Below are 144,179 nucleotides of genomic sequence, written 5' to 3' on the forward strand. Positions count from 1 at the left end.
GGTCTACTGAGCCTTTGGCTCTGGCATAAATGAGAAAAGACAGGCAGGACTGTCTTGTTGCTAAGCAAAAGCAGACAAGGCTGTCTTGTTGCATACTTTCATTTTATTCTCCAGTGTTGTAAATAAAACCATCAGATTGGACTTCAGGTGCTGCCCAGGATCAGTGCTCCATCCCTTTTCCCTACTCTTACCTCACAGCTTTTCCATTTAAATTTATTTTCATTTTCAATTTTTGTATTGGTGATTGAATCTAAGGCTTCAATTAGCTGAGCACTGTGATGTGAACCTATAAACTTTGTTTTTGGGGGAGGATGAGACTGCAAAAATTGTGTTTTCATGTCAACCCAGGCAGAATTCTGTGAGACCTCATCTGAACAGAAGAAGCTGTGCATAGTAGTGTTCACCTCTCATCCCAGCAGTGATGGGAGAGGAAAGTAGGAGGACTGAAATCCAGTTGCACACCTGAGCAGGAAATGAGACCCTGTCTCAAAAACAGAGCAAAAAATATAGAGCTGTGGCTCAATATTAGAGTGTGTATCTAGAAAACATGAGGCCCTGAGTTCAAACCTCAGTACCATAAAAAAGAAGAGAACCAGTTATTTCTGAAAAGCTTATTAAAAGCAGTCTTTTTTAAAAAATGTGTTTTGATATTCAGGCTTGAACTCTGGGCATTGACATTTTCCCTTTGCAAAATTTTCACATAAGACTAAACTTCGTTTTTTTGTGATACAGGTCGAAACAGTGTAACAATAAGTTGTACAAAACACTAAGTTGAAAATGAACTTTACAACTTTGGTGGGGGTGGAGGTTGGGGAGGGTAGTTGTGGATGTGAGAGCAAAGTAATGGTAGGGGGAAAACAAAGGAGGAAGCAACAATGATCTATAGGAAATGCACTCAGTACCTTGCTCATATAACTGTAACTCCTATGTCAAGCATTTTTACAGTAAAAAGCATATTTAAAAAAACTTAACTTTCTGATGGAGGCATAGAATTCCATTGTGTATATATACCACATTTTCTTGATCCATTCATCTACTGAGGGGCATCTGGGTTGGTTCCATATCTTAGCTATGGGAAATAATGCTGCAATAAACATAGTTGTGCTGGTAGCTTTAGTGTGGTCTTGTTTGTAGACATTTGGGTAAATGCCCAAAAGTGGGATTGCTGGATCATAGCGGAGATCTATGTGAAGTCTTTTGAGGAACCTCCATACTGCTTTCCAAAGTGGTTGAACAAGTTTACATTCCCACCAACAATGAAGTAAGGTTCCTTTCTGTCCACATCCCCTCCAGCATCTGTTGTTGTTAGAGTTCTTGATTTTTGCTGTTCTAACTATATGTTTCTAACGCATTTATAAGATTATTTCTTTGTTGCTTTGTATGTCCCTCCCCCACAGTGTAACTCCCGCTTTCACTATATTTGATGTCAGTATAACATGTGGAGGAGATGGGGACAAACAAGTAGTTTAAGGATTCAGGTGGACCTGTTGCAACAATGAGAAGTACAAAATGTCATGTCAAAACCAGCTTTACAATGTCGATGGGGGGGAGGGGGGTATAATTGGGTGGGGGGAGGGGGGAGGCTGGGAAGGGAGGTGAAGGGTAAACAAAGGAGGAGGCTGCAATGCTTGGTAAGAAATGTATGCATTATCCTGCCCATGTAATTGTAGCCCCTCTGTACAGTATGTTCTCAAATAAAATAAAATAATATTAAAAAAAAACTTAACTTATACTATTGAGCCACAGCTCCACTTCTAGCTTTGTGTGTGTGTTTGTGTGTGTGTGTGTGTGTGTGTGTGTGTGTGTGTGTGTGTGTGTGTGTGCCAGTATTAGACTTGAACTCCAAGATTGGGCACTGTCCTTGAGCTCTTTTGTTCAAGGATAGTATTGTACCGCTTGGCTCACCACTCTCCTACTGGCTTTTTGTGGTGAATGAGATAAAAGTTTTGTGGACTCTTCTTGCCCCAGAAAGGTTTGAACCGAGATTCTCTGCTCTCTAATTCCTAAATGACTAGGGTTATGGGTGTGAATCATCAGTATATGGTAGGAGAAGGGTTCTTAAGCAGAAATAATGTGGATTGCTGGCCTTCTGCAATTTGGTGGCATGCTTTCTTTTTTAGAAAGGAACTCCTTTACTGGGAGGGCAGCAATTACTCTAGAAGCTAGGAAGGCAGAGGAAATGCAATCCCCTATCTCCAGAGGCAGGACCTTTGGCATGATGGTTGTAAGAACATCATGTTCTTTATCAGAGTAGATATCTATACTAGCCTGAAGTTAACACTGTTTTCTTCATCAGCTTTGTCTTGGTTGCATTAAATAAGAAAATTACTTGATAACTCTCACCAAAATTTATCAGATAGAGGGGGAAATGAAGCTTTAAAGTGAGGCATTAGACACTACACGACTATACCGGAAGGGGCAAGGAGAAATGAGAGTTCATAAATACTGATTTTTATTTAAATAAAATAGGGAGAAAACATGAATATATGTCAGTACTGGACAAGTGTGCTCAAAGCTTTCTAATAAACTAGCATTAAGGAAGTATTTTTATGATGCAGGACTGCTCATACTACCTGTGTAGTTTCTCTAATTCCTTCACTGTCCTCCCAAGCGAAGACACTGGCCCTCCAGCTCAGAGCAGAGGATCTAAGACAATATCTATCTACTACTGGGCAGTGGAAGACCAGTCAAACAGCTGGTGAAGTGGGACAAGATGCTCTGCTCCTGTTTCCATCAAATTCTAGACTTTGCTGTATAGAATTCATAGATCAGGGGGAATGCTTGAGAATACCGCTGGACCTACGTGTGTGTGTGTGTGTGTGTGTGTGTGTGTGTGTGTGTGTGTGTGTGTGTGTGTGTGTGTGTGGTGTGTGTGTGTATGATAGTACTCATATGCCAGCATGGGGCTTCTTTTTGGGTCTCACAGGTAGAGTTAACTCCTTCTCCAAGTCTGTTGAAAAGATTTGTCTGTCACTGACTGATATGCAGCAGAGGAGGAAATGATCCCTGAATTCTCCACTGGTAGAACAGATGGGTCCTTCTATGTGGTCTGATTTATACTAATGCTAGTGCTAATACTAACCCATGACTGGGAATATCAGCAGGCACTTTTTGTGCATTTTGGCACTAGTTTTTTTTCACATGGGTTAAGCAAAAATTCTCATCAGAATATCGTGACATAGTGTTAAGTATAACATGCTGTATACACACCCCCATATTTGGCAGCAGTCTTCATTATGTAAAGTGTACCATGAACTGTAGAGAAGTTCAATGAATGCTTCTCATGAACAAGATCCTTGGAGCACCTTGGAGCCAGCACCTTGGAGGAGGGACTCACAGGAGCTTGGCTAACAAGTTGGAGACACGATGATGTAGATCCTGTGCCATTGTTGGCTACCTGCCTGATCTGGAGGGACCAGGGATTTGCTACCCTAGCACTGTCCCCCATGGCCTGGCCTGGCCTGGCCTGGCCCCACCCCAACCCCACCTAATCTTTGGCACAGGAAGAACAGTTTTGTCCTTTTGGCCACACATTCATCTGACACATAAGGTTGCTCCATAGAATTTCCAGAGGACACCAGGAAGATATTTAGAAGATACATTAACTGGGGTCAAAAGGGCAAAGACTTACTGTAGGTCTCACATTCGGTTAATAGTGGGGTTTATTGACTACCTGATCTATCCCCGAGGCAGTGGAGCCTCTGATCTAGGATTCTCACAATGCTCACTTAGAAAAATAATCTAGTAGATTCAAAAACACAGAAACAATTTTAAAAATCTATATGTAATATTATTTTTTATTCTTGAATTACTAAAACGCATGCAGAATCTGTCAATTCAAGAAGCACAAAATGGCAGATGGTGTGAGCTTGGCCCCTGACCCTCTACTGTGGCTCTCTTGCTCCAACCTGGTGTGACCACTGCTACTAGTTAGTTATGAATTCCTGCATCTAAACTAAATGTTCACAAAAGGAGACATTGTCCACAGCTACCAAAGGTCCACCAAACTGCAAGCTTAGAACAAGGCCAAATTTCCTTTCACACTATAGAGATTCAAACTTCTACACTCAGGTTCACAGCTCTGAGCTAAGTCTGTGCTGGAACCACATGACTGAAAGTGATAGCTTATAATTCACCAAGGAAGAAGTCTTCAATAGCTGGAAGTCTGCCCTCTGCCTTTCCCAATAGGTCACAGTATTAGATATAAGAACTAAGCAGTTACACAAGCCTTTCAGAGATTACTAGACATTAGGGTTTTACTTTTGTAATGCCAAGTTTTGCTTCAGATCAAATATTGGGCCTGCACAACAGCAGCAGCTCAAGTGGAAGTGATGTCCAGAACTTGTGTAAATGTCTCAGACCATTTGAATTTTTTTTTACTGAATTGTCTTTTTTCCTACAATCCACACCTGTGGCCTAATGGGGGCTTTCTTACAGCTAGCTGACAGAAGACACAACACTGGATCTAGTTTACACCTAGTTCTGCAGACTTGTTCTGGAATATGGATGGCTGCTGCAGTCTTAGATTTACAAGTCCCCTTTCTATTCCCCTCTTTTTCCCCACACTCTTTGTCCTTCAGTGAACAATTCAAATGTAATTTGTTGAAAAAGAATCTTGGAAAATTGTCTTAACATTAAACAGTAGTGTCCACCTTTCAAGTCTGCCAATATTGTTAACACAGCTGGAGAATAAGCAAGATAAAAAGTAAATGCACATACAAATGCATACACCGACACCAAAACCTACAACACATAGACACACACATACACAGAGACACACAAAAAAACCACAGGACATATAAGCCTTGTTCTGTTAATAATTTAAACAGACAAAAATACGTGATGCAGTTAGGTAATCCCTAGGGTGGGTGCACATATGTGAGCGTGCATTTGCGCGTGCGCGCGCGAGCACACACACACACACACACACACACACACACACACACACACACACACACACACACTGCCAATCCTGGAGCTTGAACACAGGACATGTGTGATGTCCCTGAGATTTTGTAATGAAAGCTATCACTTTACACATTTGTACCACAGCTCTACTTTGGCTTTTTGGTGGCCAATTGGAGATAAGAAACACATGGACTTTTCTGTCCAAGTTGACTTCAAACCACAATACTCACATGTCAGCCTCCAGACTGGTTGAACAATTTATATTCTTACTAACAGTGATAGAATTCCCTTTTGGCCACATCCATGACATCATTTGTTGCTAATCATTTAAAAAAATTTATTAGCCTTCCTTACTGGGGTGAGGTGGAATTACAGTATTGTTTTGGTTTGCTTTACCTTTATGTTCAGATTTTTTGAACATTTCTTCATGTATTTTTGGCCTTTCTTACTTCTTCTGAGAAGTTTTATTTTAGGTCATTACTCCATTTAGTAATTGGGGTGTTATTTGAGGGTTTCTTTGGAGCCAATTTTTTGTGCTCTATGTATATTTTTTCTATTAGGCCCTTGTCTGATGCAAGCTCATAAAATTCTTCTCCCATTCTATGGGTTTTCTATTTAGCTTGTTATGTCCTTTACCAGGTAGACAAGTTTAAGTTTCATGCAATCCTATTTATCTAGTCTTTCTTTGATTTGTCGTAATTCTGGATCTTTACTTAGAAAGTTTGGACCTGTGTTCTAGGAGCCATGGTGTTTCGCCTGCCACTTCTTGTAATCATTTCATGGTGTCTGGCCTTATATTGATGGCTTGGGATATGTGGACAGCATTAATTTGATCTGCCTACTCTTCCTTGGTTCAAAGAGACTGCAAAGTGGTACCCTTTCTTAGTAAGTTGAGGTGGTTCCTGGTGGTTTGGAAGGAGGATGGCTTCCCAGAAGCGTGAATATGGAAATCATAAGTGGTAAGCTAAGGCATTATTATTTTAATTACATATTTATTTGTAAGTACATTGAATCCTGATCAATGACACTTTTCTCATTATCTCCCCCATCCCTGAAACTCAATTTCTTCCCCTCAATTTTCCTGGTTTCATTGGATGTGCATTGACAAATATGACTTCTTTCACCTACTCCTACTTTTGAATTTTCAGTTTCTTCATATTAATTTTCTTGTACTGTTAGTTTTTTCCAAAGAATTACACAATTTAAAGTCTTTCTTACATATGCTGTACTTTGTGCAATATGTTTATGTATATATGCACAAAACCTTGTATGTGTTTACTTGTATATTTAAAAAGTAGACCTATCTTCCACATGTGAGAGAAAACATGCATCCTGATTTCACAAAAATTTTTCCAGGTCTATTCACTACTTTACAAATGATGTAAAAATCTAATTGAAGAGCAAAAGTCCTCTGTGTATATATACCAAATTTTCTTAATCTATTCATTTGTTGAAGGCATTTGTGCTATATCTATACCTTGACAATGAACTGTTATATGGGTGGCCTTCCTTTACCCTGATTTGTAGTCTTTTGGGTAAATGCCCAACACTGGTAGTTTTAGACCACAAGGTAGTCCTAGTTTGTTTGTTTTTTTAGTGTGGTTCAACAAGTTCACATTCCCACCAGCCCTGTTTGATGTTCCTTTGCCTGCACATCTGTGACAGCATCTATTGTATTTTTCTTGTGTGTATTGTTGGTAATGATCATTCTAAATTGAGATGGAATCTCAAGTGTTTTGATTTGCATTTCCTTTATGGCCAGAGAGTTTAAAGATTTCTTTATATGATTACTGGCCAATTTTATGTTTTCTGAGAAGTCTCTACTTATCTTGTTTGCCCATTTGTTAATTGGGTTGTTAATTCTTTGCTAGTATAATTTATTGAGCTCTTTGTATATCCTGATGTATAGCTGGTAAAGATCTCTCCTTCCTTGGGCTTTTATTAGCTTGCTAATGGTGTCCTTTGCCATGCAGAAACTTCTTAGTTTGGCACAATCCCATTTGTTAATTCTCTCTTTGAGTCCAGGCATTATTGATAGGGAACTCTATATTCCTGTTCAGCAGGAGCCTAGGATAGCAAGGCTTATACTCTTGGAACACTCCTTTTTAGATTTCAATCCTAGTGATGGACAGGTATGGTTGCCCTCATTTTATAGGGAGCAAGTTCAAAACCTAACATTTCCCTGATTCTTTAAGCCACATATCTAGTCAAATGACAGTATAGAAAATAGATTATTGTATAGTCTCAAGATAGGTTATCCAAGTGGCCTTCTTTTTTCACATTTCTTCCTTACCTCTGTACGTCTGGTGTACAATATGATGGTTACTGACCACATGGAGTTCCTAAGCACTGTAACTTGCAGTTTGTTGTATTGGTTTTGCTGTAAAGACAATGAGAACCCTGGAGTTGGAACACTACATAAAAAGCAATTGGAGGAGCTACTTTTATGTTTGCTTTTCCAGTCCTGGGGCTTAAACTCAGGGCTTGGACACTGTACCTGGGGGTCTTTTGCTCAAGGCTAACCAGCACTCTACCACTTAAGCCACAGCATTACTTCCAGTTTTCTGTTTAAGTGGCACTGAGGAATCAAACTCAGGCCTTCATAAATGTTAGGCAAGCACACTACCTCTAAGCCACATTCCAATCCCTTGGGTTATCTTTTAAATGCCAATTTTATCATGAGTTTCCTACTGTCTTGCTCATTCTGGCTTTGTACTGTGATCCTCAGATCTCAGCTTCCTGAATACCTAGGATTACAAGCATGAGTTACTGGGGGCAAAAGGTGATTTTTAACCTACTTTTAATTTTACTCATTGATGGAAGAGCTGATTAGGTAACACGAAGTAAGGAGAAAGGCAGAGGCAAAAGCAAAAGTAGTGGATACTAGAAAAGGAAAGAAAAGTAGTACAAAAATTGGCAAAATGAAGTAAAAGTTGCAATTTAGTTAACAGCAGAAGACCAATGTTCCTTTTTTATTTTACAAACATACATTGGTTACATACTGGTACATTCTATTAACAGTAGTAGAATGGGGGACACACTTAAGCTCTCAGCATCCTTATTTACATTTTATTATGAGGCCAACGCAGGAACAGTCTCATTTCAGGGAGGGAAAGAGAAAGTCAGGGTTCATAGAAATAACAAGTATTCAGAAAATTAAACTTCGGGACATAAGATGGTAGCATACTTAAATAAAAACTATCATTAAGAAAAAGATAAGGAGGCTGGGAATGTGGATTAGTGAGTGTTTGCCTATCATGCAAGAAGCCCTGGGTTCGATTCCTCAGTAGCACATACACAGAAAAAGCCAGAATTGATGCACTTTCTCAAGTAGAAGAGTGCTCGAGACAGTGCCCAGGCCTTGAGTTCAACCCCAGAACTGGCAAAGAGATAGCTAGCTTGCTACATTGGTAGGTAGGTAGGTAGGTAGATAGATAGATAGATAGATAGATAGATAGATAGATAGATAGATAGATAGATAGATAGATAGATAGATAGATAGATAGATAGATAGATAGATAGATAGATAGATAGATAGATAGATAGATAGATAGATAGATAGATAGATAGATAGATAGATAGATAGGTAGATAGATAGATAGATAGGTAGATAGATAGATAGACAGACAGATAGACAGACAGACAGACAGACAGACAGATAGATAGATAGATAGATAGATAGATAGATAGATAGATAGATAGATAGATAGATAGATAGATAGATAGATAGATAGATAGATAGATAGATAGATAGATAGATAGATAGATAGATAGATAGATAGATAGATAGATAGATAGATAGATAGATAGATAGATAGAAAGATGATAGATGAATCTGGTCTTGTATGTCAGGAGGAAATAAGTCATGAGTCCTTCTGCAGTGTGCCAGGCCACCAGCATCACCTTCACACAACCACAGAGCAGGAAGACTGTCTCTGTCCCACTTCTCAAGCAGCTGAAGGCCCTAGAGCCAAGAGGGCCAAGACAGGTTCTAACTCAGGTGATTGGAGACAGTAGAGAAAGGGCCCTGCCTCTTCTTGGACTGGAGATTTGCATTAATGATGTGGAAAATGAAGGAAGGAGAATGGACTGGCAGAGGTAGAAGGGCCTTCAGATGGAGAGTCAAAAACCCACCCCCTAAGAACAGAGAGCAGGGTTTTTCTACTCTTTTTCTCCCTGCTCCCTCACTGAACTGGCTCTCTATTGTTAACCTAAAGATAGCCTGAGACTCCCTTCACCTGAGGGAGGAAGGTTAATTAGTCATTGTTTGTAGAAGCTGAGAAAAGCCTGACCCTAACAAATGTTTGAGGTTTCCCCCCATTGCTGGCTTTGCCTAGAATGAATGAAGTGGATTTGCAGCTCACTTCCCTGTTGAGTGTGTACATTTTGCCTCCTAATTCTGCAGGCCTTGGTCTCTTCACCTAGCCTGGCTTTTGCAACTATTTGCTGTCCTTCAAATACAGTGTTAAAATGGGAAACACAGGAAGCTCTTGAACATCTGACCTTTCAGAAGTGGAAATCAGAGTGTCATAGACTTTCCAGCTCTGGCTGGATTCACCCTGTGAGCCTCAGACCTCAGCCTCCTGAGCTAGGGTGGCGGGCGTGAGCTACTGGTGCTCTGCTAGGTTCACAATTGTAATGATACTGACAATACAAGTCAACTCCTTATCACAAAGGGCTTAGGGAGCATTTAAGCCTTTCAACATTGGACCTTTCAGAACCCTGTAGGACACAAGGTTATAATGGTAGAGTCTGAGAGGCTGGGCATATGGATCTGCTACACTTGAACCTTGAGCTCTGACTCCAATTCTGGTGTACATTAGCATTCATTTTCCAGAAAATGTTCTTATAATTAGCAAATAGGAAAAATACTTTGATTAACCCTCACTCTTTTTCCAGTTGAGTGTCTCAAACTGAAGCCTGGGCACTGTCCCTGAGCCCTTCAGCTGAAGGTAAACACTCTACCACTTGAGCCACAGGACCACATGGAGTCTTTTGGTCATTCAGTGGAGGTAAGAGTTTGACAGGCTTTCCTTCCCTAGGCTGTCTTTGAACTGTGGTCTTCAGATCTCAGCCTCCTGAGAAGTTCGGGTTCTAGGTGTCAGCCAATGGCATCTGGCCTATTGTTTTTTGCCAGTCCTGGGGCTTGAATTAGGGCCTTGGTACTGTCTCTGAGCTTCTTTTTCTCAAGCCTTAATGCTCTACCACTTGAGCCACTCCACAGTTCCTGTCTTTTACTGAGTATGTGGCACTGAGGATTCAAACCCTGGCATTCATGCATGCTGAGGAAGCTTTCTACCACTAAGCCACATTCTCAGCCCCACCCTTACAATTTTATCCCTCAACTTGCCTATCCTCAAGAAAAGGCTTCTGAGTATAAATCATCTAAAGAAATCCCTATAGAAAGTTGTCCAAAGATAAATAAGACAAAGCTCATACTTGGGAGAGACTAAACATGTGAAGACTGTGACAAATGCCTCCATTTAATTATGTATCATGTTTCAACAGTTAATAAAATATTAATGAAAAATGAATCAATGTCCTAAATTATTGCTTATGATTTTAAAATATATGTACAATGCATAATAAATATTATGTGTATAATAATACTAAATACAATATACAATAAAATGAATAAAATAAAAATAAAATAAATACAAAATTAGTAATAATCATAATGTATAAAAACATGCATATGTACATATATATCATATATTACACATGTATATAAATATTTTTTCCATTGCAGGGCCTTAATACAGGCCCTGGTAACTCTAGCTTGAATTTCTTTTCCTCAGGTACGGTGAGCTTCCCCTTCACAAATGGTGTAAAAGAGACACCCGGACGGTGAGCTCAAATCCCATCAATGGCAGAAATACAGGCCTCAGTTCCAAGACAGTGACTTAAATTTTGTAATGGAAGCAGTTATGTTTATTCAGTTCCACGCTGAATATTAAAAAATGTCAGTATAGAATTTTGTACAACTATTCAGACATCCGTCCCTTACCCCAAAAGCGCTTCTTTGAGCACTACATTACTTTTGTAAGTTTTTTTTGTAGAAATGTTGTACAGAGGGGTTACATTTACATGAGCAAAGTAATGAGTACATTTCCTATTGAGCATTGTTGCCTTCCCCTTTGCTCTCCCCCTACCATCCCTCCCTTTCCATCTCCACATCTACCTCTCCCTGCTGAGCTCATTGACTTAATTAATTTTTCGCTTGTCATGGGGTTTGAACTCAAGTAGTGGCAACTCTGCACCTTCCCTCACATTGTTTCGGATTTATCAAGACCCTGAGTTCAAATCCCAGGCTCGGCGGGGCTGGGGAGGTGGGTCAGTGGTAGAGCGCTTGCCTTGCATGCATGAGGCCCTGGGTTCAATTCCCCAGCACCACATAAGCAAAAAGAAAAAAGCCGGAAGTGGTGCTGTGGCTCAAGTGGTAGAGCGCTAGAGTTCAGGCCCCACGACCGGACCCCCCCAAAAAAAATCCCAGGCTCAGAAGAAAAACTGGCAGAAACTCCAAACCCAGGATCTTTATTTTTTTTAATTTAGTAAATTAATTAATTAATTTTGCCAACCATAGGGCCTGAGCTCAGGTCGTAGCAACTCTGCCTCAGCTGCGATCTCCGTAGACTGGGGTGCAGCCTCTGGACCCATAGCAGATCCTGGGATCCTAAGCCCAGAGGGCTTGGAGGAAGAAAAAAAAGCGGGACAGCACAAAAAATGGTGAGCTTTAGAGGGCTGGGGAGTTTTACGATTTTTTTCTTTGCACGGTGACCATCCTGGGTCTGTATGACACGGTTGCAAAGTGGACCTGACCTCCCATTGCTGATGGCTGGCAGACTATCAGGGAAGCCATAAGCCAACAATGTCAACATAGGCCCTGGGTTCAAATTCTGGTCCTGACAACTACCAATGGCAGGAGATCACAAGAGACTCATACCTATGCATAAGAATACTGATTGAAAGAGTAGTTCGTGCATTTGTCTAGTCTAAAAGTAGATGCAATAATCCTAGGATGCTGATTGACCTTAATTAATAGTTTATTAAGCATGAAAAGAATAATATTTCAATGGCGATATAATCAATACCGAAGAGTTGGTAGGAAGGTAGTAGATGTCATTCAATCATAGACATTTCTGGCACTTTTTACCAACATATATTTATTTGTATACCACCGTCTGCCTATCTCAGCACATAGGAACCAACTGACAGCTTCATTGGCTAGAGGCTGCTGTGCTCACACTCACCCATTCATGAATTGGGCCTTCTAGGCCCTGAGTTCAGATCCCAGCACTGCCAAAAATTTAATCTTGGATTAAGAGACCGAGTGTGACACATGATTTCCTTTTGTGGGAGAGTCCTGGGTGTCAGGCATGATGGAGAACACATCTACAAATCTAGTTGCTATGTGACAGGATGTAAACAAAGTAATAAATGGTATAGGTGCCATCAAGTCAATAAAATAAACAATTTATAAATGAATAAAACAAGAAATAAAATGAATAACCACACCAAACACGATATGGACTGAACATCTGTATGGAAGTATAAATCGTACCACACCAAACATGATATGTACTGAATATCAGTATAGAAGTATAAATCCTACCTTTAAAATGTATATAAGAAGTAGGTTTTCCACGCCTGAGGCTTGAATTCAGCCCCTCTATGAGTAGGCAATGGCGGGAAATCCTGAGAAATTGTTTCTGGACCAGAAAGAGTCATGGAATACGATCGAGCTCATCCTTGAATGAGTATTTCATGCAGGATGTGAGTAGAAAATGATAGGCAGAACTCATGTGGTATTGATTATTTGTAAAGAAGTGTCGATTAAGCATGACAATAATCATCACATTCACGAAATGGAAGCATCTGGAAAGATCCAAGAATCAGTAGACACATGGTAGATTTTCCATCAGAGGTCACCGTCTCCCCTGCTCGATACAAATATGTACTTATTTGCATACTACCTTCAGCTTATGAATGGATGACGGCTGTGTGCTGACCCCTCACCCCCACACCTGGGGGCTCCATCTCAGGTCCTGGGAATGGCTTTGCTCCTTAGTGATTCACAGGCTGGTGTGCTCACATGGACCCATTTGCCAATTGGGCCTGCTAAGCCCCAAGTTCAGATCCCAGCACTGCCAAAAGATTCATCCTGATGTCAGAAGCCAATTGTTGCACCTGTTTTCCTTTCCTGTGCAAGTCCTGGTTCTCAGCTGGGATGGAGAATGCATGGGACACCCTGTGGCCATGAGAATAGATTGTCATCCATGTCAGCCCAGTTATATCTGTCATCATATACTCAAGAAAATATGCAATACATCAATGAATAGCCTTCAAAATAGAATAACTACATGAAATGCACAATGCAGTGTCGCTACCACCTCGACCAGCAAGGAAGACGCGACACCGGACTCTTCTCTCTGCAGTTTATTCAGAACCTTTGAGTAATCTTCTGACCCCAACCCGGGGGAGAATTCCCCATAGCCTTAAGTACCCACTGGGTAGCCAACCCTGATACGCCACGTGGGAACCACCAATAGGTTCAGGTGCGCAGAAACAAGCCAGATTCTTTGCCTTAGCCATATAAGGTGTTGTTTACCACGAGAGCACTCGCCATCGGGAAGGCGGAGGGCGGAAGCCGGCGCCATCTTCCAGGTGCAGCCTCTGGCAGCTCTCTACAGTTCCCCCTTTTTTGTTTAAAGAACACAGATGAGAACAGAGGTCTGATCCCGGTTGTACAATGCAAGGACTGCATACAAGCCTTCTCCCAGAGGGTACCTTCTCTAGGGATGACTCAGCCTGTCCATTGATTCGTTTTTCACAAGGACGGGAAAAGGCGAATCGAACCCGTGTGCAATCAAACATGCTCTCCTCAAGGGCAAAACTCATGCCTCTCGACTGCAGTACTTTGGCTTTGCAATCTGTGTTCATTGTTTTAGGGTGGCAAGCCACGCTTGGGGGGACTGACCTGCTCCACTGACTGTAAAGGCTTGGGTAATCATGGCTGCACTGCGATGCTGAGAACCTCTAATTTGGCAAATGCACCACAGTCATACCAAGGAGGCTAACACCAGAAGGCCTGTCAGGGCTCCTAAACCCTCCCATTCCTTAAGATGATTCATAGCAGTGGAGATCCATGAAGATAACCCTTCCGCCATTCCGGCATCCACTCAGGTCGAGTTCACCATGACGATGGCAACCCTGAGCTGTTCCATCAGGCTGTCGAACTCCCCAGTTCAATTACCTAAAAGATAACTAGACAACTGTTTAGACAAATTTGCAGCGTTTTTTAAATAGGTTTTTTCCTGGGCCTGAACTCTGGGCCTGGGCGTTGTCCCTCAGCTCTTCAGCTCAAGGCCAGCGCTCTACCACTTGAGCTACAGCGCCACTTCTGGCTTTTTTCTCTTCTTTTTGCTTATATGGTACTGGGGAATCGAACCCAGGGCCTCATGAATGCAGAGGAAGTGCTCTACCACTGAGCCACCTTCCCAGCCCCTCTCCTTAAGATGATTGGGTCATAGCATTAGGAGCATCCTCAGGCACAGGCACCCAACGAGGCATGCGGGTAACTAAAGCATATTTAAACTTTGAGGCATTCCAGCATTGGTTTACTGCACGAGGTAAGTTCTTCCATACTCACAATGAACAAAAATGGGGGATACACGCACACAGAGGTAGGCCTGTGAGTAATAGAAGATTTAGGTTTAACACTTTGGCCGCCGCAACCCGTAGCAGTTGCCACAACACCAGTCACGGTACCAGAACCCGAAGAGGCTGTAATCAAGGAAACAGTTATGTATCATGTCGTATGGGCATCGGTCTCGGGAACACAGACAGGGTTCCCCATCTCGGTACTGGTCTTCCCGGTTGCACCATCGCAAGGATGAGCAGGAGGACCATCACCCCCCGCATCTCGTGCCTCTTCACACTGGGCTTTTCTAGTGAGGCGTTCAGGCACCCACACCGGATCTTGCTGGTCCTGAGGAAAAACACAAACAGAGCCTCGTGCCCATGTCAGTACGGGATCGGGCCCACGCCAGAGCCCTGTCAAGACATCCTTCCATTTTACCATACCTTTTGCTGGGCCATAAGGTTCATTATGTCTATCTGCTGCGGATTGACTCTGAGCATCCAAATTTAAAAAATTAATAGTAAATAAAGCAAGAGAAAGTCTTTCCTTTGGGGTACGGCCATGGCCAATTCCCCCCTTTTGTTTTTGTAGGCACTCTTTTATCGTGCGGTGAGCACGTTCCACAATGCCTTGGCCTTGGGGATTGTAGGGCAAACCATGTATAAGTTGCACCTCCATTTGATGACAAAAGGAGGCAAACTGTTGTCCTGTGTACACAGGTCCATTGTCAGTCTTAAGTTGATAAGGTTTTCCCCAGGCTGCCCAGGCCTCCAAACAATGGGCAATAACATTGCGTGCCTTTTCTCCAGCCGAGGGCGTGGCATGTATAACACCTGAACAGGTGTCCACAGACACATGTACATATTTTTGGTGTCCAAACTCAGAGATGTGAGTTACATCCATCTGCCAAACTTTTAGCGGGAGCAAACCCCGGGGATTAACCCCAACACTAGGCGGATGCTGATAAATTACACATCAAGGACAGTCTAATATCACCTGTCTCACATCGGCTCGAGAAATTTGAAATTTTTGTTGTAGTGCTTTTGCATTAACATGAAATGTTTTATGAAAGGTTTTGGCTCTGTCTAAGACAGAGCTAATAAATACCCATTCTTGTCTGGTCCATTGATCCACTACATCATTTCCTTTGCCCAGGGGTCCTGGCAGGCCCGTATGAGCCCGAATATGCAAGGGATAAAAGCATGATTTTCTCTGCCAAATCAACTGTTGTAATTGTTGAAACAATGGACCAACCGGACTGGAACTCTTAATAGGTCCAGCAACCTCTAAAACCTTGAGAGCATTAATAACATAAGCAGAATCAGATATTAAATTAAAAGAAAACGGGCATGCTTCAAAAACTTTTTGTTTTTTTTTTTTTTTGTCGGTCATGGGGCTTGAACTCTGGGCCTGGGCGCTGTCCCTCAGCTCTCCAGCTCAAGGCGAGCGCTCTACCACTTGAGCTACAGCGCCACTTCCGGTTTTCTGGTGGTTTATTGGAGATAGGAGTCTCACGGTCTTTCCTGCCCGGGCTGGCTTTGAACCGCGATCCTCAGATCTCAGCCTCCTGAGTAGCTAGGATTACAGGCGTGAGCCACCAGCGCCCGGCTTCAAAAACTTTTATAACAATTTTCAACTCTACCATCTGAGGAGCACCGGGCTGAAACTGGTGTTGTACCGGTCGTTGTGCCTCAACCATGTATACACCACATCCCGTTCTTGAGCCATCAGTAAATACATTAGGGGCACTTACAATAGGTTGAGAAGTCGTTACCTTAGGAAAGATAATTGGGTGTTCCTTGAAAAACCCCAAAAGGGGATGTTTTGGAAAGTGGTTGTCTATTTGTCCAGTAAAGCTACATTGTAAAATAGCCCAATCATCTATAGTAGCACACAAAGTTTGAACTTGATGGCTGGTGTAAGGAACTATAATGGTAGACGGGGCAATTCCAAAATACTGTAAGCATTGTTGAATTCCAGAGAGTGCAACACCAGCCACAGCAGTAGGGTAATATTCAATGGACTTGGCCGGTGATATTTTCGGGTGAATCCAAAACAACGGGCCTTCTTGCCACAACAACCCAGTAGGTTGAGACAAGGTAGGGAGTATGCACAGGGTAATACTCTTGTCTTCCTGTATTCTCTGTAAGCAGGCATTTTGTAATCTCTCTTCTATCTTATGTAAAGTCTCTCTTGCCTCTTTGGTTAACTGTCTAGGAGAATCCAAAGCAGAGTCTCCTTGTAATATAGCATAAAGGGGTCTCAACTCATAATTTGGTAGCTTTAAATAGCTTCTAACCCAATTAATATCTCCTAACAATTTTTGAAAATCATTTAAGGTTTTTAGATTATCTTTTCTCAACTCTACCTTTTGTGGAGTAACGCAATTTTTACATATTTTCGCTCCTAAGTAATCTATAACCTGGTCCTGCTGTACCTTTTCAGGAGCTATAAACAGTCCTCTGTACTTTAGCATCTCAATCAAATCCACATACGCCTTTTCCAGCATATGTTTACTCTTTGCTGTTAGTAAAATATCATCCATATAATGAATGCATCTTAATTTGGGATATTTTTGTCTAAGAGGGGCAAGAGTTTCATCCACATAAAGTTGGCACATAGTAGGACTATTGGCCATCCCCTGAGGCAAAACTACCCACTCATATCTTTTATCTGGCTCCTCATGATTGCAGGAGGGAATAGTAAAAACAAACCTCACACTGTCTTGATCATGTAGGGGAATGGAAAAAAAACAATCCTTTATATCAATCACAATAATGGGCCAAAAGGCCGGCAGGGAAGAAAGCAAAGGTAGGCCTCATTGTACGGGGCCCATAATTTGCATCTGGTTATTGATGGCTCATAAATCGTGTAACAAACGCCATTTTCCAGACTTCTTTTTAATAACAAAAATGGGTGTATTCCACGGGGATACTGATGGTTTAATGTGTCCTTGGGTTAACTGTTCCTGTACTAATGTCCTGGCAGCAGTTAATTTTTCAGAGGAAAGTGGCCACTGAGGCACCCACACCGGCTCCTCCATTTTCCAGGATATGGGGATCCCTCCCCCAGTGGCCCCTAGGAAAAACCCAAGCCCTGCCTGTGGTTTCTCTGGTACACTTTAATAGGCTCCTTGTTCCCTCGTAGAAATTTACCTAGTCCAAAACTGGGGTGATAACCCATACGCACCATCATGTCCTGTGATGCAGGGGAATAGTCATTACTTAATTTAAATCCCATTTCTTTCATAAGGTCTCTGCCCCATAAGGAAACCGGGAGCTCTAACACATAAGGCTGTATTATACCGGAATGTCCTTCTTCATCACTCCAGTGCAGCTGTCTCGCACTCATGTCAGGGGCCTTAGCATATCCCAGACCTTGTAAGGTTTGGGAGGACGCTTGTACAGGCCATCCTGATGGCCAATCTTTTCTGGCAATAATGCTCCTGTATGCCCCAGTATCCAAAAGGCCCAAAACTTTCTTATTATCAACATTGAGTTCAAGAACTGGTCTTTGGTCCAAATCAAGAGACAGGAATGTTAAGTCTGTTCCCGTGGATCCAAAACCCCCTTTTCCTCTTAGCTTGGGCTGAGCCGCAAAATGGTCATGTAAACTGGGTAAAATCAAAAGCTGAGCAATTCTATCTCCTGGGGAGATGGCTAAAATTCCTTTAGGAGATTCAACCATAATCTTTACAATTCCAGTATAGTCTGGGTCAATCACACCAGGATGCACCTTAAGGCCCCGCAGAATTGTGGATGACCTCCCTATCAACAATCCCACCGTGCCAGGCTCAAGGGGTCCTTGGAAGTCTGTGTCAACTAACTGGACCCCCATTCGGGGAGTTAATACGAGTCTGGTGGTGGCACGGAGGTCCAGTCCTGCTGAGCCCGCAGTGGCTCTCCGCGGTCCTTGGGGTGGCAGAGGGTCGGCCACTGTTCTGGGTAGTAGCTCCTGTCCTGGTTCTTGACTGCCCCATATATTTGCGGGCCCTGAGGGCGGGGGCCCTGCTGCCCGTTTTTTGAATGGGCCTGCGTTAAGGTTCGACCGTTGATGTCTTTCACAGATCGGCATTCAACTGCCCAGTGCTTCCCCCTTTTACATCTAGGGCACAGCCCAGGCTGCTTAGGCTGTTGTCCCTTTCCTGTTTCTATCACACTTCCTCTTTCAGGGCAATTACGCTTTATGTGTCCCATCTTGCCACATCTAAAGCCCGCACCTGAGCCTCCCCCTTTCTTCTGGGTTAATTGCACCACAGCAGCAGCTAATCCAGCATTAGTTAGTGGTCTGCCCAGCTCTCTGCAAACTTTCATCCATGCTTCTAGTCCCCTATTCTTATATGGGGTTATGGCGGCTCTGCATTCCTTAGTGCACTGCTTGTAAACAAGCTGTTTAATTAATGGCATGGCTGCGTCTGGGTCACCAAAAATTCTGCCAGCGGCCTCGACCATATGGGCAACAAAGTCCGAAAACGGCTCCATAGAGCCCTGCAGGATTTTGGTGAGATTGCCACTCACCTCGCCTTTATTTGGTAAGGCCTTCCATGCCTTTATGCCAATTTTATTGATTTGTTCATAAACTTGAACCGGGTAGCCTATCTGCTGATTGGCGAATCTCCCCTGTCCAAGCAGCATATCTCTGTCCCAAGCTGGGTTTCCCCCAGCCTGATTGGCCGCAACCTCTTCACTAGCAAATTCAATCAAAAAGGCCTTCCAATCTAAATACTGACCTGGGCTCAAACAAGCTCGTGCGAGCCCACTCCAATCACCGGGTGTCATGCAATGTCTGTTTAGGGCCTCCACCTGGGCTACAGTAAAGGAGGCTGTGATTCCGTATGTCCGCACAGACTCAGCTAAAGATTTATAACCTTAAAATCTAAGGGTTCATGATACCGCTGTCCCTGTGGATCCTGAAATATTGGGCAGGCTAGATGTAACTCGGTTCTGACCGCTTTCCACACGCCTGGGCTGAAAGAACAGCCGGGGCTGCCACTTCCGGGGTCCTCCGCATAGAGCGGAGGGGCCAAAGGTGTGGGGCGGTGCACGGAGGGCGTGCATTCGTCTTTATCTGGGTCCTCTCTCTCCTTCCCTTTCCTCCTCTTTCTTATCTTTGTTTTTTCTATTTGTTCTATGAGTGATTGTAGTTCCTCTGAGTCTGTAGACTCAGAGGTCTCTAGTTCGGCAAAATCGGGGTATAACCCCCCCCATCTCCTCCTTTTCGCTGTCTGCCCTTTCCGATCTTTCTTCCTGCAGCATTTCTAGGGCGGCCTGACCATTCTCTACCGCCTCACTGCAACGCTAGTCCTCGAGACAGCCTCTTATCAGTTTCCATATTGGTCTCACTCCGCTCTTAAGCATTCCTTCTTCAGAGGCAAAATCTAGGTCCCTCCCTAGTTTCTCCCAAGAGGCCACCGTGAGGCTTCCGGAGACAGCGAACCACGGGGCAACGATGTCACGTTCATTCAAAAATCTCTCTAAAGTATTCTTTTTTATTTTTAACTTTTTTGAGTGCAGTAGCTCATTGAGAGCCAAAAGAATTGGGTGCGAAGAAGAAGCGCCCATGTTTTAAACATTTAAAGCTGGTAAACAAACTTTTACTTTCACTTTTGGCTACTCTATTGACTAGCCCCGGGTTCTCGCTCTTTCCCTATCTTACAGAGAAGAGCAAAAATCCCCCCCGCTCCTGTCGCGGATTCCCCTTTTACCTGGGAACTTACCAGTGCACCACCCTGACGGCAGAGAGTTCTGAGTCCTCGTTGGGGTTATGGCTGAGTCCCTGTACGGGCCACCACGTGTCGCTACCGCCTCGACCAGCAAGGAAGACGCGACACCGGACTCTTCTCTCTGCAGTTTATTCAGAACCTTTGAGTAACCTTCTGACCCCAACCCCTGGGAGAATTCCCCACAGCCTTAAGTACCCGCTGGGTAGCCAACCCTGATACGCCACGTGGGAACCACCAATAGGTTCAGGTGCGCGGAAGCAAGCCAGATTCTTTGCCTTAGCCATATAAGGAGTTGTTTACCAAGAGAGCACTCGCCATCGGGAAGGCGGAGGGCGGAAGCCGGCGCCATCTTCCAGGTGCGGCCTCTAGCAGCTCTCTACAATGCAGTCCACACACGGATGTGAAAAGGCATCCCATGTTTCAATGATGCATTGAGGACTATTGTGGCCACCCTGGGGATCAATCTCTGTTCCTCGGAATGGCCCAGCTCCTTAGTGGCTCACAGGCTGATGTACTCATGTGGACCCATTGGGCAGTTGGGGCTTCTAAGTCCTGAGTTCTTATTCCAGCACTGCCAACAATTCACCCTGATGTGAGAAGCCAGTAGTTGCACCTGTTTTACTGTGCTGTGCAAGCCTAGGTCTCAGCTAGGATGACGAATGCATAGGCAACTCTAAACTCAGGGGAATAGGCTATCATCTAGGTCACCACAGTTATATCTGTCATCCTATACTCAACAAAATACACAATACATTAATGAATAAGACACAAAATAAAGAGAATGACTATACTTTACTCAAGTTGCTGCCCACCCATATATGGAAATATAGATCCTCTGTTTAAAATTTGAATTTATGACTATATTGGCCGCCACCAGGGCTTGATCTCAGGTCCTGGGAACAGCCTAGCTCCTTAGTGGCTCACAGGCTGGTGCGTTCACCATGACCCATTCAACAATTGGGCCTGCTAGGCCTTGAGTTCAAATCCCAGCACTGCCAAAAGAATCACCTTGATGTGAGAAGCCAATCGACCCACCTGTTTTACTGTCCTGTGAAAGTCCTGGTCTCAGCAAAGATGGAGAATGCTATATAGGCAACTCTATAGCCATGGAAATAGGTTGTCATTCATGCCAGTACAGTTATATTGGTCACCATGCTCAATAAAATACACAATATATCCATGAATAAGACACCAAATAAAAAGAATAACTACACTGAATGCAAGATGCATACCATATCTGTAGGTAAAGAGCGATCCTATGTTTAAAAAAGGTGGGCTTGTTATTTTGTCCAGTGCTAAGGATTCAAATTAGGCCCTGGACCAGGCCTGACATTGTAGTCTTCAAAGATGGTGAGCTTCCTCTTCCCTCACAGTACAACAGAGCTACCCAGACCTCAGTTCAAATCCCAGCACTGACAAAAGTTTCATTCTGTTGTCAGAAGCCAGTCGTTGCACATGTTTTCCTGTCCTGTGAAGGTCCCGGGTCTCAACTAGGATGGAGAATGCATAGGCAACCCTATAACCATGGGAACAGATTTTCATCCATGTCAGCAGTTGTACCTGTCACCATACTCTGTAAAACACAAAATACCTCCATGAATTAAACACAAAATAAGGAGAAGTGCACCGAATGCAAGATGCTGTGCACACATGTGTGTAAATATAAATCCTATGTTTAAATAATGAATTTATGACTATCATGGCCCACCCTGGGGACCAATGTCAGATCCTGGGAATGGCCTAACTGCTTAGTTGCTCACAGGCTGGTGTGTTCACCTTGAACTGTTTGCCAATTGCTCCTGCTATGCCCTGAGTTCAGATCCCAGCACTACCAACAATTGGATCATGCAGTAAGAAGCCGAATGTGAAACTTTGTTCCCTTTTCTCTGGGAGTCCTGGGTGTCAGGCATGACAGAGAACATGTCTACAAATCTAGATGCCATGTGATAAGATGTCATCAATGTAATAAATGGAATGGGTGTCATAATAGTAAAAATCAATGGTAAATAAATGAATAAAACAAATACAAGGAACAACCACACCAAACGTGTATGGACTGAACATCCATAGGTAAGTACAAATACAGTCTTTACAATGTATATAAATAGTATGTTTTCCAGGGCTGGGGCTTGAATTCAAGTCTAGAGTTCAGGCCTGACTTTCTTATCTTCAAGTACTGGGAGCTTCCCCTTCTTCCACAATGCTGTAAATTTACCCAGAACCTGAGTTCAAATCCAAAGCCTGACCGAATAAATGAGGTGAATTTGCTCTGCAGGGGGCTTGAACTCAGGTTGTGACAACTCTGCCTCAGCTTTGATCATCCTATGCTGGAGTGTAGCCACTGGACCCACAGTTGATCCTGGGATCCTAGACCCCCAGGCCTTGTGTGAAAAAAAATTCACAGAAAAAATGCGGCAAGATGGTCTTTTTACATTTTCTTCCTTTGCACGGTGACCCTCCTGGGTCTGAATGACACTGCTGCAAAGGGTACTTCACCTTGCATTGCTGAAGATTGGTGGACTATTGGGGAAGCCATAGGCCCACGCAGCAATGTAGGCCCTGATTTCGAAACCCCGTCCTGAAACCAACCAGTGGCAGGAGATACTGAGACTCGTTCCCATCCATAGGAATAACAATGGAATGCTATCAATGTCACCGTTGAATGAGTTGATCGTGAATGATGCGCAGGAGACTGAGCATGATTTCAGGAGACTGATTTTATTTAGTATTTATGAAGCCTTAAAAGAATAGTATTACTTACAGGAATGCGATAATTTCAGGACACTGATTGATTTACTTATTAGTTTGTTAAGGATGAAAACAATCACATTAATTACATGGAGGCATAATAAATACCTAAGAATTGGTAGGAATGTAGTCTATATAACAGTATAATAGATAGACATCTCTAGCACTCTATAAAGATATATATTTATTAGCATACTACCATCTGCGTGTCAATCTGTTCTTGTTTTGTCAACACCTGGGGCTCGATCTCAGGTGCTGGGAACTGTGTGTCAGCTCATTTTGCCCCAGAATGGCATGCAGACACTCACCCATCCCTGAACTTGGCCTTGCAGGCTGTGAATTCAGATGCCAGCACTCCCAAAAATGAATTGTGGAGTAAGAAGCTGATGGTGACACAGGTTTTCCTTTTCTGTGAAAGTCCTGGATGTCAGGTATGAAGTGAAAAACATATGCAGACCTATATCCTATGTAATCAATGTAATCACTCTTCTATGTCTCATAATAGGCAATAAAATAAACAGTCAAGACATGAATAAAACAAAAAGTAAGGTGAATAACTACACTGAACGCAATATGTAGTCAACATATGTATATAAAGATAAATCATATATTTAACATATACACAAATTTCAGGCCTAAGGAACAGACTTGAATTTCTTGACTTCAAGGAGGCAAGTTTCCCCTTTCCACACTGTGCAACAGTGTTACCCAGACCATGAGTTCAAATCCCAGGCCTGGCAGAAAAAATGGCACCTTTATGCTATGTGACGCCCAGTTCTTAGGTATTCCATTATGCCTCCATTTAATGAATGTAATAGTTTAAATGCATCATAAAGTATTAATTAAAATTGATCAGTGTTCTATAATATAATTGTGTGTAATTTTACCCTAGAATCATTCAAGAACTGCCCATTTAATCATGACATACATCACATTCCATTGGTAATCATATGAATAGGAATGAGTTTCTTAGGATCTCCTGCCATTTGGAAGTTGGATTCAAACTGTGGGCTACAGCTCCCACCTCTTCAACCCGACGGTAGGGAACTCAACGGTCTGTCCAAGAACATCAGAAAGACCAATGATTAGTCAGGCTCCAGTGGCTCTCAGCAGTCCTCCTTGATACTTACAAGGCTGTGATAGGAGGATCATGGTCAAAGTCATCCCAGGCAGGAAAGTCGTTGAGACCCCTGTCCAATTACAAGTGCCAACAAAGCCAGAAGTAGAGCCGTATGGCTCCAGTGGTAGAGGGCTAGCCTTGAGCAAAAGCAGCTCATGGACTGTGTCCAGATCCTGAGTTCAAGGACCGGGACTGGCAACATACAGACATACACAACAATCTGTGCAGCCATCTGGCTAAAGCAGATCATCCTCTTTTCCCCAACTGGATTGGACAGAGTTTCCTGGGAAAGGAGCTGCTGTTATCTTGACTCCATCCATTTGCCTGCATCACAGGATTCCGGCCACACCCCTATTCCGGAATGGTTCTTTTTGACCAACGGGATACAAGAATGGTGGGCACGCCCACATTCCATGTTGCCTGGTAGCACCTGGATACTCTCTGCTGGTTGACACCACTAGCAACAGTTGAAGAAGGTAGAGGTGGCTGAGTGGTGATCAAGAGACTCGAGGCCTAGGAGGAGAGGCCTTGCTCAGCCCCACCACATGCTTGGCCGGGCCCCAGCCCCCTCCCCTCTTTCCCTCTGGAGCAGCGTTTCAAACCTGGTGCTGCTGGCTCGGACATGAGGTGCCTCTTGGAGTCCTCAGGTAATGGTGCATCACCACCCGGTTTGCAGCCCTGACCTGGTCCTGACCCCCATCTTCTCTGCTCCAGGCCTGAGTGTCCACCAAGGCTCTGCCATCATTGCTCGCCCCACCTGGGGCAGCCACCAACAGCTTCTCCTAGCAGCACATGTGAGTGGCTGCCTCACAGGACCTCACCCTGCGACCCCATTCCCCCCCCACAGACCTATACCTGCGCCTCCCCCATGTCCAACAGTCCAGCCAGGACTCTGCCACAAATGCACCCCAGGGGTGAAGGTGTGTGTTGGCCCGACGATCCCACCCCCATCGCTAGTGGCCAGTGTCCCAGGAAACAGGGAGATACAGGGTTGAATGAGGAGTGGGCACTACAGAGCTCCTGGCCTGGAGCTGTGGGAGCCACACAGCAGCACATCTGCACCCTTTCTCTCCCCGGTGGGAACCTGGTGGCTTTAGTCTGAGTTGGGGAGAAGCATGTCCACACCTGCCTTCTGGAGTCTTTTCCTATTTTCTGGGGGTGGGGGTGTTGAATGCAGAAGATAGGCCCCGCTTGCTGTGTGAGCCCTTGTCTTCTGTGCTCAGTCACCCTTTCACCTGAAGAGGGTCTCAGAAAAGCCCGGTAGGGAGGTGAGGTTGCTGGGGGGTCATAGCAAAAGGTGAATATCTGGGAGCAGTACCCTCCCCCCACACATACACCCAGCCTGTCTTCCCCTCCTCCAGCTGGCAACAGTTCTTATGGAGTGATCACATTTCCCAGCTCTGCCATCTTCTGCTGGTACTCCTGGTCCATCTGGTCTCCAACAAACTCAGGAGAGGCACTGCTCTGAGTCTGTGTGTGTGTGTGTGTGTGTGTGTGTGTGTGTGTGTGTGTGTGTGTTTGTGTGTGTGTGACAGAAAGAAAGAAAAAACAGAGACACAGAGACAGAGACAGAGAGAGAAGGAGAGACAGAGAGACACAGAGACACAGAGAGAAAGACACAGAGAAAGACAGAGAGAGATCATCTTTCTCCTTGTATAGACTGACTGTGCTCAGGTGAGTGATCAGTTGGTAAATTGCAGGTGCTGCATGGACGAGTCTTCTGTCATCGGTCTGGATGGATGTGTGTGTGTGTGTGTGTGTGTGTGTGTGTGTGTGTGTGTGTGTGTGTGTGTGTGTAGAAGTGGGGTGTAACAAGGAGGCTGGATGCTTTGTTAACTTCTACCTGCTATTTTTGGGGAGTGCATGGGCTTTGCAGGTGAGTTCTGGGTGCCTGGAAGGGTGAGACGCTTGAAGGGGACTCAGCACTGTTTAATTACAAGAACAAGGGATCTCTGTGGCCTGGAGCTGTGTACTCCCTTGGGCCTGGTTGGTGGCTTGCCAGGGGGACAAAGATCATGGCCAGTACTTAGTAAGGATATGAGCCCTGCTAGTATGTAGAGCAACAGAGTAGGTCAGACTCTAGGTCTTCTCATCAGGATGTCTGATGGGAGAGGCCAACCCTATTTTAAGTCTTCAGCTGTGATCTTCAGATCTAAGCCTCCTGATTAGTAGGATTATAGGCATGAGCTCTGGCACTGGGCCTCTGGTTCTTTCTGGTATATTAGAGTTTGACCTCAAGGCCTTAGGCTTGCCAGTCATGTCTTCTACCATGAGAGCCAAGCTTTTCTGTCTTGGGCATTTCCGAGATGGAGACTTAATATGTGCTCAGGCTGGGCTGGATGGAGGTCCTCCTATCTGTGGCAGGCATGCGCCACCAGGCCTGGTCCCCTGTAGTTGGGATGGTAGACATGTGGAGCCATGCTCAGTCATTGGTTTATATGGATTGTCCCTAACTCAGTCCATGGCAGCCAATTCATGACCACAGGTGAAGCTCTGGGTTGGGCCTCGAACATAGGCCCTCAATCTCCTCATGGGACAGTTGTCAGGAAACAAGGGATTAATACAGAGGGCTCTCTGGAGCAGGGCCAGGCACAGAGGGAGCTGCTGTCAGATACGGTTCTCAGGAATTCTGTGAGCATATGACAGAAAGTTACCTGGAAAGGGCTATGATGGGGTCTGTTATTTATCGTGCAACAGGTGTGGGATTATGAAACAAAACATGGCTGTCTTTCTTCATTACCCTACCCACCTGAGGAAGGGGATCCTTTACTGTATTCAATTTTGCCCCTGGGGAAAACGAGGCATGGAGAATACGGGTGACCTACTCATGACATCCTGCTAACAGGAAGCTCAGCCTAACTTCTCTGCCATGCTCCCTAGGACAGTGGGTGCTATTCAGTCCACGTCTTGTGGTGCGAACTCCACTTCTTGTCAGTCGTGGGGCTTGAACTCTGGGCCTGGGCGCTGTCCCAGAGCTCCTCAGCTCAAGGCTAGCATTCTACCACTTGAGTCACAACACCACTTTTGGTTTTCTGGTGGTTCTTTGGAGATAAGAGTTTCACAGATGTTCCTGTCCGGGCTGGCTATGAACCATGATCCTCATATCTCAGCCTCCTGTGTAGTTAGGGTTATAGTCCTGAGCCATCGGCACCTGGCTTAAGTGTAATTCTGACCCTCTCTCTCTCTCTCTCTCTCTCTCTCTCTCTCTCTCTCTCTCTCTCTCTCTCTCTCTCTCTCTCTTTCTCTCTCTGTGTGTCTTTGTTTCTGTATTTCTCTGTCTCTCTCTCTGTCTCTCTCTCTGTCTCTCTCTCTGTCTCTGTCTCTGTCTCTCTCTCTCTCTCTCTCTCTCTCTCTCTCTCACACACACACACACACACACACACACAGAGGAACTTATTGAATGGGTGCTGGAGGAGGTGGTCCAGCATCCCCATGTTGCTGGAACCAAGGTGGCCTTCTCATTCTGGAGGTGGGCTGTGGGTTAGGAGCTCTCTCGCTCAGTCTGTTATATCAGCTTCATGAGGTAAGCCCCTCTGTGCACTGGCTAGACCATAAGGTTATTTATTTTCCATCTAGCCTTATTGGAATTAGTATTGTGTTCTACGTCCTTTTCTGGCAAAAATTTCTGGCCAAAATTATGATACAAATTTATGGAATGAAAATGTAATACCATCTTAAGAAAGTAATTTAGGGCTCTGGGAATGTGGCTTCATGGTACACTGATTGCCTAGCATGCATGAAACCCTGGGTTCAATTCCTCAGTACCACATAAACAGAAAAAGAAACACTGTAAGTGATGCCGTGCCTCAAGTGGTACAGTGTTAGCCTTGAGAGAAAAAAAACCTGAGGAATAATTCCCTATCCCTGAGTTTAAGCCCCAGTCCTAGCAAAACAACAATAACAACAACAACAACATTTAGTTAATAAATGCAAAATAAAGAGCCCATACTTGGAATATATAATTGCTCTTTCCATACTGATTCCTGACAATAGTCCCTAATTCATGTATTTTACCTATATTAGGATACTGTGTTATAAAAAAAGAAGTTTTGTTCATTAGGTAATGGAAATTAATACCAGGAATGTGCTTAGATGTCAGGTGAAGATTAATTCTGGAAATTCAAGGATTCCAGACTTTTGAGTGGTCACTGCTAATCACAATGAGAAGGGTAGTCTAAGTGAGATTTGGAAAACTTTTTGGCCGGTCATGGCACCAAAAAGCAAAGGCTAATTAAGAGTTGTCACAGAAGAGAAAGAGGAACTCCAGATGGAAGGAATAAATGATAGTAACTAAGGTATAGCAGAAACCATTCCAGGAAACCATTTTTGGTTATTGAAGAACTAGTTATCAACTAGGCTTATTCTTCATTGTCTTTAGCAATCTCAATCTCTTAGGCTAGTTCTTAATCTCTGTGTGATAAATGTATCTCCTTCTATGCTGTTCTTTCATACCGGATTTCCCTTGCTCTCTAAAAATCTGTCTTTCTCTATTTCCCTATGAACACTTCCTGATACTAAATACACCTACACAGATGGAAGAGGATGCTAATGTAAGGATCCCATAGCTCATGAGTCATTAATGTAACAAAATGGAAAATGAGGACATATTTATTTTTTTTAATTTTATTTTATTTTATTTGAGAACATACTGTACAGAGGGGTTACAATTACATTGGCAGGATAATGCATACATTTCTTACCAAGCATTGCAGCCTCCTCCTTTGTTTACCCTTCACCTCCCTTCTCAGCCTCCCCCCTCCCCCCCACCCAATCATACACCCCTCCCCCCCAACACCGACATTGTAAAGCTTACTTTGACATGACATTTTGTAATTCTCCTTGTTGCAACAGGTCCACCTGAATCCTTAAACGACTTGTTTGTCCCCATCTCCTCCACATGTTATACTGACATCAAATAAAGTGAAAGCGGGGGTTACACTGTGGGGGAGGGACATACAAAGCAACAAAGAAATAATCTTATAAATGCGATAGAAACACATGCATGAAAGAAACGGAAACATTAAAATACATATTTAAGGGTTCGTTTTCCTAACATCACATTATCTGACCTTTTCCGCTTGACTCATACCTATACTAGATATTGCAAATAAGGGAAACCATGGGACCTATGTTTCTTCGGGCCTGGCTTACTTCACTTAATATAATTTTTTCCAAGCCTTTCCATTTCCTAACAAATGGGGAAATGCCATTCTTTCTGATGGAGGCATAGAATTCCATTGTGTATATATACCACATTTTCTTGATCCATTCATCTACTGAGGGGCTTCTGGGTTGGTTCCATATCTTAGCTATGGTAAATAATGCTGCAATAAACATAGTTGTGCTGGTAGCTTTAGTGTGGTCTTGTTTGTATACATTTGGGTAAATGCCCAAAAGTACGATTGTTGGATCATAGGGGAGATCTATGTGAAGTCTTTTGAGGAACCTCCATACTGCTTTCCAAAGTGGTTGAAAAAGTTTACATTCCCACCAACAATGAAGTAAGGTTCCTTTCTGTCCACAGCCCCTCCAGCATCTGTTGTTGTTAGAGTTCTTGATTTTTGCCGTTCTAACTGGAGTGAGGTGATATCTCAATGTTGTTTTGATTTGCATTTCTTTTATGGCTAGGGATGTTGAACATTTCTTCATGTGTCTATTGGCCATCCTTCTTTCTTCTTCAGAGAAGCTTCTCTTTAAGTCTTTCGCCCACTTATTTATTGGGCAGTTGATTCTTTGAGGATTTGTTGTTGGGGGGTTTAATTTTTTGAGTTCCAAGTATATTTTAGATATGAGACCCTTGTCCGTTGTATGGCTAGTAAAGATCTTCTCCCAATCGGTGGGCTTTCTATTGATCTTGCTAGCTATGTCATTTGCCCTGCAGAAGCTCTGCAACCTTATGCAATCCCATTTGTTCAACCGTTCTTTGATTTGTTGTGTTTCCGGGTCTCTATTCAGAAAATTTCGGGCTGAGCCAAGGAGACCTAGGGTTTCTCCTATTCCATCCTGTAATGTTTTCAGAGGGTCTGCTTTGAGTTCAAGGTCTTTGATCCATTTGGAGTTGATTCTGGTGCAGGGTGATATATAAGGATCTAGCTTTAGTTTTCTACATGTAGTTAACCAATTTTGCCAGCACCATTTACTGAAGAGGCTGTCTTTCTTCCATTCTATGGTTTTAGCTCCCTTATCGAAGATTAGGTGGCTATAGGTCTGTAGGTTCATTTCTGGGTTTTCAATTCTATTCCATTGGTCCTGAGGTCTGTTCTTATGCCAATACCAAGCTGTTTTGATTACTATGGCTTTATAGTAGAGTTTGAAATTTGGTATTGATATTCCTCCAGCAGTGTTCTTTCCATTGAGAAGTGTTTTTGCTATTCGGGGTCTTTTTTTGTTCCATATGAATTTTTGGATTACCTCTTCTATTTCCTTGAAGAATGAGGGTGGAATTTTGATAGGTATCGCGTTGAATTTGTAGATAGCCTTGGGAAGTATTGCCCTTTTCACGATGTTAATCTTGCCAATCCAGGAGCATGGGAGGTTTTGCCATTTTTTAAGTTCTGTGTTGATTTCCTTTTTCAAGATTTTAAAGTTTTCATCGTAGAGGTCCTTCACTTCTTTAGTTAAGTTAATTCCTAGGTATTTTATTTTTTGTGGGGCTATTACAAATGGAGTTGCTTTCCTAATTTCAGCCACACTTTTCTCATTGTTGGCATACAGAAAAGCCATTGATTTTTGGGGGTTAATTTTATAACCTGCTACTTTGTCAAAGTTTTGAATCAGCTTGAGTAATTTGGGAGTGGAGTCTATGGGATTCTTTAAATACAAGATCATGTCATCTGCAAAGAGGGAGAGTTTTATTTCTTCTTTCCCTATTTGGATCCCCTTTATGTCTGCATCTTGTCTTATTGCTGTAGCCAGGCATTCTAATACTAGATTGAAGAGAAGTGGAGAGAGTGGGCATCCTTGTCTTGTTCCTGAGTTAAGAGGAAATGGCTTTAGTTTTTCACCATTGAGTATAATGCTGGCTGTAGGTTTGTCATATACAGCCTTTATTGTATTGAGGAATGTTCCATGGATTCCTAATTTTTCCAGAACCTTCATCATAAAGGGGTGTCGGATATTGTCGAATGCTTTTTCTGCGTCTATTGAGATAACCATGTGGTTCTTGTTCTTGCTCCTGTTGATGTGATGAATAATATTAATTGATTTGCGTATATTGAACCAGCTTTGCATCCCTGAAATGAATCCTGTTTGATCATGGTGTATGATTTTTTGGATGAATTGTTGAAGTCGATTGGCCAAAATTTTGTTGAGAAGTTTTGCATCAATGTTCATCAAAGAAATGGGTCTATAGTTCTCTTTCTTTGATGAGTCCCTGCCTGGTTTTGGGATGAGGGTTATGATGGCTTCATAGAATGTATTCGGTAGTGAGCTTTCTCTTTCAATTTCATTGAAGAGTTGGAGGAGTATTGGTGTGAGCTCTGCTTTGAAGGCCTTGTAAAATTCCACTGTAAAACCATCTGGTCCTGGACTTTTCTTAGCTGGGAGGTCTCTTATTGCTGTTTCTATTTCAATGCTTGATATGGGCCTGGTAAGATAGTTTAACTCGTCTTGGTTTAGTTTTGGCATGTCAATATTTGCTAGGAAAAGGTCCATTTCTGTCAAGTTGTCGAACTTATTAGCATAAAGTTTTGAGAAGTATTCCCTTATAATGTTCTGAATCTTGATTGTTTCCGTGGTGATGTTTCCATTCTCATCTCTGAGTTTATTAATTTGGGTGTGTTCTCTTCTTTTTCTGATAAGATTTGCTAAGGGTCTGTCAATTTTGTTAAGTTTTTCAAAGAACCAACTCTTTGTTTTGTTGATTCTTTCTATAGATTTTTAAATTCTAGTTCATTTAATTGTGATTTAATTTTGATTATTTCTTTCCCTCTACTGGATTGGGGATTATCTTGCTGCTCTTTTTCAAGGAGGTTTAGATTTGTCATTAAATTGCTAGTTTCAGATCTCTCCAATTTGTTGATGTAGGAGCTCAGAGCTATAAACTTGCCTCTGAGTACTGCCTTTGCTGTGTCCCAGAGGATATGGTAATTTGTGTGTTCATTTTTGTTGAATAGCATGAACATTTGAATTTCCTTTCTAATCTCTTCCATGACCCACTCATGATTCAGCAGTGTGTTGTTCAGCCTCCATGTGATACCGGACTTTCTTTGGTGGTTTTTGGTGTTGAGTTCTAATTTTATTCCCTTGTGGTCAGAGAGAATGCAGGGTATAACTTCAAGGTTTCTGAATTTAGACAAGTTTGCTTTGTGGCCTAGAATGTGGTCTATTTTAGAAAATGTTCCATGTGCTGCTGAGAAGAACGTGTATTCTGATGCTGCTGGGTGAAATGTTCGGTAAATGTCTGTTAAGTCTAGTTGATCTATGCAGCTGTTTAGATCTGCGGTTTCTCTGTTGAGTTTTTGCCCAGTTGATCTGTCTAGTGGGGAGAGTGGTGTGTTAAAATCCCCAACAATTAATGTCTTTGGATCTATATGGGATTTGAGGGAAAGTAGTGTTTCTTTGATAAATTTGGGTGCTCCATTGTTTGGCGAATAGATATTTAGAATTGTAATATCCTCCTGAAGGAGAGATCCTTTAATTAGTATGTAGCGACCTTCTTTATCTCTTCTCACGATTTTTAATTTGAAGCCTATTTTATCTGATATTAGGATTGCAACTCCCGCCTGTTTATGAGGGCCGTTTGCTTGGTAGGTTTTGTTCCAGCCTTTAACATTGAAAATATGTTTGTTTTTACGGGCAAGATGTGACTCCTGCAGGCAGCAGATAGAAGGGTCTTGTTTTTTAATCCAACTAGACAGTCTATGTCGTTTAATTGGAGAGTTCAGTCCGTTAACGTTAAGAGATAGGACTGAGAGGTATTTGGGAGTTCCTGCCATGTTATCTACCTTCTTGGGGGCTGCAAAAACTGGGTTCTTCCTATGGTTCTTGGATTCTCAGTTTGGGTGCAGTTTGTTGGCGTTTATTGTGGTCTTGTTGGTTTTCTATGTGTAGGACATCTTTAAGAATCTTTTGTAGGGCTGGTTTGGTGGAGATGTATTGTTTCAATTTCCTTCAGTTATGAAGGAGAGTTTAGCTGGGTACAGTATTCTTGGTTGATAGATGTTTTTTTTTAGGCATGGCATACGTCATTCCAGGCTCTTCTTGATTTGATTGTCTCTGCTGAGAAATCTGAGGTGATTCTAATTGGTTTCCCTTTATAGGTGATTACCCTTTTCTCCCTGACAGCTTTAAAGATCTTTTCCTTGTTCTGAGTTGATCCTGTGTGGATTATAATGTGACGGTGGGATGTCCTATTCTGGTCTGGTCTATTTGGGGTTCTAAAGGCTTCTTGTATCTGAATAGGCCTATATTTTTGCATGTTTGGGAAGTTCTCTGCTAGGATCCTGTTAAACAAATTTCCTAGACCATTAACTTCTGTTTCTAGGTGCTCCTCTACACCCATTATCCTTAGATTAGGCCTTCTGATGGTGTCTTCCAGGTGTTGGATAGATCTATCATATTTCTTGGACTTGTCTTGGATGGTTGTATGTTCTTTCCCTATAATATCTAGGCTGTCTTCAATCCCTGAGATTCGATCTTCTGCATGGTCTAACCTGCTGTCAAGACTCTTTACTTTGTTTTTAATCTCTTTTCCTTCTAATTGTTCAGCTTTGATGGCTTCAAGTTCTTTGTTGAAGCTCTGTTTTAGGTCTTGTATGAATCTTTTTACTTCCTTAATTTGGTGTTCAGTGTTTGTCCTCAAATCACTTAGTTGATTGGATATGGTTTCTTTGGACTCCCATTCCTTCTGTTGGGTTCCATTCAGCATTCCCTTTGTGGTCTCCCTGACTTCCTTCAGCTCTTTGTTAATGGATTCTATGGATGCCTTTAGTGATCTTTGTGTGTTCTCTACCTGGTCTCTCAATTCCTGTATTACTCTTTGTTTAGCTTCCTCTCGTTTGTGGGATTCCTGCAGTTCTCTTTGAGTGTTCTCAGCCTGATCACGCCATCCGTCCCTTTCTATTTGCGTATTCTCAAGTTGTTCACGCAAATCCTGTATCAGTTTTTGAGTAGCTTCCTCACGCTTATGATATTCCTGTATAAACTTCTGGGATGCCTCCTCTCTCTCCCTATCACGCTCATACAGAGTCCTTTGTAAGTTGTCAAACTTCTCATTTATCATGTTTGCCACCAGTGTTTGTAGAGCTATTTGGCAACTCTCCTCTGGATTGTTCATTATCTGATCTGACCCCTGATTATCAAGATTGGAAATTGAGATACCCGAATTTGCCATTTTTCTTTTGTTTTTCCGGCTTACTCTGCCCATTTGAGATGAAGATAGCACCAGTTTTTTGCTACAACACTATCTTAAGGCAACCATCAACCAAAGTTTGCATTTGTACAGTCAATAATCTACAGATACAATCTAGTTCAACAGATACATCTATTCAACATCAAACAACTATATTTTGAAGGACTTCGAACCGCAGAAAAGAATTTGGAAAACCAGAAATTATTAGGATTAGGGAGAGATGTGGGTGAAAAATAGGAATAGATTGGTGTGGGGAGGCACAGGGAGAGTTAACTATGTCCTAATCACAATGCAGGAAATGGGTTGGGTAGGATGCAAGTAGAGAGAGAGAGAAAAAGAAGAGAGGGATAGGGGAATGAAAAGAGACCAGAAAAAAAATAGAAACGTAAAAATTAATGTTATTGTAGAGATTAAAAGACCATCTATTTATAGAGGAATGTGAATATGTTTAGAGAAAGGGAGGGACATAGAGGAGATGTGAAAAACTTTAAGGATGGGAAAGGGAGAAGAAAATATCAGAAGTTCAGTAGAGCTAGACAAAAAACAAAAAGATAATTATGAAAGAAAGAAAAAGAGAAAGAAGATAAGAAAAGAAAGGAAAATGCTCATTTACATATTCCTAAAATAAAAATTATAAGAGGAGAAAAAAAAGTTACTGGAAATCAATTATTTTTTCAGAAGAGACAAAAATTAAAGATTAATAAAAGTTTTAAAAGAGAAAAAAATTTATATATATATCAGGTAACAAAAAACAAAAAACAAACAAAAAAAGAAAAAAAAGGAAAAAAAAAGAAAAAAAAAGTCCTTTGATTTTTTTTTGGGGGGGAGGGGTGGGAAGAATCCTGTATCTCCCTTTTGTCTGTAACCAGCCTTTTGTTGGAGTCTCTGGTCAGCTTGATGTCCTGTGGCTTGATTGGTTTCTTAAGTCGGTTTGTTGGAAGAGGCAGAAAAATGCTCTGCTTTACCCAAGATTTTGAGATCCCCCTCCCAGGTTAGTTTTCTAGGAGGGTGATCTGCTTTGAGAATCACAAAAGAGGGGGATGCAGTGATGAGGCTAGGTTCTGGGTAGTGTTGAGGCCTTTCAACAATCAGTAGCTTTTTCCTGGGGCTGTTTTGTGCAAAAAAAAAATCTCCCAGAGCCCAGCCTGGAGCCGTTCTCAGGGATTCTGTTTTTCAATTGATTGTTGAGGCTGCTAGAGGGAGGGGCAGCCTCTGGCTCTGGTTACCCAGTGAGGGAAGCCACTCCAATGGCTGGCGCCTGAGCTAGGTGACTTTTCCCTGGATGGAGCCGAGTCTGGCAGGTCACTTTGCCGTTAAGTTCTTGTGACCTGCTAAATGACTCGTTTTATTCCAAGGCCTGGGTTGGAGCTGGCAGCTCCTCCGAGCTTTGTTGGTATCCAAGATGGAGATCACCGGTGCTGGGGGGGGAGGGGTGGCCTTCCCTCCTCTGCTCCCTGAGAAGGAGTGAGGACGTCGGGCTTCTACTCACACCGAGTCTTGGATCCTGGGTCGTCTCTGGTCTGCAAGCTGCAGGATGAAGATGTCCGCTCTTTGTTGGTTCTTGCTGGTGTTGAGTAGAATCCGCTCGCCTGCTGCGTCTGGCTCCTTCGTCCCGGACTCTCTGTGTGAGCGCTCAGGTATGGCCCCCGGCTGGGGTCTCCGCGCTTTCGACCCTGCCGCCGCCGCCGCCGCGGCTGCTGGCGAGCACTCAGGTGTTTCTTTTTGCCTTGTCTTCCCTCTCTTGTCTAAGTCTCTGTCCTGTGATGGCACACTTGGTGTGATTCTCTGGCTTAGGACTGTTCACTGGAACTCTAAAACTGCTTTCTATGCGAGAGCTTGTTCAGATTACAGCTTCTCCTCCGCCATCTTCCCGGAACTCTGGAGGACATATTTATTGCTCCCTCAATTATTCTGAAAAGCTGCAATGTCACATCATTTGATTCAGATTTCCATTGTTTGTCTACTTAGTGTCATTTACTGCACTAAATGCAAATATGAGCCGGGTGCTGGTGGCTCATGCTTGCTACTTAGGAGGTTGAGACCAGAAGATTGTGGTTCAAGCCAACCTGTTAAGGAAAGTACATGAGACCCTTATATTCAATTAACCACCAGAAACCCAGAAGTGGTGCTGTAGCTAAAGTGGCAGAGTGCTCAACTTGAGCTGAAGAGCTGAAGGACAGCGTCCAGGATCCAAGTTCAAGTCCCACAACCAACAAAAAAGTGCAAATATGACTTTAACTTTCCCCCAAAGTATTGATGAAGTCAATAGTAATCCTCCAAATAGAGAAAAGTATTACAAAATGATTCAGTGCACCTACTTTTGCTGAGTTATTTAAGTTATGGCTTACTTGCTGGACATAATCTCTTCTTTTAAAATTGTCAAATATTATCTTTATAATAAACTTCATCTAATATTTCTTGGTTCAAAAGAGAAGTCCATAGATTAGATGTCACTTGACTTTCTTACTGTCTTAGTTCGAAGCCAACCCAGGAAGAAGGAGACTCTTTCAAACTTTTATCTGTAATTAAACACCAAATAAGTGGAGTTTTCGCTAAAGCAGTAGAGTACTAGCTTTGTGGGCAGGTGGCAGGAAAGACAATTATACAGGGGCAGGGTCCAGCCCCTGAGTTCAAGCCCCAGAACCAGCACCAACTAAACAAACAAGTAAACAAAATAAAATCCAAGTATTTCTTTGGGACCCTCCTTACAGGAATACTGGTCTGAGAAGAGGCTGCTTTTGCTGATCATACTCAATGGATCCTCCTGTTTTGGAATCCTTATTGCTATGGAAAACTCAGGACCAGACTAAAGGAATTGATAACTGACTCCTGCAACAAGAGAATCATTTCAGGAGTGAAACATGCATAAGACGCTTTAAGACCTCCATATCTTAGTTTCTTTGCAGTAGAACACTTTTAAAACAAAGTTATTTCCTTTAGTTCTATGCTGGCCTTCAAATGACACATTGTTTCCTTTTTAAATACTCTCAACTATCAGTTTACAGACAAGTTTTATATGAGTAAAGAACACTCAAAAAAGTCAGGGACAGAGTTTCCTTCAAGCCTTGTATTCTTTTCTTGTACAGTATAAAGGAAAGCACAAGTTAACTTGAACTTTGTCATTCCTTAATGTTCAATTCCTCTCCTGGGATCAGTTTCCACATCCAGTATCAGTAACTTCCACTTACTTCCAGTAACAATCTATGGTGCTGCTCTATGGCTTCATTGAAATAGCACAAGGACACCTTTGAACATGAGGTAACACGTGTTTCAGAGACAACTTAATAAAGAGAAAATATTAAATTTATGTTGCTCATGAATACATTATCCATGAGTACATTGAGTTCAAACTTCTTTAGTCTTCTGTAAATTAAGGTGAATTTTAAATGGGAAGGGGGTTCTCAGATCATTTTTTCTGAATGTATGTGCTGTGCATTAATTTATGATTTAACAGTATGATTTAACATATGATTTAACAGTAAGAAACAATAGCAATAATAGAGAAATTCTGTGTTTAAGTATAAGCGTTCAATACAATATAGAAGACTCTACAAATAAGGCAACATTGAAACAATAAAGCCACGTACAGTATGTAGATTTATGGGAGTGATATAGAGAAAGCATTACTCCTAAGTGGAATATGAAGCATGAGGCCACTCCCTTTCTAAATCATGCTTGCTAATCACGTAAATTGGTAAAAAAGTAGAATGGAAGAATGATTCTGTTGCCAATGTAAGTCAGATATAAGAGTATGGACTTAACTGGAAAAAGAGTCCATCTTGAGAGAACAGGGATAATACTAGCAATGAACCTAAGATCACATTTCTTTTCTTTCCTTTTCTTATATTCTTTTTTTGTGTTGTTTTTCGTGGTGCTTGAACTCTGGGACTGGGCGCTGTCCCTCTGATACTCAATTCAAGGCTAATGCTCTACCACTTGAGCTACAGTGGCACTTCCAGTTTTCTAGTAGTTATTTGAGAAAAGAGTTTCCAGGACTTTCCTACCCAGGTTGGCTTTAATCCCCAATCCTCAGATCTTATTATCAATCAGCTTGTGATCACATTTCTAACAGTGTACACTCAGGATATATAATGTGTACATTCATCTATCTTTTTTTTTTTAATTTTTTTTGGGTCCAGTCGTGGGGCCTGAACTCAGGGCCTGGGCGCTGTCCCTCAGCTCTTCAGCTCAAGGCTAGCACTCTACCACTTGAGCCACAGCGCCACTTCTGGCTTTTTTCTTTTTGCTTATGTGGTGCTGAGGAATTGAACCCAGGGCCTCATGCATGCAAGGCAAGCGCTCTACCACTGAGCCACCTTCCCAGCCCCATCATCTATCTTTATATGAATTCTTGAGTTAAAAATATGAGCTACAGCTTAGTCTTTATAATCGCAAAAATGTTTCTAGTTTAAAAGTTGATACTCCTGGAAAGATAATACCTAAGAATGTAAAGCAGTCTGGGAAGTTCAGTTTGCATCCAGCCTGGGCAGACCAGGCTTTGAGACACTACCTATAATTAACCAGCCAAAAGGTGGAATACCAATCATGAGCAAGATTACTGATTAAGAGCTTGAGGCTTTTGTGTACATAGATACAAACATGCACATACACACAGAGGCACTTATATGTGCACACATGAATACACAAATGAGACAACTCTCAGAATATGTAGAAAAGTTAGAAAACAATGGAAAATATATCCTGAGTAAGACTAGAATCAAGTGATAATTTTTAATATTAGAAAACCCTCCAGTGAACTTTGTTCAAGAAAGTTGAGACTATTACAAAGGGAGGGACCAGAGATAGTAAGAGAGTCAAGTATTCATTATTAACGGGATGAGATCCATGGAGGAAGGAATCAGAGACCCCTGCAGGTGCATCTGAAAATTTTCATATCCTGTGTCAAATATTAGAACATCTTTGAAAATAGTATATAAACAGTCTGAGCAGTCAGTCTAGTGGATAAGATTATAAGAGAAGTTCAGATTTGCTAGTCTGTTTCTAGATTAAATAAACCAACAAACTATGACAGGACAATGTGATACAAGTCTGGAATTCTAGCACTTAGACTAAGACAGGAGATTAGAGAGTGGAATTACATAGCCATACCTTCCATGGACCAGGTAGTATAATTTTGTCTCAATAAAACAAGCCAAACAACAAGAAAGGAATACACAGTTCAATTTTGGGCTAATTTCGTCATTATGTTTCAAAAGGTCAAGTTTCCTATTGAAATGCAACTCATATATAGTCCTCAGTTGTGTTTTAAATGCTCTCTTCATTACAGAACATTCCTAGATGCAAATTGGTTCATGATTCCCATCCAAAAATTTGCAAAAGTAAGTAAGCATCATTATGTTGGATTCCAAAAAAAATGATGAAGGATTACAAAAGCTTAAACCTGGAGAAATAGCAAAGTTCATCTAATGTAGGACTTTGTAGACCTTGCTAAATTATAATTTAGATTTAAAATACATATTTTGATTTTGTTTGTAATTTGATATTCTATAGGATACTACAAAATTCTTTTTAAGGAGAAGGTTTAATTGACATTCACAAATGATTCTGACATTCTATTTTCCTAGAATATACTTTCAAGAGAGTTATAATTAGAACTTAGTTAATAGATAATTCGAACATTCATGTATAATATGATAATGTGAATAATTTAGACAGAGTTGCCAGTAAATGGATGATATTAATTTATAAATTTAGAAAAACTGCAATTTTTGAGGGTTTGGAATAATATGGTATGAAGAGAGTAATTGTGTGACATCTTCTTTCTTCTACCTATATGTAACACAGGAAGCGATTTCCTTAGTTACGTGCCTCTGTATACATTGAGAAAAATGCTAGGTTTGGGGTTTGTTTTCATTTTTGTTTTTGTTTCATTGGTTTGTCCTAGAGCTTGAACTCTGGGCTTGGACACTATCTGAGCCTGGTTATGCTCAAGGCTCGTGCCCTACCACATCAACCTCAGTGGCACTTGTGTCTGGCTTTTTCTGAGAAGTTTATTGGAGATAAGATTCCAAGAAACGTTCCTGCCTGGGTGGGCTTTAACCATAAATTTCTTATCTTAGCATCCTGAATATCTATGATAGTTTAAAAAGTATAAATATAAATAATATTTGCAAGTGTTCTGATCTCAAGAATACCACTGGGTAAAAATGATGCAGCTCAGTTTATTGAGTTGTTCTTTCCATAACAAAGAGAGCATCACATTAGCAGAGGTGTAGTATTTTTTCACAATAGAAATAAGCTATTCATGATGTGAAAGAAGGAATTTTAAGGTGCAGCTTACAAGTTGGAAACTGTTGGGGTAGGATGACATTACGGTATAAATCTTGGGATTGATGGTCATAGAAATAATAGCTTACTCTGATAAACAATTGCTTACTCTTGTAGAATTAATTATTACAGATGCTTCATAGTTGTATCCTCTACCAGAATGTGACTATTTTTCTGTTGATTTCTCAATCTGTAACACCCCATTGGAAACTGCATCTGTTGCAGAATTTCATACATGCAAACGTACTGTTTTGAATCTCTCAGGTATGGAAGTTGAGAATTCAAAAATGAGAAGTTATTAGTCGTAGGAATTTTGAAGAACACATATATTCTGTCTTCTTAACAACTTATTTACTTTTTAAAGTTATGGGTTTCGATAGAATTAAACTGTTTTCAGTTTTAGTATGAGAAAGTACTAAATTTATTCTTTTTTCAAAATATTGGGAAGTATATTGTGAAAATTTTTAGTTGGGTTACATTCAAGTTGATGACCCTCTGATAAAGAAGGGGTAATTAATTCAAATTAGATGCCAAATAGTATTGGTTTTTAAGAAGTTACTACATAAAGAATAATATTTATTATACCAAGACAGTGAAATTATAATTTATGCAGCTTATTTTTAAATTTTTATTATCAAAGTGATGTACAGTGGGGTTACAGTAATTGTAAGGTAGTGAATACATAACTTTTCAAACTTGTTACTCCTCCCTCATTTTTCTCACAGTTTTCCTTTACCCCTTCACCTCTCACAAGTTGTAATGTACATTTCCAACATATTGTCTTGTGAGTATTGCTATTACATTGGTTTTCCCCTTGTCCTTTGTATCACCATTTTGTTGTTCCTCTTCCCTTCCCTAATTAAGGTAAATGTATACACAATACAAAATCAAATATAGCAGGGATAAACCATATGGGAAAACTCAATGAAAACAGAAATCACATAGTACATCAAAAACAACAACCACAAATGAAAAAATCTGTTTCCATATTTTGGAGTTCATTTTGCTCAGCATATGCTTATATGGTCATATACGCATAACAAAGTGACTAGAAAATAATAGTTGCATGAATACTATATCATGACAACAACATGTTAACTTTTTGATGGTTAAGGTAGAATGAGGATAGGTGAATTTGCAGTTCTGATAAAGGAATTTCAAAGGAGTTTTAAAGTTATGACAGGTAAATTTTAATCTTTCATAATTTTTAACAACCCAGCCAATTAAGAAAATTTAAAATTGCCTGGGAGAATCGGCTTTCATGCAAAGAAATCCATGGAGACTTAGTAAAGAGGGTGCAATGTGGGTGAAGATGGCTCTTTTTCACACTAAACAAACAAACCTCTGAAACCCTGCTGTAAATCCTGAAGGTTCCCTTGAGAATTGAACTAACACAGGAAATATACTCCCACTGTGTGAGACAAGGTTGTAGTGGAATTTGAATTCAAAGTTCTTTAAAAAAAAAGAAATAAAATATGTGAATTAACCTTTAATTACCACACAGTAATTCTCTGAAAAACATAATTTGGGCCAAAATATTTAGGAAGAAATTGTCCTCCACAATGAAAGAAGGTATTGGGTTTACACTTTTCTGTTTGTAACACTTTCTACAATGTCTTTGCACGTGAAGCAGTGAAACACAGAAAAAAAATCTGATTGGATACTTCAAATCAATTATTTCACATTTCTAAGTAGCTCACAAAAAATAATATCCTTATTAACATGAGATAGTGAAGATTTCTCTTATTACATAAGCAAAAAGTTTTGGGTTCAGAAAAGAATTGAACAGGGCTGGGAAGGTGGCTCAGTGGTACAGCCCTTGCCTTGCATGCATGAGGCTCTGGGTTCGATTCCCCAGCACCGCATATGCAAAAAGAAAAATAAGCCAGAAGTTGCGCTGTGGTTCAAGTGTTAGAGCACTAGTCTTGAGCTGAAGAGCTGAGGGACAGCACACAGGTCCAGAGGTCAGGCCCCACGACTGGACCCCCGCCCCTAAAAATGCAACACAACAACAACAAAGAAAAGAATTGAGTAAATGGAAAAGGTAAGAAAACAGTGTTCTTAGAAGCCGTAGGTGAGCATACTGCTTTCAGCAGTTGAGTGAGGCCAAAACTTTTGATATACATTGTGTTAATATTTTTGCTACCTAAAGTGATTTTACAGAGCTGAATTAGCTCATTACAATGCAGAACAGACTGAATGAAGCCATGAAAATAAATTCCAGGCAGTTCCGGGAAGATGGCGGAGGATAAGCTGGAGGCTAAACAAGCTCTCACATAGAAAGCAGTATTAGAGTTCCAGTGAACAGTCCTAAGCCAGAGAATCACACCAAGTGTGCCTTCACAGGACAGAGAGATAGGCCAGAGAGAGAAAATACAGGCAAGGAGACAGCCCTGAGCAATTGCCAGCAGCCGGAGAAGGCGGTGGCAGAGGTGGGGGTGGCCACTGCAGCCACCATACCTGATTCACAGAGAGTCTGGGACGAAGGAGCCAGACGCGGCGGGCAAGCAGATTCTGCTCAACACCAGCAAGAACCGACAAGAAGCAGACATCTTCATCATACACTTCACAGACCAGAGACGACCCAGGAACCAAGACTTGGTGGGAGTAGAAGCATGATGTCCTCACTCCTTCTCAGGAACCAAAGGGGGTAAGGCCACCCCTCACCCCCCCCCCCAGTACCAGAGATCTCCATCTTGGATACTGACAAAGCTCGGAGAAGCTGCTAGTTCCAACTCAGGCCTTGGAAGAAATCTAGAGTCATCTAGCAGGTCACAAGAGCCTAACCTGACCTGCCAGACTCAGCTACACCCAGGGAAAAGTCACCCAGGTCAAGGCGCCAGCCCCAGGAGTGGCTTTCTTCACCCAGTAATAAGAGCCAGAGGCTGTCCCTCCCTTTAGCATCCTCGACAATCAATTGAAATTCAGTAAACATAAATCATGAGAGTGGCTCCAGGCTGGGCTCTGTGAGTTTCTCACAAACCAGCCCCCGAGAAAAGCTACTGTTTGCTGAAAGGCCTCAACTCTACCCAGAACCTAGCCTCATCACAGCATCTCCAAACACGAGGAAAAAGCCATCTCCCTCTTTTGTGGGTACTCAAAGTAGATCTCCCTCCCACTGAACTAACCTGGGAGGAGGATCGCAATACACTGGAGAAAGCAGAGCATTTTTCTGCCTGTTCAAAGAAACTGACTTAAGTAAACAACCAAGCCACAGGAACACGAGCAGACCAGAGACTCCAACAAGAGGCTGGTTATGGACACAAGGGACATACAGGATTTTTCCCACCCCTCCCAAAAAAATCAAACAACTTTGTGTTGTTGTACCTTTTATAAAAATTTTTTTTCTAAAAATTTTTTAATCTTTAATTTTTACCTTTTTTGAAAAAAAATATTTTCTAGTAATTTTTTTTCCTCTTAGAATTTTATTTCAGGGGTATAAGTGTGTGTGCGTTTTTCTTTTTTTTCCTTGTTTTTTTTAATTTTGTTTTTGTTTAGCTCTACTGAACTTCTGATCTTTTTTCTTTCTTTCTTATCCTTTTCACCTTTTCTTCTCTTTCATTCTTCTTTATGTGACTTAATTGCTATTCTGCACATCCTCAGATAAACCCTTAGTCGATTATTAGACCTTATACCCCATTGTGTACACACTTAATCCACAAATTTATTACTCAATTCAAAACCTCTTAGACTTAAATTCCTTAATAGCAGTACTACCCCTTTATATCTATATAATAATTTAAGTATTTTTATTTTTAAGTTTTTCACATCTCCTTTATATCCCTCCCCTTGTCTCATTATATTCATGTTCTTCTCTGAATAGTTTATTTTAGAATCTCTATAATATTTTAAATTTTTACGTTTCCATTTTTTCTGGTCTCTTTTTTTCCCTTTCTCTTTCTTCTTTTTTTCTCTCTCTCTACTTTCATCCTATCCAACCTATTTCCTGCTTTGAGATTAAGATTTAGTTAACACTCCCTGTACCTTCCCACATCACTCTATTTCTATTTTTTACCCATGTCTCTTCCTAAACCGAATAATTTCTGGTTTACCAAATTCTTCTTTGCGGTTCATAGCCCATTAATATATAGTTGTTTGATGTTGAATAGAGGTATCTGTTGAAGTAGATTGTATCTGCAGACTATTGACTGTGCAAATACAGACTTTGGTTGATGCTTGCCTTAAGATAGTGTTCTAGCACAAAACTGGTGATAATTTCATCCCAAATGGGCAGAGTAAGCCGGAAAAACACAAAAAAATGGCAAATCCGGGTATATCAACTCCCACTCATGATAATTAGGGAAGAGAACAGATAATGAATAATCCAGAGAAGAGTTCCCAAATAGCTCTACAAACACTGCTGGCAAACATGATAAATGAAAAGATTGAAAACACACAAAGGCCTCTGTATGAGCATGATAGGGAGAGAGAGGAGGCAATCCAAAGGTTTATACAGGAATATCATGAGCGTGAGGAACCTACTCAAAAACTGATACAGGATTTGCGTAAGCAGCTTCAGAATACTCAAAGAGAAAGGCAGGAATGGCGTGAGCAGGCTGAGAACACTCTACAGGAATGGCATGAGCGGGAGGAAGCTAAGCAAAGAGTAATACAGGAATTAAGAGAGCAAAAAGAGAATACACAAAGATCACTAAGGGTATTCATGGAATCCATTAACAAAGAGCTGAAGGAAGTCAGGGAGACCACAAAGGGAATGCTGAATGGAACCCAACAGAAGGAATGGGAGTCCAAGGAAACCATAACCAATCAACTAAGTGATTTGAGAATAAACAATGAACACCAAATTAAGGAAGTAAAGAAGTTCATACAAGATCTAAAACAAGGCTTCAACAAAGAATTTGAAGCCACCAACGCTGACCAACTAGAAGGAAAAGAAATAAAAAACAAAGTAGAAAGTCTCGACAGCAGGTTAGACCATGCAAAGATCGAATCTCAGGAATTGAAGACAGCCTTACATATTATAGAGAAAGAACATACAACGATCCAAGACAAGTCCAAGAAATATGAGAGATATATCCAAAACCTGGAAAGCATGATCAGAAGGCCTAATCTAAGGATAATGGGTGTAGAGGAGCTCCTAGAAACAGAAGTTAATGGACTAGGAAATTTGTTTAACAGGATCCTAGCAGAGAACTTCCCAAACATGCAAAAAGATAGGCCTATTCATGAGGGGGGACCAAGATGGCGACGGGGCAGTAGGGAAACGCCACAGCTCTCTCCAACCAAAAAGAGAGTTGGAGTTCCAACGCTTAATCTCCCCAAGAGACCGACAACAACAAAAAGACGAACACTCAGAGAAAAACCAGAGGCGGAGAATAACAAAAAAAGAAAGAGAGGAAAAGAATTTCAAAACAGAGAAAAGCGAAGACCCCTCCCCCAACCTTTACTGGCCGCGCGGCAGTGCGCCAAGCCGCCGGCCAGCCAGCCCGGCGGGGGCTGTGGGAGCCCCAGAGAAACAGCAGAGACACAGGGGGCCACTTTCAGAACATCAGGTACTGGTTTGCAGAACAGCAGATCGCCAGGAACAAAGAAACCTACCAGCCGGGAGTCTCCACGAGGATCCCACCCCCACCCCTCACTCTCCACCCGAGCAGAGAGGCTCCATCCCGCCAAAGGCGCTCGGCATCAGCAGAGTGACAAAAGGACCTGCGGCAGACCACCCAGCCAGCCTGGATCGCAACGATCCAGCACTCTCCACCCGAGCAGAGAGGTTCCATCCCGCCAAAGCTGCTCGGCGAGACAAAGGGTCCTGTCTGCAGACCACCCGCCCGCCCGATCACGATCGCAACAACCCGGCGGGGTCACTTGGGCCCCAGAGGTACCGAGAAGAAGCTGCCTGAGCGTGGACACTCTTGACCCAACAGCTTCGACAGAGGCAGAGAAAGAAAAGAATCACACAGAGCCACCACCGCCCAACCCAGCGCGGATTGCAACAACAACTGACGACCTACACCACACAGAAACAACCAGCTCCAGGGTGAGTACCCCACAGGGGAAGTGTATCCCTCAAGGGAGACCAGAGCTGGAGGGAATCCCCAGAGCCTGACATAGAGTCCCTACCCCAGCACCCCAACCACAGGACCTACTAAAACTGGGAACTGTTTGAGAGCTCCACCAGCCCATGGAGCACACTCAGCTGGCCAGGCTAGAGCAAGAGCACCCCTGGAAGGGAGCTTAAATGCCCAAGCCAGGAACAGCGCCCCTGGGTCAAGACTACCAACAGTAGAAGAAATTTGAACTGTGTCCCCCAGGCTGTATAACCTAAGTGGTATACACATCAGCACAGGCCTAACGAGTGCGCTCCAGGCTGCATAAACCTAGGTGGTATACACATCAGCACAGGCCTAACAAGCGCGCTCCAGGCTGGGGCCGGAACCAGGCCCGGGGATCCGGCGCCTGAACAACACAACCAACTCCTCCCAATTGAAGTAAAAAGCTGAGCATACGCCTCAACAGAGGGGAGAAAACCAGGAAACAACAATCCCCGGGAAGCACGCCTGTGACAACAAAAGACCTGGAGGCCCAGGACAAGAGAAGCCCAAACCCCACCAAAACTCCACCCATATACCCTAGACTGGGAATTGGGCAACACAGGCTGCCAGCACCTGATAGTAAGCAGGAGCTCAGACTGTTAAGGCAGCTCAGCAATAGAGTGATAGTCTTGGATATATGAGGCCCTGCATCTGATTCCTCAGCATCACAAAAGCAAAAAGGGTCAGAAGTGGTGCTGTGGCTCAAACGGTAGGGTGCCAGCCTTGAGCTGAAAAGCTGAGGGACAGCACCCAAACCTAGAGTTCAAGCCCACAACCAGCCCAAAACAAATAAACAAAAACACATCAGGAGCCCATAGCAGACTCCAGCATTTGGGAGAGTGCATGCAGAGCATCTGTTCTTCACAAGAGCACCCGCAGGAGCAAACACAAGCAGTCTAGGCTGCTCAACCCTTCCAAAGGTGGGAACTGCCAGCAATCTACAGCAGAGAGCTGAGAATCCTAAGTCAGAATAGCAGCTGGAAATAGGCTCCCAACAGAACCCAGATCAGGCACAGACTCTCTCTACCAATACAGAATCAGCAACCAAGCAAAGACAGACACACCAAAACAAAATTGAAGAGCAGTCTCCTGAACCTCCATGCGAAAATCACAGAGAAAAATCACAAGGTTTACTACCACCCAGGACAGCAAGCCCACCTCAAAAGCCAGCAGCCACACAGGGGAGAGCCCCAGTGGGAGCAAAGCAGGAATGGAAGACAAAGGCTACTTCCAAGGGTTGCTGGAGGCAATGACTCAAGAAATAAAGCGAGAAATTGATCAGAAACTGAAAGAGCACAAGGATGAACTATCCAAAGAGATACAGGGTATCAAACAAGAGATGCATGCAAAAATAGAAGCTGCACAAACCTCAGTAAGAAGTGAGATAAACGCCAAATTAGAGGTAATGCATACCTCATTGAGAGGTGAGATCAGTACTCTGAGAACCAACATTGAATCCATAAAGGGATCCATTTCCTCCATGCAAACCACAATAGAAGCCACTGTCAACAGAGTGAATGAAATGGAAGGTCGAGTGTCAGATACAGAAGACAGAATACACCAACTGGACCAAAAAGTGACAGATATGGAAAAATTACTCAAATTAAACCAAAGGGATATTCAAGAGCAAGCAGATAATGCTAAAAAATTTAACCTTCGCATAATTGGAGTGGACGAAGGTGAGGAATTCCAGAGCAAGGGAATGCAACACCTATTTAACAAGATAATCAATGAAAATTTTCCCCACCTCAAAAACGACCATCTTAACTACATCACAAAAGCTTATCGAACACCCAACAAGCAAGACCCCAGGAGAAACACTTCTAGACACATTATAGTAAAAATGATAGATCTGAATAATAAGGAAACAATCCTGCATGCAGCAAAAATGAAGAAGGAGCTATACTACAATGGGAAAAAAATAAGAATTACGGCAGATCTCTCCACACAAACAATGAATGCAAGAAAAGCCTGGGAAAGCACCATACGAGCCCTGAGAGCCAATAACTGCCAACCCAGACTGATCTACCCGGCAAAGCTAGCATTCACATTTGATGGAGAACTGAAAACTTTTAATAGCAAAGAAAAACTAAATGAATACATAAACATTAAGCCAGCATTACAAAGAATTCTAAGAGGGGGGACACAACCTGAAGAAAGCAGCCAGGAACTGGGGCCTGCCCCAAACAGGCGTTACTCAAAGTCTAACTGAGCAAGCACAGGAGGAAAGGAAAAAAGAAAAACTTAGGAAAACGGAAAGGCAGGGACAACAATGCATCTCTCTATACTTTCTCTTAATATAAATGGGCTGAATTCGCCAATTAAAAGAAAACGAACTGAGGACTGGATAAGAAAACAAGACCCATCCATCTGTTGCCTTCAGGAGACCCACCTCTCAGCCAAACATACAAACAAACTCAGAGTGAAGGGGTGGAAAAGGATCTACCAATCAAACGCCCCCAGTAAGAAAGCAGGTGTAGCTATCCTGATATCTGACAAAATAAACTTTTCATTAAAATCAGTACAAAAAGACAAGGACGGACACTACATATTAATAAAGGGAACAATCCAAGAGGAGGATATAACCATCATCAACTTATATGCCCCAAATATTGGTGCACCCAGATATGTCAAACAAATGCTCTCAAACTTACAGAATAAAATAGAGCCCAATACGATAATACTAGGAGACTTTAACACACCACTCTCACCAAAGGACAGGTCTACCAACCAGAGGATTGGCAAAGAAGCTACCGAATTAAGAGAGGCCATACTGCAAGCGGAATTAACTGACATCTACCGAGTATTCCACCCTAAAACAACACAGTACACATTCTTCTCAGCAGCTCACGGAACTTTCTCCAAAATAGACCATATCATAGTTCATGCAAGGAACTTAAGCAAATACAAAGGGATCGACATAATCCCCTGTATCCTATCTGACCACAGTGGAATTAAGCTAGCTCTCAATAACAAAGCATACCGCAGAAATTTCTCCAATACATGGAAATTGAACAGCACACTCCTTAACAATGCCTGGATAACAGAAGAGATCAGAGAAGAAATAAAGCATTTCCTACAACTCAATGAAAATGAAAACACCTCACAAAGAGACTTGTGGGACACAGCAAAAGCAGTCCTGAGGGGCAAATTTATTGCCCTCAGTGCCCACATCAAGAGAATGGAGACAGACCAAGTAAATAATCTCATGTTGCAATTAAAACAGCTAGAAAAACAGGAAAAAATGGGACCTAAAGCTACTAGAAGAAGCCAGATAACCAAATTAAAAGCAGAGATTAACCAATTAGAAAATCAGAAAACCATAACCAAAATAAACCAAACAAAAAGCTGGTTCTTTGAGAAAATAAACAAAATTGATGGCCCATTGGCTAGACTAATTAAAAAAAGAAGAGAGGAAACCCATATTAATAGGATTAGGGATGCCACGGGAAATATCACCACACGTACCCAAGATATCCAAACAATTCTAACAGACTACTTTCAAAAGCTATACTCTCTAAAGGAAGAAAATCGGGCAGAAATGGATGCATTTTTAGAGAAATACAAGTTGCCCAAACTGAGCAAAGAAGAAGTTAACCAATTAAATAAGCCAATATCCTATAATGAGATACAGGAAGCTATCAAAAGTCTTCCAACAAAAAAAAGCCCAGGACCAGATGGATTCACAGCAGAATTCTATAAGACCTTTAAACAAGAACTAATACCCATACTCCTCAAGCTCTTCAGAGAAACAGAGAAGGAAGGAGCTATCCCAAACTCATTCTACGAAGCCAATATCACACTCATCCCCAAACCAGGCAAAGACCCAACCAAAAAGGAGAATTACAGGCCAATCTCCTTGATGAACACAGATGCAAAGATCCTTAACAAGATTCTAGCTAACAGAATCCAGAAACACATAAAAAACATAATTCACTATGACCAGGTAGGCTTCATCCCAGAGACACAGGGATGGTTTAACATACGTAAGTCAATAAATGTAATCCAACATATCAACAGAGCCAAGGTCAAGAATCACATGATTATCGCTACAGATGCAGAAAAGGCCTTTGACAAAATTCAACATTCATTCATGCTAAAAGCTCTGGAGAAAATAGGAATAGAAGGAACATTTCTAAAAACAATAAAAGCCATTTATGACAGACCAATAGCCAATATTATACTTAATGGGGAAAAGCTACAACCAATTCTCATAAAATCAGGAACAAGGCAAGGATGCCCACTGTCTCCACTCCTCTTCAATATAGTCCTAGAACCCTTAGCCAGGGCAATAAGGCAAGAAAAAGACATTAAAGGGATTCGCATAGGAAAAGAAGAAGTTAAACTATCCCTTTTTGCAGACGACATGATACTATACCTCCACGATCCCAAAAACTCCATCCCCAAACTCTTAGAAATCATAAATCACTTTGGCAAAATAGCAGGATACAAAATAAACCCACAAAAATCAGTTGCCTTCCTATACACTGATAATGTACAGGAAGAGAGGGAAATAAAGGGAGCAACCCCATTCACAATAACCTCCCGAAAAATAAAATATTTAGGAATTAACCTAACCAAAGATGTAAAAGAACTATTTAATGAGAACTATAAAAAGTTAAAGAAATTAATTGCAGAAGACACTAGGAAATGGAAAGACCTCCCATGCTCCTGGATAGGCCGACTTAATATAGTAAAGATGGTAATACTTCCAAAACTAATATACAAATTCAACGCAATTCCTATTAAAATCCCAATGACGTACATCTCTGAAATACAGAAAACAGTCCAAAAATTCATATGGAACAACAAAAGACCTAGAATAGCCAAAACAATTCTAGGGGATAAAGACAATATGGGAGGGCTATCCATGCCGAACTTCAAACTCTACTACAGAGCTATAATAACAAAGACAGCATGGTACTGGCACAAAAACAGACCCGAAGACCAATGGAACAGAATAGAAGATCCAGAAATAAATCCACAGGCCTACAGCCAGCTGATATTCGACAAAGGAGCCAAAGACATACAATGGAAGAAACACAGCCTCTTCAACCGCTGGTGCTGGGAAAACTGGGCAGCCACATGCAGAAAACTAAAAGTGGACCCCAGCCTATCACCATGCACCAACATCAACTCAAAATGGATTAAAGACCTTAACATTAAACCTGAATCTCTGAAACTACTGCAGGACAGAGTAGGAGAGACGAACTAATAGGCACAGGAAGGAACTTCCTGAACAGAGTCCCAGGGTCACAACAAGTTGGAGAGAGACTCGACAAATGGGACTACCTTAAAATAAAAAGCTTCTGCACAGATAAAGCTATCGCAACCAAGCTAGAAAGACAACCAACTAATTGGGAAAAAATATTTACCAGCAATATATCAGACAAGGGGTTAACATCCTGTATATACAGGGAACTCAAGAAACTAATCCCTCTCAAACCTAACAAACCAATTACTAAATGGGCAAGGGAACTAAAGAGGGACTTCTCAAATGAAGAAATAAAAATGGCAAAGAAACACATGAGGAAATGTTCATCATCCCTGGTGGTGAAGGAAATGCAAATAAAGACAACCCTGAGACACCACCTTACCCCAGTCAGAATGTCCCACATCCACAAATCAGCCAACGACAAATGCTGGAGGGGATGTGGAGAACGAGGAACGCTATTACACTGCTGGTGGGAATGTACACTCATACAACCACTTTGGAAAGCAGTCTGGAGGGTCCTTAGAAAGCTAAAGATTGACCTCCCTTACGACCCAGTCATACCACTTCTAGGCATCTACCCTGAACAACAGGAACCAATATACAAGGACACGTGCACCTCCATGTTTATTGCAGCACTGTTCGCAATAGCTAGGATATGGAAACAACCTAGATGCCCCACCACAGATGAATGGATCCAACAATTGTGGTATCTATACACAATGGAATATTATGCAGCCATTAGAAATGACAAAATAATGGCATTTGCAGGGAAATGGATGGAGCTAGAAGGAATCATGTTGAGCGAGGTAAGCCAAGAACGAAGAGACAAACAGTACATGGTCTCCCTGATAAGCGGATGATAAATCCAAAATGTTAGGTGATATGACAAAACTAACAGGACTTAAGAAACAAAGAACTCCCACTCATCTGGTTGAACCACTACTAAATATCCCCATGCTGCTGATCACATGTATGGTATATAACATATGAGCACCGTTATATATTACAGACTGTGATAGACAATTTGCTCCAGGAAAGTTAGAATGAACGTGTGACTTTAAATGAGCATCATTATTCCACAATACTGTGAATTTCCGGAAATTAAGTAATCACTTAATCACAATCAAAAAAAAAAAAAAAAAAAGAACCTTGGGGAAGGGAGGAAGGGAGGGGATGGTAGGGAGAAAACAATGGAGGGGGTAACAATGTTCAAGAGGAAGTGTATTCTTTACCCCACTCATGTAACTGTAACCCTCTGTATAGAATCTTTACAATAAAAAAATTAAAAAAAAAAAAAAAAAAAAAAAAAGAAGGAGGCTGAAGCCGGTCCCTGCCGGTGGCTTATAACTGTCATCCTTGCTACTCAGGAGGCTGAGATCTGAGGATTGCGGTTCAAAGCCAGCTTGCACAAGAAAATCTGTGAGACTTTATCTCCAGTGAACCACCCGAAAGCCAGAAGTGGTGCTGTACCTCCAGTGGTAGAGCGCCCACCTTCAGCTGAAAAGCTGAGGGACTGCGTGCAGGCCTAGAGTTCAAACCCCATGACCTACAACCAATAATAAGGTAGCTGAGTTTTCTGCATAGTGGTTTGTACAGTTAGGAAATGCCAAGATGTGTTATGAGCCATTCCAGATGTGTGAGATGTCCTGAGATTTGTCTACACTTGGTCTCAGGATGGTAGTGACATCTTGGGGGTGGGATGTTCAGGGTGCTCAGAGACTGTTAAGACCTTGGGTTAACATTTTGCTATCGTGGTCTCAGCACTGATGAGGCTTATCTGCAAGAGTATAGTTGTACATAAATTCCTCAGCCTAAATTTAGCCACTGTTCAAAAATGTTTATATCTTTATCTGTCACCCATCAGAGCTTAAACATGAGTATAAAGTCTAAGGAAAATGATAAGGTAAGAATTTAGCTTTTTTGTATATAATGTAAATAAAAATACAGCATAGAGTAACTCATTGGTCTAAAGTCAACCTATTTCTGTAAAACATTTAAAGCATTTCCTTACAATGTGTATTATTCTCAAGAAGGGAATGGGGAATGTGAGAAGAGGACTAAACAGGTATTGTCTTCAAATATACATACTTTGGATTTACCTCTTTATTTTGTTATAGGCATTTTTGATAAAAAACTGTTTGAATAATTGATTTCCTGGTCAGGTATTATATATCTTAGTTGCATAAACCAAACTACATTCAGAAAATGGTCTATACTAATTAAGTAAAGGAACCATATTCAATAAATAGCAAAAAGTATATACCTATAGGGTAATATTTTGAAGAGTACATTGGAAATATTCTAATATAATAATTAAGTTGAACAATTTCACATTGACAGTAGTTAACTGGAATAATTTAAATGAACAAAACCTATTTCTCCTTTTACTTTATCAGGGAAATATCTGGGCAAAAAATGGAAATTAACATATGAATCTATAAAAACTGGAATTAATTTTTGCCTTTTTATTAGCAAATATTAATTTCACAAGGTATTTTATTGTGTTATACACATATGTTCATATAATGTAGCTTGCTAAATTTTATTCCTTTTATTAATTTCATTAGCCTATTTTTATAGTTATGTTTTATTATGTCATCATACTAACTTATGAAATATTTGAACATATTTACTCCACAGCATTTCTCTTTATCTCCTCTCTTACTTTTTTCCAAATTTAATCAGTTCTATCTATTACACCTGGGTCATTCATTTTATTTTCTGGGTCTAGAGTCTGCATATGAGAAATCTAGTATTTGTTTTTCACAGAATGGCTTATTGCTTTAATATGAATGTTTCCAGTTCTATTTTCTTGAAGATAATATGATTTCATAATTATGTGTGGCTAAATAGTACATCATTGTGTGTATATACATATATATATATATATATATATATATTACAATTTCTTTCTTCAATGAGTGATTAAGGAACATGTAGGTTAATTCTGTAGTTATTTATTTTTTATGTGGGAGGAGGAAGGATGTAAATAATGATGCTTGGAATGAGAAACATGCTCTTTAGGCAGGCACTCTAATATTTGAAACATTCTCTCAGCTGCTCTTTCATCAGTATTTCAATAGTGTATTAAATTTAAAAAATAAAATTTAATTACTTTTGCGAAGGTGTTTTTTCAGTATCATATTATTTTTTATTACAGTGTTATGTTTACTGTCATGTGAGGATGAAAATCTAGGCATGTTTGTATATGTAGCTGACCCCAAGGAAACAATGTATACGAGATACAGGATTCAAATAAATGTTTGAGACCTGTAAGTTGCTAAATTGATGTAGATGTCCAGTTTGTGGTGTGTGATTTCAAGATCATATTTTGGTAGGTTTCATACCAAGTAAGTAGGTGTTTCTAATCCAAAATTGTAAGGAATAAAATAATCATTGTCTTGGTACTCCAGACATTGTAATAAGTGGAAAAAATGATTGAAAGTATGATGGATCAGTAATAAGCCTTTAAACACACTACATTTTCCCCAAAATCTTCAGATGTACTCTTTGGACATTAATTACAAATATATTTATAAGCATATAGATATAATATGATCTTATATATAAATATATGTATATATTATAAATATATCATATATATATATTTTAAATGTATATCATAAATATTGATTTATATTTAAATGTAATTAATCTCATCATTTATACATATATATACATACATATATATATACATACTTTTTTTTTGGTCAGTCTTGGGACTTGAACTCTGGGCTTGGGTGCTGTCTCTGTGCTCTTCAGCTCAAGGCAAGAGCTCTACCACTTGAGACATAGCTCCACTTCCAGTTTTCTGGTGGTTTATTGGAGATAAGAATCTTATGGAATTTCCTGCCTGGACTGGCATTGAACTGTGACCCTCAGATCTCAGCCTCCTGAGTAGCTAGGATTATAGGCATGAGCCACGGGCTATAGGCTATATTTACATCTGAGATTTGTTAGTGGGACAAAGGGTACAGTAACTATTGTTCTTATTGTGAAATGACTTCATACTGACAGGTATAATTATAAGAAAAACGATAAATATTCACAGTGGCACAAAAATCCCTTAGCTGCCTAGCAAGACAGCATGTTTTTCCAGACACTGCATGTGGTGTGAGCGGTTTGCAGCCCAAGCGACTGTAGAAGATATTGGACTCTAAACAAAACTGACAATTGCATGAACCCAGTCCTCTACGACAGATTTAGCCAGGCCTATCTTTGAGATTCTTGTTAGGGACATGATGAAAAATTTATAGTTTAGTTGTAATTACAGAACTCTTTTACACATGTCACTCAGCCATTAACTATATTTAACATATTTCCTTTTGCTCTAACTTATATTTTCATGGCTAAGGAAACTGCTTTTTGTTTGTGAAAACTTGGATGTTCACAACATAGACATGGGTTTTTAATCCTTTTGAAATTACTGTCTGCATAGAGTTCTATGAGATGAGCTTCTCTTTGCCATATCATCGGAATAAACTTACTCTGATTCAAACTTGGACCACAGCTACCTTGTTCTCTCTCCTAGAAAACCATCTGTATAGACTTCTTTATGTGTAAACAGACCCTCATTTACTTACAAAAGTCTGTCAGTGAGTCAAACCTAACTCACACAAGTGAGGTGAATTCCTCTCTCATGCTTCCTTTACATTAAAAATGGTAAGAACTGTCAGCAATGCACATACTTTTTAATGTGAAGTGTGACTACTATTTTCCATAATGTGAATCAAGCAGAGGAATCAGTTTAAGATGTGAAAGAGACTTACAAAGAGTCTTGGACCTTGAACATTTCCCTGGGTATGAATTTTTGGAGAAATATCCCTTTTCAAAGACAAAGGACTCAGTTTTTTTTATATTGTGCTGGTACTGGGATTTGAACTCATGGCCTTGAGCTCTATCTGGGCTTTAATTCTCAATGTTTGCTCTATACCACCTGAGCCACACCTTCACTTCTTCCTTTTACCACAAGTGCAGAAAAGAATGTCTTAGGTTTATCTACTTAAAATAGCTTGGAATTGCAATTGTCAAATTTGAACCTACTGTGTATCTAGGTGTAAGCCACTGGTGCTGTGCTTGAACTCACTTCTTAAGAATAAATAATCACAAAAAGAGGAGAAATAAATATTTGTTCAATTATTTATGTGTTGTCTGATAAACCAAATCACTTGCTACTTGAAAAGAAAAAGAGAGAAGATAGAGATTAATATGGAGGAAAGAGAGACAAAGAAAGAAGGGATGGAAGGGTAAATGAGTGGAGGGGAATTAAGAGGAGGATATGAGAGAAGAGGGCAGCTGAGTAGAATTGTCTACTGCTCACTAAGGTATTGTTGGACAATCAGCACCTTTGCATTTATGTAGCCAAAGCTTTATATTTTTGGTAGTAAGCTGAGATATAAGATACCAATTTACAGGTAGTAACCTGTTAGTGTGCTTCCTCCTGCACCAAGGAAGCCACAGTTCGGTTACTGTTACAGAGAAGGCAAGAGTAAGCAGTTTAAGTTATATTGAGAAACAATAATTGACATGCCAGGAATGCTCCCTTGTATGGTGAAGTCAAGCATCACTCTTGTTCCCTGCTCCAGTCTTCCTCTCAACAAGAATAGCAGAAACAGAAGAGGAAGGAGATATCTGAATAATGATCATCTCTCTGTTTACCCTCATCCCTTGGCCTCTCAAACAATAAAGCCAAAGGAGACTTAACCTGAACTAGTGGGGAAAATGGGGGGGAAAGTTCAGTCTAACATATTGTGAAACTTTTAAAATAATTGGGGCAGCATTTCAAATACTGAAATAAAACTTTTTAAATTATTAATAAAAAGTTACTCGAAATTTATTGAAAATTTAGGGCTCACTACATAGTGGAATCTGCATAATTAAAACTGACTCATGCTCCTATCATCAGAAATTGAAGATCTTCCTTAAACATAGACTGCTGAAGTGATAAGCATGGAAATTCATGATGGATAGCATAATGCTAAGAGCATGGAAATTATTACCTTTCCATCTTCAGTGTGTAGAGAAGAAAAAACTCTATAGGATGGCCCTGAAGGTGCAATTCTAAATTTAGGACAGAAGGTGAATAGTAAAAGAGACCTATCTCAGCCATTCAGAGATTAGAAATGTGGAGAAATATACTCATTTATGTGGTCAAACATGGAAGAGAGGATGTGGCAAGCCCATAGCCAAATGCCAATGGTAGAGATATTTAACAAAATACCATGAAGTTGAAACAAGTCTTAAAAGGGGATCTTGGCTTAAAGGGAGTAGAGAAGAAGGCTGGAGAATGAAATGGTGGACTAATACAGTCATAACACTCAATGTACATATGTGAGACTATAAGTAGGAAATTTGAAGGGATAGGTGGGTTTGGGGTAAGGGAAGGAAGAAAAATGGAAAATTTGACAATGATCCAGATGCACTGAACATTGAAATGCACATACACTCTATTCAACACTGACATGAGGAAGTGAAACCCCTTTGCACAACTTGCTACAGATAAAATTTTTTGAAGTTTTAATATTAAGAGACCAGAAGCATAAACCTTTAGAGATAAATAAGAGGATAGTATTGACATATTGTTGAGGCTTGTATTCCTTTCAATATACAAAATTTAATAAGTATCAAGTCTGATGCAAATTGCTTAAACAGTAGAGAATCAAATTCCAATATTCCTTCACTTCCAATAAAAATAAATCTTATAGACCTTTAGGTTTCTCAGTTGTTTCTAAATATCTTAATGTTATGCATTGGAACTAATTTCATTCTATATTTAAGTTTAAATTTTAAATACTAAATGCTTTTAAAATCTTCTTACTTGTGCACAGGTATGGATAGATAACTGATGTGGGCAGAATCAGAATTATTCAGAAGGTTGCAAATGGATGCTTACCTAGTTTTCTCTCTGCTGGGTCATAGAATACAGACTGTCCTAATTGGAAAAAGTTAGCCTTCCCAGATTTTCTACATATAAACACTCCATCAACATTTTGTTATTAGAGGATTATTCAAGATTAGCTATATGTTGATTGATAATGACAGAGCATGACAGAAAGGAGAGGGAAAACCATCTACACTTCAGTGAGGTTCTGACTTGTGCTTCACAAAGTGTTATGAAAGCTCTCCATGAGAAATCTAGCAGCTGAATTTCTAAAAAGTCCTTATTCATATTAAGGCTTATTTTATATTTTTGACATTGTTTCTACAGTTGGATTTAATTTTTCATAAGGGGTTAAGTGTATTATATTGGATATATGAAAGTAAATCGAATCTTTATTCTATTAATCCTTTGCCACTTGTCTAATCCCAATATAAATTATCCATGTGTTTAAAGTAATGAAAATAACAATAGATTTTTTGTTAAAATAACAATAGATATAAGCACAATAAATCATTCTGTAGTAGACAAGTATTTTCACCTTTATTTTGATAGTTGGTCCTCTTTTACACTACAGAATATTCTTGGGAAAAAGTGCTCCAGGCTGACCACAACTGCAGAATATTATGGTTTGATCTATAATAAGATAAGGAAGGAAGGGGAACCTTTCTTCCAAAAGTCTGCTCCCAGGAATGTGATCAGTTGTATGGTGGTGACTTGGAGATGAACATTTCCAATGAACAGTCATCTTAACAAGCCATCTTGATATAACATTTCTGTAATTGGTTATAGAGGATTTTTTATGGCTTTGCAAGGATGCCAGATTGCCTCATTTTGAGACAATTTAAACAGGAATTTAGTCACCTGTTCTTTGTATCTTTAGGAGAAAAACCCATTGACTCTAAGCCAGGGGATCACAAAGGCTCAGAAAAGCTACTACCTTCAATAGTGATCCTAGACTTCTAAAAACAAAACAAAACAAAACAAAACAAACAAAAAACACTCCAGTAAGCACAGCCAGTCAGGGCTGCTATCACAGACTACATGCAGTCAGGCCAGAAACAGAAGTTGAGAGTCATTTAGTTGATAATATATTTTTTATGAGACAGACTCAAATGAGACTCCAGAGAGAGGGTCAGAAAGACTGAGGAGAGGGACTAAAATTGATCACACGAAGATTGGAAAGTAGAATTGCTTGTAGAACAAATAAATCATAGAAAGCCTGTGCATGTAAGAACAAGACAGCAGACCAAATTCCAGAAATGCACATTATCTTAGAGGTCAACTTAATGAATTATCAATGGAAATCTTTGAAATCTTAAATATTTGACCACATGTGGGAGAAGGACAATTGCTGAAGAGAAAGAAAATATCATCAGTCTGTTAGGAGGTCGAGTATCACATTAGGAATTAATAAAGCACAGATTTGTAATAAAAAGAGAAAACAATTATTCCAACTGAGGGGTTCATTTGTTTTGATGTAACAGTTCTTGATTTAGGTGCTAGAAATTAACATACAATTGATCCAGTCCCACAGCTGAGTTGATATTGACTGCAGTATTCCTACATAAAGGGAAAGAGAAACTTTACAAATATCTGATGAAATGAGTTGAGGATGGAGTGTTCTAATAGTGATATCTGAGGTTTAGACACAGGTGAAGAGGTGGATTTTCTTTTCTAAAATTCCCCCATTTTTATCCTGGTGCCAGTGGCTCACAACTGTAATCCTAGCTACTCAGGAAGCTGAGGACTGTGGTTCAAAGCCCCCTGGGCAGGAAAGTCCCTGAGACTCATATCTCCATTTAACCACAGGAAAACCAGAAGTTGCACTGTGGCTCAAGAGGTAGAGAACTCACCTTGAGTTGAAGAGCTCAGGGACAGTGCCCAAGCCCAGACTTCAAGCCCTTCAGACTAACAACAAAAAAAATCTCCCTTTTCTTGGACTGCCTACCTCTTTTCCTAACATTCAACAAAGAAGCCTTTTTATCACCCACAACATTTAAGTCCTATCCTAGCTACTGCAAATAGAATGACTTGGTTTCTCATGTCAAAAGTTCATATTTGAAGAAACAAATAACAGCAGTGGTAACGTTTTGCAAGTCCTTGAACTCTGGGCCTGTGTTATGCAGGTAGCTTTCATGTGAGATTGTTTGTTATTTATTGAATTACTGCCGATGAGGGGAATTACTGGGTCTTAAGGGAGATCTATATTTAGTCTTTTCAGGAAACTCTGTATTGCATTCCACAGTGGATGAACAAGTGTAATTTCCCACCAACAGTGTAATAGAGTTCCCAATTGGCTACATCCATGTCAACATTTGCTATTGTTAGCTTTCTTGATAATGGCCATTCTAACTGGGACGAGATAGAATCAGTCTTGTTTATTTGTAGATTTGTAGGCACCTTCTAGCTACCATAAATGAATGAATCCATGAAACTTATATTGCTCTGAGTCTGCATTCCGTTCTTTTTGCTCTTAGTATAATTTTACCAAGCCTTTCATTTTCCTTAAGACTGGTGAAAAGTCATCCTTTCTGATGGGTGAATAGAATGCCTCTCTCTCTCTCTCTCTCTCTCTCTCTCTCTCTCTCTCTCTCTCTCTCTCTCTCTCTCTCTCTCTCTCTCTCTCTCTCTCTCTCTCTCTCTCTCTCTCTGTGTGTGTGTGTGTGTGTGTGTAAGACCACTATAGGCCCATGAGTTCATTTCTAAGCCTTCTGTTTCATCTGTAATTTTGTAATTCCGTATTAAATTTGGATTGCTTTCTTTATTGTATTGAAGTATATAGTTGGGATTTTGATGAGTATTGCATTGTCAATTGTTTGGGGGTAGTATTGCAGTTTCTTCATGTAAATTCTTCCAACCAGGAGCATTAAAAGATTTTCCATTTCCTTGAGTCTCCTTCAATTTCCCTTTTTAGATTTTTAAAGTTTTCACAGTAGAGGTCCTTCACATTTTTAATTAAATTAATTAATTCCTGTTGTTGTTTTGTTTAGTTTAGATTTGATTTGATTTTGAAACTAATACATATGAGGTTGTTTTTTGGATTTCAGCCTGGATCTTCCCATTGTTGGTAACACAGAAAAACTACTGACTCTTGTGGTTTTATACCCTGATGCTTTGCTGAAGGCTAGTGTCACCTTTAGTAACTTGGAGGAAGAAGCTATAGAGTCCTTTAAATACAGGAATATTTCATCTGTAAAAAAGGGATAGTTTTACTTCTGCCCTATTTGGATCCCCTTTATGTTTTTCTCTTGCCTATTGCTCTTGCTAGAAAGTCCACTACCATATTGAAGAGTAGTGCAGAGAGTGGACATCCTTGTCTCATTCCTGATGTTAATGTCTCCGTGCTTCCACGGTTAGGTAAATGCTAATTATCTCTGTCATATGTGTGTGTGTGTGTGTGTGTGTGTGTGTGTGTGTGTGTGTGTGTGTGATATGTGTTTCATATATATATATGTGTGTGTGTGTGTCATATGTGTGTGTGTGTGAGTGTGTGTGTGTATTATATTGAGGAATGTTCCATGCATTCCTAGCTTCTCAGACCTTTTAATCATAAAGGGGTATTGGAGCTTGTTAAAAGCTATTACTACATCCCTATAGACGATCATGTGTTTCTTGTCCCTGCTTCTGCTGATGGTTTGTATTATGATTATTGACAAGAATATTCAATCCAATTGTATCCTAGGGTGAATCCTATTTGATCATACAATATTATTTTTTGTTAGTTGCTGAAATTAGTTGGTGAGAATTTTATTAAGAAGTTCTGCATAATTGCTTATCAAAGAGTTGGGTTCATAGTTCTCTTTCTTTGGTGAGTCCCTATGTGATTTGAGGAAGAGTCTAATTCTAGCTTCATAGAATGTGTTTGATAATTCCATTTCCCTTTCTATCCATTGAAGAGTTACATCTGTGTATTGTAAGTTCTTTGCAGGCCTTAATTTCATGGTAAATTCATTGAGGCCTAGATTTTTCTGGAATGGGAAGTGGTTTACTGACATTTCATTTTCATTTCTTCTTATGTGTTACTTCTTGCTTCAGATCCAGTATAGGAAAGCATCAATTTCTCCAAGATTCTCCAGGTGATTGACGTAAGATTTTCAAAGTACTCTCTTATAACTTCTCAATTTTGCTTATATCTGTTGTGTTGTCTCATTTTTGTCTCTGATTTTCTGTATTTGGATGAGTTCTCTTTTTGTTTTGTTTTTTTATTATGAAGGTGATATACAGAGAGATGGGTTACAGTTACATAAGTAATGAGTACATTTTTAACAGTGTTACCCCTTCCTTATTTTTTCGTGCTTCCCCCAACCCTGACATCCCACTCCCACAAAATTGTAAAGCTTATTTCTAACATAGCGTCTAGTGCATATCACTGTTGCTTTGGTTAATCTTTGTCGACCATTTCTGTGATTTCCCTTCCCTTCCCCAAATCAGATTAACTTATGTATAAGACAAAGGGTACAGAAATCAAAAACAGTAACTACAGGGAATAAACCAAAGGGTAAAAACTAAATAGAAATAACTAAAAACAGTTCACTATACAATCATCTTGTATCCATTTCTTGGAGCTCATTTCGATAAGCATCATTTTATGGTGATATGCATATTGCTATTGAGCTATTGGGAATATCCTAGACATATACTAGTTTTTCCAAATGAGTCAAAATATGTAGCCTATGATTCTTTGGGTCTGGCTTGTTTGAATTATTATGTTTCCAAATGATTTCATTTCCTTACAAATGGGGCAATTTCATTCATTCTGATGAAAGCATAGAATTTTCTTGTGAATATATATGACATTTTCTTGATCCATCATTGCTGGGTCATCGGGGAGCTCTAGTGAGGAACCTTTATACTTTTTTTTACAGAGTATTTGAACAAGTTTACATTTCCACCAATAGTGAGTATAGTAATGTTCCTTTTTGGCCATATCCCCACCAGCCCAGCATCTGATATTATTAGTTTTCTTCGTAATGGTCAATCAAACTGGGGTGAGGTGGAATCTCAATTTTGCTTTGATTTGCATTTCTTTTATGGCCAGAAATGTTGCATATTTTTCATGTATCTATTGGCCATTCATATTTCTTCTTCAGAGAGGTCTCTCCTTAAATCTTAAGCCCACTTATATTATGAGGGTTGTTGTTTCTATGAGGATTTGTTTTTTTGGGGGGTTAACTTTTGGAGCTCTAAGAATATTTGAGATTGAGGTCATTGTATGTTGCAGAGCAACTAAAGACCTTCTCCCAATCTGTGTGTTTTTACTTATCTTTCTATCTATATAAGGTCTCTTTTAAGTCAGATTTGGTAAGGGTCTGTCAAGTCTGTTAATTTATTGAAAGGACCAGCTCTGTTTTGTTGATCTTTCTATGTTTTATTTTGTCTTTATTTAGTTATTTCTGACTTAATTTTTTCATTTGTTTCCGCCCACTTAGGTTTGGACATGTTCCTCTCTTCAAAGAGCTTTAGGTACATAACAAAAATACTGATTTGAGATTTCCCCAATTGCTTGATGTAGGCATTCAAAGCTATAAATTTTTCTGTAAGTACTGCATTTAATATGTCCCAGAGGAGCTGGTATTTTGTGTGTTCATTTTTGTTAAATTCCAGAAACTTTCAGATTTCTATGCTAATCTCTTCAGTGTCCTACTGGTCATTCAGCAATATGTTGTTCAGTCTTCATGGGTTTGACAATTATTTTTACTTTAGCTGTTTAATTGTAAGTTTATTCTGCTGTGGTCTGACAAGGTATGGGAATTCAATTAATTTTTCTTTCAATTTGGACAGAATTTCTGTGTGACATAGGATAGGTTGTATTTTGGAGAATCTTCCATGACCTGCTGCAAAGAATGTATATACTGACACTGAGTGTATATTCTGTAGATGTCTCTTAGGGCTAGGTGGTCAATGCAATTATTTAGGTCTTCAGTTTCTTGGTTGAGTTTCTCTTGAATAACCAATCCATGCATGACAATGATGGGTTGAGATGTGTTTAAAGGTTATGTAGTATTTGGTTGATGATGTGGGCTGCTCCAGGATTCAGGGCAATGATATTAAACTTGATATATCCTCCTAATGGAGAGCTGCCTTTATCAATATGTAATGTCTCTTCCTGCTAATTTTAATTTGAATTCTATATTATTTTATGTTAGTAATTCTACTGTGGCCTGTTTATGCTGTCCATTTGCTTGAAAATTTTCCTTCCAGCCTTTCAGTTTGAGTATGTGTTTGTTTTTGTCAATGAAATGTATCTCTAGTGGAAACTGGATGGATGTGTCTTGTTTTTTGAAACTACTATCTAATCTGTGTTTTCTTTTTTTTTGGGGGGGGGAGTCCAGTTGTGGGGCCTGAACTCTGGGCCTGGGCGCTGTCCCTCAGCTCTTCAGTTCAAGGCTAGTGCTCTACCACTTGAGCCACAGCACCACTTCTGACTTTTTTTCTTCTGCTTATGTGGTGTTGGGGAATCGAACCCAGGGCCTCAGGCATGCAAGGCAAGCACTCTACCATTGAGCCACCTTCCCAGCCCCTAATCTGTGTTTTCTAATTGGAAATTTATGTCCATTGATATTGAGAGTTGAGGCTGGGAAATATCTAATAATTCCTGCTATTTCATACACCTGCTGTTAGGAGCTGTGCCTCATCTATTCTTATTATATTTACTTTTTTCTCTGGTAGGGAGCATTTTATATAACCAGTTGCTGTTCTTCTTGACCTTCTCTATGTAGGATATATTTGATTAATTTCAATCTTGCCGATTTGGTGGAGATAAATTGTTTCAAGTTCTCTTTGTCATGAAATATTTTTTATATATCCTTTAAATGTAAAGGAGAGATTTGCTTGGGACAATATTCACGGTTGGTAGTTGTTTGCCTTTAACGTTTGCCATATATCATGCCAGGCTCTCCTTTTTATCATATCGGCTAAGAAATCATTATTTATTCTGAATGTATATCCTTTATAAATAATCAGTCTTTTCTCCTGGCAGCTTTAAGAATCCTTTCCTTGATCTCTTATGATCCTCTAATGGATTATGATGTGGTGGTGGGTTGTTCTGTTCTGGTATTCTCTGGTTTTCTAAAGGCTTCTCTTCTCTGAATGAGCCTATCTCTTTGGATGTTTGGCATGTTCTCTGCTTGAATTCTGTAATATGTTTCCCATCCATTTTGTTTCCTGCTCTTCTCCTTCTTGATACCTATCTCCCCCAAGTTTGATCTTCTAACTGAATCTGGAACTTCCAGCAAGACCGTTTCTTGTTTCTTGGATTTGTTCTAAATGATTATCTCCTCTTTTCTATTAGACCTAGTCTGTCTTTGACGCCCAACATTATCTTCTATGTCATCTTTTCGTTGTAGAGACTTTCTATTTTGTTTTGGATTTCTCTGTCTCCTAATTGGTCATTTTTAGGGCTTCTATCTTTATTAAAGCTTTGTTTTAGGTCTTGTGTGGACTTTGTTTACATCTTTTCTTTGGGTAGGGGCACTGTATCTTCTCTCATACCTTTTAACTAGGTATGTATTTTTTTCCTTGGACTCCTTTGCCTTCTCAAAATTTATTTATCTTTCTGTTTGTAGTCTACATGAATTATTTTGCTAATCTTTGGTTGGTCTCATCTTGTTCACAAATTTCCTTGTGGAGGTTTTGTATCTTTTCGTTAATCACATTTTTCAGCATTACTTTTAATGTATTTTGAATACTATCTTCTAGGTCCTTAACTGTCTGTTCTAATGTCTGGTCATTTCCTGTGTGAAGTATACTACCTTGGCATCAGTTTTCTTGTATTTTTCTGATTTATTTTGTCCATTTGGAGGATTTATTGGCTTTCATTTGGGGGATCTATGATCTTAACAGGTGACTCTCTATGTTCTTGGTTGATTTGCCAGGTGTTGGTTTGGTCTTCTGTTGTGATTTGTTTTTCTAGACTTAGGTTTTTGTCTAGACCGTTAAGTATAGGATTAGAGATCATTTGTGGTGAAATGTTGTCATGTTAATACTTGTGGTTCCAAAGACAGTTCGAACTGTCCAGTGGTAAGGTGAATTGTGTCTGTGTTTGGATGTGGCTGTCTCTGTTCCTGCTTTTTTCCCATGTGGCCCTTTTATTTCCACAGTGCAGCTGTGCTTTTTTTTCACAGCAGTCACCTGCCTGGCTAGGTAACTTATCATAGATTTCTGTTTCCTTGTGAAAACAGTATAAAAATCTTCTTTTGAATTATATATCTATATATAATTATACCTGACTTGGTTTGACCTGCTAGAAGTGGAGTACCTGCTAGGACTCTAAATCTCTGTTTCATTAGCTAGAGCTAGGGTAATTTTCTGTTGTTATTCTGCCATTGTTTTTCCACTTCCTCAGGTTTATTTTTGATATTGTGGCTTTTTTCACATAATTTAGGATTTGTGATGGTTGTATCCGGTTATTTTTGTGTTTCTGTTTGTATTACTTTGAAATAGTGATTTCAGGCTTCTATGAAGAGACAGTAATATTATGAAATGTATGTTATTACATTGAAAGAAAGAGAGCAGACATTTTAACCTTTTGCTACAAGTAAATTAATATTAAGCAAAACTAAGGAAAATAATTACTTATTTACTCTTTAGAGGATGAGTATAGTACTCTTGGATATCTTGGAGGAAAAGATTTTAGACTCATTACAACTGATTCCTTACATTGAAATTATAGGCTAACCATTCTTTTTCAGAAGACAAAAGCTTCAGTTATTTCATATTAGTATTATAAAATCATAATACCTGCATATTGGTTTGTTTTCATCTGCAATTTTCAATTCCATTCTTAATCGATTAGGTATCTAGGGCTTTCAATGACCAATTCCTTAAAATACATATATTTCTTATATTGTGATGTAAATCTCAGTAATATAAATATGAATTCATCTCTCCGTCGCATCTTGAGCAACATTCATATGTAATTTACGCAGTCTCAAGCATGAAACATATTTTACTCTTTTCTTTTTTTTTTCATTTAATTTTATTTTATTTGAGAACATACTGTACAGAGGGGCTACAATTACACGGGCAGGATAATGTATACATTTCTTACCAAGCATTGCAGCCTCCTCCTTTGTTTACCCTTCACCTCAATTCCCCGCCTCCCCCCTCCCCCCACCCAATTATACCTCCCTCCCCCCCCACACCGACATTGTAAAGCTGGTTTTGACATGACATTTTGTACTTCTCATTGTTGCAACAGGTCCACCTGAATCCTTAAACGACTTGTTTGTCCCCATCTCTTCCACATGTTATAATGACATCAAATATAGTGAAAGCGGGGGTTACACTGTGGGGGAGGGACATACAAAGCAACAAAGAAATAATCTTATAAATGCGTTAGAAACACATGCATGAAAGAAACGAAAACATTAAAATACATATTTAAGGGTTCATTTTCCTAACATCACATTATCTGACCTTTTCCGCTTGACTCATACCTATACTAGATATTGCAAATAAGGGAAACCATGGGACCTATGCTTCTTTGGGCCTGGCTTACTTCACTTAATATAATTTTTGCCAAACCTTTCCATTTCCTAACAAATGGGGCAATGTCATTCTTTGTGATGGAGGCATAGAATTCCATTGTGTATATATACCACATTTTCTTGATCCATTCATCTACTGAGGGGCATCTGGGTTGGTTCCATATCTTAGCTATGGTAAATAATGCTGCAATAAACATAGTTGTGCTGGTAGCTTTAGTGTGGTCTTGTTTGTAAACATTTGGGTAAATGCCCAAAAGTGGGATTGCTGGATCATAGGGGAGATCTATGTGAAGTCTTTTGAGGAACCTCCATACTGCTTTCCAAAGTGGTTGAAAAAGTTTACATTCCCACCAACAATGAAGTAAGGTTCCTTTCTGTCCACATCCCCTCCAGCATCTGTTGTTGTTAGAGTTCTTGATTTTTGCTGTTCTAACTGGAGTGAGGTGATATCTCAATTTTGTTTTGATTTGCATTTCTTTTATGGCTAGGGATGTTGAACATTTCTTCATGTGTCTATTGGCCATCCTTCTTTCTTCTTCAGAGAAGCTTCTCTTTAAGTCTTTCGCCCACTTATTTATTGGGCAGTTGTTTCTTTGAGGATTTGTTGTTGGGGGGTTTAATTTTTTGAGTTCCAAGTATATTTTATTTTTTTTCCAAGTATATTTTAGATATGAGACCCTTGTCCGTTGTATGGCTAGTAAAGATCTTCTCCCAGTCTGTGGGCTTTCTATTGATCTTGACAGCTATGTCCTTTGCCCTGCAGAAGCTCTGCAATCTTATGCAATCCCATTTGTCCAACCTTTCTTTGATTTGTTGTGCTTCCGGGTCTCTATTCAGAAAATTTCGGCCTGAGCCAAGGACACCTAGGGTTTCTCCTATTCCATCCTGTAATGTTTTCAGAGTGTCTGCTTTGAGTTCAAGGTCTTTGATCCATTTGGAGTTGATTCTGGTGCAGGGTGATATATAAGGATCTAGCTTTAGTTTTCTACATGTAGTTAACCAATTTTGCCAGCACCATTTACTGAAGAGGCTGTCTTTCTTCCATTTTATTGTTTTGGCTTCCTTACGGAAGATTAGATGGCTATAGGTCTGTAGGTTCATTTCTGGGTTTTCAATTTTATTCCATTGGTCCTGAGGTCTGTTCTTATGCCAATACCAAGCTGTTTTGATTACTATGGCTTTATAGTAGAGTTTGAAATTTGGTATTGATATTCCTCCAGCAGTGTTCTTTCCGTTGAGGAGCGTTTTTGCTATTCGGGGTCTTTTATTGTTCCATATGAATTTTTGGATTGCCTCTTCTATTTCCTTGAAGAATGAGGGTGGAATTTTGATAGGTATCGCGTTGAATTTGTAGATAGCCTTGGGAAGTATTGCCATTTTCACGATGTTAATCTTGCCAATCCAGGAGCATGGGAGGTTTTGCCATTTTTTAAGTTCTGTGTTGATTTCCTTTTTCAAGATTTTAAAGTTTTCATCATAGAGGTCCTTCACTTCTTTGGTTAAGTTAATTCCTAGGTATTTTATTTTTTGTGGGGCTATTACAAATGGAGTTGCCTTCCTAATTTCAGCCACACTTTTCTCATTGTTGGCATATAGAAAAGCCATTGATTTTTGGGGGTTAATTTTATAACCTGCTACTTTGCCAAAGTTTTGAATCAGCTTGAGTAATTTGGGAGTGGAGTCTATGGGATTCTTTAAATACAAGATCATGTCATCTGCAAAGAGGGAGAGTTTTATTTCTTCTTTCCCTATTTGGATCCCCTTTATGTCTGCATCTTGTCTTATTGCTGTAGCTAGGCATTCTAATTCTAGATTGAAGAGAAGTGGAGAGAGTGGGCATCCTTGTCTTGTTCCTGAGTTAAGAGGAAATGGCTTTAGTTTTTCACCATTGAGTATAATGCTGGCTGTAGGTTTGTCATATACAGCCTTTATTGTATTGAGGAATGTTCCATGGATTCCTAATTTTTCCAGAACCTTCATCATAAAGGGGTGTTGGATATTGTCAAATGCTTTTTCTGCATCTATTGAGATAACCATGTGGTTCTTATTCTTGCTCCTGTTGATGTGATGAATAATATTAATTGATTTGCGTATATTGAACCAGCTTTGCATCCCTGAAATGAATCCTGTTTGATCATGGTGTATGATTTTTTGGATGAATTGTTGAAGTCGATTGGCCAAAATTTTGTTGAGAAGTTTTGCATCAATGTTCATCAAAGAAATGGGTCTATAGTTCTCTTTCTTTGATGAGTCCCTGCCTGGTTTTGGGATGAGGGTTATGATGGCTTCATAGAATGTATTCGGTAGTGAGCTTTCTCTTTCAATTTCATTGAAGAGTTGGAGGAGTATTGGTGTGAGCTCTGCTTTGAAGGCCTTGTAAAATTCCGCTGTAAAACCATCTGGTCCTGGACTTTTCTTAGCTGGGAGGTCTCTTATTGCTGTTTCTATTTCGATGCTTGATATGGGCCTGTTAAGCTGGTTTAACTCATCTTGGTTTAGTTTTGGCATGTCAATATTTGCTAGGAAAAGGTCCATTTCTGGCAAGTTCTCAAACTTATTAGCATAAAGTTTTGAGAAGTATTCCCTTATAATGTTCTGAATCTTGGTTGTTTCCGTGGTGATGTTTCCATTCTCATCTCTGAGTTTATTAATTTGGGTGTGTTCTCTCCTTTTTCTGATAAGGTTTGCTAAGAGTCTGTAAATTTTGTTAAGTTTTTCGAAGAACCAACTCTTTGTTTTGTTGATTCTTTCTATAGTTTTTTTGGATTCTAATTCATTTAATTCTGATTTAATTTTGATTATTTCTTTCCGTCTACTGGATTGGGGTTTATCTTGCTACTCTTTTTCAAGGAGGTTTAGATGTGTCATTAAATTGTTAGTTTCAGATCTCTCCGATTTGTTGATGTAGGAGCTCAGAGCCATAAACTTGCCTCTGAGTACTGCCTTTGCTGTGTCCCAGAGGAGCTGGTAATTTGTGTGTTCATTTTTGTTGAATAGCATGAACATTTGAGTTTCCTTTCTAATCTCTTCCATGACCCACTCATGATTCAGCAGTGTGTTGTTCAGCCTCCTTGTGATACCAGACTTTCTTTGGTGGCTTTTGGTGTTGAGTTCTAATTTTATTCCCTTGTGGTCAGAGAGAATGCAAGGTATAACTTCAATGTTTCTGAATTTAGACAAGTTTGCTTTGTGGCCTAAAATGTGGTCTATTTTAGAAAATGTTCCATGTGCTGCTGAGAATAATGTGTATTCTGATGCTGCTGGGTGAAATGTTCGGTAAATGTCTGTTAAGTCTAGTTGATCTATGCAGCTGTTTAGATCTGCGGTTTCTCTGTTGAGTTTTTGCCGAGTTGATCTATCTAGTGGGGAGAGTGGTGTGTTAAAATCCCCAACAATTAATGTCTTTGGATCTATATGGGATTTGAGGGAAAGTAGTGTTTCTTTGATAAATTTGGGTGCTCCATTGTTTGGCGAATAGATATTTAGAATTGTAATATCCTCCTGAAGGAGAGATCCTTTAATTGGTATGTAGCGACCATCTTTATCTCTTCTCACGAATTTTACTTTGAAGTCTATTTTATCTGCTATTAGGATTGCAACTCCCGCCTGTTTATGAGGGCCGTTTGCTTGGTAGATTTTGTTCCAGCCTTTAACCTTGAAAATGTGTTTCTTTTTAAGGGCAAGATGTGACTCCTGCAGGCAGCAGATAGAAGGGTCTTGTTTTTTAATCCAACTAGCCAGTCTATGTCGCTTAATTGGAGAGTTCAGTTCGTTAACGTTAAGAGATAGGACTGAGAGGTATTTGGGAGTTCCTGCCATGTTATCCACCTTCTTGGGGGCTGCGAAAACTGGGTTCTTCCTATGGTTCTTGGATTCTCAGTTTGGGTGCAGTTTCTTGGCCTTTGTTGCGGTCTTGTTGGTTTTCTATGTGTAGGACATCTTTAAGAACCTTTTGTAGGGCTGGTTTGGTGGAGATGTATTGTTTCCATTTTTCTTTGCTATGGAAGGTTTTTATTTGGCCTTCAGTTATGAAGGAGAGTTTAGCTGGGTACAGTATTCTTGGTTGATAGTTGTTTGTTTTTAGGGCATGGCATACATCATTCCAGGCTCTTCTTGCTTTGATTATCTCTGCTGAGAAATCTGAGGTGATTCTAATTGGTTTCCCTTTATAGGTGATTAACCTTTTCTCCTTGACAGCTTTAAGGATCTTTTCCTTGGTCTGGGTTGATCCTGTGTGGATTATAATGTGACGGTGGGATGTCCTATTCTGGTCTGGTCTATTTGGGGTTCTAAAAGCTTCCTGTATCTGAATAGGCCTATCTTTTTGTATGTTTGGGAAGTTCTCTGCTAGGATCCTGTTAAACAAATTTCCTAGACCATTAACTTCTGTTTCTAGGTGCTCCTCTACACCCATTATCCTTAGATTGGGCCTTCTGATGGTGTCTTCCAGGTGTTGGATAGACCTATCATATTTCTTGGATTTGTCTTGGATGGTTGTATGTTCTTTCTCTATGATATCTAGGCTGTCTTCAATCCCTGAGATTCGATCTTCTGCATGGTTTAACCTGCTGTCAAGACTCTCTACTTTGTTTTTAATCTCTTTTCCTTCTAATTGGTCAGCTTTGATGGCTTCAAGTTCTTTGTTGAAGCTCTGTTTTAGGTCTTGTATGAATTTCTTTACTTCCTTAATTTGGTGTTCAGTGTTTGTTCTCAAATCACTTAGTTGATTGGTTATGGTTTCTTTGGACTCCCATTCCTTCTGTTGGGTTCCATTCAGCATTCCCTTTGTGGTCTCCCTGACTTCCTTCAGCTCTTTGTTAATGGATTCCATGAATGCCTTTAGTGATCTTTGTGTATTCTCTACCTGGTCTCTCAATTCCTGAATTACTCTTTGATTAGCTTCCTCCCGTCTGTGGGATTCCTGCAGTTCTCTTTCTTCCCGTTCGTGGGATTCCTGCAGTTCTCTTTGAGTGTTCTCTGCCTGCTCACGCCATTCCTCCCTTTCTCTTTGAATATTCTCAAGTTGTTCACGCAAATCCTGTATCAGTTTTTGAGTAGCTTCCTCACGCTTATGATATTCCTGTATAAACTTCTGGGATGCCTCCTCTCTCTCCCTATCAAGCTCATACAGAGTCCTTTGTACATCGTCAAACTTCTCATTTATCATGTTTGCTATTAGTGTTTGTAGAGCTATTTGGGAACTCTCCTCTGGATTATTCTTTATCTGTTCTAATCCCTGATTATCAAGATTGGGAATTGAGATACCCGAATTTGCCATCTTTCTTGTGTTTTTCCGGCTTACTCGGCCCATTTGAGATGAAGATTGCACCAGTTTTGTGCTAGAACACTATCTTAAAGCAACCATCAACCAAAGTTTGCATTTGTACAGTCAATAGTCTACAGATACAATCTAGTTCAACAGATACATCTATTCAACATCAAACAACTATATGTTAAAGGATTTCGAACCGCAGAAAAAAATTTGGAAAACCAGAAATTATTAGGATTAGGGAGAGATGTGGGTAAAAAATAGGAATAGATTGGTGTGGGGAGGCACAGGGAGAGTTAACTATGTCCTAATCACAATGCAGGAAATGGGTTGGGTAGGATGCAAGTAGAGAGAGAGAGAAAAAAAAGAGACGGAAAGGGGAATAAAGAGAGACCAGAAAAAAATAGAAACGTAAAAATTAATGTTATTATAGAGGTTAAAAGACCGTCTATTTAGAGAAGAATGTGAATATGTTCAGAGAAGGGGAGGGACATAGAGGAGATGTGAAAAACTTTAAGGATGGGAAAGGGAGAAGAAAAAATCAGAAGTTCAGTAGAGCTAGATAAAAAACAAAAAGATAATTAAGAAAGAAAGAAAAAGAGAAAGAAGACAAGAAAAGAAAGGAAAACGCTCATTCACTTATTCCTAAAATAAAAATTATAAGATGAGGAAAAAAAAAAGTTACTGGAAAACGATTATTTTTTCAGAAGAGGAAAAAATTAAAGATTAATAAAAGTTTTAGAAGGGAAAAATTTACATATATATATATATATATATATATATATATATATATATATATATATATATATATATGGTAACAAAAAACAAAAAACAAGCAAAAAAAAGAAAAGAAGAAGAAAGAAAAAAGAAAAAAAAGTCTTTTGATTTTTTTTTGTGGGGGGGAGGAGTGGGAAGAATCCTGTATCTCCCTTTTGTCTGTAACCAGTCTCTTGTTGGAGTCTCTGGTCAGCTTGAGGTCCTGTGGCTTGATTGGTTTCTTAAGTGGGTTGGTTGGAAGAGGCAGAAAAATGCTCTGCTTTACCCAAGATTTTGAGATCCCCCTCCCAGGTTAGTTTTCTGGGAGGGTGATCTGCTTTGAGAATCACAAAAGAGGGGGATGTGGTGGTGAGGCTAGGTTCTGGGTAGAGTTGAGGCCTTTCAACAAACAGTAGCTTTTCCCTGGGTCTGTTTTGTGATAAAGCTCACAGAGCCCAGCCTGGAGCCATTCTCAGGGTTTCTGTTTTTCAATTGATTGTGGTGGCTGCTAGAGGGAGGGGCAGCCTCTGGCTCTGGTTACCCAGTGAGGCAAGGCACTCCAATGGCTGGCGCCTGAGCTGGGTGACTTTTCCCTGGATGGAGCTGATTCTGGCAGGTCACTTCGCTGTTAAGTTCTTGTGACCTGCTAAATGACTCGTTTTATTCCAAGGCCTGAGCTGGAGCTCGCAGCTCCTCCGAGCTTTGTCGGTATCCAAGATGGAGATCACCTGTGCTGGGGGGGGAGGGGTGGCCTTCCCTCCTCTGCTCCCTGAGGAGTGAGGACATCGGGCTTGTACTCACGCCGAGTCTTGGATCCTGGGTCGTCTGGTCTGCAAACTGCAGGATGAAGATGTCTGCTCCTTGTCGGTTCTTGTTGGTGTTGAGTAGAATCTGCTCGTCCGCTGCGTCTGGCTCCTTCGTCCCCGACTCTCTGTGTCTCAGGTATGACCCCGCGGCGGTGGTCGCCGCTGCGACCCTGCCGCCGCAGCGGCAGCTGGTGCGTTTCCTTGGCTTCCCCTCTCTTGTCTAACTCTCTGTCCTGTGATGGCACACTTGGTGTGATTCTCTGGCTTAGGACTGTTCACTGGAAGTCTAAAGCTGCTTTCTATGCGAGAGCTTGTTCAGATTCCAGCTTCTCCTCCGCCATCTTCCCGGAACTCCTCCTATTTTACTCTTTTCTATGTTTTAATCAATATATCCCTTCTCTTTAGAAATATGTTCTCATATTTTTCTAGAAATATGTCTCTCATCTTTCTCATGTTTCTCATCATATTGCTCCAGTGAACATCATGTGTTTTCAGTACTTTAATTGAAATAAATATAAAGTTTTGAACATGAAGACACCCTCCCATTATCACTTTAAAGTAAAACTTTGGGGACTATTATATATATAAAAATTAAAAAGTACAATGCAAATGTTTGCACATGAATGATCCAATGATTAAGTCAATTAGAACCAAGAGGTACCAGAACATCGTCTCAATTTATTTAAAGGCACCAAAATATTAGTGCTCATGAATATCACTCATTGTTAGAAAATGGCTAGTCATAACAAAGTTTATATTATATTTGAAATTTAAAAAATGAAAATTACACCCAGATTTGCTGTCAGTATCCTGTTTCCAGGGATACATTTTTTTCAGCAAACAGGGAAGCAAAAAATAAGGAAAGATATAAAATCAGACTGTCTTTCCTTAAGATGATAAGTACACGCAAATTGTGTGATTTATTCAAAGATATGATAAACATTCATAAGAGGATATGTGATCAGAAGTGATATGTAAGCAAAATAACTGGAAAATTGTATATGTAAATTTTGCTTCCAATATAAGATTACAAGTTTTCAATTCATGAGCCTATTGAACAAGATTTTGTATCTGTAATACAGATCCTGTATTCTACATTTTAGACATAGTCCAATTTCTCTTACCTCAGGTCCTGATCAATATTCTTCTACTTGCATGATGTCAATTGCTACTAAAGTAACAAGTTATGTCTTTTTTTCATTTCTAGATCCAATAAATTTTAGTATTTTGGAATAGTAGTATAAATTCATGGAGTTTGCTTTGATGTCAAGTTTGAGGATCCTGTATTCAGGGTATTGTGATTTGGCCTGAAGCAGCCAGGAACATATTATGAATATACAGACAGAGTATACTAAGATCTAGGTACTTGATCTCAGAGAAAGATAAAGGTCCAGGCAAGATTTTGAAGCCAAGATAAAGCAATGGAGCAAACATCAATCAACTATTATTACAAATGAATGGAACTGATCTCTGATGTGTCTGGTGGCAGCTCTGTGTGTGTGTGTGTGTGTTTGTGTGTGTGTGTGTGTGTAGAGAGAGAGAGAATTTTAGTGTATCTTCCATATTTACAGTCCATAGAGCATTACTTGCTATGGAGAAGGTGCTCATATCAGGCTCTGATACCACTGTCATCACTTTTAACTGCTAAAAGCACTTGCTTAATCTCTAATTAAAAAGAAAAAAATAAACTAACATCTTACAGGATTGTTTTGGTAATTAATTGGTATATTGAAGGCCAAAGGGAGGTATTGGAGATTATTATAATCTTTTTCCTCTCTTCTGATTATTACACAGCAATAGTTGTGATTTTCAGGACTCTCTTTCAATGTACTCACAGCTGAATTACTAATATGCTTAATAATATGAAAGATATGATACAGAAATAGATCAGCCAGCAAGCACAAAGAACTAGTGAAAAGATCAAACTTTTGAGCAGGGTTGCCACATCATTTAGGAATGCAATTCCTTCATATGAACTTCAAATTTTGTGGCTTTCCTTATGTGATTAAAAGGTAAGAAAGTAGAAGCAAGAATTCCTTTTCAGCCAAGTAGAAAATGCTCATGATTCCATTCTCATGTTGCAAATTTCCGTTCCATAAAGACTCTTCATTAGAGTGCTTTCATTTAATATACTTCAGCACATCATCCTTCCCTGTTGGAAACAGGCAAAAAGATAATTTTGTTTGAATATTATCTTATGTAAAATAGTGTGTATAGGCATGATTTGTATAATTACAGATGTTTGTAATAAATGTAAGTAGGAATCATGTCACAACTAAAAATATACATAAAATCACATAACAAGACTAGAAGTCACAGCATTTTGTGCATAAATACATACATTAGATTAGTGCAAAATTTCTATTTTGAGAAAAACTTCATATTAAAGTATAATGCACTTTACTAAGGGTTGAAACATTTTATTGAAAAATATATTTCTTAGAGATATTTTTGCTTCATAATTTTAAGAAGAAAAATGATCCCAAAGTAATTATTTTTTTACTGTTTTCCTGTTTCCATGTGTTTAAACTTCAAATTAGAAATCCAGATATATGATTTAATTTAACCAAAAATATTTATTGAGTATAAAGTCCTTCTACTCTCTTCACTTTTCACACTAAGATCACCAAATATGATGAGTCTGAAATAATTAGTGTATTTTTACCTATGTTAATATTATTTACAATGTGAGTGAAATGTTTGAAAAGTAGTATTTATTTTAGCTTAATTGCTCTGAAGAGACAATAAATGATATAATCAAAGGCTTAAAATGATTAGATTTAAAATTTAGAATTCAGGAAATGGTTTTGACCACTCTGGTTACTGGAGCCTTCACTACAACCTCATGAAACAATTTATATTGATGAAGCAAAAATCTGAGTTTAGCCATTTATGAATAAAAAGTCATGTAGTTCTGAATATGTAGAGTTACATATCAAACATAGAAAATTTAGCTTTTAAATACTTGAATATGCTAGTACATTTAATTGCAGGGTAAGTACTTGTTCTGAAAGGAGATAAAATTGCATTTATTTTGAAATGTAAACCTAAGTATTCATTTGAATAAAAGACAATGTTTAAAATATCACTCATTCAAGAAAGAAGATGTACAGTTAGTTGTTTTTCATGCCAATTATGTTCTCTAAATTTACTATAAATACTAGATTAGTAAACCTAATTCATTACTTTCTGGGAAATAGAAATTCAATTTCCTAAAACTCATGACTATAACTTTTTCTCAAACAATTGCTAAGTAATTGTTTTATATTTTTTGTCATGGGATATTATTTGATATATTTTTATTCATTAAGTTAAATAATTGGCCAATAACAATATAAATTATGCATGAACAAAGTTTATCTAACACAAGTATTTCTTTCACAAGACATATCATGGCTCTCTTAAGGAACACGAGAAAGCAGTGTGCTCTTTATTAATTTTTAGTTATTTTCTTAATAGTTATTAATTGTCAGAAGTGGCAATTCTATAATATATTTAAAGCATTTGATTATACTCCTTCTATTTCCTTTTCATTGCTCCTTTCTCCAAAGATCTTCTGCTTTTCACATAAAATTACATCTTCATATACGTGCATATAAACTAATTTGGAATATTTAAGCTAAACTGCAACTTAATTCAAGATCTACAGTGGATTAATAGGATGAATAAAAACTTCAATATTTTTTGTTAACTTCTGACTTGAGTTATCAATATTATTATGGTTAGGGTTAGGATCCCAGACAGAATTAGAATTAGAATTAGAGAAATAGAAAATTTAGGTTCAACACAGGATGACCCATTGCAACAATGATATGCACAAGACACTATGTTGAAAATGAACTTTACACCCTGGGGAGGGAGGAGTAAGGGAAGTGGGGAGGGATGGGATAGTGGGAGAACAAGACAGAAGGGGGTAACAATGCTCAACAAGAAATGTACTCCTTATGTTACAAGTGTACTTAATCCCTCTTTAAAGCATCTTTACAACAAAATAAATTTTTTAAAAGAATAATGAAAAATAAAACCTGCCAGTACATAGGAAAACACTTAAAAATTTTAGGTTCAAAATGCAATTAAAATTTAGACCTACATGCTGAGCAAGAGTTAGAATAAATGTGAAAAGGCTTCTTCTTAACATGATGATTCAGATATATGTAGGCTTAGAATTAGGCAAGGTGTTCCAGTTAGAGTTGGGTTAGGATGAGAAAAAAGATATAAGATATTGTGTAAAACTGCCACATATTTTAAGAAGAATGAAGGGCATCAAAGTTAGAATGAATGAAAACCAGTGTTACTTTAAACATTCAGATATAATTTGGTTTAAAGTGTGAGATACTTTGTTTGTTCTAGCTAGGGATAGGGAAGGATAAGCTTTACTGTCAATTTTACTTTTACACTAAGAAGTAGAAGCAAAAAATGTGTGATTAAATAGAATCTAGACAATTTTCCTTACATTAACCATTTGGTGTTAAATCAGACGGTGATTAAGATTAGGTTTCTGGTTAACCAGGGTTGAGGATAGAGTAAAGAAATGGGGTAAATTAGTGGCTTGCACCTATTATCCTAGCTACTCAGGAAGCTGATTTCTGAGGATCACAGTTCAAAGCTAGCCCGGGCAGGAAAGTACGTGTACTTATCTCCAATTAACCACCAGAAAACCCAAAAGTGGTGCTGTGGCTCAAGTGGTAAAGCACACACCTTGAGCTAAACAACTCAGGGATTGTGCCCCGGCCCAGAGTTCAAGCCCTACGACCGACAAAAAAAAAAAAAAGAAATGTGTTAAATGATGAGTAAAGCTGAACTTATTTTAGGTTCTAGGAATTCAGGAAATACTGGGATAATGGAAGTACAATTTATTTCATAATATCAGGAATTGAGATCAATGGGTATAATGATTCCTGTTATGGAACAAGATATATTCCGAATTAAGAGTGAGAAAATCTGTAGGGTTTACAGAAAACCTGAAATTTATTTCAAGAATTATAAGTGGAATTTCAGTTAGGATTGCAGAAAACGAGCATTTTTCATAAATTTTAGAATTGGGATACTATTAGTATCAAGGTTATGGTTAGGATTCGAGCCATGGTTAGCGTTAGAGTGAAGGAGAAGAAAATGAGGCTCAAACTGAAGGTAAATTTTAGAATAAGCCTGGTAATTAGAATGAATGTGAACTAGAGTATTGCTATTAATATTAGAATCTACTTACAATTAGGCTTATGGTTATTGTCAATGTTCCAGTTAAGATTAAGTTAGGGTTAGAAAATGACTAAGATATTCGAAAAAATGAAATCCATTTTTGGAAGGCTTATTTGAATCAAGTTAGGATGAGTGAAAACTAGTGTACTTGTGTTAGTGTTAGTATTGTCATACAATTAGGATTAAGATTAAGGTCAGTATTTTGGTCTGATTATGATGACTGTTATGAATAAGAAAGTTTTTAGTATAAAATTCAGTCCTCACTAACAAGTAGAAGCAAAAATATGAGACTGAATAGTAACTAGAGCATTATCATTATATTTATTTCTCAGTGATCATTCTTGTAATGATTAATGAGAGTTTTCCAGCCAGGTTTAGGTTGAGAGTTAGCATTAAGTAATGGACTAGAGGGTAAGTAAATCTGAAACTGTTTTAGGGTACAGGGTTTGTGGAAAAGGTAGGATGAATGGAAACTACAAAATTTTTCCTGATAAGACCTGTTGCAACAATGAGAAGTACAAAATGTCATGTCAAAACCAGCTTTACAATGTTGGTGTGGGGGGGGTGGGGGGTATAATTGGGTGGGGGGAGGGGGGAGGCTGGGAAGGGAGGTGAAGGGTAAACAAAGGAGGAGGCTGCAATGCTTGGTAAGAAATGTATGCATTATCCTGCCCATGTAATTGTAGCCCCTCTGTACAGTATGTTCTCAAATAAAATAAAATAAAATTTTAAAAAAAAGCCTGGGACTTAACTGTCCAACGTGAAATAGTTATTGTGGAACAATCTAAGTTAAGAGTATCAAGATTTAAACTAGGTACAGTGGCTCAAATCTGACAGGAAAATTTTCAACTGGTTTTGCAATGAAATAAAAAAGTTTAAGAATAGGTTTAACCCTAAACTTCACATTTGGATTTTGACTCAATAATCTCTGAATTACCATCATCTATGAAGAAGACACAAAACGCTGATTTTTACCAAAATGTTTATAATTTTGATATCATACTTTATAGTAATGTGAAAAATAAGATCTTATGTTTTCTTTAAAGATATTTATATAGTTTTTGTTTCTGAAGCAAAACTTTATGAACAGGGCAATAAATATTAAATATTCTAACATAAAAAAATTTTTCCTGATAAGAGAATTTGAGGACAAGTAATATAATCGTTCATGATAGAGAACAAGATAACTTCAGAGGTAGAGTCAGAAAATTTGTAGGAATTAGGGCATACTGAAACTAATTTCCAGAGTGCAAACTGGAGTATTCATTAGTATGATTAAAAACTAGTCTTTTTCTTAAACATTAGAATTCGACTATCATTAGGGTGAAAGTTAGGTTTCAGTTCCAGCTGGCTTAGTGTAAGCATTAGGGAAATGGAAAGTTAGGGTACAACTGTAAGTAAATCTTCGAATAAGTCGAGTTATAATTAGGATGAATGTGAAATAGGAAACGGCTAATAATATTAAGATTAGGGTATGATTAGTGTGAGGGTTAACCTGAATATTCCAGTTAGAGTTAGGGTTACAATAATGGAAAGATAATGAGCAAAACTACAAACTATTTTAAGAAAGATAAGTTGAATCAAAGTTAGGATGAATAAAAACTAATGTATTTGTGTGGCTTTTAAAATCCAAAGCACATTAGTTCCAGTGTTAGGGTTACTTTTCTAATTCAGGTTAGGCTTAGGGTTAGGGAAGGGTAAGCTTTAAATAAAATTGAATTTTTTGTTAACATTTTCAAGTAAAATATGTTTGAAATTTAACAAAAACTACAGAGTTTCTCTAAGTTTCCTATGCAGGGTTCAATGGGGTTAAATTTAGAGTTAGGTTTCTAGTAAGGTTTAGATATATAGTAAGGGTTAGGAACTAGAGTAGATTTTATGCAAACCTGCGACTTCTTTTTGGAGATATAGGAGTTCTGTACAAGTTAAGATTAGTGGAAACTATGGTATTTTTCATGATATGAGGATTTGAGGTTAATGATTCGTAATAGGGAACAAGATAGATATCAGAGTCCAAGTCTAGGAATCTGTAGTCTTTGGAGCAAACTGCAAATCATTTCAAAGACAGTGCGTATCTGTAAGGATGTATCTAAACTCGAGTATTTTCCATTAATTTTAGGATTGGGTTACTATTATCATGAAGATTACTCTTAGGGTTCTGACCAGGATTACAGTTAGGATTAGGGAAATTGAAGGTTGAGAACTTGAGTGACTTACTTCCCTTGTGTATGTATATGCACTATTCTAAGGCTTGAACTCAAGGCTTGGGTTCTGTTCCTGAGCTTTTTGCTGTAGGCTACTAGCCACGAATACACTTCCAGCTTTCTTTGGCAGTAAATTGGAGATGAGAATCTCACAGACTTTCCTATCTGAGCTGACACTGAAGTGAGATGTCCAGATCCCTGCCTTCTCATTGAAGTTAGGATCAAAACCATAGGTCCCGTCTGTAGTTTCCCTTACTTGCAGTAACTAGTACATGGTATCATATGACCATATAAGATGATGTTAAGTAAAATGAACCCTAAGATATGGACAAAAATGAGTTTTTTTTTTAATTTTTTTATTGTAAAGATTCTATACAGAGGGTTACAGTTACATGAGTGGGGTAGTGGGGTAATGAGTACACTTCCTCTTGAACATTGTTACCCCCTCCATTGTTTTCTCCCTACCATCCCCTCCCTCCCTCCCTTCCCCAAGGTTCTTTTTTTTTTTTTTTTTTTTGATTGTGATTAAGTGATTACTTAATTTCCGGAAATTCACAGTATTGTGGAATAATGATGCTCATTTAAAGTCACAGGTTCATTCTAACTTTCCTGGAGCAAATTGTCTATCACAGTCTGTAATATATAGCGGTGTTCATATGTTATATACCATACACGTGATCAGCAGCATGGGGATATTTAGTAGTGGTTCAACCAGATGAGTGGGAGTTCTTTGTTTCTTAAGTCCTGTTAGTTTTGTCATATCACCTAACATTTTGGATTTATCATCCGCTTATCAGGGAGACCATGTACTGTTTGTCTCTTCGTTCTTGGCTTACCTCGCTCAACATGATTCCTTCTAGCTCCATCCATTTCCCTGCAAATGCCATTATTTTGTCATTTCTAATGGCTGCATAATATTCCATTGTGTATAGATACCACAATTTTTGGATCCATTCATCTGTGGTGGGGCATCTAGGTTGTTTCCATATCCTAGCTATTGTGAACAGTGCTGCAATAAACATGGAGGTGCACGTGTCCTTGTATATTGGTTCCTGTTGTTCAGGGTAGATGCCTAGAAGTGGTATGACTGGGTCGTAAGGGAGGTCAATCTTTAGCTTTCTAAGGACCCTCCAGACTGCTTTCCAAAGTGGTTGTATGAGTGTACATTCCCACCAGCAGTGTAATAGCGTTCCTCGTTCTCCACATCCCCTCCAGCATTTGTCGTTGGCTGATTTGTGGATGTGGGACATTCTGACTGGGGTAAGGTGGTATCTCAGGGTTGTCTTTATTTGCATTTCCTTCACCACCAGGGATGATGAACATTTCCTCATGTGTTTCTTTGCCATTTTCATTTCTTCATTTGAGAAGTCCCTCTTTAGTTCCCTTGCCCATTTAGTAATTGGTTTGTTAGGTTTGGGAGGGATTAGTTTCTTGAGTTCCCTATATATACAGGATGTTAACCCCTTGTCTGATATATTGCTGGTAAATATTTTTTCCCAATTAGTTGGTTGTCTTTCTAGCTTGGTTGCGATAGCTTTATCTGTGCAGAAGCTTTTTATTTTAAGGTAGTCCCATTTGTCGAGTCTCTCTCCAATTTGTTGTGACCCTGGGACTCTGTTCAGGAAGTTCCTTCCTGTGCCTATTAGTTCAAGTGTCTCTCCTACTCTGTCCTGCAGTAGTTTCAGAGATTCAGGTTTAATGTTAAGGTCTTTAATCCATTTTGAGTTGATGTTGGTGCATGGTGATAGGCTGGGGTCCACTTTTAGTTTTCTGCATGTGGCTGCCCAGTTTTCCCAGCACCAGCAGTTGAAGAGGCTGTGTTTCTTCCATTGTATGTCTTTGGCTCCTTTGTCGAATATCAGCTGGCTGTAGGCCTGTGGATTTATTTCTGGATCTTCTATTCTGTTCCATTGGTCTTCGGGTCTGTTTTTGTGCCAGTACCATGCTGTCTTTGTTATTATAGCTCTGTAGTAGAGTTTGAAGTTCGGCATGGATAGCCCTCCCATATTGTCTTTATCCCCTAGAATTGTTTTGGCTATTCTAGGTCTTTTGTTGTTCCATATGAATTTTTGGACTGTTTTCTGTATTTCAGAGATGTACGTCATTGGGATTTTAATAGGAATTGCGTTGAATTTGTATATTAGTTTTGGAAGTATTACCATCTTTACTATATTAAGTCGGCCTATCCAGGAGCATGGGAGGTCTTTCCATTTCCTAGTGTCTTCTGCAATTTCTTTCTTTAACTTTTTATAGTTCTCATTAAATAGTTCTTTTACATCTTTGGTTAGGTTAATTCCTAAATATTTTATTTTTCGGGAGGTTATTGTGAATGGGGTTGCTCCCTTTATTTCCCTCTCTTCCTGTACATTATCAGTGTATAGGAAGGCAACTGATTTTTGTGGGTTTATTTTGTATCCTGCTATTTTGCCAAAGTGATTTATGATTTCTAAGAGTTTGGGGATGGAGTTTTTGGGATCGTGGAGGTATAGTATCATGTCGTCTGCAAAAAGGGATAGTTTAACTTCTTCTTTTCCTATGCGGATCACTTTAATGTCTTTTTCTTGCCTTATTGCCCTGGCTAAGGGTTCTAGGACTATATTGAAGAGGAGTGGAGACAGTGGGCATCCTTGCCTTGTTCCTGATTTTATGAGAATTGGTTGTAGCTTTTCCCCATTAAGTATAATATTGGCTATTGGTCTGTCATAAATGGCTTTTATTGTTTTTAGAAATGTTCCTTCTATTCCTATTTTCTCCAGAGCTTTTAGCATGAATGAATGTTGAATTTTGTCAAAGGCCTTTTCTGCATCTGTAGCGATAATCATGTGATTCTTGACCTTGGCTCTGTTGATATGTTGGATTACATTTATTGACTTACGTATGTTAAACCATCCCTGTGTCTCTGGGATGAAGCCTACCTGGTCATAGTGAATTATTTTTTTTATGTGTTTCTGGATTCTGTTAGCTAGAATCTTGTTAAGGATCTTTGCATCTGTGTTCATCAAGGAGATTGGCCTGTAATTCTCCTTTTTGGTTGGGTCTTTGCCTGGTTTGGGGATGAGTGTGATATTGGCTTCGTAGAATGAGTTTGGGATAGCTCCTTCCTTCTCTGTTTCTCTGAAGAGCTTGAGGAGTATGGGTATTAGTTCTTGTTTGAAGGTCTTATAGAATTCTGCTGTGAATCCATCTGGTCCTGGGCTTTTTTTTGTTGGAAGACTTTTGATAGCTTCCTGTATCTCATTATAGGATATTGGCTTATTTAATTGGTTAACTTCTTCTTTGCTCAGTTTGGGCAACTTGTATTTCTCTAAAAATACATCCATTTCTGCCCGATTTTCTTCCTTTAGAGAGTATAGCTTTTGAAAGTAGTCTGTTAGAATTGTTTGGATATCTTGGGTACGTGTGGTGATGTTTCCCGTGGCATCCCTAATCCTATTAATATGGGTTTCCTCTCTTCTTTTTTTAATTAATCTAGCCAATGGGCCATCAATTTTGTTTATTTTTTCAAAGAACCAGCTTTTTGTTTGGTTTATTTTGGTTATGGTTTTCTGATTTTCTAATTGGTTAATCTCTGCTTTTAATTTGGTTATCTGGCTTCTTCTAGTAGCTTTAGGTCCCATTTTTTCCTGTTTTTCTAGCTGTTTTAATTGCAACATGAGATTATTTACTTGGTCTGTCTCCATTCTCTTGATGTGGGCACTGAGGGCAATAAATTTGCCCCTCAGGACTGCTTTTGCTGTGTCCCACAAGTTTCTTTGTGAGGTGTTTTCATTTTCATTGAGTTGTAGGAAATGCTTTATTTCTTCTCTGATCTCTTCTGTTATCCAGGCATTGTTAAGGAGTGTGCTGTTCAATTTCCATGTATTGGAGAAATTTCTGCGGTATGCTTTGTTATTGAGAGCTAGCTTGATTCCACTGTGGTCAGATAGGATACAGGGGATTATGTCGATCCCTTTGTATTTGCTTAAGTTCCTTGCATGAACTATGATATGGTCTATTTTGGAGAAAGTTCCGTGAGCTGCTGAGAAGAATGTGTACTGTGTTGTTTTAGGGTGAAATACTCGGTAGATGTCAGTTAATTCCGCTTGCAGTATGGCCTCTCTTAATTCGGTAGCTTCTTTGCCAATCCTCTGGTTGGTAGACCTGTCCTTTGGTGAGAGTGGTGTGTTAAAGTCTCCTAGTATTATCGTATTGGGCTCTATTTTATTCTGTAAGTTTGAGAGCATTTGTTTGACATATCTGGGTGCACCAATATTTGGGGCATATAAGTTGATGATGGTTATATCCTCCTCTTGGATTGTTCCCTTTATTAATATGTAGTGTCCGTCCTTGTCTTTCTGTACTGATTTTAATGAAAAGTTTATTTTGTCAGATATCAGGATAGCTACACCTGCTTTCTTACTGGGGGCGTTTGATTGGTAGATCCTTTTCCACCCCTTCACTCTGAGTTTGTTTGTATGTTTGGCTGAGAGGTGGGTCTCCTGAAGGCAACAGATGGATGGGTCTTGTTTTCTTATCCAGTCCTCAGTTCGTTTTCTTTTAATTGGCGAATTCAGCCCATTTATATTAAGAGAAAGTATAGAGAGATGCATTGTTGTCCCTGCCTTTCCGTTTTCCTAAGTTTTTCTTTTTTCCTTTCCTCCTGTGCTTGCTCAGTTAGACTTTGAGTAACGCCTGTTTGGGGCAGGCCCCAGTTCCTGGCTGCTTTCTTCAGGTTGTGTCCCCCCTCTTAGAATTCTTTGTAATGCTGGCTTAATGTTTATGTATTCATTTAGTTTTTCTTTGCTATTAAAAGTTTTCAGTTCTCCATCAAATGTGAATGCTAGCTTTGCCGGGTAGATCAGTCTGGGTTGGCAGTTATTGGCTCTCAGGGCTCGTATGGTGCTTTCCCAGGCTTTTCTTGCATTCATTGTTTGTGTGGAGAGATCTGCCGTAATTCTTATTTTTTTCCCATTGTAGTATAGCTCCTTCTTCATTTTTGCTGCATGCAGGATTGTTTCCTTATTATTCAGATCTATCATTTTTACTATAATGTGTCTAGAAGTGTTTCTCCTGGGGTCTTGCTTGTTGGGTGTTCGATAAGCTTTTGTGATGTAGTTAAGATGGTCGTTTTTGAGGTGGGGAAAATTTTCATTGATTATTTTGTTAAATAGGTGTTGCATTCCCTTGCTCTGGAATTCCTCACCTTCGTCCACTCCAATTATGCGAAGGTTAAATTTTTTAGCATTATCTGCTTGCTCTTGAATATCCCTTTGGTTTAATTTGAGTAATTTTTCCATATCTGTCACTTTTTGGTCCAGTTGGTGTATTCTGTCTTCTGTATCTGACACTCGACCTTCCATTTCATTCACTCTGTTGACAGTGGCTTCTATTGTGGTTTGCATGGAGGAAATGGATCCCTTTATGGATTCAATGTTGGTTCTCAGAGTACTGATCTCACCTCTCAATGAGGTATGCATTACCTCTAATTTGGCGTTTATCTCACTTCTTACTGAGGTTTGTGCAGCTTCTATTTTTGCATGCATCTCTTGTTTGATACCCTGTATCTCTTTGGATAGTTCATCCTTGTGCTCTTTCAATTTCTGATCAATTTCTCGCTTTATTTCTTGAGTCATTGCCTCCAGCAACCCTTGGAAGTAGCCTTTGTCTTCCATTCCTGCTTTGCTCCCACTGGGGCTTTCCCCTGTGTGGCTGCTGGCTTTTGAGGTGAGCTTGCTGTCCTGGGTGGTAGTAAACCTTGTGATTTTTCTCTGTGATTTTCGCATGGAGGTTCAGGAGACTGCTCTTGAATTTTGTTTTGGTGTGTCTGTCTTTGCTTGGTTGCTGATTCTGTATTGGTAGAGAGAGTCTGTGCCTGATCTGGGTTCTGTTGGGAGCCTATTTCCAGCTGCTATTCTGACTTACTTAGGATTCTCAGCTCTCTGCTGTAGATTGCTGGCAATTCCCGCCTTTGGAAGGGTTGAGCAGCCTAGACTGCTTGTGTTTGCTCCTACGGGTGCTCTTGTGAAGAACAGATGCTCTGGATGCACTCTCCCAAATGCTGGAGTCTGCTATGGGCTCCTGATGTGTTTTTGTTTATTTGTTTTGGGCTGGTTGTGGGCTTGAACTCTAGGTTTGGGTGCTGTCCCTCAGCTTTTCAGCTCAAGGCTGGCACCCTACCGTTTGAGCCACAGCACCACTTCTGACCCTTTTTGCTTTTGTGATGCTGAGGAATCAGATCCAGGGCCTCATACATCCAAGACTATCACTCTATTGCTGAGCCGCCTTAACAGTCTGAGCTCCTGCTTACTATCAGGTGCTGGCAGCCTGTGTTGCCCAATTCCCAGTCTAGGGTATATGGGTGGAGTTTTGGTGGGGTTTGGGCTTCTCTTGTCCTGGGCCTCCAGGTCTTTTGTTGTCACAGGCGTGCTTCCCCGGGGAGTGTTGTTTCCTGGCTTTCTCCCCTCTGTTGAGGCGTATGCTCAGCTTTTTACTTCAATTGGGAGGAGTTGGTTGTGTTGTTCAGGCGCCGGATCCCCGGGCCTGGTTCCGGCCCCAGCCTGGAGCGCGCTTGTTAGGCCTGTGCTGATGTGTATACCACCTAGGTTATGCAGCCTGGAGCGCACTCGTTAGGCCTGTGCTGATGTGTATACCACCTAGGTTATACAGCCTGGGGGACACAGTTCAAATTTCTTCTACTGTTGGTAGTCTTGACCCAGGGACGCTGTTCCTGGCTTGGGCATTTAAGCTCCCTTCCAGGGGTGCTCTTGCTCTAGCCTGGCCAGCTGAGTGTGCTCCACGGGCTGGTGGAGCTCTCAAACAGTTCCCAGTTTTAGTGGGTCCTGTGGTCCGGGTGTTGGGGTAGGGAGTCTAGGTCAGGGTCTGGGGATTCCCTCCAGCTCTGGTCTCCCTTGAGGGATACACTTCCCCTGTGGGGTACTCACCCTGGAGCTGGTTGTTTCTGTGTGGTGTAGGTCGTCAGTTGTTGTTGCAATCCGGGCTGGGTTGGGCGGTGGTGGCTCTGTGTGATTCTTTTCTGTCTCTGCCTCTGTCGAAGCTGTCGGGTCAAGAGTGTCCCCGTTCAGGCAGCTTCTTCGCGGTACCTCTGGGGCCCGAGTGGCCCCGCCGGGTCGTTGCAATCGTGATCGGGCGGGCGGGTGGGTGGTCTGCAGACAGTTCCCTTTGCGCGCTGCTGGCAGTTTTGGCGGGATGGAACCTCTCTGCTCGGGTGCGCGATCGGGAGGGCGCGCTGCTGGTGCCGAGCGGCTTTGGCGGGATGGAGCCTCTCTGCTTGGGTGGAGAGTGAGGGGTGGGGGTGGGATCCTCGTGGAGACTCCCGGCTGGTAGGCTTCTCTGTTCCTGGCGATCCGCTGTTCTGTAAACCAGTACCTGGTGATCTGAAAGCGGCCCCCTGTGTCTCTGCTGTGTCTCTTGGGGCTCCCGCAGCCCCCGCCGGGCCGGCTGGCCGGCGGCTTGGCGCACTGCCGCGCGGCCAGTAAAGGTTCGGGGAGGGGTCTTTGCTTTTCTTCTGAAATTCTTCTTTTCCTCTGTTTCTTTTTTGTTATTCTCCGCCTCTGGTTTTTCTCTGAGTGTTCGTCTTTTTGTTGTTGTCGGTCTCTTGGGGAGATTAAGCGTTGGAGCTCGAACTCTCTTTTTGGTTGGAGAGAGCTGTGGCGTTTCCCTACTGCCCCGTCGCCATCTTGGTCCCCCCTTACAAATGAGTTTTTATTCCATGAGATTCTTATCTCTATATAATCCCCCAAATAAAGTTGGAAGGGGAGCTGTGGTTCAAGTATAGAACACCATCCTTTAGGGAAAAAGCTTAAGTGAGAAGGTAAGGTCCTGAGTTTAAACCAAAATATTAGCACTCAAAAAAGTTGATTTCTTTTCCTTGAAGTTTTTATTAAATTGCTCAGAAAATAATAAACATTGAATTTATGTTTAGCATTACTATGAAAATCATGTTATATTTATTGATGCTATTCTTTATTTTCCTAAATTTTATTTACACATTAATATCCAGTAATGGAAAGAGACAATTAGTGCTTCACAATTTTTTATGGCAGTTGAACATATGGATGAGAGATGCTTACAAGGAATTTGGACTGAAATAGATATGTGCAAGCTCTTCATATAAATAAATGATAGTTGAAGAACCTGTGGCCCTGTATGAAATAAAATAAAGAAATCAGCAAGGAAAGATAAGGTATGATTCTGGAAACCACACAATTTTGGAAGATAAAAAAACAAGGAAAATATGTAGCTTTTTGTAAGTTCTTTGTAACCCACAGACACAATTTATTCCTTATTTCTACTGTAAGGCATTTCAGTTAACTTTATTTTACAAAGTTAAACATGACTGGCATTGAATACTAACTGGCGTCTGTCAAAGGTGAGCAATTATTCTAGCCAGGTGCTAGGGATTCATGCCTATAATCCTAGCTACTCTGAGGGCTGAGATGTCTAGAGCCTAGTTCAAAGCCAGGTTGGAGAGGAAAGTTGGTGAGACTTTTCTGTTCAATTAACCACAAAAAAAACTGGAAGTGGCACTGTGGCTCAAAGTGGCAGCACTAGCCTCGAGTAATAAATTTCAGATACAGAACCCAAGTCCAGAGTTCAAGTTCTCTGAAATAATTATTAAAATACTTGTTCTCACGATTTCTTTAACTTGTCTAGAAGAATGTTTTAAACTTAAGGATTTTTTATTTCATGTGTCAGCATTGATTTTTAAGATGTGCAGAGAAAAATAATTTAAAGTCAGAACTGGTTTGTATTACTTTGTATTACACATTGCCTCTACACCCAGAGATCAGCTGGAAAGCAGATGGCCAAATCCTGGCTGTTAGCAATGAATATGGATATATGTTTCTTTGAGCAGATACACAAACTTTTGTAATGGTAGCCTTTATATATAACACCTTAATTGTAATAATAAAATTAATATTATTACTATTATTATTTTTTGTCTGTTGTGGGGCTTGAATTCTGGGTCTAGGCATTGTCCTTCAGCTCTTCAGCTCAAGGCTAGCAATCTACCACTTGAGCAACAGTGCCACTTCACATTTTCTGAACCTTTAGTTGGAGATAAGGGTCTCACAGACTTTCCTGCTTGTGCTGGCTTTGAACAGAGACCCTCAGTTTTCAGCCTCCTTAGTAGCAAGAATTACAGGTGTGAGCCACTGGCAGCCAGCAGTAAAATTATTTTGAAAAAGAAAAACCCATTATTCTATCTTTAAAAATTTACAATCTGGCAAGTGTATCTGTAACATTAGTTGTATCAAGTAACCATAGGCAGCAATCATTTTTAGATCTCACTATGTCCTGTCCAATGCCAGACAATATATCATTAATTTACTTTTTCCTAACCAAGTTCATGATGAATTCTCAGCACCACAATTTTCTAGTGAGTAAAAAGAATTCTTCAACATATTTATTTCAACAAACAGCATTTTGCACTTGGTTTTTTTTTTTAATTTTGTCAGCCCTGGGGTTTGAAATCAAGGCCTGGGCACTCTCCCTGAGTTTCTTTTGCTCAAGGTTAGCACATTACCAATTGAGCCACAGCACCACTTCCAATTTTTCTGCTTATGTCATACTGAGGAATCAAATCAAGTGCGTCATGCATGCGAGGCCAGCACTCTACCACTAATCACATTCCCAGTCATTGGGTCTTTTGTTGTTGTTGTTGTTGTTTTAAAATAGCATTTTACTATGTGTCCTTCTGTTGGCCTAAAACTTGGGCTGGTCTCAAGCTAACTTCTAAATCAGCCTCCCAAGTTCAGAGATTACAAACATTGACCACCATAGTCGGCACAAGATTCTTTGTGAGAGAATACTCTTTTCAGATATAGAAAGAGTTATTCTGTCTTCCTTGGACTGGATGTTTTTTGCATTCTGCACTGTTAATCACATTCCTTGTCCTGTTATGTTTCCCCTTCTAGATTAATTGAAATATTTCAGGTTCTGAACTTGAAGCTGCTCCTGCCATCCAACACCACCACATTCTTGTGGATAGCACTAGCTGGCCTCATGAGCATAGCAGCCAGCTGGAGCTCAGCTATCTGATGGCCTTGAACTTCAACAATGCAATCATTTCTGGGCACAGACTGAAAACTGTCATAGGTAAGTTTGATTTATTCCAGCCTATTCTCAGCTACTTGCCATTCTCAGCTTTGTATGCTTTAAATTCTGTTAAACATTCATTACTATTTCCCAGCATTCTCAAATGTAACATATATGTCTTACTTTAAAATTTATCCAAACATGCAAAAAATGTTAACGTAGTTACTGTCCGCCAGTGGCTCATGTTTGAAAACCTAGCTACTTTAGAGGTCAAAAACTGAGCATCTTGGGTTAAAGCAGCCCAAAATCCAGAAGTGGAGATGTGGCTCAAGTGGTAGAGTGTCAGCTTTGAGCAAAAAGACTAACCAAGTATAATTAGTCTACTTTGGACTCACTCATGGAAAACACACACACACACACACACACACACACACACACACATACACACAATGTACATTCCCCTAGACTCCCTTTCTTGAGCAGTATTCAATGTCAATAACTTAATGCACGTTTTCCAAATTATTATGGTAGGGATTAAACTACATTTGTATTTATGACAATGCATTTTTTGTACTTTTTCTTTTTCATTTTTTGGTACTTATGTGAGAAAACAGTGTTTTGTGAAGACTAAACAGAAATCAATGTGTCAGTAAATAGATAGGTGACAGACTGAAAGATGCAGATAATACCACTTGAAATTTTATTTCTCCAAATTAAAATATATATACATATGTATGTATTTAAAATTTCTGCCAAGATTTTATTTCCATTAACAAAGATCTATTTGTTCCATTATATAAATTTAACATATTGTATGTTTCATAGTAGATTTATATTTATAGAATTTCTTAACTTTGGAAACAAGGTTCTGCAGTGTAGACCAGGCTTTCTTCAACTCGTAATTCTCCTGTGTCAGGTTCCTGAGTATTGGCTGGCATTACCATGTGGTAGCATAGTACCATGTCCAGCTATATTATTTATATTTTGTACAGTAGAATACTAATGTGAACAGCTTTAAGCCACATATCTTCATGAGCATGAATGAATTTCTTGCAGAAAATGTTATAAATAGAGTTACTGAGTAAAGCCAATAATGGTAGACATGCCTGTAATCCCAGCACCAAGGAGGATTGTAAGCTTTAGAGCAGCCTAAGCTACACAGTAAGTCCCTACCATAGCTAAGATATGGAACCAATGCAAATGTCCCTCAGTAGATGAATGGATCAAGAAAATGTGGTATATATACACAATGGAATTCTAGGCCTCCATCAGAAAGAATGACATTGCCCCATTTGTTAGGAAATGGAAAGACTTGGAAAAAATTATATGAAGTGAAGTAAGCCAGGCCCAAAGAAACATAGGTCCCATGGTTTCCCTTATTTGTAATATCTAGTATATGTATGAGTCAAGCAGAAAAGGTCAGATAATGTCATGTCAGGAAAATGAACCCTTAGATGTGTAATGTTTTTTTTCTTTCATGCATGTGTTTCTAACGCATTTATAAGATTATCTCTTTGTTGCTTTGTATGTCCCTCCCCCACAGTATAACCCCTGCTTTCACTATATTTGATGTCAGTATAACTTGTGGAGGAGATGGGGAAAAACCAGTTGTTTAAGGATACAGGTGGACCTGTTGCAACAATGAGAAGTACAAGTTGTCATGTCCAAAACGAGCTTTACAACGGCGGTGCGGGGGGGGGCGAGGGAAGGGAGGGAAGGAGAAGGATTAGGATTGGGGGGAGGGGGGAGACTGGGAAGGGATGTGAAGGGTAAACAAAGGAGGAGGCTGCAATGCTTGGTAAGAAATGTACGCATTATCCTGCTCAGGTAATTGTAACTCCTCTGTACAGTATGTTCACAAATTAAATTAAATTAAATTAAAAAAAAAACAACACTAGTGCACATGGAAAGCTGTGCAAACTGCCTCAGTTTAGTTATGAAGAATAACTCATGAGACAAAGAGTATGGTCATTTAATGTTATTTAAATAATAGTTATAATATTAAAGATGAACTATTGGTAAGTCTTCATATTTCCTGTTTGTATCCTTCTTTTTTCATGCATATATTTTTCTTTTTCTTTTTGTTATTGTGAAAATAACATACAGAGGGGTTACAATTACATGAGCAAGGTAATGAGTACATTTCTTTTTTTTCTTTTTCTTTTTTATACAATGAGCAAAGAGTGGAAGTTTCTAGGTATTGTGAGCAAAGCATGATTGAGTAGGGATCTTTCTTTATTCCTTTCTGATCCAGGAATATGTGTTTCATGTGTAAGCAATAGTTCTGACTTAATATAATAAGGAATTAAACATTTCATTCTTTTTTTTTTTTGGTTGGTCATGGGGCCTGAACTGTGGGCCTGGGTGCTGTCGCTCAGCTATTCAGCTCAAGGCTAGTACCCTACGACTTGAGCCACAGTGCAACTTCCGTCTTTTATTTCTTCTTATGTGGTGCTGAGGAACCCAACCCAGGGCCTCATGCATGCAAGGCAAGCGAACTAACACTGAGTCACCTTTCCAGCCCCTAAAAATTTAATTCTTTCTTTTAATTTTAATTTTAATTTTTATTTTTTGTGAACATACAGAGGGGTTACAATTATATGGGCAAGATAATGAGTACATTACTTATCAAGAATTGCAGCCTCCTCCTTTGTTTACCCTTCACATCTCGTCCAAGCCTCCCCCGGCTCCCCAACTCAATCCTCCCCTCCCCCTCGCACCAAAGTTGTAAAGTTCGTTTTCGACATGACAACATGTACTTCTCATTGTTGCAACGGGTCCACCTGTATCCTTAAACGACTTGTTTTTCCCCATCTCCTCCACAAATTATACCGACATCAAATATAGTGAAAGCAGGGGTTATACTGTGGGAGAGGGACAAATAAAGCAACAAAAAAATAATCTTATAAATGCGTTAGAAACAAATGCATGAAAGAAAAAACACATTTAAAAACACAAGTCATTTAAGGATTCAGGTGGACCTGTTGCAACAATGACAAGTACAAAATGTCATGTCAAAACCAGCTTTACAATGTCGGTGTGGGGGGGTGGGGGGTATAATTGGGTGGGGGGAGGGGGGAGGCTGGGAAGGGAGGTGAAGGATAAACAAAGGAGGAGGCTGCAATGCTTGGTAAGAAATGTATGCATTATCCTGCCCATGTAATTGTAGCCCCTCTGTACAGTATGTTCTCAAATAAAATTAAATTAAATTAAAAAAAATGTCATGTCAAAACCAGCTTTACAATGTCGGTGTGGGGGAGGAGAGGGGTATGATTGGGTGGGGGGGGGAGGAGGGAGGCTGGGAAGGGAGATGAAAGGTAAACAAAGGAGGAGGCTGCAATGCTTGGTAAGAAATATATGCATTATCCTGCCCATGTAATTGTAACCCCTCTGTACAGTATGTTCTCAAATAAAATAAAATAAAATAAACAAAAAAAATACATAATGAAGGGCTCATTTTCCTAACATCATGTTATCTGACCTTTTCCGCTTGACTTATACATATACTAGATATTGCAAATAAGGAAAACCATGGGACCAATGTTTCTTTGGGCCTGGCTTACTTCACTTAATATAATTTTGTCCAAGCCTTTCCATTTCCTAACAAATTGGGCAAACTCACCCTTTCTGATGGAGGCATAGAATTCCATTGTGTATATATACCACATTTCCTTGATCCATTCATCTACTGAGGGGCATCTGGGTCGTTTCCATATCTTAGCTATGGTAAATAGTGCTGCAATAAACATAGTTGTGCTGGTAGCTTTAGTGTGGTCTTGTTTGTAAACATTTGGGTAAATGCCCAAAAGTGGGATTGCTGGGTCATACGGAAGATCTGTGTGAAGTCTTTTGAGGAACCTCCATACTGCTTTCCAAAGTGGTTGAACAAGTTCAACACTCCTACCAACAATGAAGCAAGGTTCCCTTCTGTCCACGTTCCCTGCAGCATCTGTTGTTGTTAGAGTTCTTGATTTTTGCCATTCTAACTAGAGTGGGGTGGTACCTTAATGTTGTTTTGATTTGCATTTATTTTATGGCTAGGGAGGTTGAACATTTCTTCATGTGTCTATTGGCCATCCTTCTTTCCTCTTCAGAGAAGTTTCTCTTTAAGTCTTTAGCCCACTTATTTATTGGGCATTTATTTCTTTGAGGATTTGTTGTTGGGGGATTTAATTTTTTGAGTTCCAAGTATATTTTAGATATGAGACCCTTGTGCGTTGTATGGCTAGTGAAGATCTTCTCCCAATCCGTGGGTTTTCTATTCATCTTGCAAGCTATGTCCTTTGCCATGCAGAAGCTCTGCAACTTCATGCCATCCCATTTGTCCAACCTTTCTTAATTTCTTGTATTTCCGAGTCTCTATTAAGAAAATATTGGCTTGAGGCAAGAAACCTAGGGTTTCTCCAATTCCATCCTGTAATGTTTTCAGAGTGTCTGTTTTGACTCTGACGTCTTTGATCCATTTGGAGTTCATTCTGGTGCAGGGTGATATATAAAGATCTAGATTTGGTTTTCTACAAGTAGTTAATCAATTTTGCCAGCAACGTTTACTGAAGAGGCTGTCTTTATTCCATTCTATTATTTTAACTCCCTTATCAAAGATTAGTTGGCTATAGGTCTGTAGGTTCATTTCTGGGTTTTCAATTCTATTCCATTGGTCCTGAAGTCTGTTCTTATGTCAGTACCAAGCTGTTTTTATTCCTATGGCTTTATACTAGAGTTTGAAATTTGGTATTGATATTCCTCCAGCAGTGTTATTTCCGTTGAGGAGCGTTTTTGCTATTCGGGGTCTTTTATTGTTCCATATGAATTTTTGGATTGGAATTTTGATAGGTATCACGTTGAATTTGTAGATAGCCATGGGAAGTATTGCCATTTTCACAAAGTTGATCATTCCAATCCAGGAGCATGGAAGGTTTTGACATTTGCTATTTTCTGTTTTGATTTCCTTTTTCAAGATTTTTAAGTTTTCATCATAAAGGTCCTTCACTTCTTGGGTTCAGTTAATTCCTAGGTATTTTATTTTTTGAGGGGCTATTACAAATGGAGTTGTTTTCCTAATTTCAGCCACCCTGTTCTGATTGTTGGCATACAGAAAAGCCATTGATTTTGGGGGGTTAATTTTATACCCTGCTACTTTGCCAAAGTTTTGAATCAGCTTGAATAATTAGGGAGTGGAGTCTATGGGATTCTTTAAATACAAGATCATGTCATCTGCAAAGAGGGAGAGTTTTATTTCTTCTTTCCCTATTTGAATCCCCTTCATGTCTGCATCTTGTCTTATTGCTGTAGCTAGGCATTCTAATACTAGATTGAAGAGAAGTGGAGAGAGTGGGCATCCTTGTCTTGTTCCTGAGTTAAGAGGAAATGGCTTTAGTTTTTCACAATTGAGTATAATGCTGGCTGTAGGTTTGTCATATACAGCCTTTATTGTATTGAGGAATGTTCCCTGGATTCCTAATTTTTCCAAAATCTTCATCACAAAAGGATGTTGAATCTTGTCGCATGCTTTTTTTGCATCTATTGAGATAACCATGTGGTTCTTGTTCTTGCTGCTGTTGATGTGATGAATATTATTAATTGATTTGCGTATATTGAACCAGCTTTCCATCCCTGAAATGAATCCTGTTTGCTCGTGGTGTATGATTTTTTGGATGAATTATTGAAGTTGATTGGACAAAATTTGTTGAGAAATTTTGCATCAATGTTCATCAAAGAAATGGGTCTATAGTTCTCTTTCTTTGATGAGTCCCTGCCTGGTTTGGGGATCTTTTGAAATCTTTTTCAATTTCATTGACGAGTTGAAGGAGTATTCGTGTGAGCTCTGCTTTGAAAGCCTTGTTGAATTCCGTTGTAAAACCATCTGGTCCTGGACTTTTCTTAGCTGGAAGGTCTCTTATTGCTGTTTCTATTTCAATGCTTCATATGGGCCTGTTAAGCTGGTTTAACTCATGTTGGTTTAGTTTTGGCATGTCAATATTTGCTAGAGAAAAGGTCCATTTCTGTCAAGTTCTCAAACTTATTAGCATAAAGTTTTGAGAAGTATTCCCTTATAATGTTCTGAATCTTGGTTGTTCTCATGGTGATGTTTCCATACTCATCTCTGAGTTTATTTATTTGGGTGTGTGCTCGTCTTTTTCTTATAAGATGTGCTAAGGGTCTGTCAATTTTGTTAAGTTTTTCGAAGAACCAACTCTTTGTTTTGTTGATACTTTCTATAGTTTTTGTGGATTCTAATTCATTTAATTCTGATTTAATTTTAATTATTTCTTTCTGTCTACTGGATTTGAGTTTACCTTGCTGCTCTTTTTCAAGGAGGTTTAGATGTGTCATTAAATTGTTGGTTTCAGATCTCTCCAATTTTTGATGTAGGAGCTCAGAGCTATAAACTTGCCTATGAGTACTGCCTTTGCTGTGTCCCAGAGGAGCTGGTAGTTTGTATGTTCATTTTTGTTGAATAGCATGAACATTTGAATTTCCTTTCTAATCTCTTCCATGACCCACTCGTGGTTCAGCATTGTGTTGTTCAGCCTCCATGTGATACCGGACTTTCTTTGGTGGCTTTTGGTGTTGAGTTCTAATTTTATTCCCTTGTGGTCAGAGAGAATGCAAGGTATAACTTCAATGTTTCTGAATTTAGACAGGTTTGCTTTGTGGCCTAAAATGTGGTCTATTTTGGAAAATATTCCATGTGCTGCTGAGAAAAACGTGTATTCTGATGCTGCTGGGTGAAATGTTCGGTAAATGTCTGTTAAGTCTAGTTGATCTATGCAGCTGTTTAGATCTGCGGTTTCTCTGTTGAGTTTTTGCCCAGTTGATCTGTCTAGTGGGGAGAGTGGTGTGTTAAAATCCCCAACAATTAATGTCTTTGGATCTATATGGCATTTGAGGGAAAGTAGTGTTTCTTTGGTAAATTTGGGTGCTCCATTGTTTGTCGAATAGATATTAGAATTGTAATATCCTCCTGAAGGAGAGATCCTTTAATTTGTATGTAGCGACCTTCTTTATCTCTTCTCACGAATTTTAATTTGAAGTCTATTTTATCTGATATTAGGATTGCAACTCCGGCCTGTTTATGGGGTCCATTTGCTTGGTAGATTTTATTCCAGCCTTTAACATTGAAAATGTGTTTGTTTTTATGGGCAAGATGTGACTCCGGAAGGTAGCAGATAGAAGGGTCTTGTTTTTTAATCCAATTAGTTGGTCTATGTCGTTTAATTGGAGAGTTCAGTCCGTTAATGATGATAGAAAGGACTGAGAGGTATTTGGGGGTTCCTGCCATGTTATCCACCTTCTTGGCGCCTGCAAAAACTAGGTTCTTCCTATCGTTCTTGGATTCTCAGTTTGGGTGCAGTTTCTTGGCCTTTATTGTGGTCTTGTTGGTTTTCTATGTATAGGACATCTTTAAGAATCTTTTGTAGGGCTGGTTTGGTGGTGATGTATTGTTTCCATTTTTCTTTGCTATGGAAGGTTTTTATTTGGCCTTCAGTTATGAAGGAGAGTTTAGCTGGGTACAGTATTCTTGGTTGATAGTTGTTTGTTTTTAGGGCATGGCATACATCATTCCAGGCTCTTCTTGCTTTGATTGTCTCTGCTGAGAAATCTGAGGTGATTCTAATTGGTTTCCCTTTATAGGTGATTAATGTTTTCTCCTTGACAGCTTTAAGGATCTTTTCCATGGTCTGAGTTGTTCCTGTGTGGATTATAATGTGACGGTGGGATGTCCTATTCTATTTGGAGTTCAAAAAGCTTCTTGTATCTGAATAGGCCTATCTTTTTGCATGTTTGGGAAGTTCTCTGCTAGGATCCTGTTAAACAAATTTCCTAGACCATTAACTTCTGTTTCTAGGTGCTCCTCTACACCCATTATCCTTAGATTAGGCCTTCTGATGGTGTCTTCCAAGTGTTGGATAGATCTGTCATATTTATTGGACTTGTCTTGGATGGTTGTATGTTCTTTCTCTATAATATCTAGGCTGTTTTCAATCCCCGAGATTCGATCTTCTGCATGGTCTAACCTGCTGTCAAAGCTTTCTACTTTGTTTTTTATCTCTTTTCCTTCTAATTGGTCAGCTTTGATGGCTTCAAATTCTTTGTTGAAGCTTTGTTTTAGATCTTGTATGAAGTTCTTTACTTCCTTAATTTGGTGTTCAGTGTTTATTCTCAAATCACTTAGTTGATTGCTTATGATTTCCTTGTACTCCCATTCCTTCTGTTGGGCTCCATTCAGCATTCCCTTTGTGGTCTCCCTGACTTCCTTCAGCTCTTTGTTAATGGATTCCATGAATGCCTTTAGTGATCTTTGTGTATTCTCTTCCTGCTCTCTCAATTCCTGCATTACACTTTGATTAGCTTCCTCCCGTTCGTGGGAGTCCTGTAGTTCTCTTTGAGTGTTCTCAGCCTGCTCACACCATTCCTGCCTTTCTCTTTGAGTATTCTCAAGCTGCTCACGCAAATCCTTTATCAATTTTTGAGTAGCTTCCTCATGCTTGTGATATTCCTGTATAAACTTTTGGATTGCCTCCTCTGTCTCCCTATCACGCTCATACAGAGTCCTTTTTATGTTTTCAATCTTTTCCTTTATTATGTTTTCAATCTTTTCCTTTATCATGTTTGCCAGCAGTGTTTGTAGAGCTATTTAGAAATTGTCCTCTGGATTATTCATTATCTGTTCTGTCCCCTGATTATCAAGATTGGGAATTGAGATACCCGGATTTGCCATTTTTTTGTGTTTTTCCGGCTTACTCTGCCCATTTGAGATGAAAATAGCACCAGTTTTGTGCTAGAACACTATCTTAAGGCAAGCATCAACCAAAGTCTGAATTTGTACACTCAATAGTCTACAGATACAATCTAGTTCAACAGATACATCTATTCAACATCAAACAACTATACATTAATGGGCTACGAACTGCAAAGAAGAATTTGGAAGACCAGAAATTATTAGGGTTAGGGAGAGATATGGATAAAAATTAGGAATAGATTGATGTGGGGAGGCTCAGAGAGAGTTTACTAAGTCCTAATCTCAAAGCAGGAAATAGGTAGGGTAGGATGAAAATAGAGAGGGAGAAAAAAAGAAGAAAGGGAAAGAGAAAAGAAAAGAGACCAGAAGAAATAGAAAAGTAAAAATTAATAAAATTATGTAGATCCGATAACTATCTATTTAGAGAAGAAGGTGAATATATTGAGAGAAGGGGAGGGACATAAAGGAGATGTGAAAAACCTAAAAATAAAAATGCTTAAAATATTATATAGGTATAAAGAGGTAGTACTGCTATTAAGGAATTTAAGTCTTAGAGGTTTTGAATTGAGTGATAAATTTCTGGATTAAGTGTGTACACAATGGGGGATAAGGTCTAATAGTCAACTAAGGGTTTATCTGAGGATGTGCAGGACAAGAATTAAGTCACATAAAGAAGAACGAAAGAGAAGAGAACGTGAAAAGGATAAGAAAAGAAGAAAAAAGATGAGAAGTTCAGTGGAGGTAAACAAAAAAGAAAGAGATAATTAAAATAGAAAAAAGAGAGAAAGAAAACAAAAAAAGAAAGAAAAACGCACACTCACGTATCCCTAAAATAAAAATTATAAGAGGAAAAAAAATTTCTGGAAAACAATTTTTTTTCAAAAAAGGCAAAAATTAAGGATTAAAAAAAGTTTTGGAAAAGAAAAAAAAAATTTATATAAGGTACCAAAAAAAATTTTTTTAAAGAAGAAGAAGAAGAAGAAGAAGAAGAAGAAGAAGAAGAAGAAGAAGAAGAAGAAGAAGAAGAAGAAGAAGAAGAAGAAGAAGAAGAAGAAGAAGAAGAAGAAGAAGAGAAGAAGAAGAAGAAGAAGAAGAAAAGTTCTTTGATTTTTTTTGGGAGGGGTGGGAAAAATCCTGTATCTCCCTTGTGTCTGTAGCCAGCCTTTTGTTGGAGTCTCTGGTCTGCTTGTGGTCCTGTGGCTTGGTTGGTTTCTTAAGTCAGTTTGTTCGAACAGGCAGACAAATGCTCTGCTTTACCCAGGATTTGGCGATCCTCCTCCCAGGTTAGTTCATTTGGAGGCAGATCTACTTCGAGTATCACAAAAGAGGGGGATGCAGTGATGAGGCTAGGTTCTGGGTAGAGTTGAGGCCTTTCAACAGACAGTAGCTTTTCCCGGGGGCTAGTTTTTGAAAAACTCACAGAGCCCAGCCTGGAGCCATTCTCAGGGTTTCTGTTTACTGAATTTCAATTGATTGTTGAGGCTGCTAGAGGAAGGGGCAGCCTCTGGCTCTGATTACCCAGTGAAGAAAGTCACTCCTAGGGCTGGTGCCCGAGCTGTGTGACTTTTCCCTGGGTGGAGCTGAGTCTGGCAGTTCAAGTTAGGTTCTTGTGACCTGCTAAATGACTCTAGATTTCTTCCAATGCCTGAGTTGGAGCTAGCAGCTCCACTGAGCTTTGTCGGTATCCAAGATGGAGATCTCTGGTGCTGGGAGTAGGGGTGGCCTTCCCTCCTCTGCTCCCTGAGAAGGAGTGAAGATGTCAGGCTTCTACTCATGCCGAGTCTTGGTTCCTGGGTTGTCTCTGGTCTGCAAACTGCAGGATGAAGATGTCCACTCCTTGTCAGTTCTTGCTGGTGTTGAGTAGAATCCGCTCACCTGCTGCGTCTGGCTTCTTCATCCCAGACTCTCTGTGGCTCAGGTATGGCTCCTGTGCTCACCCGCCGCCACCTCCACAGCTGCCGCTGCCGCGGCAGCTGCTGGCAAGAGCTCAGAAGTGTCTCCTTGCCTGGGTTTCCCCTCTCTGGCCTAACTCTCTGTCCTGTGATGGCACACTTGGTGTAATTCTCTGGCTTAAGACTGTTCACTGGAACTCTAAAACTGCTTTCTATGGGAGAGCTTGCTTAGATTCCAGCTTCTCCTCCGCCATCTTCCTGGAACACCCCCCCCAAGTTAGGGTGTTTCTAATGAGTGGCTGCTTCCAAGTTCTTTCAAAAGGAGAACAGATATTATCTAAAGAATATCCATAAAAGGATATTTTGCCAAGCTAGGGTGTACTAAAGGCTCTTGACCAATCATGCACATCTCTAGAGACACAGGTTCCATTCCTACTCACCAGCTCTAAGGCATGTAAACAAGGACTTCTCCCTCTTTTTCTTGGTCTCATGGGTCATGCATTCCTCCATCTGAATTTGTAAGCTCCAGAAGAATATATAAGCAGAAGAGCAAGTCTGAAGAGGGCATGTTTAGCTTGACATACTGTGTAAGTTCTTTCAGGGTTTCTTGGTTCTTGTGGTCATAGAAATCATCAGGGCAGAAGAGCATCCTCATAGGGAAGATGGAACAAATCATGCTGTGGGCATATTGGTGATAAGGAAAATGAGAGCCCGCCCTCCCCATCCTGAGCCTTGTACTAAAGCATTTTTCTGGCAGGACGTGCATTTTGGGAAGTGGGAAGAGACTCCTGCAAGCAGGATGTTCCTCACAACCCACTTCTAGGAATTTCTCAAATACAATCCTCTATAATTCTGCATGTGCTAGGAAGAGAAAGTTGTTTCCCCACTGAATCTGACTTGTTATACACAGTCCTCCTTGTCATCCATGAGAGTCCAAAACCACAAACACATCCACAACTGTGTAATCTGCTATCCACTGAAGTGGCAAGCCTCAACCCCCTGGTAAAAATCACAACTGGTGTGCAAAGAAGAAAGTTGACTTTGATTCAGAAACCTCAAAGATACCCAGTTTTCAAGGACTGAACTTATCTTTGTGCCAACATCCACTTACTTCTTCATCTTTTTCATCTTCCTCCCAGTTACAGTAGAAGGATCTATACCAATGGAAGGGGAGGAGGATGCTAACTCTATGCTTCTCCTTTTCTGAACTAACAGGACACACATGGGACTGGCTAAGTCCCAAATGGCAATGTAAACATGACAGACAAAAAGTGGAGGTATGTCTATACAATTTCAAGGAAATTCTGTGAGGATGTTTATATGCATCTGTCCAAATAAGTGCACAATGGCTCATGCCTCTAATCCTACTAATCAGGAGGGTGAGATCTGAGGATCACAGTTTGAACCCAGTCTAGTTTGTAAAATTCTAAAGACACTTATCTTCAAGTAACCAGTCCAAGGCCAGACCTGGAACTGGGGCTCAAATGGTAGAGTGCTAGGAATGGGACAGCACTCAGGCCCCAAATTCAAGTTGCATCCTTGCTTCTTTCTATATTCCCTCAAAGGCCTACAAGATAGTGATTTCCTAGGTGAGGGTGGACTTTGGGTGGGGCTGACTCATTTCTTTAATCCTAGTCTCTCAGCAAGCAAACTGCTAAGGCTCCACTAGCTCCTGAGGCAAATGAAATATTCTGGCAGCCCAGTCCTAAAGAATTAACTTGGAGTGCACTTCTTTGTCTCAAGCCAATTTCCTGTGATAAGACCTCAGTGAAACAGTTTCAGAGAAGTATCAAGTATTCCAATAATCTGCCGGGGGGGGGGGTATCATCAGCCCTGGGTTTGAAAGAAGAACACTCATTTTTTAAACAGAATATCCAGCAACTGCTCCATTGTTCCCAATTCTCTATAGTGGTGGAGGAAGTTTCCAACACAGAAGAAATCACCTTTCTGGTAGGCAGGGAACAGGTCCATTGCCAACATTTACAACAAGCCTGAATCCAAGCTGCATATATTATAAGGCACATTCAGGTTTTGGGCTGACTCATTGTCACACTGAGGTGGTAAAAAGAGTGGATCTTTGAAACATGGAAAATGGAGTACACTTCAAAGTGAGTAACAGAGTGGATTGAAAAGTGCATAGTAAATTTTTCTCAGTATACACATATAAAAGCACACAAGAAGAAGGTTGTACTGTAGGCTAGGATGAGATTAAATAGGTTTCCTGTCATACTTACACCTGGCCTGAGTTGCCTTGTGATTCCCTTGGTTTATTTTATAAAAAGGCCTGAGACATTGGATTCATGGTTTGGCACTGATCCAATGTCTGTATCATCGAGTGCAGCACTCATACCACTCATGCCTGAGACCTGAGTCTCTTGAACTTTGAAAACAACACAGGAACATCTTTCTTGTTCCCGAGCTACAGGCCACGTGAGCTGGCTTGAGCTGACTGTCGGTTACAGTTGCCTGTCTCTCAGAGTTCCATATTCTATTCCATTGTAAGGGAGGCAGTGTCATCTCTCAGAGCCCAATGATCAGAGTTGCTTGCTCACATAAGAACATTCCAAAGACAACCTGGAGGCTGAAATCTCCCCTCCAACATCACTCTGTACACATGTGGACATGATCAAATCCAAACATCCTCAGCTAGGCCTACAAGCCAGCATGATCTCAGCCACAAGGAACCCTTCCTAGGTCAGACCCATGCCTTATTTGTCACTATTCCTTTCATCCTTCACAAATCATTTTGCCTCTCAGGGCCTTCTCAGCCTGCCATTTGATTCTTGGATGTATTTTTGACATCTACTTCTTAGGACATTGTTAGGTTTTTATTTCCTAATCTTCTGTTTGCTCTTGAAGCCCGTGTGTGCTGTCATGTGGAAAATCGTACAAGTATTGAAAAACAAACCTTACACCTATAGTCAGACATTTTTATGGGTGTTCATTCTTGTAAGATAAAAGACTATTCTTGATAATTTTCTCATATCTTATGACAGAGGTGAGGGGGAGAAGGGAAGAGGTGCTGCATTGTCTTCTCATAATTCAAAATACAATAGTTGAAGGAATGTAAGATTTAAAGATAAAAGCTATTTTCCTGTCCTTTTTATAAGCTAGTCGTTTATAAAGTATTCCTCACTAAAGTCTTGTCATCTGTGTCCCACGAACTATCCTCCTCATTCAAAATAATCAGGAAAAACTTTCACAAATAAGTGGGCTGTTGTCTAATCTCCGGATAAGAATTTAAGATATAACATTGCCTGCGAATCTGTGTGTGTACATGTGTGTGGGAGGGTGTGTGAATGTATGTGAATGTGTGTTTGTGCATATGTGTGTTTTAGGACTTGAACTCAAGGGCTATATGACATTCCCGAGCATCATTCCCTTGAGTGTAGTGCTCTAACAATTGTGCCACAGTTCCACTGCAAGTTTTCTGTAGTGAACTGGAGAGGAGAGACTCATAAAATTTCCTGCTCAGGCTGTCTGAACTAAATCTCAGGTCTCAACCTCCTGATTAGCTAGAGTTCTAATTATGAGCCTCCAGAACCTGGTGATAAAACTGTTACTGGCGGCAGTGGGGTTGCAAGTTTCAGTCCAGCTTCATAACATTCTATATCATAAAACAGCAACAGTAAAAACCTATATCAAAATACAATAATAAGATATACTTAGAATACAATTTAGTGATATAGTCTGCTAGCATAACTTTCAGGAATCTGTGTTCTTAATGATTTAGCATCACAAAACCAGACAAAATGAGATAATTTCAGTAGACTCTCCAAATTTTTTAATCCATCATATAATAATTTCAAAACATTATAATAAACTGGAAAACATTCATACTTATTAGGAGAATGTAAAAAAGATAAACGATGGCAGATTATGAAATGGAACATTCTACACTGCAGGAAAATTATTGTCATGATGGATATGTGGTGGTATTGTCATCGTGAATATATGATAATGTTCTTCAGAGCAGCAATAGATAAATATATATTTACTAAATATAGTCTAATTTGTCTCGATCTCTATCAACTTCCAATCTTCTACTGCACATTATCAGTTTATTCATGTTTATGGTATATTCCAAAATAACTAGCAGAGTCAGGTTACCAAATTCATTAGCTTCAATGTTTTAGGAGATAAACCTACTAATTATATTGACTATTTAATATATTAAACATGTAGTGTGCTATCATTGTACTCTCTAAGTATGTACCTACAATTCTTCAAAGTGAAACGGAATACAAGGTTTTGCCTGTAAAGCTAGCTATTTGGGACATCAGTTTCAGACCAGTGTAGTTTTACCTTCAATGCTCCCAAAACCTAGCTATGCGTAATGGAATACATCTATCATCTCATGTCCATGGGGAGCTGAGAGCAGGAGGACTTCAATTTCATGCCATACTAGGCAAGAACTTCCATATGGCTCCATCTCAACCAAAGAAGGTTCAACACTGGCAGCACCTATAACCCCCACCTAGGTGAAAATAAAAATAAGAGCAATGTAGTATAAGAAACAAACAGTATTAAAACATGCTAATACAAACCATCATAAACAACACACGTAGTTCTTGTTTCTTATACCTGTAATCCTACCTATAGCTAGGATTATATATGTGAGCCAGAGGCACCAAGCAGTTCATCATTTTAAAAATGACTATTTGAAGCCAGGAGCCAGTGTCTCATGCCTGTAATCCCAGCTACTCATGATTCTGAGATATGAGGATCACAGTTTAAAGACAGCCCAGGAAGAAAAGTCCCCATAAGACTCTAATCTCCAATTAATTACTGAAAAAGCAAATGTGGCTTTGTGGCTCAATTGATAGAGTGCTAACTAACTTGAGCTCAGAATCTCAGAGACAGTGTCCAGGTCCTGAGTTCAAGCCCCACAACTGACAAAAAAAAGCATTTTAATGTCTGAATTTTTTTATTGTGAAAATACAGTACAGAGGGATTACAACTACATGGGCAAGATAATGAGAACATTTCGTATCAAGCATTGTAGCCTCCTCTGTTTCCCCTTACCATCCCTTCCCATCCTCCCTCAATCCTCCCACCTAATCCTCCCCCCAACCAAAGTTATAAAGTTCATTTTCGACATAACAACTTGTATATATCATTGTTGCAATGGGTCCACCTGTATCCCTATTTAAACGATTTGTTTTTGCCCTTCCCCTATACAAATTTTACCAACATCAAATACAGTGAAAGCAGGGGTAAAGCCGTGGGGGAGGGACATGCAAAGCAACAAAGAAATAATCTTATAAATAAATGTGTTAGAAAAAAATCGCATGAAAGAAAAAAAACATTTGAATACATATCTTAGGGTTCATTTCCCTAACATCAAATTATCTGACCTTTTCTGCTTGACTCAAACATATACTAGTTACTGCAAAAAAGGGAAAACATGGGACCTATATTTCTTTGGGCCTGGCTTACTTCACTTAATATAATTTTTTTCTAAGTCTTTCCATTTCCTAACAAATGGGGCAATGTCATTCTTTCTGATGGAGGCAAAGAATTCCATTGTGTATATATACCACACTTTCTTGATCCATTCATCTATTGAGGGGCATCTGGGTTGGTTCCATATCTTAACCATGGTAAATAATGCTGCAATAAATTGTCGTACTGGTAGCTTTAGTGTGATCTTGTTTGTAAACATTTGGGTAAATGCCCAAAAGTGGGATTGCTGGGTCATAGGGGAGCTCTATGTGGAGTCTTTTGAGGAACCTCCATACTACTTTCCAAAGTGGTTGAACAAGTTTACACTCCCACCAACAATGCAGTAAGGTTCCCTTCTCTCCACATTCCCTCCAGCATCTGTTGTTATTTAGAGTTCTTGATTTTTGCCATTCTAACTGGGGTGAGGTGGTGTCTCAATGTTGTTTGAATTTGCATTTCTTTTTTGGCTAGGGAGGTTGAGCATTTCTTCATGTGTCTATTGGCCATGCTTCTTTCCTCTTCAGAGAAGTTTCTCTTTAAGTCTTTAGCCCACTTATTTATGAGGCAGTTGTTTCTTTGAGGATCTGTTGTTGGGGGATTTAATTTTTTGAGTTCCAGGTATATTTTAGATATGAGACCCTTGTTTGTTGTATGGCTAGTGAAGATCTCCCAACCCGTGGGCTTTCTATTGATCTTACTAGCTAAATCCTTTGCCATGCAGAAGCTCTCCAATTTCATGCAATCCCAATTGTCCAACCTTTCTTTGATTTGTTGTGTTTCCAGGTCTCTATTAAGAAAATTTTGGCCTGTGCCAAGGAGACCTAGAGTTTCTCCTATTCCATCCTGTAATGTTTTCAGAGTGTTTGCTTTGACTCTGACGTCTTTGATCCATTTGGAATTGATTCTGGTGCAGGGTGATATATAAGGATCTAGCTTTAGTTTTCTACAAGTAGTTAATCAATTTTGCCAGCATCTAATGTCTGAATTTCTTGTGAACTAAAATGAAAGCTGTGGTATACAATTCTACAGACTACTGCAGATTTAATTATATTTGTAGTTAGAAAAAGTAGCAGCACTTGAACAAAAGACATTTTTTTCATAAACTAGGGCAGACTGGTCTCTAATTGGAGGACATTGCTACACTCATACGTAGTACTTTTTGGTTGTTTTTTGTTTTGTTTTTAGAACAGGACGAGTGAACTTCTTTCTGCCAGTGGCCATTTGGGTATGTCTGACTTCATTCACAGGCCATGCAGAATTAACAGTAAAGACAGGACAAAGTCAACTGGCAGTAAACTTACTTGTCTTTATGCCATGTTCCAAATAATTTGATTAGCGTATATGTCCCTATAGCCTATAGTTTCCTATTCCTGCCTTCCTCAAAATACAAGCATTTCCACCAGTTCAGATTTGAGCCAGGCAATATTCAGTATTAGTGCAAGAGTCGAGGAAAATTGTAACACAACCAGGGAAGCATGCAACCAACACTTCAGTAGCTGGACACTGGGAATTCAGGCCTATAATCCGAGCTACTCAGGAGGCTGATGATCACAGTTCAAAGCCAGCTCCAGTGAGAAAATCTGTAAGACCCTTCTCTCCAATTAACAATCAAAAATCCATAAAGGGAACCGGGGCTCCAGAGGTAGAGTAGCCTTGATTACAAAACCTCAAGGGCAGCACCCAATTCTGAGTTCAAGCTGCAAGTCAGGCACAAAAACAAAAACAATCAAAAACAACAACAACAAAAAAACAGAAACTGGGAGAAAGCTAAGGAAAGGATAGCATTGCCTACAAGAAAAATGTACACATTACATGTTTTGTGAAATGGTAAACTCACTGTACACACCTGAGTAACAATTACATTTAAAAAAGAATGTGGGAAATTCCAAAGCCATAGGGCCTTATGATGTGCATCTGCTTTCCAGAATTTCAAATCCCATCATCTGAGCAGGTATCACATAGCCCAGGGTGATTAGAAAGTATGAAGGCAGAGATCTTTTCAGATTGGCCCAGCAAATCTTTGATTACTTTAAGCAAAAAAAGAAAAGAAAGCAAACCAAACAAAATAAACTTTAAGGTTAATTATGCTGCTATTAAAGATTCAGATGTTGGTACACTTTGTAGAGGGAAAGGGAAAATACAAATTCTTCATATAAGGATACAGGTGGACTCATTGCAACAATGAGATGTACAACACATTATGTCAAAAAACGAACTTTACAATTTTGGCGTGGGAGGTGGGAGATGGGAAGGGATGGGAAGGGGAAACAAAGGAGGAGGCAACAATGTTTCATAAGAAATGTACTCATTATCTTGCTCATGTAATTGTAACTTCTCTGTACGTTATTTTCACAATTTAAAAAATTGAAAAAAAAAAGATTTCAGGCAGATTTATACTGGTAAATGATGAGTTAGTACATATGTTTTGTAGATACTGAACTCAAATGTGTCAGAAAAATATCCTTGGATTCATAACTAGAAACTGTGAAGTGTAAGGTATATTAATTAGGTAAGTTTCATTAGGTAGCCAATGAAGAAAACAACACATGGTATTCAGTCAGGTAAATTAGTTTATTTTTATGTATTGATTTATTTTTGGTCCAGTTGTGGGGCCTGAACTCTGGGCCTGGGCGCTGTCCCTCAGCTCTTCAGCTCAAGGTTAGCTCTACCACTTGAGCCACAGTGCCACTTCCAGCTTTTTTCTTTTTGCTTATTTGGTGCTGAGGAATCGAACCCAGGGCCCCATGCATGCAAGGCAAGTGCTCTACCACTGAGCCACTTTCCCAGCCCCTAAAGTAGTTTATTTACTGAACTGCTGCCCATGCCATACATGGTGGAGAGGCATGTAGAAAAGGGGGGGGGTGTTGGTGACCCAACCTAGGGCCAAGTCGTATCTAAGCCAAAGACCAGATGAGGTATGCCCAGGTTGGGGAAAAGTCTGACCACATTGGATCTGGATGTGACCTCGGGGCCTGGGACTCTCCTCTGGTCAGATGGAAAGTGTGACCAGTAGCTGACCAGGTTGTGACTTAATGGGGGGGAGGGGTGAGGTGGCTGCCTTCAGGAGTCCCAGATAACTAGGTAACACATAAAGGGTGGAAACTTAGCAAAGAAGTGGGGAGGTGTCTGCATAGGGTCTGCATGGCCTGGGGCAGACCTAATACCAAATACAAGTAGTACCTCTGCCATGTAATTCCTGACTCCAAACCATTCATTCTCAATCATTTCTTCCTTCCTTCCTTCCTTTCTTCCTTCCTTCCTTCCTTCCTTCCTTCCTTCTTTCTTTCTTTCCTTCCTTCTTTGTTCCTTTGTTCGTTTGTTCATTCCTTCCTTCCTTTCTTTTCTCTCCCCATCTCTCCTCTCTCCCTCTCTCTACCAATCTCTCCTCTCCTTCACTAAACCTCCCTCTCTCCCCTACCCCAGTATTCTCAACTCTCAAATAATGAACACTTGCTGAATTGAACTCACAAGCTGGGAAGAGTAGCTCAATGGGCAAATATGAAATTTAGTTTAATGTTTCCTTACATCTCTACCACAGATCACTGGAATCAAATAATGTACACTCAGCAGCATGCCATCTCAAGCTATTTGGAGGAGGAAAGCAAGCATGTTTTCACTGCATTCTATGAGGTCCACTCTGGGAAGGTGGGGCAGACTCCTCCCTCCTTTTGGCTAAATCTTAGCCCAGTTTCTGCATCAGAAGAGGTGACTGCCTCGAAGTGAACCAGTTACCTAAGTGACTCAGGTACTGGGCAGAAACCTAGCCTCTTGTGATACTGAGATTAATGGCATGATTCAACATGATTCACTAGTTTGTTGAGGCTGGGACTTCCTAAATTTTTGGTTAGGCTATGTTCAAATTGTGATCTATTTATTTCTGATTGCTAACCATGATTATAGATGTGAGCCAGTACATCAGATCATTCAAAGTCCTTTATCATGCATGGAAGACATGAGGTTTCCCAAATGACATACCAGTTGACAGACAGCAAAATAAGTCATTAATTCTGGTTAAGATGTGTTTTTAATGTGAAACAAAATTTACTTAGCAAAATATGACTACTGTGATTATACTTTTAAACTTACCCTACATTTTAATATCAAATCACCTATATTAGCCAATGATTAACTCAAATTACCGGTAATCATTTATTTCTGTCTTCTACAGATAGGCAGAACTGGATCACACACTATTAACTAAAGTGGTAGAATTTGAGAAGATCACACTTCTGAGACATTCTAGGAAGGAAAGTATCACCCATATCCACCTACTAGGTAGGGATATTGGAATGCAATTATGATCCCTGCTTTTTAGGCTAGGTGCAAAAATTGCTAATCTATGAGTAAAGTAACTTAAACAAAAAGGATTGGTGTAGTGACTCCAGTGGTGGAGTACCTGTCTGGCAAACACAACATCAAAACTCAAATCAACTTCCTAAAATTAAAATATGAAAAAGAAAGAACGAACAACTCATGTTGAACATGTGTTCAATGTAAAGATTTACAATAAATTATTGTAGTTATAATACCATCATTTATTTCTAGGGACAAACACATTTTGTGTCAAGCCTAAATGAAAAAATAACACACTATATACGCTTTGTATATGCTTTGGTAAAACACAGGTCTGGCTTACAATGGTGAACCCTTAAGTTTGCATGTGCAGTGGTGTTGCAGGGTTGTTAAAGTTTATGGAAGTCCATCTTTTTGATGAACTTAACATGAAATTACCTAACCAAACAGTTCACTGGACGGATACTGCTGATACACACACACACACACACACACACACACACACACACACACACACACACACACACACACACACATGTATGTGTTTATATATTAAGTGATACATGAATAAAATTAATGATGAATAAACTCAGTGAACAGATACCTTTCCCAAATAATTATTTTACCTGAATAAATTCATGTCTTAAACTCTCCAATTACACTTACATAGCTGCTGATTCCCATCAGCTTTTTTATGATACTTTTTTCTTTGTTTTTCAGATGAAAAAACCTGCCAATAAATATACCTGTATGACATTCCTTTCTTTAAAAAATGAAAATGATGTTGTGTAATCTGGTTGTTTATGTGTCATCAAAATAATTTTTTATAATTTCAAGTACATATTGTCTTAGACTTGGATCTCACTCATTTTCTTCCAATAATACCTATAGGAAGGGGAAAATGAAGGATCATTCTGTTACTTTGTGAGCTTCTGTTATTAATCATTGCAATAAGTATTATGAAAATGAAACTCTGAAATTATTTGGAGATTATTTGTAAGTTACCTTTCTACACACTCATGCTACTCCCTCAACTAAATCACAGAACTTAAAATAAGTAACATTTTAGCTGGGAGCCAGTAGCTGATGTCTGTAATCCTAGCTACTCAGGAGCTAAGATCTGAGTATGGTAGTTCAAAGCTAGCCTTAGCAGGAAATCTGTGACACTCTTACCTCCAATTAACAGCCAGAAAAACTGAAGTGGCCCTGTGGCTCAAGTGGTAAAGTGCTAGCCTTGATCTTAAGAGCTTAGGGACAGTGCCCAGGCCCATGACCATGAAAAAGAAAAACAAAAAAGGAAAAACAGGGGGGAAGCAACATTTTAAAGCTTATGTATAAGGGGGGACCAAGATGGCGACGGGCAGTAGGGAAACGCCACAGCTCTCTCCAACCAAAAAGAGAGTTCGAGTTCCAACGCTTAATCTCCCCAAGAGACAGAAAACAACAAAAAGATGAACACTCAGAGAAAAACCAGAGGTGGAAAATAACAAAAAAGAAAGAGAGGAAAAGAAGAATTTCAGAACAGAAAAAAGCGAAGACCCCTCCCCCAACCTTTACTGGCCGCGCTCCAGGCTGGGGCCGGAACCAGGCCCGGGGATCCAGCGCCTGAACAACACGACCAACTCCTCCCAACTGAAGTAAAAAGCTGAGCATACGCCTCAACAGAGGGGAGAAAACCAGGAAACAACACTCCCCGGGAAGCACGCCTGTGACAACAAAAGACCTGGAGGCCCAGGACAAGAGAAGCACAAACACCACCAAAACTCCACCCATATACACTAGACTGGGAATTGGGCAACACAGGCTGCCAGCACCTGATAGTAAGCAGGAGCTCAGACTGTTAAGGTGGCTCAGAAATAGAGTGATAGTCTTGGAGTATGAGGCTCTGGATCTGATTCCTCAGCATCACAAAAGCAAAAAGGGTCAGAAGTGGTGCTGTGGCTCAAATGGTAGGGTGCCAGCCTTGAGCTGAAGAGCTGAGGGACAGCACCCAAACCTAGAGTTCAAGCCCACAACCAGCCCAAAACAAACAAACAAAAACGCATCAGGAGTCCATAGCAGACTCCAGTATTTGGGAGAGTGCATCCAGAGCATCTGTTCTTCAAAAGAGCACCCGTAGGAGCAAACACAAGCGGTCTAGACTGCTCAACCCTTCCAAAGGCGGGAACTGCCAGCAATCTACAGCAGAGAGCTGAGAATCCTAAGTAGGTCAGAATAGCAGCTGGAAATAGGCTCCCAACAGAACCCAGATCAGGCACAGACTCTCTCTACCAATATAGAATCAGCAACCAAGCAAAGACAGACACACCAAAACAAAATTGAAGAGCAGTCTCCTGAACCCCCATGCGAAAATCACAGAGAAAAATCACAAGGTTTACCACCATGTAGGACAGCAAGCTCACCTCAAAAGCCAGCAGCCACGGAGGGGAGAGCCCCAGTGGGAGCAAAGCAGGAATGGAAGACAAAAGCTACATCCAAGGGTTGCTGGAGGCAATGACTTAAAAAATAAAGCGAGAAATTGATCAGAAATTGAAAGAGCACAAGGATGATCTATCAAAAGAGATACAGGGTATCAAACAAGAGATGCATGCAAAAATAGAAGCTGCACAAACCTCAGTAAGAAGTGAGATAAACCCCAAATTAGAGGTAATGCATACCTCATTGAGAGGTGAGATCAGTACTCTGAGAACCAACATTGAATCCATAAAGGGATCCATTTCCTCCATGCAAACCACAATATAAGCCACGATCAACAGAGTGAATGAAAGGGAAGGTAGAGTGTCAGATACAGAAGACAGAATACACCAACTGGACCAAAAAGTGACAGATATGGAAAAATCACTCAAATTAAACCAAAGGGAAATTCAAGAGCCAGCAGATAATGCTAAAAAATTTAACCTTCGCATAATCGGAGTGGACGAAGGTGAGGAATTCCAGAACAAGGGAATGCAACACCTATTTAACAAGATAATCAATGAAAATTTTCCCCACCTCAAAAACGACCATTTTAACTACATCAAAAAAGCTTATCGAACACCCAACAAGCAAGACCCCAGGAGAAACACTTCTAGACACATTATAGTAAAAATGATAGATCTGAATAATAAGGAAACAATCCTTCATGCAGCAGAAATGAAGAAGGACCTGTACTACAATGGGAAAAAAAAAGTAGAATCACTGCAGATCTCTCCACACAAACAATGAATGCAAGAAAAGCCTGGGAAAGCACCATACGAGCCCTGAGAGCCAATAACTGCCAACCCAGACTAATATACCCGGCAAAGCTAGCATTCACATTCGATGGAGAACTGAAAACTTTTAATAGCAAAGAAAAACTAAATGAATACATAAACATTAAGCCAGCATTACAAAGAATTCTAAGAGGGGGGACACAACCTGAAGAAAGCAACCAGGAACTGGGGCCTGCCCCAAACAGGCGTTACTCAAAGTCTAACTGAGCAAGCACAGGAGGAAAGGAAAAAAGAAAAACTTAGGAAAACGGAATGGCAGGGACAACAATGCATCTCTCTATACTTTCTCTTAATATAAATGGGCTGAATTCGCCAATTCAAAGAAAACGAACTGAGGACTGGATCAGAAAACAAGAACCATCCATCTGTTGCCTTCAGGAGACCCACCTCTCAGCCAAACATACAAACAAACACAGAGTGAAGGGGTGGAAAAGGATCTACCAATCAAACGCCCCCAGTAAGAAAGCAGGTGTAGCTATCCTGATATCTGACAAAATAAACTTTTCATTAAAATCAGTACAGAAAGACAAGGACGGACACTACATATTAATAAAGGGAACAATCCAAGAGGAGGATATAACCATCATCAACTTATATGCCACAAATATTGGTGCACCCAGATATGTCAAACAAATGCTCTCAAACTTACAGAATAAAATAGATCCCAATACGATAATACTAGGAGACTTTAACACACCACTCTCACCAAAGGACAGGTCTACCAACCAGAGGATTGGCAAAGAAGCTACCGAATTAAGAGAGGCCATACTTCAAGCGGAATTAACTGACATCTACCGAGTATTTCACCCTAAAACAACACAGTACACATTCTTCTCAGCAGCTCACGGAACTTTCTCCAAAATAGACCATATCATAGTTCATGCAAGGAACTTAAGTAAATACAAAGGGATCGACATAATCCCCTGTATCCTATTTGACCACAATGGAATCAAGCTAGGTCTCAATAACAAAGCATACCACAGAAATTTCTCTAATACATGGAAATTGAACAGCACACTCCTTAACAATGCCTGGATAACAGAAGAGATCAGAGAAGAAATAAAGCATTTCCTACAACTCAATGAAAATGAAAACACCTCACAAAGAAACTTGTGGGACACAGCAAAAGCAGTCCTGAGGGGCAAATTTATTGCCCTCAGTGCCCACATCAAGAGAATGGAGACAGACCAAGTAAATAATCTCATGTTGCAATTAAAACAGCTAGAAAAACAAGAAAAAATGGGACCTAAAGCTACTAGACGAAGCCAGATAACCAAATTAAAAGCAGAGATTAACCAATTAGAAAATCAGAAAACCATAACCAAAATAAACCACACAAAAAGGTGATTCTTTAAAAAATTTACTAAATTGATTGCCCATTGGCTAGATTAATTTAAAAAAGAAGAGAGGAAACCCATATTAATAGGATTAGGGATGCCACGGGAAACATCACCACACGTACCCAAGATATCCAAACAATTCTAACAGACTACTTTCAAAAGCTATACTCTCTAAAGGAAGAAAATCGGGCAGAAATGGATGCATTTTTAGAGAAATACAAGTTGCCCAAACTGAGCAAAGAAGAAGTTAACCAATTAAATAAGCCAATATCCTACAATGAGATACAGGAAGCTATCAAAAGTCTTCCAACAAAAAAAAGCCCAGGACCAGATGGATTCACAGCAGAATTCTATAAGACCTTTAAACAAGAACTAATACCCATACTCCTCAAGCTCTTCAGAGAAACAGAGAAGGAGGGAGCTATCCCAAACTCATTCTATGAAGCCAATATCACACTCATTCCCAAACCAGGCAAAGACCCAACCAAAAAGGAGAATTACAGGCCAATCTCCTTAATGAACACAGATGCAAAGATCCTTAACAAGATTCTAGGTAACAGAATCCAGAAACACATAAAAAACATAATTCACTATGACCAGGTAGGCTTCATCCCAGAGACACAGGGATGGTTTAACATACGTAAGTCAATAAATGTAATCCAACATATCAACAGAGCCAAGGTCAAGAATCACATGATTATTGCTACAGATGCAGAAAAGGCCTTTGACAAAATTCAACATTCATTCATGCTAAAAGCTCTGGAGAAAATAGGAATAGAAGGAACATTTCTAAAAACAATAAAAGCCATTTATGACAGACCAATAGCCAATATTATACTTAATGGGGAAAAGCTACAACCAATTCTCATAAAATCAGGAACAAGGCAAGGATGCCCACTGTCTCCACTCCTCTTCAATATAGTCCTAGAACCCTTAGCCCGGACAATAAGGCAAGAAAAAGACATTAAAGGGATCCGCATAGGGAAAGAATAAGTTAAACTATCCCTTTTTGCAGACGACATGATACTATACCTCCACGATCCCTAAAAGTCCTTCCCGTATCTCTTAGAAATCATAACTCTCTTCGTCAAAATAGCAGGATACAAAATAAACCCACAAAAATCAGTTGCCTTCCTATACACTGATAATGTACAGGAAGAGAGGGAAATAAAGGGAGCAACCCCATTCACAATAACCTCCCGAAAAATAAAATATTTAGGAATTAACCTAACCAAAGATGTAAAAGAACTATTTATTGAGAACTATAAACAGTTAAAGAAAGAAATTGCAGAAGACACTAGGAAATGGAAAGACCTCCCATGCTCCTGGATAGGCCAACTTAATATAGTAAAGATGGTAATACTTCCAAAACTAATATACAAATTCAATGCAATTCCTATTAAAATCCCAATGACGTACATCACTGAAATACAGAAAACAGTCCAAAAATTCATATGGAACAACAAAAGACCTAGAATAGCCAAAACAAAGAAACACATGAGGAAATGTTCATCATCTCTGGTGGTGAAGGAAATGCAAATAAAGACAACCCTGAGACACCACCTTACCCCAGTCAGAATATCCCACATCCACAAATCAGCCAACCACAAATGCTGGAGGGGATGTGGAGAACGAGGAACGCTATTACACTGCTGGTGGGAATGTACACTTATACAACCACTTTGGAAAGCAGTCTGGAGGGTCCTTAGAAAGCTAAAGATTGACCTCCCTTACGACCCAGTCATACCACTTCTAGGCATCTACCCTGAACAACAGGAACCAATATACAAGGACACGTGCACCTCCATGTTTATTGCAGCACTGTTCGCAATAGCTAGGATATGGAAACAACCTAGATGCCCCACCACAGATGAATGGATCCAAAAATTGTGGTATCTATACACAATGGAATATTATGCAGCCATTAGAAATGACAGAATAATGGCATTTGCAGGGAAATGGATGGAGCTAGAAGGAATCATGTTGAGCGAGGTAAGCCAAGAATGAAGAGACAAACAGTACATGGTCTCCCTGATAAGTGGATGCTAAATCCAAAATGTTAGGTGATATGACAAAACTAATAGGACTTAAGAAACAAAGAACTCCCACTCATCTGGTTGAACCACTACCAAATATCCCCATGCTGCTGATCACATATATGGTATATAACATGTGAGCACTGTTATATATTACAGACTGTGATAGACAATTTGCTCCAGGAAAATTAGAATGAACTTGTGACTTTAAATGAGCATCATTATTCCACAATACTGTGAATTTCCGGAAATTATGTAATCACTTAATCACAATCAAAAAAAAAAAAAAGAACCTCAGGGAAGGGAGGGAGGGAGGGGATGGTAGGGGGAAAACAATGGAGGGGGTAACAATGTTCAAGAGGAAGTGTACTCATTACCTCACTCATGTAACTGTAACCCTCTGTATAGTATCTTTACAATAAAAAAATTTTAAAAAACATCTCATACTGACCATGACCTCATCAAGGACTCAAGATCTCTCCCTTTCCTGCCTCAACACTGGGCAGTCAGTTGAGGTCTAGTTATCCAACCAAGGATATGGGAATGAATAGATTTCTCAGCCATGGGATGCAGACTGGAGGGCTCTAGGTCCCTCTCTCTCGAGAAGGAGAAATGGGCTGATCCATCCCAGGAATGATCTTGGGTTGTGAGTATCCTCAAAGAAACAACCCTGCTCAGAACCCAGTGCCTCTGGTTTTCCAACCAGCCTCGACCTTCAGTCGGCCCTCTCTGAATCCTACATCTGTCTTCTAGAATAAAGGCTGAGCCAGCAAAGAGACCCACCTCTACCTCAGAGAGTGGCAGTCACGGGGCCCTAGAGTTCCCTAGAGGAAGTCTCAGAGCAACACGGGTCTGACTCCCGCCCTCATTTCCTGGCTGTCCTGTGCCAGTGGCATGTCTACCTCTGTCTCTTGTCCAGGAATGAACACTGCAGGTGTCATTTTCAGATTGAGCCAGCAAAATTCCCATTCCCCAAGGATGTACTGCACAGGCATCCTGTAGCCAACGACAACCAGGTCGTCAATGGTGAACCCAGAGTGCCAGGATTTTAAGTGCCATGTGGCTGTGTCGAAGGCTCTATCACTGATGGTCTAGGTTGTCATTTGAGGTCATGGCTACAATGGCCTGACATGCCTGATCTGGGATCGTCCTCCCTCTTCATCTTCATGCTTTGCCATGCCACATACACTTGGTTGAAACTTTTGGAATGAAAGGTTCTGGACAGAAGTGGAGCTTGGCATAGACTCAAGCCCCAGGCATCCCCCAGGAGATGGTGGAGAACTGGATTCCCTAAAAAAGACAATCTGGTCAGACTTAACCCGTTGTTGTCTGAGAAAGAGACATTCCAGTGTGACTGCTGCTCACCACAGTGTCCCAGGGCCCAGTGGCAGGATGCCTGCCCTGTGCCCTGACAAGTCCCACCTGGGAGAGCGTCTGTCCTGCCTCCAGGCCAATTCAGACCTGCCATTGTATACAACAACTCTTGTTTCCTCCTCTAACAAGCAGCTCAGTATCCAACCACCATGGGAACCCAGTCCGAGAGGCACAATGGAGAGAAAGCTGCCGAAGCAAGCGTTTGGAAAGGAGCAGAGATCACAGCAGGCAAAGCAGCCATGAAGATGTGTCTGCAATGAGTCCTTAGCTGGGTTCAGCAAAGAGAGGCCGGCGCAGGTGGGCAGAGCACTTCCATAAAGCTGCCTGTGGTGGATAAATGGCTTCTGATTTGACATGGACAACAGAATAAGGGACTGCAAGTTCAATGAATAATCTCTGGCCAGAGAAACAAGGTCAAACGCTTAAGTTTCTTCACTTCCAGTGGTTCCTGGTATTTCCAGCTGAGTGGACATCTTTCTGTGACCAGTGGGTGCCACCCCACCTTCTGCGGAGTCTGCGTGAGAGATTGTGTTGGACAAAGAGCTTCAAGGAAGCATGCCCCCAGGAAAGGAGTGTTGGTTCAAGGCTTCCCATACACTTGGCTGCACCTTTATAGCCTCTACCCTTATTCTTACTATATTCTTCTTGGCTGTACATTCGTTGCCTTTATTCTCATTTTGGCTATTTTTCTATTGATCCGTGAACAGAGCATGTTGTATTTTTCCAGTCCAATAGAGATGGCTTCTCTAAGTAATAAAGACTAAGGCCAAAGATTAAATGTGGGCAATCCCCCAATCAATCTATCATCTGATGTGACGTTGCCTCCAGAAACTCCTACAACTTCACAAGCGGTTTTGCAGCTCACAAATAGTAAATATAGAGACTTAAAATTTCTAGATATGTCCAACAGACAAAATCAATAAACTAAACTAAGTTAGAAAGAGTTATCCCAGTAGTTTAGAGAGTTCTAAAAAAGAAGGGACCTCTGATTATATAAGAAAAAGAAAGATTCTCCCAACAGTTATGATTAAGTTTAGTCCAACTTACGTTATAGGGAATAGATGGTGTTTTCACACAAAATATAAAGTTAGTGACATATTTCCTGAACCAACCAAGAACCATTTCCTTATACAGGAGCTTATAAAGATGAAATTAATTGGATAAAATTAAAAAGAGTATAATGTAAGTACAGCCCTGTCTTAGGTTTGTTAATTATTAAACATAAAAAAGGCTGAATAGATGACGTATTCTATTAAACAATATGCTAGACTTGTTTCGCACCACTTAGCTTAAACAGTTGGTGGAATAGTCATTAATTTTCATGTAATTCATCAATGCTTTGCCTTTAAAAATTTGATTACGTGCTTAAATAAACAAAAAATCTATGTCACGATCACACACTGTATAAAAATGTTAATTCTCCTCAATAAAGATACACTCAGATGCAACTCTTTTGAGTCTATGTCTGTTTGTCACTTCGCCAACTCCTTTGCCCACCTATCCCGAGATCCCTGTCCCATCGGTCCCAGTGCTCCGGCCGAGCTGGTCCGTTGCAATGCTTATCCCTTGACAACCCCTCTTGACACTCTTTCACTCTATACCTCTCTAGCCATTGGACACTTTCTTATCTGACAGGAAAATAAACTCGGTGAGACAGGGGAGATTGAAACTCTGTGACCCACCCTGAACCCTATGGTCTACCCGAGACTGTTTCCCTCTGCAGTCAGCGACCATACAGATTCTAGATGTCATGAAGTGACTGAGGGGTCTGTGGCTTGGTCCTACATACTGGATTTTGGCTCTTAAACTGACCCCACAGAGATTGTGAATGGTTGGCTCCCTTGATCCAGGGACTCCAAACCAAAGCTTGCATGCTCCCTTCTTCCTTCCTTTCCTCCTTTTCTCCCTCCATTGTTTCCTCCTCTCTTTCTCTTTCCTCTCTTTGTGTCACTCCTAAGCCTTGAACTCAGAGCATGGGTGTTGTCCCTGAGCCTTTTTACTCAAAGCCAACAGTCTATGGCTTGAGCCACTCATCCACTTCTGGCGTTTTCTTTTTGGTAGTTACTAGGCGATAAGAGTCTTACAAGCTTTCCTGCCTGGGCCTTAAGCCTCAATCCTCCCATCTCAGCCTCCTAAGTAGCTAGGATGACAGGTGTGAAGCACCGGCATCCAACTCAAACCAAGATTTCTTCATGTGCTGTGGAACCAGCACTGGAACCTTTCATTGTCTATGCCGCCCCCTTCCCTTCCGGCCCTGGCACACACTGTAACCGTTTGTTGTATAAATAAATGAGCATTTGCCTACAACAATACTACAGAAAAGTCCCATTCAATTCAGGTAAGCATCTTTGGTGGGGGCAAAGCCTGATGTAGCTTTCTCACTGTTCTCTCTCCTTTCCTACCCTCCTGGTGCCACCCACTTAACTGTTTTGTTTCCAAGGATGTGAGCCATGATGTACTCACTGGATTCCGGGGTCTCTGGGATGCCTATCTTCTCAAAGATCTCTATCCAGCCACTGACCTGCTCTGTGGAACTCAATTCCCTACTCTGGTGTGAACAAGGTTGCTGGGAAGTGAATGCCCGGCTCAAGAGCCCTCTTCTCCACTCCCTGGGGCCAGAAAGGATGGTTCACCATATCCGGCCCCCAAATTTCATGTTGCAGAGAAAGGATCCTTGAGGCATCCCGGGTCTCTGAATCTCCCAGAGTCCAGTACAGGTTTGGGGAATTGTCTCTGTTCACAGCTGGCAGGTTGCTGCGGATGGTGAGGTCACAGTCTGTGCTCCCCATGACATCCTCAACTGTAGTGGTCACCCTAGAGAGAGCCGGAGGAAAATCAGCAGCTGCCGGAGAAAGGTAGTCAAGGCATGACCTTCATAGCAGGAGACCATCTGGCTTGGGAACTCTGCTTGTGCCACTTTGAACGTCATTGTTTGGTGGCTGAAATGGTACATCTAATTTGACCAATCCAGAATCCCAGGCATTAGTAGAAATTGCCAGCTTCAAGAAAAAAAAACCCTGGAAAATCTGGTATTTCACTTGTCCCAATCAAACTTAAAGGGTTCCAAAGTCAGTGGTCCCCTTTTCCTTGCAGACAGCCTACAGCAGGTTACAGAAAATGGCATTCAGAGAGCCCTAGCTAACTGCCATGTCCTGATCCCAAGCAGGCTCCAGCATGGGGAACACACTTGCTTATCATTGCCCAGCTGGAAACAGCCCAGGAGGGCACAGATTGGAGTCTGCAGAACTCCAGGGAGGACTGCCCACCAGTGCACTGCCCCGGGAGGGTATCCACACCACCATTGGGTGCCCGGAGCCCCCTTCCCTGATGCCCACAGACACTGCCAATGCCTGGGTAAGATTCCCCTCTCATTCTCGGTCACAGTGAACCATCTGCCATGTCACACCGTTTGACACTTCCCAACCCTCCTAGCTTCACAGCCACTGCCCTACTCCCCCCCCATCTCATTCCCTATTTATGTTTGGCAGACACATTCCCAACTTTGAATTAGCTCCAATTATACACACCAGAGCATATTGTCTGGCTGGAAGAGTGCAGCTGTTGTCACAGTAGCCTCATGAGCCTTCTGGCTGAAGACAGAAGGGCAGGTGTCCACTCTGGTCTGCAGTTCACACAGGCCTCCTAAGGGAGACCAACACAGGTCCAGCAGCTACTGTGGGCTGCAGGAAAGGGGAAGAAAGAGGTGGAAAGGAACATCTACTGAAACCTTCCCTAAAGGAGCCATGAAACGGTGAAAGAGAATACAAAAATTGTGGCTGGGCTCATACTGGACATTAGTGATTAAAGAACAACAAATAAAATGCTCTTGCTCTTTTTAGACACAGTGACAAATATATTTTCATTATTCTCATCTCCCTGCTATCCCAACACACAGAGAGAGAGAGAGAGAGAGAGAGAGAGAGAGAGAGAGAGAGAGAGAGAGAGAGAGAGAGAGAGAGAGAGAGAGAGAGAGAGAACACAAACACACAAAAATCCAAACCAGTGACAGAAGACTTATCCATGAATTTGACAACTGATTATTCACCTGAGCACAGACAGGCTGTACCTTGAGAAAGATGATCTCTCTCTCTCTCTCTCTCTCTCTCTCTCTCTCTCTCTCTCTCTCTCTCTCTCTCTCTCTCTCTCTCTCTCTCTCTCTCTCTCTCTCTCTGTCTCTCTCTGTGTCTTTCTCTGTCTCTGTCTCTTTCTCTCTGTCTCTCTGTCTTTCTCTCTTTCACTCACACACATAAGCATACAGACTCAGAGCAGTGCCTCTCCTGAGTTTGTTGGTTTCTCATCTGGGCATGTACCAGCTCGAGCACGGGGGTTCCCTTGTCAGAACCAGGGGCTCCCACCCAAGGGGAACAATGCTCTAATAATGCAGAACCACCCTGCCTCCCCCTTTTTCTAGGGCCAGACCCTTCCCCTTGGCAACAACCAGCCTTGAATCCCCATTCACCAAAACCCTAGGACGCTGGGTGAAGGAGTCTGGAGACAGGTGGCTCCTCAGAGCCTGGACAGAAAACAAAGTAGGAGGTCATGGTGCCTCCAGAGACGTGTCTGACCTGGGGTGGGGTCGTTGTTGGGGACTTTGTTGGGGTCCTAAAGGCTATATATATGGATGGACTCCCTACTTCCAGCCTAGATACTTCTGGGTGACTTGGCAGATTCTTGGGTAGGACAAGGAGACCAGATGGCCTGGGAACACTAGCAGAGGTTGGCAGAGCTGGGAAATGTGATCACCCAGTCAGAACTGTTGAAAACTGGGGTTGTCAGCCCCCCCCCAGGTTTGGGGGTACAAGCCAGGTGTATGTTTGTCAGAGGGGGTGTGTTTCTCTGCCAAATACCCACCTTCTATCTGACCCCAGTGCCCTCACCTCTCTAGTGAGCTCTTCTGGGAATGTCCTCAGGTGAAAGGGTGACTGAGCACAGAAGACAAAGGTTCACACATCAAGGGGGCCTATGTTCTGCATCTAACACCCCCTCCCAGTGAAAAGGAAAAGACCTTAGAAGGCAGGTGTGGAGGTGCTGCTTCCCACCTCTGACTAAAGCCACCAGGTTCCCAGCAGGGAAGGGTGCAGATGCGTGGCTATGTGGCTCCCACTGCTCCAGGCCAGGGGTTCTGTGGTGCCCCCTCCCCACCCATCCCTGCAGCTCCCCTTTTCCTGGAACACTGGCCACTAAGGATGAGGGTGGGATCCCTGGGTAGACACCCACATCCACCCCCCACCCCTGGAGTGCATTTGTGGCAGAGCCAGGGTGGACTGTGGGGCGCAGGGGATGTCCAGGGGGGGATGGAGAGGGGAGGTGAGAGGAACGGTTCCTGGTCCTCACGGGTAGGGGAAGGGTAGAGTAGGGGGGTTGCAGGGTGCAGGGGTCGTGGGGTGCAGGCATGCAGGGCGGCCATTCACATGTGCTGCTGGGAGAAGCTGCAACTCCGGGTGTGTGCCCCGAGTCTGAGGACCACAGGCCTGGACCAAGTCAAGGCCACAAGCCATCCAGGGGCACACCATCTCCCCTAGGTGCCTGCAAGAGGCTCCGAGTTTTGGTGCTGTCAGCTCCATGTTTGAAACACGGTGCTGCTGGGTGGAGGAGGAGGCATCTGCAGGCACGTGGTGGGGCTGTGTGCAGCCTCTGCTCCTTCTCCTCAGCCACCACCGCCGCCTCAGTGGCCTCCTGCCCTGTGAAGGCGGCTTCCGCCACCGTCTATGCCTCCATCTCAGTAGCCTCTGCTCTGCTGTGCTCCCTGCCGCCATGGCTGCCGCGACTCTGAGGGGCTGCGTCCAGCGAAGTGCCTGCCATGCAGGCTCAGCATCCCACGCTATGATCTGGGCGGCCACCACCACTGAAGCCATTTCCACTGGTGCTTGTGTTCATGCTAACTCTTTTTTCTGCTCTCTCTTGGCCCCACAGTCCTCTCCTGGGCCACCCCATCCCTGTTGCACACATGACCCTGAACCCTTGGGTCCCTGGCCATTGCTGCCACCAAAGTGGGCACCTGGGCTCGGCCCCCTCCTCCCCTGGGCCCAGTCCCCCACCCACAGTCACAGCCCTGACTGGGCCCTGAGGCTTCCTCCTCCACTCCACTCACCAAGCAGTTGCATGGTGACACTCATGCATGTATGTGTGTTTGTGTTTGTGTGTGTGTGATTGTTGGGGATAACTACGTCTCAAGGACTCAGAACATAGCACCCTCTGGGATGACTCAGCACACAACGCACTTCCAAAAACAGCTCAAAGCACCCTGTGTAAAGGACTCAGCACACAGCTCCCTTTGAAGGACTCAACATGCAGTACGCTGGGTAGAGTACTCAGCACACAGCACCTTTTGAAGGAGGGAGTCCATAGCCCGCAGTGTAAAGGACTCAGTGCATGGCATACTTTGAAAAACTCAGCACGTAGCACTGTTTCCCAGGGACATCATGTTAAGACTCCACACATCACACCATGTTAATACTCCACACAGCAACCTTTGAAGGGCTGAGTATGAAGCACCCTGTGTAAAACACCCAGTGCACAGCACCCTTCAAAAACTCAGCACATGGACTGGGAAGGTGGATCAGTGGTAGAGCACTTGCCTTGCATGCAGGTGGCACTGGGTTCGGTTCCCCAGCACCACATAAGCAAAAAGGAAAAAAGCCAGAAGTGGCACTGTGGCTCAAGTGGTAGAGTGCTAGCCTTGAGCTGAAGAGCTGAGGGAGAGCGCCCAGGCCCAGAGTTCAGGCCCAATGACCGGACCCCAAAAAGACAAACAAACAAAAAAACAAAAAAAAACTCAGCACATAGAACAATTTTGAGGGCCTCAACACATACCACACTGTGGAAGAACTCAGCACACAGCAACATTTGAAAGACAGTACAGAGTACCCTGTGTAAAGGACTCAGCACACTGCACTCAAAAAGCTCAACTCATCCCTCTCTTCTCAAGGGCTCAGCACATAGCACGACCCTTTGGAATGAATTAGCATACCACACATTTTGAAGGACTCAGCTTACAGTATGTTGTGTGATGGACTCAGCACACAGCACCCTTTGAAAAACCCAGGACAGCCCACTCTTCTCAGGGACTCAGCACATAGCACCCTTTGGGATGATTCAGCAAACAGCACCATTTTGGGGACTCAGCACAAAACCCCCATGCAGGAAGGACCCAGAAATTGTGCCTTTTGAAGGACTCACCACAAAGCTGTATGTCACAAGTTCAGCTGTCATTAGAATTAGGGTGCTTTCTTCAGTATCACCATTCTTAAACACTTCACAAATCCTACTAGTTCACATTTAGCTAACCTGTGTTTTATGGGGAAAGTTCAGCTGGGAGGCTTGAACTCAAAGCTTGGGGGCCCTGTCCCTGAGCTCTCTGGTTCAATGCTAGAGCTCTACCACTTGGAGGCACAGCTCCCATTTTGTTTTGTGGGGTTGTTCTTTGACAGGTCGTATGGTGATAAGTAAGGCCAAGTTGGGGTATCCGTAGGCAAAGGTTCTTAGCTCAGCCTGGAGCTGACCTCTCCCTTCCTTGTGTCCCTGGTAAGCAGGGCCTCCTGGAGCTCTCTTGGCCTAGGGTGGAACAGACCTGCTCTGGCATCAACAATCAGGGTGAGCAAAAGTCAGCTTGGCCCTGGTCACTTCCCCAAATTGAACTCTTGAGGATGATGGCATGGGGCCGCATGTTCTGCGTCTGGCCACCAGGGAGCAGGAGTCGCCCACCATAGAGATTGTACCTGCGAGTTGTGTTTACTCTTGCTTCCCTGGGGCCCCCATCATGCTTCAACCACCCTGGACAGGAAAGTCCTTGAGACTCTTACCTACAGTTAACCATCGAAAAGCAAATGGGGCTGTGGCTCAAGGGGCTGAGCACTAGCCTTGAGCAAGAAAACTCAGGGATAGAGCCTAGGCCCTGAGTTCACACACACACACACACACACTCACACACACACACACACACACACACACACACACACACACACACACACACACACACACACACACACACACACACCCCACATGCATACAAAATCAGAAATTCCTACACTACAATCTTTGGGTATTCTCTACTTTTTCCCCACTAAGCCTGGTGGCTGCTGGCCTAGGTCTTTGATGCATATACCACCTGACATCTTTAATTTTTGGGAAACAGAATTGCTAGGAGGTCAGCCTTCCCCCATCCCAGCTCCTTGAGTGGGTCATGTTCTATCCAGGCCCTTTGGGGCTCATTTACAGACTTGCCAAGATGCCTCAAAAGGCATCATATACTGGGCACTGGTGGCTCATGCCTGGCATCATTGCTATTCAGGAAGCTGAGATCTGGTGGATCATGGTGCCAAGCGAGTCTGGGCAGGACAATGTATGAGACTCTTATCCTTGATGAACAGTCAGAAAACAAAAGTGGTCCTGTGGCTCAAGTGGTAGAGTGCCAGCCTTGAGAAAAAGAGCTCAGGGACAGCGCTCACGGCCAACAACAACAAGGAGAGGCATTGCATGTTGGCTTTGGGATTGGCATGGGCCAAATATAATTGGAATTTTCAAGTGCTCCAAGACAAAACAGTACCTGCTTTAGTCCCGTGCTCCTCCATCTCGTCTCACCCCTTGGCCTTGTCCATGCTTTGTGTCAGCATGGCTGTGGCTTGATAGGAGGGCTCCAAGGAAGGTCCCACAGCAATCATCCCTCCTCCTTCTGCCCTCCTCACCCTGCTGCTTCTGCTCTTTGCCATAGACTGTCTTCCTGTAATCCATGCATGAGGTCATCACCGCCAACATAGTGGTGAGTGGTGGGTCTGGCCTAACTCGTGGCAGTCAGAGGTGGAAGTGGGTCTGGGACTAGGAGCTTCCACCCTGGGTGTGGGCTGAGGCCAGGGCTGACATTTAGCTCATCCTGAGCCTTGCAGTGGTGGGGAGACAGTGTAGACTCCACATTGAATCAGGTAAGATCAGAATCTGGAGGACCACGTGTGGGAGAGGATGTAGGACTCAGGGGGCCATTGTTGTTGGTACTCTCTCAGGACTCCCTTCTCCCTTTCTCATCCCTCAATGTTAGAAGAGAAACTTCAACTAAGGGTTTGGGAAGAGGGGGCGGGGGAGTATTTTGTTGTGAACCAGACTTGTGCTTCATATTCATCCTAGCCCTATTTATCTGAGGAATGGCCATATGGGTTTGGGGGGGGAATCATCTTAGCTGAACATGTGGCTCAGTGGTAGAGTGGTCGCCGATCATGCCTGAAGCCCTGGGTTCGATTCCACACAGAAAATGTTGGAAGGAGAGGTGGGGCTCAACTGATAGAAGGCCAGCATTGATCAAAAAAGAGCTCAGGGACAGTGGCCAGGCCCTGAGTTCAAGCCCCAGGACTAGAAGAACAAATCTTTGTTGGACAGGTTTTTTTTGCTTTGTAAATAATTTATTATTTGTGATAAGCATAACATGGGCCTCTTTCCTGGCCACCAATGGGCCATTAGATGTCCCTTGAGTTTGGGCCAAGTCCCAGCAGCCTATGCCCTACCCGACCCCCAGTTTAACTTCCTGTCACCTGGCAGATGGAGTCCTGAGAGAAGGGCACCTGGCCACTTACTTCTGGTGGCTGCCAAGGCTTTTGAGAGTCAGTATGTCACATAGAGAGTCATCATCTGCATCAGTCTACAGAAGAAAGTGAGGGAGCACTCCTCCCCTGAGCCTGGGAGCTGTGGGTGGATCTGGATGTGGGGCATCTTTGGCAGGATATGCTTCTTGGGGGAGTCCACTATGGGTTCGGGAACCCTGACCTCTCCTCTGGCAGTTTCCATGCTGTCTTCAAGTTGCAATTCTTCAAAACCTTTCTGCTCCTCCCTCATTTCACCCACCACCGGCCCTGAGGCATCTGAAGCGGTGTTGGTGGTTGGGGGCTCAGCCTGTGCTGGCATCTGGAGACTGCTGTCTGTGCCTTCCCCTGCTGGGAGCAACTGCAGCTCCTGCAGCACTCTCCTCTTCTCCATCTTCTCCTGGGACAGCCAGTGCAAGCACTCGGCTTTCTCCCAGCACAGCTCATGCAGGACCAACATCTGCTCTTTACACACCAAAGGGGACTCTTCGATGGTTCAGATGTGTGCTGATAGCTGGCTGTATCCATGGTGGAGCTCACTTGCTGGACTCTGGAAGTCCACCTCATCAGGCAGGTCATGGATGAAGCAGATTTTCTTCTTAGATACCCATATGTCCTGCTTCCCATCCCCACACATATTGTGGTGACAGCTCATGGGGGAGAGGGCCTGTGGCTCCAGCTTAGTCTGGCACTGAGCTGCCTGGTGGCCCGGGTGCCTACAGCGGGCCTGCTGCTCCTGTGGAAGGATTTTCCCCCTGTGGATCTCAGCCTCCAAGTGTGCTAACAGAACCTAGTCCATCTATAAGACAGCATGGAATGTGGGCGTGGCAATAATTCTTGTATCCCATTGGTCAGAAAGAACCATGAAATAATGGGGGTGTGGCTGAATCCTGTGATGCACCCAGAATGGGCGGAGTCAAGATGACAGTGGCCCTCTAGCCCCTTTCCCAGGGAACTCTGTCCAATTGAGTTGGGGACAAAAGGGTGACCTGTATAGCTGGATGGCTGCACAGATTGTTGTGTATGTCTGTTTCTTGCCAGTCCCGGACCTTGAACTCAGGATCTGGGCACAGTCCATGAGCTGCTTTTGCTCAAGGCTAGCCCTCTGCCACTGGAGCCATACGGCTCTACTTCTGGCTTTGTTGGCACTGAAGTTAGACAGGGGTCTCAAGGACTTTTCTGCTTAGGGTGACTTTGACCATGATCCTCCTATCACAGCCTTGTAAGTATCAAGGAGGACTGCTGAGAGCCACTGGTACCTGCCTAATCACTGGTCTTGCTGATGTTCTTGGACAGACCGGTGAGTTCCCTATCCTCAGGTTGAAGTGGTGGGAGCTGGAGCCCACAGTTTGAATCCTGGTCCTGCCACCTCCAAATGGCAGGTGGGAGATCCTAAGAAACTCATTCCTATCCATATGAATACCAATGGAATGTGATGTATGTCATGATTGAATGGGCAGTTCTTGAATGATTCTAGGATAAAATTATACACAATTATTTTATAGGACACTGATTGATTTTAATTAATACTTGAAGAAGATTTAAACAATCACATTCATTAAATGGGGGCATAATGAATTACCTAAGTATTGGGTGTCACATAGTATAGAGATGCCATTTTTTCTGCCCGGACTTTCTTTACTTAATTGCTATATAGAATTTTCTGAATGTACTTTGGAATATGCAACAAGGATATATTATAGCTGACCTGAAAATCAATTATTCAAACAGTTTTTTAAATCAAAAATGACTATAGCAAAATAAAGAGGTAAATCCAAATTATGTGCATTTAAAGATAATGCTAGGTTAGTCCTCTTCTCACATTCCTCATTCCCTTGAGAATAATACACATTGTAAGGAAATGCTTAGAAAGTTTTGGAGAAATAGGTTGACTTTAAACTAGTGAGTTACTCTATGCTGAATCTTGTTTACTTTATATCTATAAAGATAAATTCTCACCTTATCATTTTTCTTAGGTTTATACTCAGGTTTAATCTCCAATGGGTGACAAATAAAGATATAAACATTTTTTAACAGTGGATAAATTCAGGCTGAGGAATCTAGGCACAACTATACTCATGCAGGTAAGCCTCATCAGTCATGAGACCACGATATCAAAATGTTAACCAATGCTTACTGGTGTCAGGCTTATGAGATTTTGTGTATTATAAACAGTGGTGGGATGGGAAGGTGGCTCAGTGGTAGAGCGCTTGCCTTGCATGCAAGAGGCCCTGGGTTTGATTCCTCAGCACCACATAAGCAAAAGGAAAAAAAGCCGGGAGTGGTGCTGTGGCTCAAGTGGTAGAGCCTTAGCCTTGAGCTGAAGAGCTGAGAGATAGCACCCAGGCCCAGAGTTCAGGCCCCACGACTGGACCCCCCCAAAAAATAAATAAATAAAACAGTGGTAATTAGATTTGTTTTGTAATCAACATCATTTCTTGGGTTAGGAACTGAAGTTAGACATTATACTCAGAACTAAATTGAAGGAGGAATCCAAAATTAGTCACCAAGATATACATAATTAACACAGTATTTTAAAAATGCAAGCTAAAGGAAATAATTTATGAAAAAATCAACATTTACAATAAATACAGAATCAGCATAACTGGTATTTCTTTTATCCCAGTTGCAATATGGCTTGCATGATGACTTTTCTGATTATATGTTTAGTTAGGTCTTGATATTTATTTGAAATTCTGTTCTTTCATATAATCATTTGTCAGATCAAAGAGGAAATTAATTCCATGCCAGAGTCAACATTTATAGTAATGTTACAGTTGTATCCTGCTATTTTGCCAAAGTTTCAAATCACTTTGAGTATCTTGGATCTTTTTTGGATCTAACTAAATAGGCATGCAATTTTCTCTGTACTAGAAAGATTTTGACCACCACTACTTCTCTCTTTTCATGAGATTTTTTTAATGTCATTTATATAATGGGTTGATCTTTTCCTTTAATTAACCCGCATTCAGTCTTCTACAAAGTGTAATTTGGAGTAGTTTAAAATTATGTACACTCAGGTACACGGCTCAGATTCTATTATTTGCATATTTTGTTCTTGTTAAATCAGTAGGATTTAGGTCTCAATATGGATACTATTGGACTTATTGGTTGCATTTCTGAATTTTTTAAGTATGTGATGATTTTTATTTTATTCTTTTAAATATGTGCAGCTCTCACTCCACATACAGTCACATTTGTTTTAAACAATTTGATCCATGCACATGATTTGCTATATTAGGTTCATCTAGATGAATTTAATTACAAATTAACACAACTGTACTTCTGAGACAGTTATCTTTATGGAGCTACTCAAGGATAACATGTATTTGAGGATTTTGTGATTCAAAACAACCGGACACAACATGTTTTTGTTCCTGGGGGAGTTCTACTTTGTTGGTTGTTTTTCCAGGTGTGGTGACTTCAACATATGTGTGCATTTTATTTCAATTGTTATATGTCTATATTTTGTTTCATATAACAGATAGTACATAAATAATCAGTGATTTAGAACTTTTCCAAATAGATTTCTAAGAGAGATACTTGAAGTTTTGTGACATCTGGTACCGGGTAGGTCTTGTTAGTGGAAGGGGTAGCAGAATAACAGAGACATTCTTTGACATGATTGGAATTCTTCCTCCTCTTGCCTCACTATTTCCAATAGTATTCCTTCAAACCTTTAGTGGAAAGAAAATAATTTTGTCTGTATGAACTCATGAATTTTGCATTAATTAGGACACACTACACTTTTATACTTTCCTTCTTTTAAAATCACAGATGCGAATTTATAATGCTAAAATACCATCTAATAATTTAAATGAAATGGTCCAAACTATTTTTGCTTCACACTATATGTAATATAGAGTGTAATAATAGTGAGTAATAGTATGTAATAATTGACTTTGGGGAAAGTCAATTACAAGGGATTTTGTGAGATACTGAGCAATAGTAAAAATTATGTTTGTTTCTATTAAAAACTTTACAGTTACATCAAAAATAACTCATAGTTATAAACTAATGCTAAAAAGTAAGATTGTTTATTGGAAAAAGCCAGAAGTTTCAATAAGCTTGCTTTTTACAAATTGACTTGCATCTGGGCTTTGGTGGCTCATGCCTGTAATCCTAGCTACTCAGGAGTCTGAGATTGAGGATGGTGGTTCAAAACCAGCCTGGGCAGAAAAGTCTGTAAGACTCTTATCTCCAATGACCCACTTGAAAAGTAGAAACGGCAATGTAGCTCAAGTGATTCAGTGGAATCAATGAGCTGAAGAGCTGCGAGATATCGCCAAGGCCCAGAGTTCAAGCCACACGACCAACAACAACAACACAAAAAATTGACATGGATTTTTACTTTATTATTTCATGATTTTTATTGTGAAAATACATATAGAGGGGTTACAATTACATGAGAAAGGTAACGATTACATTTCTTATCAAGCATTGTTGCCCCCTACTTTGTTTCCCTTTCCCATCCCTTCCCATCCCCTCCCACCCAAAACCAACCCATGCACCAAACAATGGGTCCACTTGTATCCCTATTTAAAGAATTTGTTTTTCCCTTCTCCTCCACAAATTATACCAACATCAAATACAGTCAAAACGGGTTATAACATGGGGGAGGGACATACAAAGCAACAAATAAATCATCTTATAAATAAGCTAGAAACAATACCAAGACAAAAAAAAACATTTTTGTCTTTATCTTGGGGTTCATTTCACCTAACATCAACTTATCTGACCGTTTTTGCTTGTCTCACAAATATACTAGTTATTGCAAATAAGGGAAACCGTGGGACCTATACTTTTTGGGCCTGGCTTACTTCACTTAATATAATTTTTTCCAATTTTTTCCTAACAAATGGGGCAATGTCATTCTTTCTGATGGAGGCCAAGAATTCGATTGTGTAAGTATACCACATTTTCTTGATCCATTCATCTACTGAGGGGCATCTGAGTTGGTTCCATATCTTAGCTATAGTAAATAAGGCTGTAATAAACATAGTTGTGCTGGTAAGCTTTAGTATCATCATGTTTGTGATCATTTGGGTAAGTGCCCAAAAGTGGGATTGCTGGATCATAGGAGAGCGCTATGTGAAGTCTTTTAGGGAACATCCATACTGCTTTCCAAAGTGGTTGAACAAATTTACACTCCCATCAACAATGCAGTAAGGTTCCCTTCTGTCCACATCCCCTCCAGCTTCTGATGTTATTAGAGTTCTTGATTATAGCCATTCTAACTGGGATGACGTGGTATCTCAATATTGTTTAGATTTGCATTTCTTTTATGGTTAGGGAAGTTGAGTATTTCTTCATGTGTCTATTGACCATCCTTCTTTCCTCTTCAGAGAAGTTTCTCTTTAAGTCCCACTTATTTATTGGGAAGTTGTTTGAGGATTTGTTGTTAGATTTACTTTTGTGAATTCCTGGTACATTTTAGATATGAAACCCTTGTCCGTTGTATGGCTAGTGAAGATCTTCTCCCAATCCGTGGGCTTTCTATTGATCTTGCTAGATTTACTCTTTGCCATGCAGAAGCTCTGCAATTTCATGCAATCCCATTTGTCCAACCTTTCTTTGATTTGTTGTGTTTCTGGGTCTCTATTAAGAAAATTTTGACCTGTGACAAGGAGACCTAAGGTGTCTGCTGTGACTCCAGGTCTTTGAACCATTTGGAGTTGATTCTGGTGCAGGGTGATATATAAGCATTTAACTTTATTTTTCTATGAGTAATTAACCTATTGTGCCAGCCACTTACTGAGGAGGCTTCCTTTCTTCCATTCTATTTTTTTAGCTCCCTTATCGAAAATTAGATAGCTATATGTCTGTGGGTTTATTTCTGGGTTTTCACTTCTATTCCATTGGTCCTGAGATCAGTTCTGGTACCAATACCAAGCTGTTTTGATTATTATGGCTCTGTAGTAGAGTTTGAAATTTGGTATTGATATTCCTCCAGCACTATTCTATTAAGGAATGTTTTTGTTGTTCGAGGTCTTTTATTGTTCCATATGAATTTTTGGATTGCCTCTTCTATTTTCTTGAAGAATGAGGTTGGAATACTCATAAGTATCACATTGAATTTGTACATAGCCTAGGGAAGTGTTGCCATTTTCATGATGATCATCTTTCCAATACAGGGATGTTTTTCCACTTTCTAAGTTCTGTTTTGATTTCCTTTTTTAGGTTTTTAAGTTTTCATCATAAAGATTTTTACATCTTTAGTTAAACTAACTCCTAGTCATTTTATTTTTTGTGGGGCTATTACGAATGGAGTTGTTTTCCTTATTTCAGCCACACTATTCTCATTGTTGGCTTATAGTAAAGCCATTGATTTTAGAGGGTTAACATTATACTCTGCTATTCTGCCAAAGTTTTCAATGAGCATGAGTGATTTGGGAGTGGATTCTGTGGGAATCTTTAAATATAAGATCATATCATCTGGAAAGAGGGAGAGTTTTACATGATCTTTACCTATTTGGATCCTTTAATGATGGCCTCTTGTCTTATTGCTGTAGCTAGGTATTCTAATACTAAATTGAAGAGAAGTGGAGAGATTGGTCATCCTTGTTTCGTTCCTAAGAGGAAATGGCTTTAGTTTTTCACCATTAAGTATAATGCTGGCTGTAGGTTTGTCATATACAGCCTTTATTGTTTTGAGGAATGTTCCCTGGATTCCTAATTTTTCCAGAACCTTCATCATAAAGGGGTTTTGGAACTTGTCAAATGTTTTTTTTCTGCATTTATTGAAATAATCATGTGGTTCTTATCCTTGCTTTTGTTGATGTGATAAATTGTATTAATTGATTTGCATATATTTAACCAGCTTTTCAACCTTGAAATGAATCCTGTTTGATCTTGTTGTATGATTTTTTGGATGAATTGAAGTCGGTAGGCCAAAATTTTGTTGAGAAGTCTTGCATCAATGTTCATCAAAGAAATGGGTCTGTAGTTCTGTTTCTTTGATGAGTCCCTGCCTGGTTTTGGGATGAGGGTTATGATGTCTTCATAGAATGAGTTCAGTAGTGCACTTTCTCTTTCAATTTCATTGAAAAGTTGGAGGAGTATTGGTGTGAGCTCTGCTTTGAAGTCCTTGTAGAATTTCACTGTAAATCCATCTGGTCAAGGGTTTTTCTTAGATGAGAGTACTCTTATTGATGTTTCTATTTCAATGCTTGATATGGGTCTGTTAAGTTGGTTTAACTCATTTTGGTTTAGTTTTGTCATGTCAATATTTGCTAGGAAAAGGTCTATTTCTACCAGATTCTCAAACTTATTAGCAAAAGCTTTGAGAAGTATTCCCTTATAATGTTCTGGATCTTGGTTGTTTTTGTGGTGATGTTTCCATTCTCATATCTGAGTTTGTTTATTTCCTTGTGTGCTCTTCTTCTTCTGATAAGGTTTGCTAAGGGTCTGTCAATTTTTGTTAACTTTTTGAAGAAATAACTCTTTGTTGTGTTGATTCTTTCTAGGTTTTTTTGGATTCTAATTAGTTTAATTCTGATTTAAATTTAATTATTTTTTCCCATCTACTGGATTGGTGTTTATTTTGTTGCTCTTTTTCATGAAGGTTCAGATGTCTAATTAAATTGTTGTTTTCAGATCTCTCTAATTTGTTGATGTAGAAACTCAGAGGTACAAAATTGCCTATGAGAACTGCATTTCCTGTGTCCCAGAGAAGCTGGTAATTTATGTGTTCATTTTTGTTGAATATCACGAACATTTGCATTTCCTTTCTAATCTCTTCTATGACGCATTGGTGATTCAACAGTGTGTTGTTTAGCCTCCATGTGTTACAGGACTTTTCTTTGGTGGCTTTTAGTGTTGAGTTCTAATTTTATTCCCTTGGATGCCATTTATTGGCCTTTATTGTGGTCTTATTGGTTTTCTATGTGTAGGACATCTTTAAGTATCCATTGTTTGTGTGGAGAGCTCTGCAGTGATTCTAATTTTTTTCCCGTTGTAGTATAGCTCCTTCTTCATTTTTGCTGCATGCAGGATTGTTTCCTTATTATTCAGATCTATCATTTTTACTATAATGTGTCTAGAAGTGTTTCTCCTGGGATCTTGCTTGTTGGGTGTTCTATAAGCTTCTGGAATGTAGTTAAGATGGTCGTTTTTGAGGTGGGGAAAATTTTCATTGATTATCTTGTTAAAAATTTGTTGCATTCCCTTGCTCTGTAATTCCTCACCTTCTTCCACTCTGATTATGTGAAGGTTAAACTTCTTGGCATTATCTGCTTGCTCTTGAATTTCCCTTTGGTTTAATTTGAGTGATTTTTCCAAATCTGTTACTTTTTGGTCCAGTTGGTGTATTCTGTCTTATGTATCTGACAGTCTACCTTCCATTTCATTAACTCTGTTGACAGTGGCTTCTATTGTGGTTTGCATGGAGGAAATGGATCCCTTTATGGATTCGATGTTGGTTCTCAGAGTACTGATCTCAGTATGTATTTCCTCTAATTTGGCCCTTATCTCACTTCTTACTGAGGTTTGTGCAGCTTCTATTTTTGTATCCAACTTTTGTTTGATATCCTGTATCTCTTTTGATAGTTCATCCTTGTGCTCTTTCAATTTCTGATCAATTTCTCGCTTTATTTCTTGAGTCATTGCCTCCAGCAACCCTTGGATGTAGCTTTTGTCTTCCATTCCTGCTTTGCTCCCACTGGGGCTCTCCCCTCCGTGGCTGCTGGCTTTTGAGGTGAGCTTGCTGTCCTGGGTGGTAGTAAACCTTGTGATTTTTCTCTGTGATTTTCGCATGGGGGTTCAGGAGACTACTCTTCAATTTTGTTTTGGTGTGTCTGTCTTTGCTTGGTTGCTGATTCTGTATTGGTAGAGAGAGTCTGTGCCTGATCTGGGTTCTGTTGGGAGCCTATTTCCAGCTGCTATTCTGACCTACTTAGGATTCTCAGCTCTCTGCTGTAGATTGCTGGCAATTCCCGCCTTTGGAAGGGTTGAGCAGCCTAGACTGCTTGTGTTTGCTCCTACGGGGGCTCTTGGGAAGATCAGATGCTCTGGATGCACTCTCCCAAATACTGGAGTCTGCTATGGGCTCCTGATGCGTTTTTGTTTGTTTGTTTTGGGCTGGTTGTGGGCTTGAACTCTAGGTTTGGGTGCTGTCCCTCTGCTCTTCAGCTCAAGGCTGGCACCCTACCGTTTGAGCCACAGCACCACTTCTGAACCTTTTGCTTTTGTGATGCTGAGGAATCAGATCCAGGGCCTCATACATCCAAGACTATCACTCTATTGCTGAGCCGCCTTATCAGTCTGAGCTCCTGCTTACTATCAGGTGCTGAAAGCCTGTGTTGCCCAATTCCCAGCCTAGGGTATATGGGTGGAGTTTTGGTGGGGTTTGGGCTTCTCTTGTCCTGGGCCTCCAGGTCTTTTGTTGTCACAGGCGTGCTTTCCGGGGAGTGCTGTTTCCTGATTTTCTCCCCTCTGTTGAGGCGTATGCTCAGCTTTTTACTTCAGTTGGGAGGAGTTGGTTGTGTTGTTCAGGCGCCAGATCCCCGGGCCTGGTTCCGGCCCCAGCCTGGAGCGCACTTGTTAGGCCTGTGCTGATGTGTATACCACCTAGGTTATGCAGCCTGGAGGACACAGTTCAAATTTCTTCTACTGTTATATTGGGCATTTAAGCTCCCTTCCAGGGGCACTCTTTCTCTGGCCTGGCCATCGGAATGTGCTCCATGGGCTGGTGGAGCTCTCAAACAGTTCCCAATTTTAGTGGGTCCTGTGGTTCGGGTGTTGGTGTAGGGAGTCTAGGTCAGGGTCTGGGGATTCCCTCCAGCTCTGGTCTACCTTGAGGGATGCACTGTCCCCTGTGGGGTACTCACCCTGGAGCTGGTTGTTTCTGTGTGGTGTAGGTCATCAGTTGTTTTTGCAATCCTAGTTCAGTTGGGGTGGTTGCGGGCTGGGCTGGGCGGTGGTGGCTCTGTGTGATTCTTTTCTGTCTCTGCCTCTATCGAAGCTGTTGGGGCCACAGTGTCCATGCTCAGGTGGCTTCTGTGGGGGTGATCTGCAAGCAGCCCCCTGTGCTTCTGGGACCCGGGAGGCCCCTGCCGGGTTGTTGCGCTCAAGAACGGGCGGGTCTAGTGCTTCCGGCAGCTTCTGCGCGGTTGTTCTGCAGACAGGTTCCTTTGTCGTGCTGCCAGTGCCGGGTGGCTTTGGCAGGATGTAGCCTCTATGCTTGGGTGGAGAGTGAGGGGTGGGGGTGGGATCCTCTTAGAGACACCCGGCTGGTAGGTTTCTCTGTTCCTGGCGAACAGTTGTTCTGCAAAACGGTACCTCAGGCCGCTTCTGTGCGGGTGGTCTGCAAGCGGCCCCCTGTGTCTCTGGGGCTCCGGCAGCCCCCACTGGGCTGGCTGTCCGGCAGCTTGGCGCATTGCCATGCGGCCAGTAAAGGTTGGGAGAGGGGTCTTCACTCTTCTCTGTTCTGAAATTCTTCTTTTCCTCTCTTTCTTTTTTTGTTATTTTCCACCTCTGATTTTTCTCTGAGTGTTCGTCTTTTTGTTGTTGTCGGTCTCTTGGGGAGATTAAGCGTTGGAACTCAACTCTCTTTTTTGTTGGGGAGATCTGTGGCGTTTCCCTACTGCCCCGTCACCATCTTGGTCCCCCCTCCTTATTTTACTTTGGAATGTAACGAATGTAGTATTTTTGTGTGTATTTTACTATTCTAGTATAACTTTATTTGCACCACTTACATACAATTTTTTTTAATTCTGAGATTTAAGAATGTGTTTTTTGGATAAGAGTTTTGTTGTACTTTTATTTCAGTTTGCCATTAGGCCTTATAAACGCATACAATAAAATCCATTCTTGCTAGTATCAAGTTCAATGATTTTGTAGACTAGAGACTCAAGGATATATCATTATATATCATACAGTAATGTGGGTCAATTTGTTTATAACTGCTCCATAAAATAATTACTAATTGAGGAAGCAGCCACTTCATCTGGCATCCTGGTCCCTCTGATGAAGTAGGATCCTAGTGGCAGCCTGCCCAACTCAGGTGCTTCTGGGCATCTCGCCTGATTCTGTGGGAGGATATCAGGGTGTACCTGCTGTTGGACTAGGGAAGCTGCTGCGTGAATGACACAGTGCCACTGACCCACATCTAGCACCCACCAGCCCCATGGGACTGGGCCCTAAGGATCAGCCCGTGATAGCACACACACACGGCAGGGCGGGGGAGCACCCACCTAGAAAGGAGTGCAGACAAAACAGAAGCCACTCTGGGAATCAGCTTGTACAGTATCATCCGTGGAGCAGTGGACGATTGTGCTCAGCTGTGGGGAGAAGACAAGAAATACAGGCCCAGGTGGGGTGATGCTAACTTTTGTACTCAGGCTGGCAAGGAAACTTTCCTCCAGACACTCTCCTGCAGGCTCAGGGTGCCCTTCCATGCTCCTTGTCCTTGGATTATCAGCCAGGGACACTCATGTCCGGTACTCCTGGCTGCTCTTTTGGGGTTTGTTAATTTACACAGAGAGCCCCTGCCTCAGACAGCAGAGTTATATTCTGGGTTTTGTAAAACTTTCTGCATCTGAGCATTTCCCAGTGTTTGGTCTTTGTATTGTTTCTTATAAATGCTTTGTGACATTTGTGTTTAGGTGTTGAGGTGCAGGAGGAGCCAGATTATGAACATAGTTTCCTACAATACTTTCATCTAAAAATGAAAATATATTCTTTCTAAAAATGCCTATCAGGAAATGAATTTGAGAGAGGGAAAAGGCAGTTTTCTCATGAGATCAAAATATGCTAGTTTTATATGCATGTTTTATGCATTCAAAATACAACTAAGTAATTCACTATCTAGGAACAATTGTCCAGACCTAAGAGTTAGGTGTCTTGGGAGCTAGAGCCAGGGTTTTTGTGAGGTTTATCCAAAGGGAGGGAAGAAAGTTAAAATCCATAGATTACTTTGTAGAATAAAAGTGGTAATACCAAATGAGAATCACATAAATCCTCTCTGCTATTCGGGGTCTTTTATTCTTCCATATGAATTTTTGGATTGCTTCTTCTATTTCATTGAAAGTGAGATTGGAATATTGATAGGTATCACATTGAATTTGGATATAGCCTTTGGCAGTATTGCCAATTTAATGATGTTACTCTTCCCAATCTAGGAGTGTGGGAGGTTTCCCACTTCCTTATTTCTGCCTTAATTTTATTTTTCAGGTATTTAAAGTTTCCATCATAGAGGTCCTTCACTCTTAAGTTAACTCCTAGGTATTGGGGGGGATATTAAAAAGGTATTGTGTTCCTATTTTCAGCCTCACTCTTATCGTTATTGGAATACAGGAAAGCCATTGAATTTTGAGGGTTAATTTTATATTCTGCTAGTTTGACAAAGTTTCTGATCAGCTCAAGTAACTTGGGAGTGGAGTCCATGGGGTTCTTTAAATACAAGCTCATGTCATCTGCAAAGAGGGATAGTTTTACTTCATCTTTCCCTATTTAGATCCCCTTTAAGTTTGCATCTTGTCTTATTGCCCCAGCTGGCATTCAAATACTAAGTTGAAGAGGAATGGAGAGAGAAGACATCCTTATCTCATTCCTGAATTTGTAAGAAATGATTTTAACTTTTTGCCATTAACTATAATGCTGGCTGTAGGTTTGTCAATCCTTAGCAGAAAGAACAGTACTGGAGCAATATCAGTTCCAAATTTCAAACTCTACTAAAAAGCCATAGTAATAAGAACAAAGAGATAATGGCACAAGATCAAACCTGAGGACAAATGGAAAAGGACTGAAGACTCAGAAATGAATCCATTGACCTATAGCCACTTAATCTTTGACAAGGGCTAAAAAACATAGAGTGGGAAAAGACAGCCTTCTCAGTAAATGGTGTTGGCAAAATTGGTTAAACACCTATTAAACTAAAACTAGATTCGTATATATCGCCCTGCACCAGAATCAACTGCAAATGGATAAAAGAACTCAAAATAAAAGCAGACACTGTGAAAACATTACATGAAGGAATAGGAGAAACTCTAGGGCTCTTTAGTGCAAGCCAAAATTTTCTTAATAGAAAACAAGAAACAAAACAAATCAAAGAAAAGTTGGGCAAATGGGATTGCATGAAACAGCAGAGCTTCTGCAAGGCAAAGGTAAAAGCTAACACGAACTGTAGACAGCCCACGTACTGGGAGATCTTCATGAGTCATAAAATGGACAAGGTCTTATATCTAAAATATACTTAGGACACAAAAATTAAATTCTCAAAGAAACAACTGCCTGATAACTCAGTGGGCTAAAGACTTAAAGAAAGATTTCTCTGAAGAGGAAGTAAAAATGCCCTTTAGACACATGAAGGAATGCTCAAGTTTTCTAGCCATAAAAGAAATGCAAATCAAGACAACATTGAGATCGCACCTCATTCCAGTTAGAATGTCTATAATCAAGAAATGTAATAATTACAGATGCTGGAGGGAACTCTACTGCATTGTTAGTGGGAGTGTAAAGTTGTTCAACAACTTTGGAAAGCAGTATGGAAGTACTTCAATAGACTCCACATAGAGCTCCCTATGACCCAGCAATCCCACTTTTGGGCATTTACCCAAA

The 144,179-nt window shown here is 40.6% G+C and overlaps 2 long non-coding RNA genes across 2 annotated transcripts; both read left to right on the plus strand.

Annotated features, from left to right (window-relative positions):
* The first annotated feature begins 24,610 nt into the window (after window positions 1-24,610).
* Window positions 24,611-112,373, plus strand: LOC138815315 (uncharacterized). The gene is made up of 4 exons (XR_011368286.1): window positions 24,611-24,785; window positions 90,687-90,826; window positions 92,562-92,742; window positions 112,301-112,373. It is a non-coding gene; the product is annotated as an uncharacterized lncRNA (long non-coding RNA).
* Window positions 112,374-112,418: 45 nt separating this feature from the next.
* On the plus strand, window positions 112,419-113,797 carry LOC138815319 (uncharacterized). Its single transcript, XR_011368294.1, has 3 exons — window positions 112,419-112,507; window positions 112,931-113,037; window positions 113,776-113,797. It is a non-coding gene; the product is annotated as an uncharacterized lncRNA (long non-coding RNA).
* Window positions 113,798-144,179: the final 30,382 nt, after the last annotated feature.

Source organism: Dipodomys merriami, unplaced genomic scaffold, assembly GCF_024711535.1.
Source record: "Dipodomys merriami isolate MVZ:Mamm:240054 unplaced genomic scaffold, mDipMer1.0.p SCAF_1086, whole genome shotgun sequence".
NCBI classification, from domain to species: Eukaryota; Metazoa; Chordata; class Mammalia; order Rodentia; family Heteromyidae; genus Dipodomys; species Dipodomys merriami.